At 44.0% G+C, this 144,179-nt stretch overlaps 1 protein-coding gene across 1 annotated transcript; it reads left to right on the top strand.

The window, feature by feature from the left end:
* Nucleotides 1–41,823: 41,823 nt before the first annotated feature.
* Nucleotides 41,824–112,810, top strand: LOC311109091 (RNA-binding Raly-like protein; the record flags this gene model as incomplete). Its single annotated transcript, XM_084151895.1, has 7 exons — nucleotides 41,824–41,860; nucleotides 83,824–83,899; nucleotides 104,045–104,092; nucleotides 105,013–105,200; nucleotides 109,289–109,405; nucleotides 109,998–110,167; nucleotides 112,778–112,810. The coding sequence occupies 7 exons, from the start codon at nucleotides 41,824–41,826 to the stop codon at nucleotides 112,808–112,810; spliced, it is 669 nt and encodes a 222-aa protein (XP_084008021.1).
* Between the last annotated feature and the right edge of the window lie 31,369 nt (nucleotides 112,811–144,179).

The raw sequence follows: 144,179 nt of genomic DNA, 5'->3' as shown, positions 1-144,179 counted from the left end.
ATATACATTTACACCACATAATTCTTAGTGTGTGTTAGCCATTTTCTCTCTGACTGATGTTGTGCTGAAGCTGTGGCTATTGCTGCGTGTGCTGTATGTGCCCACTTGTATAGAATATATTTATAACCTCTACTAATGCAGTTAATAACTCCTCTTTAACAGAGGGGCCTAGCTCATCACATGGTGATATAAGCCAGCTCATATGTGTAGCAGGAGTGGTCTGTCATCTGTGTCCAGTTTTCTGAAGGTTAGGAGAATAGTACTGCAGCATTTAATGTCAGCAGAACGAACACCGACGACTCGGTGTCGCGTACAAGGCAAGCAGAAAGTGAATGTGACGAGAGTGAGGGTCAATTAATTGTGGTAGCAGGTGCAGTGATGACCGCTTAGAAGGAGCTGAGTGTAGAGGAAAGTGGTAAGGAAAGTGCTCTTAGGGCTGACCCCATTTAGTCGACTGGTTGCTTGTTTGGTCGATAGGCTGTTGGTCTAACAAGATTTCGTTCGTCGAGCAGTAGCTGATGGACTGATCCATTGTGGAGGCCGTGGGGATGTCACAGTCCATCAGTGTAAGACGTGCTACTACAATTGTATATGCTTATATTACATAAGAACAATGGTGCAACACTAATAAAAATAATAACAAGTGTGCTTTCTCCCGAAAAGGATAGCGGTCGCTGTCCGCGGTTCACATCAGTGCACTGTTGAATTGGCGCCTTTTCCTAGACCATGTTGCTATGTGCATAATAGCAAAGTTAACCAGCATATTGGTGTTGAGAACAATGCGGCAGAGGAGGTAGCAGAAGAATGAGGAGATGAGAAAACAGCCCATGCCTTATTGTCTAAGAAAAGTGAGGAGAGTGGAAACCCCAACTTAATTAGGTCTATAATCAATAGCCTAACTGTTAAATGTGCCTGGCTTTATAAATCATCAATATATCTATAGAAATAAGAGAGATCCTGCTTCTGTTGCCTGTTTGAGTGTTTGTTTAATAGCCTACTGATTCCGTGAGCACCAAGCCTCATGCAACGGCATGTCAAGTAAACAATTTCACAAATTCCGCTGTTTTTAATCTTTGCTTTGCTGTAATAAAGGCTTTTTTTTCTTCGTTAGAACCACTGGTATAATTTATTATTTATTTAGTGTTGTTCACACTTCCAAATTGTCCGAAAAATAAGATGTATAATAAGATTAATAACGCTCCTTTTTCTTGATTATCTTCTTATTCTTATTATTACTATCATTATTATGATCATAAGTAAAGTCATTATCATTAGTAGGCTTAGTTTAGCAGCCTTGTATAACCACCATTGAGCTGTAGGCCTAAGAGCGCATCCTGTTTCTTCTTAATACCGTAACGTACACTACCGGTCAAAGGTTTTAGAACACCTACTCATTAAGGGTTTTTATTTTTTACTATTTTCTACATTGTAGAATAATAGTGAAGACATAAACTATGAAATAACACATATGGAATCATGTAGCAACCACAAAAGTGTTCAACAAATCAAAATATAGTTTATATGATGAGATTCTTCCAATAGCCACCCTTTGCCTTGATGACAGCTTTGCACACTCTTGGCATTCTCTCAATCAGCTTCACCTAGAATGCTTTTCCAACAGTCTTGAAGTAGTTCCCACATATGCTGAGCACTTGTTGGCTGCTTTTACTTCACACTGCGGTCCGACTCATCCCAAACCATCTGAATTTGGTTGAGGTCGGGGGATTGTGGAGGCCAGGTCATCTGATGCAGCACTCCATCACTCTCCTACTTGGTAAATTAAATTAGCCCTTACACAGCCTGGAGGTGTGTTAGGTCATTGTCCTGTTGAAAAAAAAAATATGATAGTTCCACTAAGCCCAAACCAGATGGGATGGCGTATTGCTGCAGAATGCTGTGGTAGCCATGCTGGTTAAGTGTGCCTTGAATTATAAATAAACCACAGACAGTGTCACCAGCAAAGCACCCCCACACCATAACACATGCGGAGATAATCCTTTCACCCACACCGCGTCTCACAAAGACACGGCGGTTGGAACCAAAAATCTCAAATTTGGACTTCAGACCAAAGGGCACATTTCTAGCGTTCTAATGTCCATTGCTCTTGTTTCTTGGCCCAAGCAAGTCTCTTCTTCTTATTGGTGTCCTTTTAAAATGGTTTCTTTGGAGCAATTCGACCATGAAGGCCTGATTCACACAGTTTCCTCTGAACAGTTGATGTTGAGATGTGTCTGTTACTTGAACTCGGTGAAGCCTTTATTTGGGCTGCAGTTTCTGAGGCTGGTAACTCTAATGAACTTATCCTCTGCAGCAGAGGTAACTCTGGTCTTCCATTCCTGTGGCGGTCTTCATGAGAGCCAGTTTCATCATAGCGCTTGATGGTTTTTGTGACTGCAAATGTTCTGTATTGACTGACCTTCATGTCTTAAAGTAATGATGGACTGTCATTTCTCTTTGCTTATTTGAGCTGTTCTTGCCATAATATGGACTTGGTCTTTTACCAAATAGTGCTATTGCTATTTTGCTGTCACGTGTGTTACGGTGTTCAGAGTTTGTTATAAACAATTTATTGATGTGATTATGATATGCTATAGGTCAGGCCCTATTTTGCCCTTTTCGGACAGGATTAGTTTTACTGAGGGAGGTCGGGTAATGTAATTACGTGCACGAACACAAAACACCATATCTTTAAATTTAGTCCCGCCCGAATCTGCCATGTCAGTAATTCTTACATGGCAGGAGAGTAACAATTACAGCCAGAATAACCTACAGTTTTTTGGCGAACTCCAAGGTCCTCTGATAATACTAGTCCCGTGCGTATTGACATCCCTGTGTTTTGAGAGAAATGTCTTAGTTTGACAGGTGTTGCTCACGGTTTGAGCAAGAAAACAATAACTGATTTGAGAAATTGAACTAAGTACTGCGCATAAACTAGATATGAATGGCCTACATGTAGCCTATCAACTATCACAGTTAATGCTTTTGTTTATATGTTTTGTGGGTATGAATTGAATATTGCCAAATGCATCAGTAAAAAATATTGAGCCTATTTAATGCAACCCTTGCTGTTAATAGATCGCAAAGCAGTATACAACTGACCTAAACGTTTGGAAATTATAAGTTAACTTTCTCATCCATAGCCTTAAAATACATCTCAAGTGCAATTGCACGGTTTAGCTCACATCTGAAGGCTGGAGGGCATTTAGGACGTATTGTGCTATTGCTAAAATATCCTAATGATTATGATCACACTTCCTCAATTAAAAAATTATGCCGACATTATACCAAAGATGGTTTGGTATTTTTTAGACATGGACATGTTGAAATACTGTATCTTTACACCTAGAATAAAAACCTCCAGCCTTCCGTCATACCTGTCAATTTATTGAAAAAAACTAATCAGAATAATGGGGCAGTTAGATTATATTTTTTGTCTGAATCGTCCTCTGGAATAATGGACATTCTGGGGTAATAATTACATAACCAACATTCTCTAGTAATACTAGTCCAATGCGAATAGGTCTTTGGTCACGTGCATGCGATGCATACAATGTCACGGTTCTCTACGACAGAACCCAGAAGCAGACCAGGACAAGGTGAGTTGAACGAAGGTGAGTATTTATTAACAGATTCAAAAAAAGATGCAGAATAATCCAGGAGACGGAGCGGGCGGCGGAGATGAGTTGGTGGAGGTGAAGTGGCAGATCCAATGATGGCATGGCAGCCGCCGACAACCAGGCAGGGGTTGGGTGAAGGTCCCGGGAGAATGACTGTAGACAGAAAAAAACGGAGGTAAGTACACGGCAGGCCAACAAGGTGCAAAACAACAAAACTAACGCTAGTAACTCAGAGGCTGATATGCTGACAAAACATACTGTTCATGGCTAACGATCCGGCAGGGAATGGATGTCAGGTCAGAGCTTATGAAGGGGTGATGATCAGGACCGGGTGTGCCGAAGCTGATGAGAAGCAGGTGCGGGTAATCGAGAGATCACCCGCCTAGCAACGTCGCCCGGCAACCGGACAGGGTGCGTTCAGGAACCTTCAGGAAACAGGAGATTCAGAGCAGAAAAACGGCTGTTACTTGATGACAGTACCCCCCCTCCGATGAACGCCACCGGGCGGACTACCCGGAGCGCCAGGATGGAGGCGGTAGAAGTCACGAAGGAGGTCAGCATCAAGGACCTGACGCCGAGGAATCCAACTCCTCTCCTCAGGACCATACCCCTCCCAGTCCACGAGATACTGGAAACCCCGGCCCTGCCGTCTGGAATCCATGATGCGGCGCACCGTGTAGACAGGACCTCCTCCGATCATCCGAGGAGGAGGAGGCAGAGGGGGCAACAGAGGGCTGAGGAGAACAGGCTTGAGGCAGGAGACATGGAAGGTGGGATGGACTCTGAGCGTACTAGGCAACTTGAGTCGAACCACAACAGGATTAATCACTCTCTCCACCACAAACGGACCAATGAACCTCGGCGACAGTTTCCTTGACTCAGTCCGCAGAGGAAGGTCCCGTGTAGCCAACCAGACCCTATCTCCGATGGCATAAGTTGGGGCTGGAATACGGCGACGATTCGCCTGGAGCTGAAACCGGTCAGAAACTCTAAGGAGGGCCTTTCTGGCCCGATGCCAGGTCCGGTGGCAACGACGAATGTTGGCCTGGACAGAGGGAACCCGAGAGATCCTTCTCCTGAGAAGGAAACAAGGGGGGTTGGTAGCCGTATAGGCACTGGAAGGGAGACATCCCAGTGGCAGAAGTAGGGAGAGTATTGTGGGCATACTCAACCCAAGGCAACTGAGAGACCCAAGAGGTGGGGTTGGAGGAAACAAGGCAGCGCAGCGTGGATTCCATCTTCTGGTTGGCTCTCTCCACCTGTCCATTAGATTGTGGGTGAAATCCAGATGTGAGACTGACTGTAGCTCCAATGGCCAAACAGAAGGATTTCCAGACAGCAGAGGTGAACTGAGGGCCACGGTCGGAAACTATGTCACTGGGCAATCCGTGGACCCTGAAATGGGCACAAAGTGGGCGAACTTGCTGAATCTGTCCACAATAGTCAGAATGACCATGTTCCCCTCAGAAGAGGGCAACCCAGTGACAAAGTCCAGGGCCAGATGCGACCATGGTCGCCGGGACAGGCAGCAACAAACCTCCGAGTATCTTCTCCCATGGCAGGCCACCAAAATCGTCTGCATAGAAGCGCCATCGTCCGAGCCACGCCAGGGTGACAAGCCATCATGCTGGCGTGGGACCATTGGAGGACAGCCGAACGGACCGACTCAGGCACAAACAACCAACCGGGTGGACCGCTACCGGGGACGGGCTGCGTCCGAAGGGCCGCCATAACCTCCTCCTCAATCCTCCACATAACGGCTCCCACGACAAGGTTCCGGGGAAGAATCGTCTCAGTCTTGGCCCCACTCTCCTCCGTCTTGGAGAACATCCGGGACAAGGCGTCCGCCTTGCCGTTCTTAGACCCCGGTCAGAACGTCAAGGAAAAATTAAAGCGTCCAAAAAACAACAACCACCTGGCCTGACGGGAGTTGAGACGTTTAGCCGATTGCACGTAAGCAAGATTCTTGTGGTCAGTCCAGACAACAAAAGGTTGCTCCGCCCCCTCCAACTAGTGGCGCCACTCCTCCAAGGCAAGTTTCACCGCGAGAAGCTCCCGGTTAACCACATCGTATTTCCTCTCCGCAGACGAAAGACGACGAGAGTAGTAGGCGCAGGGATGGAGTTTACCGTCAGTGGAGCATCGCTGGGAACAGGATGGCGCCAACCCCCACATCAGATGCATCCACTTCAATGACAAACTGACGGGCAGTGTCAGGTTGAGAGAGAATCGGAGCGTTGGTGAATCGCCTCTTCAAATCCAGAAATGCTCGGTCCACCTCAGGATTCCAACTGAAGGTTCTGGTACTAGAAGTCAGGGCAGTTAAAGGAGCGGCCACACGGCTGTAATCACGGATAAATCTACGATATAAATTCGCAAACCCCAGAAACCTCTGGAGCTGCAATCTCGTACCGGGCTTGGCCCAATCCAGAACCGCCGTAACCTTCTCTTGGTCCATCCTAATCTCTCCCCTGGAGATGATGTACCCGAGGAAGGATGTAGTGTGGGCGTGAAATTCACACTTCTCGGCCTTCACAAACAGGCGATTCTCCAACAATCGCTGCAGAACCTGCTTGACATGCTGGACGTGGCTGGAAAGCTCCTTAGAGAAGATAAGAATGTCATCCAGGTAAACGAACACAAAAAGACCGATCATATCTCTCAGGACGTCATTCACCATACTCTGGAACACTGCTGGAGCATTGGTCAGTCCAAACGGCATCACCTGATACTCGAAATGACCCATCGGTGTATTGAAACCAGTCAACCACTCGTCCCCCTCTCTGATCCGGACCAGATGATACGCATTGCGTAGGTCCAGCTTGGTGAACACAGTAGCACCCTGTAAGGAGTCGAAAGCAGAGCTCATCAAGGGCAGGGGATACTTGTTCTTGACCGTGATATCATTCAACCCCCGATAATCAATACAAGGTCGAAGAGAGCCATCCTTCTTACTCACAAAGAAGAATCCTGCCCCCAGGGGTGATGACGAGGGACGAATGAGACCAGCAGCTAGGGACTCCTTTATGTAGGTCTCCAAAGCTTCACGTTCAGGTCGGGAGATGCTGTATAACCGTCCCTTGGGATAGGCAGCTACAGGGAACAGGTTTATGGCACAATCATATGGTCGGTGGAGAGGGAGTGACAGAGCCCTCTGCTTACTGAACACTTCCCCCAAATCGTGATATGTTTCGGGAACCAGGGACAAATCTGGGGGGTTAGCCTCAATGACCTGACTGGGAACAGAATGGGAACAGGCAGTCTTGAGGCAGTTAGCATGACAATCAATGCTCCAACTAGTTACCTTGCCAGTCACGCAATCGAACGTGGGATTTTGTTCTTTCAGCCAGGGGTATCCAAGGACCAGAGGAACATGGGGAGAAGGCAGAATGAAGAATGAGATAACCTCAGAATGATTCCCTGACAACAGCATCTTAACCGGTTCAGTCCTCATCGTGATACATGCCAGACTACTGCCGTTCAGAGTGGTAGCTTCAATGGCTTCCGGTAATCGCTCCTTGGGAAGCCCCAGCTGTTCCACCACGTTGGCATCAATAAAACTGCCATCGGCACCTGAATCGACGAAAGCGTTAATCGCTAAACTCAGATTCCTGTTCATGAGGGTAGCCGGAAAACGGGGTCTGACAGGGGAATTGAGAGGTTGAAACTGGCTCGCTAAAAGTCCTCCCAAACTTCACGAGTCGGGCAGTTTGACGGCCGCTGGGAACAAGTGGAGATGTAATGTCCCGAACTGCCACAGTAGAGGCAGCGGTTGGTCTCACGTCTATGTTGGAGCTCCTCATTGGTTAACCCGTGCCGCCCCACTTGCATGGGTTCAGAATCTGGAGGCAGGACCTCTCCACTAATCCCGTGTGGTGGACAATGATCGACGCGTTCTGGTCCACCTCCTGACCCGACTGGGAACCGAGAAGCTGATTGATTGGACGGGCCCCATTGCTTCTCCCTCCTTCTCTCTCGAACTCTGTTATCCACTCGAATAGACAAAGCTACCAAACTGTCCAGGTCACTAGGCTCCGGACAGGAGATCAACTCATCCTTGAGTTGCTCCGACAACCCCTGATAAAAGGCCGCTTGCAATGACTCTTCATTCCGCCCACTCTCCACAGCCAATGTCCTGAATTCGATTACGAAGTCGGCAACTCTGCGAGCTCCTTGGCGAAGAGAAAACAGGCACTTAGCTGCGTCCTTATCTCGGACTGGATGGTCAAACAGCTTCCTCATCTCTGCCGTGAACTCCTGGTATGACGCCATGCAGGAGTCCTGTCGTTCCCATACGGCTGAAGCCCACTCCAGTGCTCTACCACGCAGCAATTCAATAACAAAGGCTATCCTAGCCTTGTCTGGCGTAAGAGTGGGGCTGTAGATCGAACACTAATCCACACTGCATAAGAAAGGAACGGCATCTTCCCAAATCCCCTTCATACTTATCAGGCGTCGGAACCTTGGGCTCACGGAAGGGCACAGCTCCAGAAGCGGCAGGCGAGAGGGGTGAAACCGGTGGTGGATTCTCCACCGGCAAACTGAGCTGAGCCTGGATCTTCGTCAGACTGGTAGAAAAGTTCCGAACCGACAACGCTATCTCCTGTAGCGCCGTGCTTTGTTGTCCCAACATCTTTTCCTGATGGGTAATGGAATGGCGAACAGAGTCCAGGTCCGCTGGGTTCATTTCTGGCCGGATCGTTCTGTCACGGTTCTCTACGACAGAACCCAGAAGCAGACCAGGACAAGGTGAGTTGAACGAAGGTGAGTATTTAAACTAGGTTAGTCTATTCCTAGAAAACATTGAACCACTGTAGTTTACAACAATTATAGTTTCTGAGGTGGAAGTTGGGAGAGTTATATTTGGGAGTTGTGGTGAGGGAGGCCCCGCTCTCTCCTTTCCCAGATGTTTAGTTCATTTTATTCCGATCTCCTCTGCATTATTGTAGCCATCTGCTGCAGCCTGTCAACTATGCCTCTGCCTATCCCTGTTCTCTCCTCTCCGCACAGGCTACACAAACGCCTCACACCGCGTGGCTGCTGCCTCTCTAACCTGGTGGTCCCTGCACGCACGACCCACGTGGAGTTCCAGGTCTCAGGCAGCCTCTGGAACTGCCGTTCTGCTGCCAACAAGGCAGACTTCATCCCAGCCTATGCTACCCTCCAGTCCCTCGACTTCTTGGCGCTGGCGGAAACATGGATTACCACTGAAAACACTGCTACTCCTGCTGCTCTCTCCTCGTCTGACCATGTGTTCTCGCATACCCCGAGAGCATCTGGTCAGCGGGGTGGTGGCACAGGAATCCTCATCTCTCCCAAGTGGACATTCTCAATTTTTACCCTGACCCATCTGTCTATCTCCTCATTTGAATTCCATGCTGTCACAGTCACTAGCCCATTTAAGCTTAATATCCTTGTCATCTATCGCCCTCCAGGTTCCCTTGGAGAGTTCATCAATGAGCTTGACGCCTTGATAAGTTCCTTTCCTGAGGATGGCTCACCCCTCACAGTTCTGGGGGATTTCAACCTCCCTACGTCTACATTTGACTCATTTCTCTCTGCCTCCTTCTTTCCACTCCTCTCCTCTTTTGACCTCACCCTCTCACCGTCCCCCCTACTCACAAGGCAGGCAATACGCTTGACCTCATCTTTACTAGATGCTGTTCTTCTACTAATCTCACTGCAACTCCCCTCCAAGTCTCCGACCACTACTTTGTATCCTTTTCTCTCTCCCTCTCCTCCAACACTACTCACTCTGCTCCTACACAGATGGTAATGCGCCGTCGCAACCTTCGCTCTCTCTCTCCCGCTACTCTCTCCTCTTCCATCCTATCATCTCTTCCCTCTGCTCAATCCTTCTCCCTCCAATCTCCTGATTCTGCCTCCTCAACCCTCCTCTCCTCCCTTTCTGCATCCTTTGACTCTCTATGTCCCCTATCCTCCCGGCCGGCTCGGTCCTCCCCTCCAGCTCCGTGGCTTGATGACTCATTGCGAGCTCACAGAACAGAGCTCCGGGCAGCTGAGCGGAAATGGAAGAAAACTAGACTCCCTGCAGACCTGGCATCTTTTCACTCCCTCCTCTCTACATTTTCTTCATCTGTTTCTGCTGCTAAGGCCACTTTCTACCACTCTAAATTCCAAGCATCGCCTCTAACCCAAGGAAGCTCTTTGCCACATTCTCCTCCCCGCTGAATCCCCCCCTCATCCCTCTCTATGGATGACTTCTTCAACCATTTTGAAAAGAAGGTTGACGACATCCGATCCTCGTTTGTTAAGTCAAATGACACTGCTGGTCCTGCTCACACTGCCCTACCCTATGCTTTGACTTCTTTCTCCCCTCTCTCTCCAGATAAAATCTTGCGACTTGTGACGGCAGGCCGCCCAACAACCTGCCCGCTTGACCCTATCCCCTCCTCTCTTCTCCAGACCATCTCCGGTGACCTTCTCCCTTACCTCACCTCGCTGATCAACTCATCCTTGACCGCTGGCTATGTCCCTTCCGTCTTCAAGAGAGCGAGAGTCGCACCCCTTCTCAAAAAACCAACACTCGATCCCTCTGATGTCAACAACTACAGACCAGTATCCCTTCTTTCTTTTCTCTCCAAAACTATTGAGCGTGCCGTCTTTAGCCAACTCTCTTGCTATCTCTCTCAGAATGACCTTCTTGATCCAAACCAGTCAGGTTTCAAGACTGGTCATTCAACTGAGACTGCTCTTCTCTGTGTCACAGAGGCTCTCCGCACTGCTAAAGCTAACTCTCTCTCCTCTGCTCTTGTCCTTCTAGACCTGTCTGCTGCCTTTGATACTGTGAACCATCAGATCCTCCTCTCCAACCTCTCCGAGCTGGGCATCTCCGGCGCGGCTCACTCTTGGATTGCGTCCTACCTGACCGGTCGCTCCTACCAAGTGGCGTGGCGAGAAGCTGTCTCCGCACCACGTGCTCTCACCACTGGTGTCCCCCAGGGCTCAGTTCTAGGCCCTCTCCTATTCTCGCTATACACCAAGTCACTTGGCTCTGTCATATCCTCACATGGCCTCTCCTATCATTGCTACGCTGACGACATACAACTAATCTTCTCCTTTCCCCCTTCTGATAACCAGGTGGCGAATCGCATCTCTGCATGTCTGGCAGACATATCAGTATGGATGACGGATCACCACCTCAAGCTGAACCTCAGCAAGACGGAGCTGCTCTTCCTCCCGGGGAAGGACTGCCCGTTCCATGATCTCGCCATCATGGTTGACAACTCCGTTGTGTCTTCCTCCCAGAGTGCGAAGAGCCTTGGCGTGACCCTGGACAACACCCTGTCGTTCTCCGCTAACATCAAGGCGGTGACCCGATCCTGTAGGTTCATGCTCTACAACATTCGGAGAGTACGACCCTGCCTTACACAGGAAGCGGCACAGGTCCTAATCCAGGCACTTGTCATCTCCCGTCTGGATTACTGCAACTCGCTGTTGGCTTGGCTCCCTGCCTGTGCCATTAAACCCCTACAACTCATCCAGAATGCCGCAGCCCGTCTGGTGTTCAACCTTCCCAAGTTCTCTCACGTCACCCCGCTCCTCCGCACACTCCACTGGCTTCCAGTTGAAGCTCACATCTGCTACAAGACCATGGTGCTTGCCTACGGAGCTGTGAGGGGAACGGCACCTCCGTACCTTCAGGCTCTGATCAGTCCCTACACCCAAACGAGGGCACTGCGTTCATCCACCTCTGGCCTGCTGGCTCCCCTACCTCTGCGGAAGCATAGTTCCCACTCAGCCCAGTCAAAACTGTTCGCAGCTCTGGCACCCCAATGGTGGAACAAGCTCCCTCACGACGCCAGGACAGCGGAGTCACTCACCACCTTCCGGAGACATTTGAAACCCCACCTCTTTAAGGAATACCTGGGATAGGATAAAGTAATCCTTCTACCCCCCCCCCCCCCCCCCCCCCCCCCCCTACTCCAACCCACCCCCCCAAAAAAAAAAAAAAAAAAAAAAAAACTTTGTAAAGTGGCTATCCCACTGGCTATAAGGTGAATGCACCTATTTGTAAGTCGCTCTGGATAAGAGCGTCTGCTAAATGACGTAAATGTAATGTAAATGTATTTATTAACAGATTCAAAAAAAGATGCAGAATAATCCAGGAGACGGAGCGGGCGGCGGAGATGAGTTGGTGGAGGTGAAGTGGCAGATCCAATGATGGCACGGCAGCCGCCGACAACCAGGCGAAGGGTGAAGGTCCCGGGAGAATGACTGTAGACAGAAAAAAACAGAGGTAAGTACACGGCAGGCCAACAAGGTGCAAAACAACAAATCTAACGCTAGTAACTCAGAGGCTGATACGCTGACAAAACATACTGTTCATGGCTAACGATCCGGCAGGGAATGGATGTCAGGTCAGAGCTTATGAAGCGGTGATGATCAGGACCAGGTGTGCCGAAGCTGATGAGAAGCAGGTGCGGGTAATCGAGAGATCACCCGCCTAGCAACGTCACCCGGCAACCGGACAAGGTGCGTTCAGGAACCTTCAGGAAACAGGAGATTCAGAGCAGAAAAATGGCAACACAGTCAGGAACAGACTCAGGACGCAGGGTTCATGACATACAATTGAAGTCAGAAGTTTACATACACTTTGGTTGGAGTCATTAAAACTCGTTTTTCAACCACTCCACAAATGTCTTGTTAACAAACTATAGTTTTGGCAAGTCAGTTAGGACATCTACTTTGTGCATGACACAAGTAATTTTTTCAACAATTGTTTACAGACAGATTATTTCACTTATAATTCACTGTATCACATTTCCAGTGGGTCAGAAGTTTACATACACCAAGTTGACTGTGCCTTTAAACAGCTTGTAAAATTCCAGAAAATGATGTCATGGCTTTAGAAGCTTCTGATAGGCTAATTTACATTATTTGAGTCAATTAGAGGTGTACCTGTGGATGTATTTCAAGGCCTACCTTCAAACTCAGTGCCTCTTTGCTTGACATCATCGGAAATCAAAAGAAATCAGTCAAGACCTCAGAAAAATAATTGTAGACCACCACAAGTCTGGTTCATCCTTGGGAGCAATTTCCAAATGCCTGAAGGTACCACGTTCATCTCTACAAACAATAGTACGCAAGTATAAACACCATGGGACCTCGCAGCCGTCATACCGATCCTAACTGACCTAAAACAGGGAATTTTTACTACGATCAAATGTCAGGAACAGTGAAGAACTGAGTTTAAATCTATTTGGCTAAGGTGTATGTAAACTTCCAACTTATAATAATAATAATATAATATGCCATTTAGCAGACGCTTTTATCCAAAGCGACTTACAGTCATGCGTGCATACATTTTTTTTTGTGTATGGGTGGTCCCGGGGATCGAACCCACTACCTTGGCGTTACAAGCGCCGTGCTCTACCAGTTGAGCTACAGAGGACCACTTCAACTTCAACTGTACATGTGTCATGTAAAGAGAGCAAAGGTTGAGGGAATAGGGAATGTTTTTCCTAAACAAATGAGGGATTTCGGTAACAGAACATTTCAGTCAGAAAAGGCTGTAATAATGTTGCAGCTTCATCAACACGGACAGTGTGATAAACACTTTGATGTTCTGTGGTGGTCGCTGCAGCAGGGAGGAGAGAGAGACAGCTGTTTTTTTTTTTTACACAGCGCAGCAAGTCTGATCCCGGCCCGGCACAATCAAATCAATTGCTGGTCGGACACCCTCTAGTCATTTGTGGGTCTCAATTATTTAATCAAAGAGTGTGCTTAAAGCATCAGACAAGCTCAATGAATATACTTGATTTGATTAAAACGCATAGGATGGAAAAATACACTTTTTAAAATCCCGACCAATTGATTGGTCGAAAGAGCAGACAACTCTTGGTCGACCAAGATGTTTTTTAGTCGGGGACAGCCATACGTGCTCTAGTAGCTCAGAGATGGAACCTGACGAGAGTATGGATGTAGTACCTGCGGTGATGAACGCAGAGTTCAGGCCTCGTCCGGAGGATGAAAAGGATGATTCTGGCCCAGTGGGAGTGAGATTTGTGGAGAGAATGGATCCTTGGATTTTGGCAGATTCATATGTGGTGTCAGGTTGGGTGGAGAAGAGGTTGGGGAATGTTGAGTTGGTGAGTAACTCGGAGTCGATTAGTGATGATGTATTTTGTTTCTTCAGTCCAGAGGGAGCGGGGGCTCCTGATCACGCGATTAGGGACAAGAAATATGACTTGTTTTGCTCTCCGGAGCAGGGTGCCGTTAAAAGGAGTGATAACAGGGGTGGCATTAAGTATTGATCTTGAGGAGATTCCCGGTGTTGTGACGCCTGCCGTTTGGTGCGACACAGATCCGGTGGAGTGGGGAAATGGAGAAGACATTGTCTGTCCTGCTGAATTTTGATGTAGAGTCTTCGCCCGACAAGGTCAAGTTAGGAAGTGTAAGTTATCCCGTGAGAGCTTTTGTTCTAAAAATACTACAGTGTTATAGGTGTCAAGTTTATGGACATGTTGCAGCAGTGTGTAGGAGGGAGATTCCTAGATGTGATAAGTGTGCAGGAGGGATGAGACGAAGGAATGTGTACTATCGGTGGAGAAAGTTGTGTGTGTTAAAGGCTCTGAGTTTGTGTTTATACAGGACCTCCCAACCCCACCTACCGTAAACCAATCATGTCGATGCTATACGGAGCCCTCCGCATTGTTACAAAATTTGCGCACGGCAATGGGGTACGGAGCTCAATTTGGCCTCTGCATGCCTCCGGAGGCGCCGCAATTGAGTCACACCCTCCATACGCAGCCTCCGACCACATTTTCAGATCAAGCACAAATTAGCTTTTAGCTCTGGGGGTGCCGATGGGGCTGGAGATTGGAGGTGTCCGGTGAGAGAAAGGCAGGTAAAAACCTTGTCCTGTAAATCTACAGTAATTTACTGGCTACTGTGCTGCCTGTAATTTAGTGTAATTCAGTACCACCCCACACACAACAGTACCATACTGTATTTTTGGAATCTAAAAAACATTTCCTGTAAATCAACAGTAATTTAATAGCTACTGCGCTGCCAGTAATTTACTGTAATTCAGTACCAACCAACAGAATACAGTACCATACCGGAGTGCTGAATGAGATTGTTGTTTCTGGCTCATTAACATATTTTGAGGCATACAGTGGGGAAAAAAAGTATTTAGTCAGCCACCAATTGTGCAAGTTCTCCCACTTAAAAAGATGAGAGAGACCTGTAATTTTCATCATAGGTACACGTCAACTATGACAGACAAATTGAGAAGAAAAAAAATCCAGAAAATCACCTTGTAGGATTTTTAATGAATTTATTTGCAAATTATGGTGGAAAATAAGTATTTGGTCACCTACAAACAAGCAAGATTTCTGGCTCTCACAGACCTGTAACTTCTTCTTTAAGAGGCTCCTCTGTCCTCCACTCGTTACCTGTATTAATGGCACCTGTTTGAGCTTGTTATCAGTATAAAAGACACCTGTCCACAACCTCAAACAGTCACACTCCAAACTCCACTATGGCCAAGACCAAAGAGCTGTCAAAGGACACCAGAAACAAAATTGTAGACCTGCACCAGGCTGGGAAGACTGAATCTGCAATAGGTAAGCAGCTTGGTTTGAATAAATCAACTGTGGGAGTTAATTATTAGGAAATGGAAGACATACAAGACCACTGATAATCTCCCTTGATCTGGGGCTCCATGCAAGATCTCACCCCGTGGGGTCAAAATGATCACAAGAACGGTGAGCAAAAATCCCAGAACCACACGAGGGGACCTAGTGAATGACCTGCAGAGAGCTGGGACCAAAGTAACAAAGCCTACCATCAGAAACACACTACGCCGCCAGGGACTCAAATCCTGCAGTGCCAGACGTGTCCCCCTGCTTAAGCCAGTACATGTCCAGGCCCGTCTGAAGTTTGCATTTGGATGATCCAGAAGAGGATTGGGAGAATGTCAGATGAAACCAAAATATAACTTTTTGGTAAAAACTCAACTCGTCGTGTTTGGAGGACAAAGAATGCTGAGTTGCATCCAAAGAACACCATACCTACTGTGAAGCATGGGGGTGGAAACATCATTCTTTGGGGCTGTTTTTCTGCAAAGGGACCAGGATGACTGATCCGTGTAAAGGAAAGAATGAATGGGGCCATGTATCGTGAGATTTTGAGTGAAAACCTCCTTCATCAGCAAGGGCATTGAAGATGAAACGTGGCTGGGTCTTTCAGCATGACAATGATCCCAAACACACCGCCCGGGCAACGAAAGAGTGGCTTCGTAAGAAGCATTTCAATGTCCTGGAGTGGCCTAGCCAGTCTCCAGATCTCAACCCCATAGAAAATATTTGGAAGGAGTTGAAAGTCCGTGTTGCCCAGCGACAGCCCCAAAACATCACTGCTCTAGAGGAGATCTGCATGGAGGAATGGGCCAAAATACCAGCAACAGTGTGTGAAAACCTTGTGAAGACTTACAGAAAACATTTGACCTGTGTCATTACCAACAAAGGGTATATAACAAAGTATTGAGAAACTTTTGTTATTGACCAAATACTTATTTTCCACCATAATTTGCAAATAAATTCATAAAAAATCCTACAATGTGGTTTTCTGGAAAAAATAATCTCAATTTGTCTGTCATAGTTGACGTGTACCTATGATGACAATTACAGGCCTCTCTCATCTTTTTAAGTGGGAGAACTTGCACAATTGGTGGCTGACTAAATACTTTTTTTCCCCACTGTATGTGGTAAGTAGCTATATTTGTTGCACCCGTTAGTGAGAGTGCTGTACCAATTGAACTGATACGTGGTAGTAGTGTCCTAACAATTTAATGTGTATAGGGAACAGATCAGAGTGGCAGCAAATCTTAAACCTTTACTAGTTAAGTGTTTTGCCCTGTAATCATGGCCAGTTTGGAAGCCTTTGTTTTGCCATTAGAAGGGTAAGTGATATAAAATACCAAATATTCATAAATATGCTGTAATATACAAATACAGTGATTGACTTATTCCAAATGTTGTCATGTTTTTCACACCCATCGACACACAATACCCCATAATGACAACGTCAATACATGCTAGAATCATCTTTGGTAGCGATGACAGCTGTGAGTCTTTAAGAGCTTTGCACACCTGGATTGTACAAGTGTATAAAGTTGGTTGTTGATCATTGCTATACCGCCATTTTCAAGTCTTGCCATAGATTTTCAAGCTGATTTAAGTCCAAAATTGTACCTAGGCCACTCAGGAACATTAAAATATCGTCTTGGTAAGCAACTCCAGTGTATATTTGTATCAGAACTCAGGATAAGACCCAGATGCAGACAGCTAGAATCACAGATGTTTATTGACCAAACAGGGGGCAGGCAAAAGACAGGTCAAGGGCAGGCAGAGGTCCGTAATCCAGGGCAGAGTGAGTAAGGTACAGAATGGCAGGCAGGCTCGGGGTCAGGGCAGGCAGAGGTTCATAATCGGGTCAGAGTCAGGCAGGTACAGAACGGCAGGCAGGCTCAGGGTCAGGGCAGGCAGAATGGTCAGAACAGGATTTTGCCTGTGCTTAGCTCTATTCACTTTCTAATTCATCCTGAAAAACACGCTAGTCTTTGCCGATGGCAAACATACCCATAACATGATGCGACCACCACCATGCTAAAAAATATGAAGAGTGGTAATCAGTGATGTGTTGTGTTAGATTTTCCCCAAATGTAACACTTTGTATTCAGGACACATTTCTAGCAGTTTTATTTTAGTGCCTTGTTGCAAAACAGGATGCATGTTTTGGAATATTTGTATTCTGTACAGGCTTCCTTCTTTTCATTCTGTCATTTAGGTTAGTATTGTGGAATAACTACAGCTAACTTAGAAGCACTGTGCCGATGTATCACTTTCTCAGAAGTACGTCATCAATGACGTCCGGAGCTTTGTTTGATCAGGTGCTTTTTCAAACGTTGAGTTACAAAATGCGAGATCCCACTGATTTCGCAGTGGTTCCAGTACTTCGTTGATTCCAAGCTGCTTTCAAACACCGACCTCTACCAGACACCGTACTTACAAATATAGTTAGAATTTTGTACATGTGCTTTCAACTGTCTGGTAGCTTAGCAGGTAGAGTAGGAAACTATGGGACATTCAGGGATGTTGAAGGCACACTGTTTTGAAAATTGTTTTATGTGAAACCACACTTTCTGCACTGTTGTTCAAATAATAATTTTTATTTAGTATAGTATAAGCTTCTGTCTTAAGCATCCTAAATAATGCCATGGATTCCGTTTTTTTGACAAATAGTCAACTTGAAGGCAAAAAAGGGAAGCATGATGTAAGATGCAAACCTGGAATGTTATGTTCGAGACCAACTAAAGTGAGACCGATTCAAGACCAAGACTGGAGCTAATTTAATCAGAGTCAAGACCAGGACCGGAGGCGGGGCGAGATTGAGACCGGGAGGGGGACAAGGTGTCCGAGACCAAGTCAAGACCAAGACTAGAAAAATGCAAGTCCAATTCAAGACCATGATTGTACTTTTTTCAAATCACCACTGTTAGGTTCTAAATAAACAGAGTAAAAACTAAATGGACAACAAGTCATGTTTCCACCAGCACAAGTTTTTATACCCTCCTTTAGGCGGAGTCACTTGCTTTTCTCTAAACACTACATCTTTGTTGCTAGGCAGGAAGTTAAGTGATGGGTGTAATAAAACTGTTCCTTCTCCTTTCATGTGACCTGACCTGACCTTGGCCCACATTCGCCACTAATCCACAGCTATCCACCCTTATCAGTGACCGCAACCATGTGATTGCCTTTTCCCTTACTTTAACTTTCCAGGTCCTTGGCTATTATCCAACCTTCATTGACCACACCATATACATTCCTCATACATGTAACCATTAACTTCTAGTATAGCAAGTATTTCAAACTAGAACCCAACACCACCATAATAACAGTTCAAAATGTCCAGTATTTCTGTATTCATATTTCAGAACAACATATGGATTCTTTAGACATTCAAAACAGTGAGAAAATGCATGCTGAGGGGGAAATAGAGCCACTTACAGTCCTATTGATCAAACAACCATGAAAAGGTAGTATCTCTCTCGCCCTCAGTTATGCACATCAACAGTTATCAACAACAACAAGATTAACAACTAATGCTAGCCAGAGCAAGATGAGCAAAAATCTAACGAAGGAACATTAGATAAACCCTCTCAAACTTTTTCAGCTAGTTGGCCATCAAAATTGCACTGATAAATGATGGGGAAATGTAGCTTCCTCGTCCTTCTGCAGCTTGACTTGTCCCAACCAAGCACACAAGTTAACTGGCTAAAGTTGGCTAGCTTGCTAGCTAGCTACTTCCAGACAGAAATGAGAGAACGCTTCACTCTTATAATTTTACTTGCCGTAGCAGAGCTGGTAGGCTGTTTCCATTTCTAGAGCGTTCTTGACTAACTATGACTTTTTTTTGTCTACGTTAACTGACCCTGGTCTTATTCAGCAGGTGTTGCACGTTCGTAAATTCATCAGTTGTTCTGCGCTCTGGCATACTCAGAGCAGGGTAGATAGCCTGAGTGAATTTGCGAACACAAGAGATATGCTAACTGGATAACAGTCATCCAAGTTCTTGCTAGCAAACCAAATGACACATGCATCTCTAGTTGTGTATAGCCACCGAAAAATGATATGAGGGTAAAACATCAGCCACTCACCAACTCCTCCAATGGAATGACATGTCATCCTTCTAGCGGCTATCTAGCTATCTGGCTAACATTAGGCTCCGTGTTTTTAGCTTGCGACATAAATAGATACGGTAGCCTACTAGCCACATTTATAACTGACTTGTGATCATTGCCCTTACTAGTTTGATTTTATTGATATTCCCAGCCTTAGTTATATTAGTCAGTTTTTGTCCAGAATATTGAGTCATTAAAACTGAAACAGTGCATCCCGAATGGAGGCAGCAAACAATGTACCAGGCCAGCTGTGATTTTCAACTTGATAGCAATATTTTTTGGACTACCAAGAAATGTATTGGTGAATTATATTACTCATGCATTGAACTGCATCCATCTATTCTGCCAACAATGCCTTAATGTACTTCATGGAACGTTGAGTCAAATATAAACTATTTTTAAAACCTCTTATGATGTTGGTTTTGTGGCATAAACTGGGAATTTGATATTTTTCACTAATATTATGATTGTCTGTTTGTTTCATATCTGCAAAGTAGTTAAAACGCTGTCAGTTTCACATTAAACTTTAGGTCACCGGTTACTTTTTGTGCTAACGTGAAATGTTTTTTGTAATGGGAATTAATACTTGTAAATTTCAATTGGGAAATGCTTAATGGTTGTGTTTTTGTATTCTGATGATTGGAACCTATTGGCTTATTATATAAAGGCCTTATTGGTGGAGTGCTGCAGAGATGGTTGTCCTTCTGGAATATTCTCCCATCTCTACAGAAGAACTCTGGAGCTCTGTCAGTGACCATCGGGTTCTTGGTCACCTCCCTGACCAAGGCCCTTCTCCCCCAATTGCTTAGTTTGGCCGTGCGGCCAGCTCTAGGAAGAGTCGTGGTGGTTCCTAACTTCTTCCATTTAAGAATGATGGAGGCCACTGTGTTCTTGGGGACCTTCAATGCTTCAGAAATATTTTGCTACCCTTCCCCAGATCTTTGCCTCGACGCAATCCTATCTTGGATCTCTGCGGACAATTCCTTCGGCCTCATGGCTTGTTTTTTTTTTTCTCTGACATGCACTATCAACTGTGGGACCTTATATAGACAGGTGTGTGTTTTTCCAAATCATGTCCAATCAATTTAATTTACCACAGGTGGACTCCAATCAAGTTGCAGAAACATCTCAAGGATGATCAATGGAAACAGGATGCACCTGAGCTCAATTTCGAGTCTCATAGGAAATTATCTGAATACTTACGTTCTGATAAAAAAAAAAATATATATATATATATATATATATATATATATATATATATATATATACATTTGCATTTTTAAAAAACTGCTTTGTCATTATGGGGTATTGTGTGTAGATTGATGAGGGAGGTGCCTTGCAAAAGTATTCATCCCCATTGGCGTTTTTCCTATTTTGTTGCATTACAACCTGTAATTTAAATGGATTTTTATTTGAATTTCATGTAATGGACAAAAAATTACTTGTTTCAAAAAATTCTAAAAAATAAATAACGGAAAAGTGGTGTGTGCATATGTATTCACCCCCTTTGCTATGAAGACCCTAAATAAGATCTGGTGTAACCAATTACCTTCAGAAGTCACATAATTAGTTAAATAATGTCCACCTGTGTGCAATCTAAGTGTCACATGATCTGTCACATGATCTCAGTATACATACACCTGTTCTGAAAGGCCCCAGAGTCTGCAATACCACTAAGCAAGGGGCACCATGAAGACCAAGGAGCTCTCCAAACAGGTCAGGGACGAAGTTGTGGAGAAGTGCAGATCATGGTTGGATTATAAAAAAATATCCGAAACTTTGAACATCCCACGGAGCACCATTAAATCCATTATTAAAAAATGGAAAGAATATGGCACCACAACAAACCTGCTAAGAGAGGGCTGCACACCAAAACTCATGCACCAGGCAATGAGTGCATTGATCAGATAGGCAACAAAGAGACCAAATATAACCCTGAAGGAGCTGCAAAGCTCCACAGCGGAGATTGGAGTATCTGTCCATAGGACCACTTTAAGCCATACACTTTTTTGAAGAGTGGTGAGAAAAAAGCAATTGCTTAAAGAAAAAAAAGCAAACACGTTTGGTGTTCGCCAAAAGGCATGTGAGACTACCCAAACATATGGAAGAAGGTACTCTGGTCAGATGAAACTAAAATTGAGCTTTTTGGCCTTCAAAGAAAACGCTATGTCTGGCACAAACCCAACACATTTACATTTACATTTTAGTCATTTAGCAGACGCTCTTATCCAGAGCGACTTACAGCTAGTAGTGCATACATTTTTTCATACACCTCTCATCACCCTGAGAATACCATCCCCACAGATATAGCCTCTGGTTCTCCTCAGACTTAACTGCCCTTGACTAGCACAAAAACATCCTGTGACGTACTGCATTAGCATCAAATAGCCCACGCGATATGCAACTTTTCAGGGAAGTCAGGAACCAATATACACAAGCAGTTAGGAAAGCAAAGGCGAACTTTTTCAAACAGAAATCTGCATCCTGTAGCACTAACTCCAAAAAGTGTTGGGACACTGTAAAATCCATGGAGAATAAGAGTACCTCCTCCCAGCTGCCCACTGCACTGAGGCTAGAAACACTATTACCACTGATAAATCTACAATAATCAAGAATTTCAACAAGCATTTTGCTACGGCTGGCCATGCTTTCCACCTGGATACCACTACCCCGGCCACCAGCTCTGCACCCTCCGCTGCAACTTGCCCATGCCCTCCCCCCCCACTTCTCCTTCACACAAATTCAGACAGCTGATGTTCTGAAAGAGCTGCAAAATCTGGACCCCTACAAATCATCTGGGCTAGACAATCTGGACCCTTTCTTTCTAAAAATTGCCGCCGAAATTGTCGCAACCCCTATTACTAGCCTGTTCAACCTCTCTTTCGTAATGTCTGAGATCCCCAGAGATTGGAAAGCTGCCGCGGTCATCCCCCTCTTCAAAGGGGGTGACACTCTAGATCCAAACTGTTACAGACCTATATCCATCCTGCCCTGCCTTTTGAAAGCCAAGTTAACAAACAGATCACCGACTATTTCGAATCCCACCGTACCTTCTCCGCTATGCAATCTGGTTTCCAAGCTGGTCATGGGTGCACCTCAGCCACGTTCAAGGTCCTAAACAATATTATAACCGCGATCGATAATAGACAGTACTGTGCAGCCGTCTTCATCGACCTGGCCAAGGCTTTCGACTCTGTCAACCACTGCATTCTTATTGGCAGACTAAATAGCCTTGGTTTCTCAAATGACTGCCTCGCCTGGTTCACCAACTACTTCTCAGATAGAGCTCAATGTGTGAAATCGGAGGGCCTGTTGTCTGGACCTATGGCGGTCTCTATGGGGGTGCCACAGTGTTCAAATCTTGGGCCGACTCTTTTCTCTGTGTATATTATTGATGTCGTTCTTGCTGCTGATGACTCTCAGATCCACCTCTACGCAGACGACACCATTTTGTATACATCTGGCCCTTCATTGGACACTGTGTTAACAAACCTCCAAACGAGCATCAATGCCGTACAACACTCCTTCAGTAGCCTCCAACTGCTCTTAAGCGCTAGTAAAACTAAATGCATGCTCTTCAACCAAACGCTGCTGGCACCCGCCCACCCGACTAGAATCACTACTCTCGATGGGTCTGACCTAGAGTATGTGGACAACTACAAATACCTAGGTGTCTGGTTAGACTGTAAACTCTCCTTCCAGACTCACATTAAGAATCTCCAATCCAAAGTTAAATCTAGAATCGGCTACCTATTTCGCAACAAATCCTCCTTCACTCATGCTGCCAAACATGCCCTCGTAAAACTGACTATCCTACCGATCCTTGACTTCGGCGATGTCATTTACAAAATAGCCTCCAACACTATACTCAGCAATCTGGATGTAGTCTATCACAGTGCCATCCGTTTTGTCACCAAAGCGTCATATACTACCCACCACTGTGACCTGTACGCTCTTGTTGGCTGGTCCTCACTACATCCAAGTGGCTAGATGTGCCAAGCTTATAGAGACATACCCTGAGAGACTTGCAGCTGTAATTGCTGCAAAGGTGGCTCTACAAAGTATTGGCTTTGGCGGGGTGAATAGTTATGCACGCTCAAGTTTTCTGTTTTTCTGTCTTATTTGTTGTTTGTTTCACCCCAAAAAATATTTTGCATCTTCAAAGTGGTAGGCATGTTGAAGATACATACGTAAAAATGTATGCACACATAACTGTAAGTCGCTTTGGATAAAAGTGTCTGCTAAATGGCATATTATTATTATTATTATTATTAAATGATACAAACCCCCAAAAAGGCAACAAAATAGGAAAAATGTCAAGGGGGCTGAATACTTTTGCAAGCCACTGTAATTTAATCAATTTTAGATATTTTTTAGTCATTTAGCAGACACTCTTATCCAGAGTGACTTACAGGAGCAATTAGGGTTAAGTGCCTTGCTCAAGGGCACATCAACAGATTTTTCACCTAGTCGGCTCGGGGATTAGAACCAGCGACCTCTCAGTTACTGGTACAACGCTCTTAACCACTAAGCTACCTGCCGCCCCGAATAGGCTGCATCGTAACAAAATGTGGAAAAAGTCAAGGGGTCTGAATACTTTACAAATGCACTTTACAAATGCTGTTCATTGACTACAGCTCAGCCTTCAACACTATAGTACCTTCCAAGTTCATCATTACGCTCGGGGAACTGGTTCTGATCACCGCCCCGTGCAACTGGGTCCTAGACTTTGACGGGCCGCCCCCAGGTGGTGAAGGTAGGAAACAACACCTGCACTATGCTGTTCTTCAACACAGGGGTCCCACAAGGGTGCGTGCTCAGCCTCTTCCTCTACTCCCTGTTCACCCTTGACAGCGTGGCAACGCATGCCTCCAACTCAATCATCAAGTTTGCAGACGACACAACAGTAGTAGGCCTGATTTATATATGCTGCTTTGCGATCTATTAACCTCTTCATCACGATGTTCCCCATATCCGGGGTACTCCTCCCGCAATCACAAACAATGGCGTAGTACGGTTTTTAAACATTTGTGAATACCTGAATGTTATACACTACTGGAACGAGAAGCGTCTCAACTGTGAATCTAGCTAAACTGTTGTTGCCCAAATTAAATAATATTCCGACTCCAAGCAAATATATAAGCATATAACAAAACCAGTACTGTATTTTGAAACTGTGCATGCCTGTATATTCGTAGACAGGTAACGTATTTTTGTCAACCTATCTACACAAACGATACACCATTCAAAAGCTGCTAGCTCACAGATTCCAACAGTGATAGCTGTGTTCCTCTATGACCATGACTCACTAAACTATTAATCAAAGAACGTCAATAACAAACTTCCATTTTTTTTATCACAACAACAAACTGCGTCTGTTAGTGTCTGATCGAATAAAACCACTTGAAAAGATACTCTAGGGTCTCTCTCTCATTCCGAGTTGATTTCAATGAGTTTCCATCGTTTTACATGGCCAACAATGTGTTTGAAGATTAAGTCAGTAGTTTGGTTCAATCACAACAGGCCCTGTTTTGTCGCCATCTTCTGGATATATGATGCAATCCCGGTGGTTTGTCATTGTTCTCATTTAATTCTACAGATCCAGAGCTTTCGATAGAGGGGTCACATGTCTATCGGTCCTCTGTAGCTCAATTGGTAGAGCATGGCGCTTGTAACGCCAGGGTAGTGGGTTTGATCCCCAGCACCACCCATATGTAAAAATGTATGCACACATGACTGTAAGTCGCTTTAGATAAAAGCGTCTGCTAAATGGCATATTATTATGTCAAAATCGACCAACCGGTTGTTGAAATATCCAAGTGCGCACCTCATTGTCTCATATTAGTTGACTTGCTGCGTTACGCACGGTTACGTAGAGCGCACCACAACACTAGAATTTCGGAGGTAAAACGCAAAGTTTATTCAAATATGGCAGGCTCTAGTAACAAATATACAGTTACAGAGGTGTTATTCATTGTAACAGATGAAAGTTGGACTCCATGTATCCCCATTGACTCTGAATCAGACGATGAGGACCTGCTTAGACCGGACGAACCAGACCCCAACGACGAGAACGAAGGTTATCGTGTCCAGGGCCCTACTCAAGCATCAGAAGAGTATGTAATCCCATTGTTATTTATTACTTCTAATACTACTATTACTAATTTATTGTATGAGTACAAAACATACATTCTAAAATATCTATTTGAGTAACTGAAGCTCAACGTAGCTTAGCTAGCTTAGCTTAGAGGCCCACGCGCAAGTTGACTTACAATAGAACGCTATGTGTAATATTTATTGTCATTGAATTATCACTTTAGTCAACATTCTCATAGTTATAACTATTTATTTTATATATCTGACTGATTTGAGTCAGATTTGTCAATGAATTAATAAAAGTGTGTTTTAGTCATGATTTTCTTTTCTCTTTTGTCTTGTTTGTACAGTGAAGATGATTATAGGGGTGGAAGGGGAAGCCACAGCTTCCCCTTCCTCAGGCAGAGCCTCCTCTTCCTCAGCCTGGCCTCTTGTCTAGACAACGCACTTCTGCTCCCCTCCCTCGGCCACGGTCTTCATCGGACACTGAGTCCCCTGTAAAGAGCCCTCAACCCAAAAGAAAAGGAAAAGCTTTCTCAAAGTCAGCGCATCCAAGTCAGCGTGGTGGAGGTAGGCCTGCCACTCCAAGAGTCGGGAAGGAAGAAGAGGAAGAAGAAGATAGGTGGCATAATAGAGAAGAGAAAAAAGTGTGTGACAACCCACCCAAGGACACCATATCATTGTTTATAGTTTTGGGATGTGTGTAATTTTTGTTTTTAAATTTGTTGTTTATAGTTTCTAATAAATCTGCTCAGTTTGGAGTCAAACTTTCCCATTGTATGGTTTATTTCAATGGGAACACGTATAGAGGTCTGGGAGAACATGGGAAACAACATCAAAACAGTTGTATTTTGATGGAATGTACACATAGTGATATGTTAGTGAAATTAAATGCCTTTTGCTGTCTGGTACCTAATAAAAGTCAAATGGCACTGATGGTGCCTAAATCTACCCAAATGTCTCCATTTGGTAATCCGCCTAAACATACTTCAACTAAAACCCCTACAACTTTGGTTTACTTTACTTTATTGGCGTCAAACATCACATAAGTACTCATCAGATATTGGGCTATGGTCCCATAGTGTTTAGGGGCTGCAGCTGCATAAGTCCAATAAATTATTCCCTATAAAACCTGAAGTTACTTTCAGGCGGAATCAAAACCTCCCAATTTATGCTGTGTTCTAGCTTCATGTACTCTGACACAGTAATACCCACATTAATTATTTCACTTCAAGATACATATTCCATGTGTTACCTCTCTTTTGCTACCAAGATGTTGATAGCCCTTGTCGTTTTGGAGATATACTCTATTCAATTTGGGCATGCATTTTCGAGGCAGGCACTTTAGCCAGGTGCCTAGTGATGAAGAGGTTAACCGCAATGGTTACATTTATCTGATCAGTTATTGTTTTCTTGCTCAAACCGTGATCAACAACTGTCAAACCCAGACATTTCTCTCAAAACACAGGGATGTCGATTCGCATGTTATCAGAGGACCTTGAGCTCACCAAAAATCAGTAGTTTATTCTGACTGGATGTCACGATCGTCGAAGGAGGAGGACCAAGGTGCAGCGTGAAATGCAAACATACTTTATTATCAATAGTGATAACACGATAAACAAAACAACAAACGATAACGTGACGTCCTAGGTATAACACAACCAACACGGAACAAGATCCCACAACTACTGTGGGAAAACAGCCTGTCTAAATGTGGTTCCCAATCAGAGACAACCAGCAACAGCTGACACTCGTTGCCTCTGATTGAGAACCACTCTGGCCAACATAGAAATAGAACAACTAGATAATTAACATAGAACACAAAACACATAGAATCTACACACCCTGGCTCAACATATAGAGTCCCCAGAACCAGGGTGTGACAGTACCCCCCCCCAAAGGCGCGGACTGCGACCGCGCCTAAACATAAACCAAACAGGGGAGGGCTGGGTGGGCATTCCTCCTCGGAGGCGATTCCGGCTCCGGGCTTGACCACCACCCTCCAACAATCCCCCCGTAGCGCCCCTGGTCCGGTCTGGCCCCGCTGGCTGGAGCTGGACTGGACATCGTAGGAGCGGAATGCTTAGGCTCCGGTGTGGAGCAGCTGACCGGTACCTGACCAGGCACCGGTGACCCAGGCATGGGTTGTGCCGGACTGACGACGCGCATCCCTGGCTTGGTGCGTGGAACAGGAACGGGCCGGACCGGGCTGACGATGCGCACCCCTGGCTTGGTGCGTGGAGCAGCAACGGGCCGGACCGGGCTGACGACGCGCACCCCTGGCTTGGTGCGTGGAGCAGGAACGGGCCGGACCGGGCTGACGATGCGCACCCCTGGCTTGGTGCATGGAGCAGGAACGGGCCGTACCGGGCTGACGATGCGCACCCCTGGCTTGGTGCGTGGAGCAGGAACGGGCCGTACCGGGCTGACGACTCGCACCCCTGGCTTAGTGTGAGTGGCAGGAACAGGCCGTACCGGGCTGACGACTCGCACCCCTGGCTTAATGCGAGTGGCAGGAACAGGCCGGGCCGGGCTGGCGACGCGCACCGTAGGCTTAGTGCGAGGAGCAGGAACAGGCCGGGCCGGGCTGGCGACGCGCACCGTAGGCTTGGTGCGAGGGGCAGGAACGGGCCGTACCGGGCTGGCGACGCGCACCATTAGCTTGGTAAGGGGAGCAGGAACTGGCCGGGCCGGGCTGGCGACGCGCACCGTAGGCTTGGTGCGAGGGGCAGGAACAGGCCGGGCCGGGCTGGCGACGCGCACCATTAGCTTGGTGCGGGGAGCAGGAACAGGCCGGGCCGGGCTGGCGACGCGCACCGTAGGCTTGGTGCGAGGGGCAGGAACAGGCCGGGCCGGGCTGGCGACACGCACCGTAGGCTTGGTGCGAGGAGCAGGAACAGGCCGGGCTGGCGACGCGCACCGTAGGCTTGGTGCGAGGGGCAGGAACAGGCCGGGCCGGGCTGGTGACGCGCACCATCAACTTAGTGCGGGGAGCAGGAACGGGCCGGACCGGACTGGTGACACACACCACTTGCTTGGTGTGAGGAGCGGGACTGGGTTTCTTCATAACCCTCCGCTCCCTCAGCTGCCTACACAGTTCCTCTCGCCGTGCCTCTACTTTCTCCTTCTCCCTTATCGCCTCCAGTAGCTCCTCCCTCTGAACCACTAACTCCTGCTCCCTCTGGACCAATAGCCCCCTTAACCTGGTGGCCTCCCTACCTAACCTCCCAATACGCCCTGTAGCTGCCTCCTGCTGCCCCGTCGCCCATGCCGTGTGCCCCCCCTAAAAATATTTTGGGGTTGCCTCTCGTCCGTCCGCCGACAACACTGTTGACGCCGTTGCTCCTCTCCTGCCTGGGTCTCCCCCTTCATAGCCTTCCGGTACCGGACGGCCTCCTCCTCCATAATCTGCCCCCAACCGAGGAGGACATCACCAGGGTGTGACACTGGAATTGTTCCTCTCCTGCCACATACAAATTACTGACATGGCAAATTTGGACAGGACAAAAATGACAGATATAGTGTTTTTGTGTTTGTGCATGTAATTATATTATCCAACCACCCCCAGTAAAACTAATCCTGTCCGAATAGGGATTAAGGCAAGGGCTGTTTCAATCCCAATAAGCTGCTTAAGTTTTGTCAGGGAGACGTGTATGCGGTAGGCGAAGTCAAGAGCAGGACACCGAGCTACTGGCAGAACTTTTACTAGATTCAGTGCAACAAAACAAAGTACACTGGCAACCTCGAACAGCGAGGGAAAAATAACAAAACCTGCACACAAAGGCAACTGCCGCAAAGACCAAAACAATAACGCACAATACACAATGAGACACAGAGGGTATAAAAGGGAACACAATCAAGTAACACAATCAAGACATGCGCAGCGTTCCAGGTTTCCTCCGAGCGCTGAAACCACTCGTCCACCGCAGGGGCCTCGATCTGGCTCTGATGCCAAGGTGCCAGGACCGGCTGATATCCTAGCACACACTGAAAAGGCATAAGGTTAATTGAGGAGTGGCAAAGTGAGTTTTGGGCGATTTCTGCCCAGGGGACATATTTCGACCACTCCCCCTGGCAATAGGACCTCAGAAACCTACCCACATCCTGGTTCACTCTCTCCACCTGCCCGTTACTCTCGGGGTGAAACCTTGAGGTAAGGCTAATCGAGACCCCCAGGCGTTCCATAAACGCCTTCCAGACTCTAGAGGTGAACTGGGGACCCTGATCAGACACTATATCCTCAGGTACCCCGTAGTGCCGGAAGACGTGCGTAAACAGGGTGTCAGCAGTTTGTAGGGCTGTAGGGAGACCTGGCATAGGAATGAGATGGCAGGCCTTTGAAAACCAATCCACAACGACCAAGATCGTCGTATTCCCCTGGGAGGGGGGAAGGTCCATGACGAAATCCACCGAGAGGTGAGACCACGGTCGTTGTGGAACGGGTAGGGGTTGTAATTTCCCTCTGGGTAGGTGTCTAGGGGCCTTACACTGAGCGCACACCGAGCAGGTGGAAGCGTAAACCCTCACGTCCTTAGCCAAAGTGGGCCACCAGTACTTTCCACTAAGGCAGTGCACTGTCCGTCCAATACCAGGATGGCCAGAGGAAGGTGAGCCCAATATATTAATTGATTACGAACCTCGAGCGGCACGTACTTCCGACCCTCTGGACACTGTGGGGGAGTAGGATTGGTACGTCAAGCCCGCTCGATGTCCGCATCAACCTCCCATACCACCGGTGCCACCAGACAAGACTCCGGAAGTATGGGAGTAGGCTCAATGGACCTCTCCTCTGTGTCATATAGTCGGGACAGGGCGTCTGCCTTAGCGTTCTGTGACCCTGGTCTATAGGTGAGCGTAAACACAAATCGGGTGAAAAACATAGCGCGCCTGGCGAGGGTTCAGCCTCCTCGCCGCCCGGATGTACTCCAGGTTACGATGGTCAGTCAAAATGAGAAAAGGGTGTTTAGCCCCCTCAAGCCAATGCCTCCACACTTTCAGGGCTTGCACCACAGCCAACAGCTCCCTGTCCCCCACATCATAATTGCGCTCCACCGGACTGAGCTTCTTAGAAAATAAAGCACAGGGGCGGAGTTTAGGCGGCGTACCCGAGCGCTGAGACAGTACAGCACCGATCCCAGCCTCGGACGCATCCACCTCAACTTGGAACGCCAAAGAGGGATCCGGATGCGCCAGCACCGGAGCCGAGGTAAACAGGTCCTTCAGATGCCCAAAAGCTCTGTCCGCCTCAGCCGACCACTGCAGACGCACCGGACCCCCCTTTAGCAGAGAGGTAATGGGAGCTGCTACCTGCCCAAAGCCCCGGATAAACCTCCAGTATTAATTTGCAAAACCCAAAAACCGCTGCACCTTCTTCACCGTAGAGGGAGTCGGCCAATTGCGCACGGCTGAAATACGGTCAATCTCCATCTCCACCCCTGACGCGAACAACCGGTGTCCCAGGAAGGAGATGGATTCCTGGAAGAACAGACATTTCTCTGCCTTTGCATACAGGTCATGCTCCAACAGTCTACCAAGCACCCGACGAACCAGGGACACATGCTCTGCGCGGGTAGCGGAGTATATTAGAATGTCATCAATATACACCACTACACCCTGTCCATGTAAGTCCCGGGAAATCTCATCCACAAACGATTGGAAGACTGAAGGAGCATTCATTAACCTGTATGGCATGACGAGGTACTCATAGTGACCCGAGGTGGTACGGAATGCTGTCTTCCACTCATCTCCCTTCCTAATGCGCACCAGGTTGTACGCGCTCCTGAGATCCAATTTTGTGAAGAATCGCGCCCCGTGTAATGACTCCGTCATACTAGCAATCAGAGGGAGTGGATAGCTATATTTGATGGTGATCTGATTGAGACCACGGTAGTCAATACACGGGCGTAAACCCCCATCTTTCTTCTTCACAAAAAAGAAACTTGAGGACGCAGGGGAAGTGGACGGCCGTATGTATCCCTGTCTCAGCGATTCGGCGACATATGTTTCCATAGCCGCGGTCTCCTCCTGAGACAGAGGATACACATGGCTACGTGGAAGCGCAGCGCCTACTTGGAGGTTCATCGCACAATTCCCCTGTCGATGGGGTGGTAATTGAGTCGCCTTCTTTTTACAGAAGGCGAGAGCCAAATCGGCATGTTCAGATGGAATGTGCATGGTGGGAACTTGGTTCGGACTTTCCACCGTCGTGGCCCCTATGGAAACACCCACACACCTCCCGACACACTGATCAGACCATCCCTTGAGAGCCCTCTGTTGCCATGAAATGTTGGGGTCATGAGACGTCAGCCCCAACACCACGGGAAACGCAGGAGAGTCAATGAAATACAACCTAATTATCTCCTCATGGCCCTCCTGCGTTTTCATCCTGAGCGGCGCCGTGACCTCCCTAATCAACCCAGACCCCAAAGGGCGACTATCTAGGGCATGGATAGGGAAGGGCACCTCCAATGGAACTATAGGAATCCCTAACTTATGGGTGAAATGGCGGTCGATAAAATTCCCAGCTGCGCCTGAATCGACTAGCGCCTTATGCTGGGAATGAGGAGAAACCTCTGGAAACACAACTTTAATACACATATGCGCAACAGGGAGCTCTGGGTGAGTTGGGCGCCTACTCACCTGGAATGACTCATCAGTGCGCGGCCTACTGCCTCGATTCCGAGGAGACCATCCCCAGCACTGACCAGCAGTGTGTCCTCTGCGGCCACAGTTGGTGCAGGGGATGGCCTCTCTCCTGGTCTCTCTCCTAGTACCAGCACCTCCGAGCTCCATCGGGGTCGGCTCGGAAGTGCTGAAGGATGGAATGGCCGGCCCCGAGTCTGGACGTCCGCGGGTAGCCAACAGGGTGTCCAGGCGAATCGACATGTCCACCAGTTGATCGAAGGTTAGGTTGGTGTCCCTGCAGGCCAATTCCCGACGCACGTCCTCCCTCAGGCTACATCTGTAGTGGTCGATGAGGGCCCTCTCATTCCATCCCGCGTTGGCAGCCAGTGTCCGGAAGTCCAGTGCGAACTCCTGCGCGCTCCTCCTCCCCTGTCGAAGGTGGAATAGACGTTCACCCGCCGCCTTACCCTCTGGTGGATGATCGAATATTGCCCTGAAGCGGCGGGTGAACCCCGCGTAGTTGACTGTGTCGGCGTCTATTCCCCCCCACTCGGCGTTGGCCCACTCCAGCGCCTTGCCGGACAGACAGGAGATGAGGGCGGACACGCTCTCGTATCCCGAGGGCGCCGGGTGGATGGTTGCCAGGTAGAGTTCCACCTGGAGCAGGAAACCCTGACACCCGGCAGCTGTGCCATCATAAGCCCTCGGGAGCGAGAGCCGAATCCCACTGGACCCCGGAGATGAAGCGATGGGCATAGCTGATGGTGGTGGTATCGTCGGAGGAGGTGTAGACCAACTTCTTCTTTCCCATCGCTCCACGGTTTTCACCACCTGTTCCATGGCGGTGCCGAGAGCCTGGATCATAGCCGCTTGTTGTTCTACGCGCTCTTCTATTGATCCAGCTGGCACCGCCGCTCCTGCTGACTCCATGTCTAATAGGTGCGTTATTCTGTCAGGGCGACGTATATGTGGTAGGCGAAGTCAAGAGCAGGACACGAGCTACTGGCAGAACTTTTACTAGATTCAGTGCAACAAAACAAAGTACACTGGCAACCTCGAACAGCGAGGGAAAAATAACAAAACCCGCACACAAAGGCAACTGCCGCAAAGTCCAAAACAATAACGCACAATACACAATGAGACACAGAGGGTATTAAAGGGAACACAATCAAACATAATGGGAAACAGGTGTACACAATAAAGACTAAACAAGACAAACACCGAAACATCGATCGGCAGCAGCTAGTACTCCGGGGACGACGGACGTCGAAGCCTGCCCGAGCAAGGAGGAGGAGCAGCCTCGGCTGAATCCGTGACAATTTTGCTATTATGCATATAGCAACATAGGGAATGGTGCCAATTCAACAGTGGACTGAAGAATATGTTTCAGAACCACAGACAGCGACCATATCCAACGCGGGAGAAAGTGCATGTCTTATAAAATGATATTAGATTTATCAGTGTTGCTTTATTCTTTTTACATAATATAACCGTAAACAATTGCAGTATCACATGTCGTAGAGGGATGGACTGTGTCATCCCTGTGGCCTCCTCCATGGATTAGTCCACTGAGACAGGTGAGAATCAGACAGGTGTCTTGTGCGCCATGAAAATAATAAACATTCGCGACTGCTCAACTAAAGTAATCTCGGTCGACCAACAGCCTATTGGCCAAACAATCGACCAGTCGATGAAATGGGGTTATCCCTAATTCTCAGTAATGGTTACAGAAACGTTTTACTTGCTATAACTGTGACATGTTTAAAAAAAAAATATTAACCAGAGTTTAATGCATGTAAGTCGCTCTGGATAAGAGTGTCTACTTAATGACCAAAATGTAAATGTAAAAATGAACACTTGCAAAGCACACTGCTGGGTATTATTATAATGAGCTCCGCCCTCAAACAATTTGTAGTTTGATCAATTTGGCCTTGTTTGGGGGTGGAGCTCATTAGAATAATACCCAGCAGTGTACTTTGCAAGTGTTCATTGTTACATTTACATTTTAGTCATTTAGCAGACACTCTTATCCAGAGCAATTTACAGTCAGTGCATTAAACAAAGGTAGGTAAACTAGAATATATCACAGTCATAGCAAGTAGAAAGATTATGTTACGTTACTGAGAATGTTTACTAACTACTGTGATATATTACTTCCAGTAATGCAAAATCTGCTGTTCTGCCCTTGATCAAGGCAGTTAACAACAACACCCTGGGTGCCGACGATATCGATTAAGGCAGCCCCCCGCACCTCTCTGATTCAGAGGGGTTGGGTTAAATGTGGAAGACACATTTTGGTTGAATGCATTCAGTTGTGCAAATGTGTGTTTCAGTAAAGGTCCTGTAAATCTACAGTTATTTACTGGCTTCTGTGCTGTCAGTCATTTACTGTAAAAATTACAGGATTTTATGTACAATGGGTATAGAAAGTCACCACCCCCTTTCAAAATGTTCACCTTTTGTTGCTTATAGCCTGAAATGAAAACATATAAAATCAGATTTTTTTCGGCTTTATTTACACACAGTAACCCACAATATCCAAGTGATTTTTTTTTATTGATTTTTTTATTTGAAAATTAATTTAAATTAAAAGAGTAAAATACCCTATTTGGATAAGTGAACACCCCCCTTAGAATTGCAATTGCAAACTTGCTGAGGTATAACCAACCACCTTCCAGATCATAGTCCTCCTGAGTGGCGCAGTGGTCTAAGGCACTGCATCGCAGTGCTAACTGTGCCACTAGAGATCCTGGTTCGAATCCAGGCTCTGTCGCAGCCGGCCGCGACCGGGAGACTCATGGGCGGCGCACAATTGGCCCAGCGTCGTCCAGGGTAGGGGAGGGAATGGCCGGCAGGGATGTAGCTCAGTTGATAGAGCATGGCGTTTGCAACGCCAGGGTTGTGGGTTCAATTCCCACGGGGGGCCAGTATAAAAAAATATGTATTCACTAACTGTAAGTCGCTCTGGATAAGAGCGTCTGCTAAATGACTAAAATGTAAATGTAAATGTAGATCACAAATCAAGCTAATTGGCTTCCATCGGTGATCAATTGTAGTGACTTTGATTAGTTCAGAATAAAACAATTGTTCATAGAGGACTCCACTGCTTAGTAGTGCAATTCAAAGCAAAGAATCCACTATGGGCGGAAAGGTACTTTCAAAAGATCTATGAGATAAAGTTGTGGAAAGGCATAACTGAGGGGATGGATATAAAAAAAATCCAAAGGGTTTTTCTATCCCTCGGAGCACAGTTAAGTGGAAGGCGTATGGCACCACCCAGACCCTGCATAGGTCAGGCCTTCCCTCCAAACTGGATGACCGGGCAAGGAGGAGACTGATCAGAGAGGCTACCAGGAAGCCAATGGTGACTTTGAAGGAGCTTCAGGCCTTTATGGCAAAGACTGGTCAATGTATGTATGTGACCACAATATCACAAGCGCTCCACAAATCTGGCCTCTATGGGAGAGTGGCAAGAAAAAAAACTATCCTCAAAAAAAGCAGCTCAAGTCTCGTTTGAGCTTTGCCAAAAAGCACATTATAGATTCCGAGGCCAAGTGGCAAAAGGTGCTGTGGTCAGGTGAGACCAAAATTGAACGTTTTGGCCTGAACGCAAAACGACATGTCTGGCGAAAACCCAAATCATCTTTCCACCCAAAGAACATAATGCCTATAGTAAAGCACGGCAGTGGCAGCATCCAGTTGTGGGGGTGTTTATCTTCAGCAGGGACTGGAGCACTTGTCAGGATAAAAGGGAAAATGGACAGTGCAAAATACCGACAGATTCTTAAGGAGAACCTGCAGTCCTCTGCCAGGAAGTTGAAAAAGGGAAGATGGTTCACGTTTCAACATGACAATGACCCAAAGCACACCGCCAAAGCAACCGTACAGTGGCTGAAGGACAAGAAGGTGAATGTCCTCGAGTGGCCTAGTCAGAGAGCCTCGACCTAAATCCCATCAAAAATCTGTGGAATGACTTGAAGAGTGCAGTCCATGAGCGGTCACCATGCAATTTGACTGAGCTTGAACAATTCTGCAAGAATGAATGGGCAAATATTGCACAGTCTAGGTGTGCAAAGTTAGTAGAGACATATTCAAAGAGACTCATGGCTGTAATTCAAGCAAAAGGTGGTTCCACCAAGTATTGACTCAGGGGGGAGGGGGAGGGGGGGGGGGGGGGGGGGGGGGTGGTATTCACTTATCCAAATAGGGTATTTTACTGTTTTCATTGTAACTAATTTTCAGAGTTTTTTAAATTATTTTTTTCACTTGGATATTGTGGGTTAATGTTATTTACTATTGCTAATACTCCACAATTTAAACACTTCCCCCCAATCTCCCCTTTCTCTGATACAGTACATGTGTAAATATTGTACTATATAGTGTGCCTTCCCGTATTATACTTGCGCTAAAATGTATATTCTACTGAGCCATTTACTTTATGTATTCTTATCTTTTATTACTTCTTATTGTTGTTCCATTGTCGAGAAGGAACCTGCAAGTAAGTATTTAGTTGGACAGTGTATACCATGTGTATCCAATACATATGACTAATAATACTTGAAACTTGAGAGAGAGAAGAGGAGGAAATGTTTGCTTACAGATCCTCGTGACATGAATAAGACATTATTCAAGTCTCTCTTTCAATACACTGTTTCTATAAGGTACCATGAATATATGATTCATTCTTCTACATCGAAGTATTAAAACAACTATAAAAATACAATACAAATATGACTATATTTTTGTTTTTAATACAGAATTTAAGGATGCCTGGTTGATTTAAGAACTTGAGTTGAAAGTTGTGTCTTGTGGTAATGTGACATGGTACTGTCAAAGTTTGCAAAGAACCAGATTTCAGCAATATTTACTGGGGGAGGCAAGACAATGGTGGATGTGATGGAATCCAGCCCTGTACTGTAAGTGTGCTGCTACTGCTGCTGCTACTGCTGCTGCTCAGCTCTCCACCAGGGGATGCTCACTCCCATCTCATGTTCTGAAAGCACTATGAATCTTCATGTAAAATTCAAATAGACCAAGGATAGAAGGTGTTGCATTGATAGGAATAGCCCCATAGGGAAAAAAGTAATGGTTCATTGTGCTGTTCTCAATTTTGAGTACAGCTGTTTGCAGGATTCTGTCCCCAAATTGCCCATGTTTTTATGCAGACATGGACGAGTTGGAACAGATGCCTAGCCTAGACGAGAGCACCTGTTCTATTTCAAACTGTAACCCTTGTGGTGCTACTCATGCAAATTTGATTGACAATCAACTTTCCTCAATCAGTTTGCAATGCAGTAAAAAAAGAAAGAAAGTGCGCTTTGGTGCAATTTTCACAACTATTAGTACAAAACTCAAAACAGATCATCAAAAAGGCAGTTGTTTCAAAACTCTAAGCATATTTTCAATTGACTAAGTACAACACAAAATCATATAGTCACTTTTTGACCAAACTTAATCAATTTCTTATCTAGAAATACAGTGCATTCGGAAAGTATTCAGACCCCTTGACTTTTTCCACAATTTGTTAAGTTAAAGCCTTATTCTAAAATGTATTAAATAAATAAAAATCCTCATCAATCTACACACAATACCCCATAATGACAAAGTGAAAACACGTTTTTAGAAACGTTTGCAAATGTATTAAAAATAAAACCTAGAAATACGTTATTTACATAAGTATTCAGACCCTTTGCTATGAGACTCGAAATTGAGCTCAGGTGCATCCTGTTTCAATTTATCATCCTTGAGATGTTTCTACAACTTGATTGCATGTCAGTGCAAAAACCAAGCCATGAGGTCGAAGGAATTGTCCATAGAGCTCCGAGACAAGATTGTGTCGAGGCATAGATCTGGGGAAGGATACCAAAACATTTCTGAAGCATTGAAGGTCCCCAAGAACACAGTGGCCTCCATCATTCTTAAATGGAAGAAGTTTGGAACCACCAATACGCTTCCTAGAGCTGGCCGCCCAGCCAAACTGAGCAATCGGGGGAGAAGGGCCTTGGTCAGGGAGGTGACCAAGAACCCGATGGTCACTCTTACAGAGTTTCAGAGTTCCTCTGTTGAGAGACGAGAACCTTCCAGAAGGACAACCATCTCTGCAGCACTCCACCAATCAGGCCTTTATGGTAGAGTGGCCAGACTGAAGCCATTCCTCAGTAAAAGGCACATGACAACCCGCTTGGATTTTGCCAAAAGGCACCTAAAGGACTCTCAGACCATGAGAAACAAGATTTTCTGTTAATGATGAAACCAAGATTGAACTTTTTGGCCTGAATGCCAAGCATCATGTCTGGAGGAAACCTGGCACCATCCCTACGGTGAAGCATGGTGGTGGCAGCATGCTGTGGTGATGTTTTTCAGCGGCAGGAACTGAGAGACTACTCAGGATCGATGGAAAGATGAACGGAGCAAAGTACTGAGATCCTTGATGAAAACCTGCTCTAGAGCGCTTATGACCTCAGACTGGGGCGAAGGTTCACCTTCCAACAGGACAACGACCCTAGACAAACAGCCAAGACAATGCAGGAGTGGCATCGGGACAAGTCTCTGAATATCCTTGAGTGGCCCAGCCAGAGCCCGGACTTGAACCCACTTGAACATCTCTGGAGAGACCTGAAAATAGCTGTGCAGCGACGCTTACCATCCAACCTGACAGAGCTTGAGAGGATCTGCAGAGAAGAATGGGAGAAACTCCCCAAATACAGGTGTACCAAGCTTGTAGCATCATACTCGAGGCTGTAATCGCTGCCAAAAGTGCTTCAACACAGTACTGAGTAAAGGGTTTGAATACTTATTTAAATGTAATATTTCAGTTATTCTTTAAAAAAAAAAATTGTTCTAAAAAATTCTAAAAACCTGTTTTTGCTTTGTCATTTTGGCATATTATGTGTAATAATGATGTAACGTAACAAAATGTGAAAAAGGTCAAGGGGTCTGAATACTTTCCGTACATGTTTCACATTGCAATACATTTTCATATAAAGTAATAGCTTTTCACAATGCAATGCTCACATTACTTTGATAATGATTATCTTCTCTTTTGTTAAAATACATTTTACTATTACTTAATCCGACTGCTCTTAATTGATACAAGGTGTCAAACGAGTTCAACAGGGATGCTGGCCCATGTTGACTCCCATGCTTCCCACAGTTGTCAAGTTGGCTGGATGTCCTTCGGGTGGTGGACCATTCTTGATACTGTACACATGGGATATTGTTGAGCTTGAAAAACTCAGCAGCTTTGCAGTTATTGACACACTCAAACTGGTGTGCCTGTTACCTACTGCCATATCTCGTTCAAAGGCACTTAAATCGTTTGTCCTGCCCATTCACCGTCAGAATGGCACACATACACAATCCATGTCTCAATTGTCTCAAGGCTTAAAAATCTTTCTTTAACCTGTCTTCTCCCCATCACCCACACTGATTGAAGTGGATTTAACAGGTGACATCAATAAGGGATTATACCAATCACCTGGTCAGTCTATGTCATGGAAAGAGATAATGTTTTGTACACCCAGTGTATATACTCAAATCCAATATTATGAGGATGACTAATATGATTTTACTTCACAGTAAGTAAGGGGAGGGTTCACACTTCTTTACTAAAATTGCATAATTAATATACGACATGTACACTTTTATCCAAAGTGACAACAGCCCACTCTTTTGGTATGGTGACACCAGTGGGAATAAAACTCATAATTCTGGTGTTGCTAGTGCCATGCTCTTATAAACTGAGCCATGTACAGAACCACTACAATATGTATGAGCATACCACCTTCCTTTAGGCCATGGATGAGGCATGCAATGATTTCAATCCAGGCCTATGTCAGGCTTGGATTTGCCATGCCAAAAGGTTTTTCCCCAGGTGCATGAACAATGAGGATATTTACTGCGATTTCGATGAGAACCTATGGCCAAAAGCTGAAGACAGACTTGATGCAAACTAGAGCTGCTAAACATGATGTTTCTTTCATTTCTTTAATTTGATTACATTGTGGAAGATGTCTTCAATGATCATCACACCTTTGATCACACATGGGATAGAAGTTATGGAAACCTGATGTTCAGTTAATTTTAATGCGTAGTGAAAGTGAATTGCCTAATGTGAATACAGTGTAACGTACTATAATTTATAGATCTGTAGTATACTACATTCAAAGGCCAATTTTGAAACGTGTCTTACATTTTTTGCTATTGGATTAACTGGTTATTGAAATAACTAAATTGAGAAGATATCATTATGTTGTGTTTTGGTGATTAATACTTGTTTTGCTAAAATATTTTGGTTGAAGCTGGGAATATAAGATATGAACGATATGTACGATATGTTGCAGGAATTATAATTATTCTCTCAATAATATGATACCCTGCAACAATCGCGCATGAACAGTAGAGGGACCCACAGGAAAGAAATGAATGCCTCAAGGAAGGAACACTGATTAAGCTTTTATCAGTTTTGTTGATTGTTTTTTTGTGCAGAGGGACCACTGATTGACTATGTAGATGTGTATACCATATGTAGACTAAATTCACAGTGCTATGTGCAAAATATTTGTAATAATAATAACAATAATAATATGCCATTTAGCAGACGCTAAATGAAAGTTCTGATTATCCATTATTGTGCAGAATTTCATTGAATCCATTTGGTGGGAATTCATTCTCCCATTTGAGAATAAATAATAAACAGGTATGATTTATCATTTTAGAGGAGAGCTGTAGAATATTGATGGTTTCTAGCTATTTTCATACAATGCAATTGGATTTGATATTGTTAATCTCCACGGCATAATTCTCCTCTTGACAAAACATGTTGTAATTCAAACCGCATAGAGTACATTAGCTGAATAAATAGCACAAGATCAACATACTGCTCCTCTTCTCCTTGTCTCCTTAGCAACAGAATCCCCATTAAAGACAGATAAGAATGTCCTCAAGAATACCCAGAGGTGGTACATTATTGAATATTGTAGTGACCCTGTCATTGTTAAACAAAATACCGTTTTTGTTGAATGAGTTGTATTGGCACAATAACACATTGTACACACACCTCACACGCGCATGGCACTGAGTTGATGTCCCTTCCCTTTCGGAATTTGCTACACTAGTGTCAGAAGTGGGATTGGACTTCAGTTGGGCAATTGGTGGTGTTTCTGTGTGGTAGTCTGAAAGAGTGTTAAAGAAACCCAAGTACTGCAGTCAGTCACCCTTATTAGCACAAGAGCTAGCCTCGTAGAAAGATACTTTTGGTCTCCACAAATTCACTATACATCCCTTGTCAGTCAGACATTCATGTCTTAATATGTTGGTTAGTCAATGGGAGAATAAGGCAATAGACTGGCTACATGACTATCATTAGTAGCAGCAGTTAGTTATGGCACATGATATGTCAGAATGTAATTACAATTATGCAGTATAATATGAGGACTTATTTCAGTGTTGAAACAAGTTAATACTGATGCAAAAGAATGATTGACCAGAAAGGCTTATCTCGTGCACATTCGACTTTTGAATCGGATTTGACTCCATAGATTTGACTCTATATGTCCTCTAATAATTCATTCTAGAGAGCATCCCAACATGTACAAAGAAACTCCCCCTCTCTGAATGCTGCGATTGGTATGGTCCTTTCTCAAGAAGTGGTTTCAATTCTCCTCTGAAAAGGCAGATTTATTTCAAGACAAATACCAGGTTGGATAAGGCTGACATTCTTGAGCATCGACGTGGTTTCAGAGGGGCTTTCATCTCACAAAACTGGACCCGTGTAGAATGACCATGTATAAGGGAAAGCGTCGTAATCAACGATGTAAGTTGCCCTGCATCCATACCAGTCTACTTGTTTAGAATAGATGATAACATATTTTTGTGTAGCGCGTGCCTTTATAGATTTTCTGAAGTTATCGATATGAACTCAGAATGTTTTCAGGGAAAGTGTTAACAACTTGATTGTGTAATTAACATGTAATTCATTATATTCAGTGCTGTTAAAAATTGGATGTAATAGCCTGTAGCTTTAATATAAAACACATGTAAATACAGGTAGGTAGGCTACATGGTTTAAGTGTCACTGAGGCTTTTAAATAATTCATTTGGTTTGTAAGAAGAGTTGGAAAGAGTAACACAAATGCTTGTCTTTGTAACTCAATTTATCTAAGCCAACTATTAAAGTCGAAGATAATAATCCTGTATTCTAAAGTAATGGTATTGTAGTCAAATGTCAGGAAAAGGTGTCATTATAGTGCACATCTTTGGGGTTTGGAACACATACTGTAGACAGGATAGCATTGCTCTGTGAATCTGTGAGTGCACGTGTGTGTGTGTGTGTGGTCATACCCATACCCATAGCCTTGCAACTCAGTACACTCTAAAAAGAAAAGGTTCCTGGAGAATCCTTTAGGGGTTCTTCAAATTGAAACTGTGGGGGCACCCCTATAAGTTCTTCAAAGAACCGCTTTTAATGGATCCTCAAATAACCTTTTGGGGTTGATTTTAGAACTACACCCCCCCCCTATTATTATTATTATTATTATTAATAATAATAATAATAATAATAATAATAATAATAATACGCATAACAATATCACAATATTTTAGTTATCAGTGTTTATTATGATTTTAGTGGCAAAGCAGAATAAAAAAATCAAAATATGAGGTAAACTCCCAGCAGAGCCCCAAGTCCAATCGGTATATTCTCTGGCATGTTGATGTTCTCCATAGCCAGAATGATTTTGCAGTGCATGGTGATCGGACAGGTTTCCTGTTATATTCATCAGAGGTGGAGGGAGGGTGAAGTCTGTGAATCCCAAAAAATTTAATTATACAGAACATGCACACGACAGTATTCATACCTTGGTTTTTGTGCTGAATGTGAATGAAAAAAACTGTTTTGATAATGGTTTTCACACACCTACCTTGTCCATAATGTAGAGGCCTATGGGATTTTCAATGAAGAGGTAAGGGAGGAGGATGGTAAATGTGATCTGCATAACATACCAATACCAATTGACATACCTTTGTATGCCTCCTTATACTATAGACACAAAAGTGAGCAGTTCAGTCATCTGCACCAATACAGCTAGCCTTCAACATATTCTTGTAGCCTACATATTCTTACCTCTGTCCATTGAATTTCGTCAATTTTCTGTTTTAGAAAGATTTGCACAAATATGAAAAGATAGATGGTATCATCATAAAACAATATCAATTTAGATCATACCATCACAAACCTTACCTTAAATGGAGGAGATCTTTACATTTTTCAGTTAAGTGCCTGTACCTGCTGTCCTTTCAAATCCAAATGTTTCAGTTCCTGCAAGAACCCCCACCAACTAAGGAGGTTCCTCGATGAACCCCACCTCTTATGGGGTTCAGTGCCAAGAACCGTAAGGTTCATGTTTTCTTTTAGATCCACAACTAGAATCCCTCCACAGCCTCATAGAGGATCTAGATACATTTTCTAACCTCTCTGGATTAAAACCAAATTATGACAAATGTACTATATTATGTATTGGATCACTAAAAAATACAATTTGTACATTACCATGTAGTTTACCAATAAAATGGTCTGATGGTGATGTGGATATACTCGGAATACATATCCCAAAGGAAATAAATGATCTCACTTCAATAAATTTTAATAGAAAGTTAGCAAAAATAGATAAGATCTTACTACCATGGAAAGGAAAATACCTGTCAATTTGTGGAAAAATCACCCTGATTAACTCTTTAGTATTATCCCAGTTTACCTATTTGCTTATGGTCTTGCCTACGCCTAGCAAACAGTTTTTTAAATTATATGAGAAAAAAATATTCAATTTTATTTGGAACGGCAAGCCAGACAAAATTAAAAGAGCATATTTATATAATGAATATGAATTCGGAGGACAGAAATTATTAAATATTAAACCATTAGACCTATCACTAAAACCTTCAGTCATCCAAAAGTTATACTTAAATCCGAACTGGTTCTCAAGCAAATTAGTAAGATTGTCTCACCCACTGTTCAAGAAAGGCCTTTTTCCCTTTATTCAGATTACAACCTCTCACTTTCAGTTATTTGAAAAGGAAATAATGTCCCAAATGTCACTATTTCTAAAACAAGCCATAGAAAGTTGGTTGCAATTTCAATTTAATCCTCCAGAAACGACAGAACAAATAATGCAACAAATATTGTGGTTAAATTCAAATATACTAATTGACTAAAAACCTTTATTTTTTGACAGAATGTTTAAAAAAGGTATAATCTTCGTAAATGATATCATCGGTAGGACTGGTGGAGTTATGTCGCACATGCAGCTAACAAAAACATATGGAAATGTCTGCTCTACCCAAAATTACAACCAAATAATTGCAGCCTTACCGCAAAAGTGGAAGAGGAAAGTTGAAGGGGGAGAAAGTAAGGAACTTGTCTGTCGGCCTTGCATTAAAGAACATAATTGGTTAAGGAAAACTGTGATAAATAAAAAAGTATATCAGTTTCACTTAAGGACCAAAGGATTGACAGCCGTCCCATATAGATTGCAAAATAGTTGGGAAGAGATCTTTGACGTACCGATCCCATGGCATAGTGTTTATGAACTGACATGCAAAACGACACCGGATTCAAAAATTAGAATCTTTCAATTTAAATTATTATATAAAATTCTTGCTACCAATATAATGTTATTTATATGGGGGATACAATCTTCCCAGCTCTGCAGATTTTGCTGTGAAGAGACAGAATCATTAGATCATTTGTTTTGGTTCTGTCCATTTGTAGCTTGTTTTTGGACACAGGTCCAGGAATGGCTAAAGGATTGCAATATTTACCTGGAACTAACCTTGCAGATAGCATTACTGGGTGATCTGAAAAGTCATAGTCAATCAATCAATAATATAATAATACTTTTAGCAAATTTTTTTATTTTTAATTCACAATCTGTAGAAGCAATGAGAATAGAAAGGTTCAGAACTTTTGTAAAACATCACAGTACGGTTGAAATATATATGGCAAATATAAATCCTATATGGATGGTGTTAAGAGATAGATGGGAGGTATTGAATAGAGTTGAAGGATGGGACTAATAACAAACAACAACAAATAATAACAAAGATAGCTAATAATGTAAGCATACTGTGTCCATAATAAGTATATAGGATGTATGTTGGGAGCTTTTGGGAAAGAGCACAGTTAGAAAGATATGGCATTTAGAAGCAAACCGGATGGACATCATGAAAATGATCGGAGAGGTTGAGAGTAGAAGAAGTTCAGGAGCAAAAAAAAAAATATATATATATATATACAGTCATGGCCAAAATTGTTGGCACCCCTGAAATTTTTCCAGAAAATGAAGTATTTCTCACAGAAAAGTATTGAAATTACACATGTTTTGCTATGCACATGTTTATTTCCTTTGTGTGTATTGGAATAACACAAAAAAAAACAGGAAAAAAGCAAATTTGACATAATTTCACACAAAACTAAAAAAATGGGCCGGACAAAGTTATTGGCACCCTTTCAAAATTGTGGATAAATAAGTTTGTTCCAAGCATGTGATGCTCCTTTAAACTCACCTGGGGCAAGTAACAGGTGTGGGCAATCTAAAAATCACACCTGAAAGCAGATAAAAAGGAGAGAAGTTGACTCAGTCTTTGCATTGTGTTTCTGTGTGTGCCACACTAAGCATGGAGAACAGAAAGAGGAAAAGAGAACTGTCTGAGGACTTGAGAACCAAAATTGTGGAAAAATATCAACAATCTCAAGGTTACAAGTCCATCTCCAGAGATCTAGATGTTCCTTTGTCCACAGTGCGCAACATGATCAAGAAGTTTGCAACCCATGGCACTGTAGCTAATCTCCCTGGACGTGGACGGAAGAGAAAAATTGATGAAAGGTTGCAACGCAGGATAGTCCGGATGGTGGATAAGCAGCCCCAAACAAGTTCCAAAGAAATTCAAGCTGTCCTGCAGGCTCAGGGTGCATCAGTGTCAGCGCGAACTATACGTCGAAATTTGAATGAAATGAAACGCTATGGCAGGAGACCCAGGAGGACCCCACTGCTGACACAGAGACATAAAAAAGCAAGACTACAGTTTGCCAAAATGTACATGAGTAAGCCAAATTCCTTCTGGGAGAACGTCTTATGGACAGATGAGACCAAGATAGAGCTTTTTGGTAAAGCACATCGTTCTACTGTTTACCGAAAATGTAATGAAGCCTTCAAAGAAAAGAACACAGTACCTACAGTCAAATATGGTGGAGGTTCAAAGATGTTTTGGGGTTGTTTTGCTGCCTCTGGCACTGGGTGCCTTGACTGTGTGCAAGGCATCATGAAATCTGAGGATTACCAAAGGATTTTGGGTCGCAATGTAGGGCCCAGTGTCAGAAAGCTGGGTTTGCGTCCGAGATCATGGGTCTTCCAGCAGGACAATGACCCCAAACATACTTCAAAAAGCACCCAGAAATGGATGGCAACAAAGCGCTGGAGAGTTCTGAAGTGGCCAGCAATGAGTCCAGATCTTAATCCCATTGAACACCTGTGGAGAGATCTTAAAATTGCTGTTGGGAAAAGGCACCCATCCAATATGAGAGACCTGGAGCAGTTTGCAAAAGAAGAGTGGTCCAAAATTCCGGGTGAGAGGTGTAAGAAGCTTATTGATGGTTATAGGAAGCGACTGATTTCAGTTATTTTTTCCAAAGGGTGTGCAACTAAATATTAAGTTAAGGGTGCCAATCATTTTGTCCGGCCCATTTTTTGAGTTTTGTGTGAAATTATGTCAAATTTGCTTTTTTCCTGTTTTTTTTGTGTTATTCCAATACACACAAAGGAAATAAACATGTGCATAGCAAAACATGTGTAATTTCAATACTTTTCTGTGAGAAATACTTCATTTTCTGGAAAAATTTCAGGGGTGCCAACAATTTTGGCCATGACTGTATATATATATATATATATATATAGAATTATTGTAAAATTAACTCTGTCCATAAGGTGTAGATAGTAAGTATAGACCGGAAGTAGAGGCCTGGGCGTTGTTGTTCACTAATTTACTCCAAGTAGGGAAAGGATGGTGGGGTTGAAAAGTAATAAAGGGGAATATATATATAAAAAATAAAAATAAACATGGGGGATTGGAAGTGATGCAGACAATTACATTGATAGAAGATACAATCTATCTGCAATATTAAGCTGATCCATTACCCCCGAAAAAAAAAAAAAAAAAAAAAAAGAACCGTAAGGTTCTTCAAAGAACTTTGAGGATCTTAGAAGAATCCTTGTTGAACCCCTAATTTTTAGAGTGTAGAAACAATTTACAATGCTCCCAAATTTGCTTTAACATTATAACATTGGTGGGGGGATAATCTTCTTGAATGTCTGCTGCAATAGATGCTGTTCAAAGTGTGATAGCTACCCTTTTTAGAGATCCTCTGTGTGTCACGAGTCACAACCCTCCATATGTCTGCAGCTGTCTTTTGTGTCAAGTGGGCATTTTAACCCCAAGATTGCCTTCCTAGCTGCAGTCTGCAGTGCATGGGCAAATGAATGGCAGCCCGCCGTCTCCTGCTAAACCTCTGCAGATGGTATCTGTGTCCTGTTCGGCAAGCTAGTTCTGTGTAATATCGCTTAAACAAACCTTAGGATAGTTTGCATCTGCCACCATAGCAGATCCCTCCTTGCAATCGATGGTTAAGGCAGGCCTTTAACTTCCTAGTGCTCCCAGTCTTAGTGCTTAGACCTTCCATCTCACATAGGATATGACATGTTGTTGACATCTCCCTAGAGACACTCAAGGCTGTAAGCCTGAAGAGTGTCACTAGTGACACAGAGATAGATCTTGTCCTGGAAATATTAGATGTCTATCAGCATGGGTCTGATGTCCCCACGACCTCTCCAGTCTCCACATACTAGTATGTAAATGTGGGTTATTTTTCGTCTTTTAAACAACTAATTGATCGACGTCGGTTCAATTATTTGAATTCCATTTTGTTCGTTTTATTTTTGTGAGCTCGGTGCCGTTTCTGTAGAGATAAATCAGATCAAGCCTGAACTGTGCGATGTAGTAGGGAGTTGTAGTTTCCAACAGGCCAATATTCTACATACAGTAGTTTAGCGCAGAAAACGTGGTAATTAACTACAATGACCATAATCCATTACGCACATGCTTAAACTTGTCCGGTCTGTGCAGAGCAGACACAGATACTGAGAAAAGAGAGAAAGGTGATCTAGAGGGATAGTAAGCAGTTGCTGCGCGAGCATGAATACACATGATCTAAGTCAGGGATAGGCAACTGCCGGCCCGCATAGCCAGTAATATATATATTTGTTATAATTTTTTATGGGGGGGGGGGGGGAACTCAGTCGGGGTCTCAACTTACTGTTGAGAGTTAGAATAATAGAATACACAAGGGGCAATTTCGAAATTTGGTTGTGCATCAGCAGTCACTCAATTAACCCATGTCAGCGAAACAATTTTAGATTGGTAAGTTATCTAAATTTGTAGTAAGCATGGTTGAATTACCGACCAGGGTAGGGCCCATTGATAATCAGTTATCATATTGCAAACTGTGACGACCCTCCCACTCTGTCTGCCGTATTCTCTCTTTGCTCTTGTTTCCTTATTAGGATGCCGGTGGGCGGAGTTGGGAGGGTCGTCAGCTACATGGGAAACACCTGGGCCGGGTGTGTCCCAGCATAAATGGACCTCTTCCACATTCATGAAGGGGACTCTCTCCAGGCAGATACTTTGACTTTGGTTGTGGTATTTTTGTGGTCTTTTTGGTTGTTTGCTTTGGCACCTCTCAACACTTTTCCATATTACATTTATGCAAGCAAACACTCACTTACACTACTGATTACTGATTACACACCCCATTGTTATTTGAGTTAGTTTACTTTAGTTAATAAATATATACTTTAAGTATTCCTTGTCTCCACGTGTCTCCCTTTTGTTACGAACTTGAGCCGGTTCGTGACAAGTGGGGGTTCGTCCGGGATCTTGAACTGGTTGTGTTTGGGAGAACGTGGAGTTAATGTCCAATTCTGTACGTTTTTTTTTTGTAAATTTGGTTAGTTTGAGTTTGATAGGCCCAGTATTGGTTTTCTTTGGGTTGTGTACTGCGTTGGAGAGAGTACATTGGTTAGTTTCCAGTCCCTGCCCAGCCTGGAAACTCTTGCTCTACTCGCTGTTGGGGCATCGGTCTGAGGAGGTGAGTACAATCGGCTGTGTACCTCAGTGGGAGATTGGGTAGGGTAGTGACATTTTCTACCCGGAGCTATAGCTTTTTCCCCTGATAGGCTTAGTGACGTGTTTTGGGATACGTTGGGCATGGTTAAATGTTTGTTATTTTTGTGTGGTGTCTGTGGACTGAGCAGTTGTCTCGGGGGCACATCCGTGGCTTGGTGGAATCTACCAGCGTGCTGGGGGGTTTAATTCCTTGCCAGCGGGCTACAGTGCGTAATTACCCACCGCGAATCCACACGAAGACTAGGGTTGAGTTATTGTAGGTTATGGGGAAGCTCCATATCCCAGCTCTCTTCTGTGGTGCTCGGTGTGATTGTCATTTCTCTTGTGTCTGGTGTGCTCAGCAGAGGGGTTGAGCAAGAATATTATGATATATATATATATATTTTTTTTCTTCCCTGATTATGGCGTCTAATGTAGACGAGTTCATTCGCTTTCCATCAGAAGAACTGTTAGAATTATGTACTAAAGAACAGCTGTTGAAGGTTGCTGAACACTACAAGGTTGAAATTAGTGATAAACGCCTAAAAAATTATATTAGGTTAATATTGAAGGCCAATTTGATGGAGAGTGGTATTCTGGATGTTACCACTGGGGCAGCCTCTGCTGAGGACACGTTGTCTCCCCGATATGTTACAATGACCGCTCCATCGGTTAGTCATAGTAGTCTTCTCTTTGAACAGCAGAAAGAACTGCTTCTGTTACAGCTGGAGCATGAACAAGCTAAAATGGAGCATGAACGAAATGGACAAAGAGCTAAAATGGAGCATGATCGGGTAAAATATGAAAGGGAATTGGAATTTAAACAGGATATGGAGCGTGCTAAAATCAAGCTGCAACAAGAGCGACTAGAGTTGGTTAGGGAAGGAAAGCTCTCAGGGGAGAGTTTGCTCTGGGAAGGGGATCCAGAGTTACCTAGGGGTCGTTCCTCTTTTGGTCGTAATCCAGACACATTTGATATTGTTGGGAATTTACGGTTGTTGCCCCAGTTTAATGAAAAGGACCCGGAGACATTCTTTTCGTTGTTTGAGCGTGTTGCTGACGCTAGGAGTTGGCCTGATTCTGATCGCACTTTGATGTTGCAGTGTGTGCTGACTGGTAAAGCGCAAGAAGCATATTCAGCTCTTAGTGTAGCAGACAGTGATAGTTATGAGAAGGTTAAAACGGCTGTGTTACAGAGTTATGAATTGGTCCCTGAGGCTTACCGCCAACGATTTAGAACTTTAAAAAGGGATGATCAGCAGACTCATGTTGAGTTTGCGCGAATATTATCTTCACAGTTCAATCGCTGGTGTTCTGCCTCTGCAGTTATGACTTTCCAAGGGCTGTTTGATCTGATTATGTTAGAACAATTTAAGGACACAATCCCTGATCGTATAGCGACGTACATTAACGAACGAAAAATAAAGACTGTCGCTGAAGCTGCGGTTTTGGCTGATGAATGTGTTGACTCACAAAAATGTTTTTGCAGAACCCCGTATTCGGAGTGAGTGGGGGCGTTCGCAGAGATTTGGGCCTCGCTCGCCGAGAGACTTCGGTTCCCGGGCAGAGTTTCATTCAACTAGGGTTGAGCCTGATACCCGTGGTAAAACTGACGTTGGTCAAGAGTGTCACTACTGTCAAGAATTAGGTCATTGGAAAAATGAATGTCCGATTCTTAGGTCTAGGGGTAAATTCAGTACAGGTGCTTATGGTAAATCGAGGCCTGCAGCGTTAGCAGCGCCTGTTCCACATCAGTTCACTCCTGACGCATTGTCTCATGGCCAGAGCCAGGTGAAAGGTTATATTGATCCCGACTATTTACCTTTCGTTACGGAGGGTTTTGTGTCTATGGTAGGAAGTAAGAACCTAGTGCCAGTAAAGATCCTAAGAGACACAGGTGCCTCTGAATCATTTGTGTTGGAATCTGTGTTACCCTTCTCTGCGGAGACTGATTCGGGGAATAGTGTTCTAATTAGGGGAATAGGTTTGAACACTCTGTCAGTTCCATTGCATAAACTGATGTTGGATTGTGGACTGGTGAAAGGTGAGGTTGTTGTGGGGGTGCGTCCTTCATTGCCTATTGAGGGTATTGACGTGATCCTTGGAAATAACTTGGCTGGGGAGCGTGTGTGGCCTATCGCGTTTCCATCTTTAGTGGTTTCCACTAAGCCGTCAATTGTAGGGATTCCTGATGAGAGTGCGCAGAATTTCCCAGAGGTGTTTTCTGCGTGTGCAGTGACGCGTTCTATGATCTATGACGACCTGGTCATGGAACTGGCTAACGAGAATACAACAAAGAAGTCGGTTACTGTTTTCCCTGTTATCCCGTTATCTATATCCCGCTCCGATTTAATCGAGGCGCAACGGACTGACCCTACATTAGAAGAGTTGCGGGACCAAATTGTGCCTGTGGAACAGTTGGGAGATGTCGCACAGGGCTATTTTCTCCAAGAGGAGGTCCTGATGAGAAAGTGGATGTCTCATGGTAGTTGTTTTCTGGGGGAGGCGATTAGTCAGGTGGTGGTACCAGTTAAGCTTCGTGAGTTGGTGCTAACAACTTCTCACAATGACGTTGCTGGGCATATGGGTGTGAGAAAAACCTACAATCGTATATTACGACATTTCTTTTGGCCAAGATTAAAGAGGGATGTTTCTGATTCCATCAAAACTTGTCACACCTGTCAATTAACTGGTAAACCTAATCAAGCTATTAAGCCGGTACCACTGTTCCCTATTCCTGTACTCAGTAAACCTTTTGAGTATTTGATTATTGACTGTGTTGGTCCTCTGCCTCGTTCTAGAAAGGGTAGTAATTATTTGTTGACTGTGATGTGTCAGACCACTAGGTTTCCTGCTGCCTATCCTCTCCGGTCTATCACGACTAAGGCTGTGTTAAAAGCTTTGACTCAGTTTCTCTCACTGTTTGGAATCCCTAAGGTCATTCAAAGTGATCAAGGATCTAATTTCACCTCTAATCTCTTTGGTCAGGTTCTCCAACAACTCCATATTAAATCAATCAATCAATCAATTTTATTTTATATAGCCCTTCTTACATCAGCTAATATCTCGAAGTGCTGTACAGAAACCCAGCCTAAAACCCCAAACAGCTAGTAATGCAGGTGTAGAAGCACGGTGGCTAGGAAAAACTCCCTAGAAAGGCGAAAGCCTAGGAAGAAACCTAGAGAGGAACCAGGCTATGAGGGGTGGCCAGTCCTCTTCTGGCTGTGCCGGGTGGAGATTATAACAGAACCATGCCAAGATGTTCAAAAATGTTCATAAGTGACAAGCATGGTCAAATAATAATCAGGAATAAATCTCAGTTGGCTTTTCATAGCCGATCATTAAGAGTTGAAAACAGCAGGTCTGGGACAGGTAGGGGTTCCATAACCGCAGGCAGAACAGTTGAAACTGGAATAGCAGCAAGGCCAGGCGGACTGGGGACAGCAAGGAGTCACCACGGCCGGTAGTCCCGACGTATGGTCCTAGGGCTCAGGTCTCTCAGTTGGCTTTTCATAGCCGATCATTAAAGAGTTGAAAACAGCAGGTCTGGGACAGGTAGGGGTTTCGTAGCCGCAGGCAGAACAGTTGAAACTGGAATAGCAGCAAGGCCAGGCGGACTGGGGACAGCAAGGTGTCATCATGCCCGGTAGTCCTGACGTATGGTCCTAGGGCTCAGGTTCTCAGAGAGAAAGAGAGAACGAGAGAATTAGAGAGAGCATACTTAAATTCACACAGGACACTGGATAAGACAGGAGAAGTACTCCAGGTATAACCAACTAACCCCAGCCCCCCGACACATAAACTACTGCAGCATAAATACTGGAGGCTGAGACAGGAGCGGTCCGGAGACACTGTGGCCCCATCCGAAGAAACCCCCGGACAGGGCCAAACAGGAAGGATATAACCCCACCCACTCCGCCAAAGCACAGCCCCCGCACCACTAGAGGGATATCCCCAACCACCAACTTACAATCCTGAGACAAGGCCGAGTACAGCCCACAGAGGTCTCCACCACAGCACAAACCAAGGGGGGGGCGCCAACCCAGACAGGAAGATCACGTCAGTAACTCAACCCACTCAAGTGACGCACCCCTCCCAGGGACGGCATGAAAGAGCACCAGCAAGCCAGTGACTCAGCCCCTGCAACAGGGTTAGAGGCAGAGAACCCCAGTGGAGAGGGGAACCGGCCCGGCAGAGACAGCAAGGGCTGTTCGTTGCTCCAGCCTTTCCGTTCACCTTCACACTCCTGGGCCAGACTACACTCAATCATATGACCTACTGAAGAGATAAGTCTTCAGTAAAGACTTAAAGGTTGAGACCGAGTCTGCGTCTCTCACATGGGTAGGCAGACTGTTCCATAAAAATGGAGATCTATAGGAGAAAGCCCTGCCTCCCGCTGTTTGCTTAGAAATTCTAGGGACAATTAGGAGGCCTGCGTCTTGTGACCGTAGCGTACGTATTGGTATGTACGGCAGGACCAACTCGGAAAGATAGGTAGGAGCAAGCCCATGTAACGCTTTATAGGTTAACAGTAAAACCTTGAAATCAGCCCTTGCCTTAACAGGAAGCCAGTGTAGGGAAGCTAGCACTGGAGTAATATGATCAAATTTCTTGGTTCTAGTCAGGATTCTAGCAGCCGTATTTAGCACTAACTGAAGTTTATTTAGTGCTTTATCCGGGTAGCCGGAAAATAGAGCATTGCAGTAGTCTAACCTAGAAGTAACAAATGCATGGATTAATTTTTCTGCATCATTTTTGGACAGAAAATTTCTGATTTTTGCAATGTTACGTAGATGGAAAAAAGCTGTCCTTGAAACAGTCTTGATATGTTCGTCAAAAGAGAGATCAGGGTCAAGAGTAACACCGAGGTCCTTCACAGTTTTATTTGAGACGACTTTACAACCATCTAGATGAATTGTCAGATTTAACAGAAGATCTCTTTGTTTCTTGGGACCTAGAACAAGCATCTCTGTTTTGTCCGAGTTTAAAAGTAAAAAGTTTTCAGCCATCCACTTCCTTATGTCTGAAACACAGGCTTCTAGCGAGGGCAATTTTGGGGCTTCACCATGTTTCATTGAAATGTACAGCTGTGTGTCATCCGCATAGCAGTGAAAGTTAACATTATGTTTTCGAATAACATCCCCAAGAGGTAAAATATATAGTGAAAACAATAGTGGTCCTAAAACGGAACCTTGAGGAACACCGAAATGTACAGTTGATTTGTCGGAGGACAGACCATTCACAGAGACAAACTGATATCTTTCCGACAGGTAGGATCTAAACCAGGCCAGAACTTGTCCGTGTAGACCAATTTGGGTTTCCAGTCTCTCAAAAAGAATGTGGTGATCGATGGTGTCAAAGGCAGCACTAAGGTCTAGTAGCACGAGGACAGATGCAGAGCCTCGGTCTGACGCCATTAAAAGGTCATTTACCACCTTCACAAGTGCAGTCTCAGTGCTATGATGGGGTCTAAAACCAGACTGAAGCATTTCGTATACATTGTTTGTCTTCAGAAAGGCAGTGAGTTGCTGCGCAACAGCTTTTTCTAAAATTTTTGAGAGGAATGGAAGATTCGATATAGGCCGATAGTTTTTTATATTTTCCGGGTCAAGGTTTGGCTTTTTCAAGAGAGGCTTTATCACTGCCACTTTTAGTGAGTTTGGTACACATCCGGTGGATAGAGAGCTGTTTATTATGTTCAACATAGGAGGGCCAAGCACAGGAAGCAGCTCCTTCAGCAGTTTAGTAGGAATAGGATCCAGTATGCAGCTTGAAGGTTTAGAGGCCATGATTATTTTCATCATTGTGTCAAGAGATATAGTACTAAAACACTTAAGTGTCTCTCCCGATCCCAGGCCCTCGCAGAGCTGTGCAGATCCAGGACAGCTAAGCCCTGGAGGAATACGCAGATTCAAAGAGGAGTCCGTAATTTGCTTTCTAATGGTCATGATCTTTTCCTCAAAGAAGTTCATGAATTTATCACTGCTGAAGTGAAAGCCATCCTCTCTTGGGGAATGCTGCTTTTTAGTTAGCTTTGCAACAGTATCAAAAAGAAATTTTGGATTGTTCTTATTTTCCTCAATTAAGTTGGAAAAGTAGGATGATCGAGCAGCAGTGAGGGCTCTTCGGTACTGCACGGTACTGTCTTTCCAAGCTAGTCGGAAGACTTCCAGTTTGGTGTGGCGCCATTTCCGTTCCAATTTCCTGGAAGCTTGCTTCAAAGCTCGGGTATTTTCTGTATACCAGGGAGCTAGTTTCTTATGACAAATGTTTTTCGTTTTTAGGGGTGCAACTGCATCTAGGGTATTGCGCAAGGTTAAATTGAGTTCCTCAGTTAAGTGGTTAACTGATTTTTGTCCTCTGACGTCCTTGGGTAGGCAGAAGGAGTCTGGAAGGGCATCAATGAATTTTTGTGTTGTTTGAGAATTTATAGCACGACTTTTGATGCTCCTTGGTTGGGGTCTGAGCAGATTATTTGTTGCGATTGCAAATGTAATAAAATGGTGGTCCGATAGTCCAGGATTTTGTGGAAAAACATTAAGATCTACAACATTTATTCCATGGGACAAAACTAGGTCCAGAGTATGACTGTGGCAGTGAGTAGGTCCAGAGACATGTTGGACAAAACCCACTGAGTCGATAATGGCTCCGAAAGACTTTTGGAGTGGGTCTGTGGACTTCTCCATGTGAATATTAAAATCACCAAAAATTAGAATATGATCTGCTATGACTACAAGGTCTGATAGGAATTCAGGAAACTCAGAGAGGAACGCTGTATATGGCCCAGGAGGCCTGTAAACAGTAGCTATAAAAAGTGATTGAGTAGGCTGCATAGATTTCATGACTAGAAGCTCAAAAGATGAAAACGCCATTTTTTTTTTTGTAAATTGAAATTTGCTATCGTAAATGTTAGCAACACCTCCGCCTTTGCGGGATGCACGGGGAATATGGTCACTAGTGTAACCAGGAGGTGAGGCCTCATTTAACACAGCAAATTCATCAGGCTTAAGCCATGTTTCAGTCAGGCCAATCACATCGAGATTATGATCAGTGATTAGTTCATTGACTATGACTGCCTTTGAAGTGAGGGATCTAACATTAAGTAACCCTATTTTGAGATGTGAGGTATCACGATCTCTTTCAATAATGGCAGGAATGGAGGAGGTCTTTATCCTAATAAGATTGCTAGGGTGAACACCGCCATGTTTAGTTTTGCCCAACCTAGGTCGAGGCACAGACACAGTCTCAATGGGTATGGCTGAGCTGACTACACTGACTGTGCTATTGGCAGACTCCACTAAGCTGGCAGGTTGGCTAACAGCCTGCTGCCTGGCCTGCACCCTATTTCACTGTGGGGCTAGAGGAGTTAGAGCCCTATCTATGTTGGTAGATAAGAGGAGAGCACCCCTCCAGCTAGGATGGAGTCCGTCACTCCTCAGCAGGTCAGGCTTGGTCCTGTTTGTGGGTGAGTCCCAGAAAGAGGGCCAATTATCCACAAATGTTATCTTTTGGGAGGGGCAGAAAACAGTTTTCAACCAGCGATTAAGTGCTGAGACTCTGCTGTAGAGCTCGTCACTTCCCCTAACTGGGAGGGGGCCAGAGACAATTACTCGATGCCGACACATCTTTCTAGCTGATTTACAAGCTGAAGCTATGTTGCACTTGGTGACCTCTGACTGTTTCATCCTAACATCGTTGGTGCCGACGTGGATAACAATATCTCTATACTCTCTACACTCGCCAGTTTTAGCTTTAGCCAGCACCATCTTTAGATTAGCCTTAACGTCGGTAGCCCTGCCCCCTGGTAAACAGTGTATGATCGCTGGGTGATTCGTTTTAAGTCTAATACTGCGGGTAATGGAGTCGCCAATGACTAGGGTTTTCAATTTGTCAGAGCTAATGGTGGGAGCCTTCGGCGTCTCAGACCCCGTAACGGGAGGAGTAGAGACTAGAGAAGACTCAGACTCAGACTCCGACTCGCTACATAATGGGGAAAACCGGTTGAAGGTTTCTGTCGGCTGAATGAGCGACACCGGTTGAGCATTCCAACAGTATTTCCCTCCAGAAGCCATGAGAAAGTTGTCCGGCTGCAGGGACTGTGCGGGGGGATTTATACTAACGTTACTGTCTGTACTTACTGGTGGCACAGACGCTGTTTCTTCCTTTCCTACACTGAGATTACCCTTGCCTAACGATTGCGTCTGAAGCTGGGCTTGTAGCACAGCTATTTTCGCCGTAAGGCGATCGTTCTCCTGTATATTATGAGTACAGCGACTGCAATTAGAAGACATCATGTTAATGTTACTACTTAGCTTCGGCTGTTGAAGATGTTGATGAACCATGTCCAGATAAAGCGTCCGGAGTGAAAAAGTTGAATAAGGGAAAAAAGTTGCGATGGAAAAAAGGAAAATAACGTAAAGTTGGCAGCTAAAACGCACAGGAAAATGACTCTTCTGTCTCGGGATAAACGTCCGGGGTGAAAAAGTTTAACGAAAAAAGATGAGTGAGGACAAAACTAAAAAGTTGGTAAATTTGTTGAACACAAAGATTGATTAAACGTTTATTAAAAGTAAAACGTGAATAGTTTGGCAGGTAGCCAAGTAGCAACAAACAGCACAGCAGTACGGAGACAATGCGGAAGCGAGACGGAAGTCACGTCAAATCTCGTCAAATCTCGTAGGGTCTGAGTTACACAACTTGTCTAGCGCCTATCATGCCCAAAGTCAAGGAGCACTGGAACGTTTCCATCAAACACTTAAGTCGTTGTTGAGAGCTTATTGTACTGAGATGGAAAAGGATTGGGAGGAGGGGTTGCCTTGGTTATTGTTAGCAGCTAGGGAGGTTTCACAGGAGAGCACGGGTTTTAGCCCAAATGACCTAGTGTTTGGACATCGGGTGCGTGGGCTTTTATCTGTTCTCCAGGATGACTGGAAGTCTCCCGAGCCTCCTCAGTCCCTGTTATCATATGTGGGTGATTTTCGGCGACGCTTGTATGCCGCTGGTGAAATGGCTAAAGAGAAGCTATCATCTTCACAGGACAGGGTGAAGAGCATATATGATCGCCGAGCTGAGCCTCGTCACTTTAGTCCAGGTGATCAGGTTCTGGCTCTGCTGCCAATTGTTGGTTCTCCTTTTCAAGCCAAGCTTCAAGGTCCATATACAGTGGTGCGCCAGTACACTGAGCAAAATTATCTAGTTGCCACTCCAGAACGGAGGAAAGCAAACCAACTGTGCCATGTAAATTTGTTAAAACCCTATTATGCACGTTCCTCTGAGACTGAACAGGGGGAGTCTACAGAGGACGGTAAGGCTGTTCTTTTGGCTGATACTGTTTATTCCAAGAGTGCTGGTCATGCTAGGTCTGTGCAGGAGCAGGAAGATGTTTCTGGTCCTGACGATTGCATATTGCAGGGTAGATTGAAAAATTCAGAGACACTGGAGATTTTAGATAGCCTTCTTACTCATCTACCTGTTGATGAGCGGAAAGAGATGGTTGGTTTGATTCGGAGATTTCCAGGGTTGTTTTCTGATACACCTACACGTACAAACTTAATAGAACATGATGTTGACATTGGAGATGCTGACCCCATTCGTCAACGGTTCTGTGGAGTTTCTTCCGAGAGACTGCGTTGTCTGGATGCTGAGGTCGGGTGCATGCTGGAGAGTAGGGTAGCGGAGCCTTTCTCCAGTTGGGCTTCTCCCTGTATCTTGGTCAGTAAATCGGATGGAACAAATAGATTTTGTACGGACTACCGTAAGGTAAACGATGTCACTAAGCCGGATTCATTTCGTCTTCCTCGGATGGAGGACTGCGTTGATCAAGTCGGCGCAGCTAAGCTGGGATAGGATATAGTAATCCTTCTACCCCCCCCCAAAAAAATTGTAAAGTGGTTATCCCACTGGCTATAGGGTGAATGCACCAATTTGTGAGTCGCTCTGGATAAGAGCGTCTGCTAAATGACTAAAATGTAAATGTAAAAATGTGAGCAAATTTGACATGTTAAAGGGGTATTGGCAGGTGCCACTGACGAGTAGGGCACGTGAAATCTCTGCCTTTATTACACCTTTTGGTCTGTACTCGTATTCGGTTATGAGTTTCGGACTGCGTAATGCGCCTGCCACTTTTCAGCGACTTATGAACAGGGTTGTCTCTGGTCTGGCCGGGTGCGCTGTTTATCTGGACGATGTAGTGATATATGCAGATACTTGGGAGGAACATCTGTCCCGTATTCAAGCCTTGTTCGGACGTCTGGCTGCGGGTCGCCTCACGATAAATTTGGCTAAATGTGAGTTTGCTCAGGCGACTGTTACATACCTTGGAAAGGTGGTTGGGCAGGGTGAAGTGCGTCCTGTTCGGGCTAAAGTGGTAGCTATTGATGCTTTTCCACTACCAACTACTAAAAAGGAACTGATGCGTTTCTTGGGAATGATTGGGTATTATTGTGGTTTTTGTATGAACTTCTCTACTGTGGTCGCTCCCTTGACAGATTTGCTGAAAGCTAAGGCTGTGTACGTATGGTCTTCTCATTGTCAACAGGCTTTCGAACGTGATTGCTGATGCGCTCTCTCGTGCGCCCTGTTCATGAATATTGATGTGACCGACCATTGTTTGATTTTGTCATGTTCTATCTTTCCTGTTTGTCCCCTCCTAGTCTTGGGTTCTTCTTTCCTCTTAAAGGTTGCTTCCTGTGTAAAGGTTGCTGAGGTCTGGAGAGGAGGATGATGGGTGGGGCAAGTGGAGGTGTGAACATGTACAATTTGTCGGTTTGGGACGCGGGGGCTGGTACGTTGGTCCGGGGTCCTTGTTGGTCCCCGGTCTTATGGGGGGGGGGGGGGGGGTGTGACGACCCTCCCACTCTGTCTGCCGTATTCTCTCTTTGCTCTTGTTTCCTTATTAGGATGCCGGTGGGCGGAGTTGGGAGGGTCGTCAGCTACATGGGAAACACCTGGGCCGGGTGTGTCCCAGCATAAATGGACCTCTTCCACATTCATTGAGGAGACTCTCTCCAGGCAGATACTTTGACTTTGGTTGTGGTATTTTTGTGGCCTTTTTGGTTGTTTGCTTTGGCACCTCTCAACACTTTTCCATATTACATTTATGCAAGCAAACACTCACTTACACTACTGATTACTGATTACACACACCATTGTTATTTGATTTAGTTTACTTTAGTTAATAAATATATACTTTGAGTATTCCTTGTCTCCACGTGTCTCCCTTTTGTTACGAACTTGAGCCGGTTCGTGACAGTTAACAACAGTGGGGTAGGTATATAACATATAAGTACTGACAAGCTAGGTAGAACCTCAAATCAAAATAGTTGCTGGTTTGTTAATTTGTTGTCAATGTCAAGCTATTGCTTGTTGTCCTAAAATATCAGAACATTCTAATAGACAGTATGAGCCATTTTTACTGTTCAACAAAATGCTGTGCCAATGTCTACATATCCATTAACGTCTCACATTAGGCCTAATACAAGAAAACGTCAGTCACACAAGCCTGTCGCTCTATATAGCTAGTTGATTTCCTATGGGGTTTGGACTGTGGCATTTCACATGACTCAGACCTCATTAAAAAGTTGGGAATATGTGAACTAGAAGCTGCCAGTCATTCTTGCACAAAATCAGTGTGTGTGTGTTTTCCCTGGGGACTGTCCACCCACACACTGCTGGTGATGAGGGAGGAGGAGAGGAGAGGCAGCAGTCAGTGTGTATGTGGTAGTGCTGAGCAATTAGTGGTTTTAGAGGTCGGTTCAGTTGATACTTTTTTGGGGGGGGACATTAAATGTACTATGCATTATGTGGGTTGAATGCAGTAACAACACTGAATAAAACAATTAAAACTGCAATTTGTAACTTTTGGGCGACCCGACCAAATTCATGAGTTATAGATCTGTCATTGTCATTGAAAGCAAGTCTAAGAAGCGGTAGATATGTTCTATGTGCGCTATTTCTATGCTTCCCGTTCTTAAGTTTCGTTTTTGAGTCTTCTACTTTCGGTTTTGTACATCAGCTTCAAACAGCTGAAAATACTATATTTTCGGTTATGGAAAATATATTTCACAGCAGTTTAGATGGTACAATGATTCTCTACACCACAGGTGTCAAATGGAGGGCCGAGTTTCTGCAGGTTTTTGCTCATCCCTTGTACTTGATTGATGAATTAAGGTCACTAATTAGTAAGGAACTCCCCTCACCTGGTTGACTAGGGCCTAATTGAAATGAAAAAACTAAAAGCTGCAGACACTAGGCCCTCCATGGAATGAGTTTGACACCCCTGCTCTACACTATACTTGCTTATTTTGTCACATAAACTGAAATTAGGTGAACTATTAGAATTTTAGCATCCAGGAAATGCCGGAGCGATTTCTGCATATTGCATATTTAATAAAAGTCCCATTATTTTAGTGACTGCTTATCACTTATTAACATTACTTTATTTTAATAAAGTATTTGTTTTATTTGATGACTTTATTATTTAATTCCAAGTCGTCATCTCATCTCTATAGAGCTGCTCCTTATGCTGTCTGACAAAATCTCTATTTAGTAGTTCTTCAAAGTAAATAAGGCATACTTTTTTGACTGCTGAATACCAACTATCAATCACTTAGATCAGGAATGGGCAACTTTGATTGGGGTGTGGGCCACAAAAAAACAGAACTCATCATGAGGGGCCGCAGTGGCTCGTGGGTCTGCGTACCCACATCCATAACCTCCCACCTTGCGAGCAAACATTTGTAGCGGAGCCCCCTTGTGACAGCGAATAAAAAATTTAAAACGTTTTTTAAGTTTGCCATGGGAAGAATTTGCAGTTTTACAGCTAATTTCCTGAAATTCTACACATTTTGCCATAGGGTGGAGACAAATGTTGGCAGTTTTGTCACGAACCGGCTCAAGTTCGTAACAAAAGGGAGACACGTGGAGACAAGGAATACTTAAAGTATATATTTATTAACTAAAGTAAACTAACTCAAATAACAATGGGGTGTGTAATCAGTAGTGTAAGTGAGTGTTTGCTTGCATAAATGTAATATGGAAAAGTGTTGAGAGGTGCCAAAGCAAACAACCAAAAAGGCCACAAAAATACCACAACCAAAGTCAAAGTATCTGCCTGGAGAGAGTCTCCTCAATGAATGTGGAAGAGGTCCATTTATGCTGGGACACACCCGGCCCAGGTGTTTCCCATGTAGCTGACGACCCTCCCAACTCCGCCCACCGGCATCCTAATAAGGAAACAAGAGCAAAGAGAGAATACGGCAGACAGAGTGGGAGGGTCGTCACACCCCCCCCCCCATAAGACCGGGGACCAACAAGGACCCCGGACCAACGTACCAGCCCCCGCGTCCCAAACCGACAAATTGTACATGTTCACACCTCCACTTGCCCCACCCATCATCCTCCTCTCCAGACCTCAGCAACCTTTACACAGGAAGCAACCTTTAAGAGGAAAGAAGAACCCAAGACTAGGAGGGGACAAACAGGAAAGATAGAACATGACAAAATCAAACAATGGTCGGTCACATCAATATTCATGAACAGGGCGCACGAGAGAGCGCATCAGCAATCACGTTCGAAAGCCTGTTGACAATGAGAAGACCATACGTACACAGCCTTAGCTTTCAGCAAATCTGTCAAGGGAGCGACCACAGTAGAGAAGTTCATACAAAAACCACAATAATACCCAATCATTCCCAAGAAACGCATCAGTTCCTTTTTAGTAGTTGGTAGTGGAAAAGCATCAATAGCTACCACTTTAGCCCGAACAGGACGCACTTCACCCTGCCCAACCACCTTTCCAAGGTATGTAACAGTCGCCTGAGCAAACTCACATTTAGCCAAATTTATCGTGAGGCGACCCGCAGCCAGACGTCCGAACAAGGCTTGAATACGGGACAGATGTTCCTCCCAAGTATCTGCATATATCACTACATCGTCCAGATAAACAGCGCACCCGGCCAGACCAGAGACAACCCTGTTCATAAGTCGCTGAAAAGTGGCAGGCGCATTACGCAGTCCGAAACTCATAACCGAATACGAGTACAGACCAAAAGGTGTAATAAAGGCAGAGATTTCACGTGCCCTACTCGTCAGTGGCACCTGCCAATACCCCTTTAACATGTCAAATTTGCTCACATTTTTACATTTACATTTTAGTCATTTAGCAGACGCTCTTATCCAGAGCGACTTACAGGAGCAATTAGGGTTAAGTGCCTTGCTCAAGGGCACATTTACGTCATTTAGCAGACGCTCTTATCCAGAGCGACTCACAAATTGGTGCATTCACCCTATAGCCAGTGGGATAACCACTTTACAATTTTTTGGGGGGGGTCTATTTGTTCCATCCGATTTACTGACCAAGATACAGGGAGAAGCCCAACTGGAGAAAGAAGGCTGCGTTACCCTACTCTCAGCATCCAGACAACGCAGTCTCTCTGAAGAAACTCCACAGAACCGTTGACGAATGGGGTCAGCATCTCCAATGTCAACATCATGTTCTATTAAGTTTGTACGTGTAGGTGTATCAGAAAACAACCCTGGAAATCTCCGAATCAAACCAACCATCTCTTTCCGCTCATCAACAGGTAGATGAGTAAGAAGGCTATCTAAAATCTCCAGTGTCTCTGAATTTTTCAATCTACCCTGCAGTATGCAATCGTCAGGACCAGAAACATCTTCCTGCTCCTGCACAGACCTAGCATGACCAGCACTCAGGGAATAAACAGTATCAGCCAAAAGAACAGCCTTACCGTCCTCTGTAGACTCCCCCTGTTCAGTCTCAGAGGAACGTGCATAATAGGGTTTTAACAAATTTACATGGCACAGTTGGTTTGCTTTCCTCCGTTCTGGAGTGGCAACTAGATAATTTTGCTCAGTGTACTGGCGCACCACTGTATATGGACCTTGAAGCTTGGCTTGAAAAGGAGAACCAACAATTGGCAGCAGAGCCAGAACCTGATCACCTGGACTAAAGTGACGAGGCTCAGCTCGGCGATCATATATGCTCTTCATCCTGTCCTGTGAAGATGATAGCTTCTCTTTAGCCATTTCACCAGCGGCATACAAGCGTCGCCGAAAATCACCCACATATGATAACAGGGACTGAGGAGGCTCGGGAGACTTCCAGTCATCCTGGAGAACAGATAAAAGCCCACGCACCCGATGTCCAAACACTAGGTCATTTGGGCTAAAACCCGTGCTCTCCTGTGAAACCTCCCTAGCTGCTAACAATAACCAAGGCAACCCCTCCTCCCAATCCTTTTCCATCTCAGTACAATAAGCTCTCAACAACGACTTAAGTGTTTGATGGAAACGTTCCAGTGCTCCTTGACTTTGGGCATGATAGGCGCTAGACAAGTTGTGTTTAATATGGAGTTGTTGGAGAACCTGGCCAAAGAGATTAGAGGTGAAATTAGATCCTTGATCACTTTGAATGACCTTAGGGATTCCAAACAGTGAGAGAAACTGAGTCAAAGCTTTTAACACAGCCTTAGTCGTGATAGACCGGAGAGGATAGGCAGCAGGAAACCTAGTGGTCTGACACATCACAGTCAACAAATAATTACTACCCTTTCTAGAACGAGGCAGAGGACCAACACAGTCAATAATCAAATACTCAAAAGGTTTACTGAGTACAGGAATAGGGAACAGTGGTACCGGCTTAATAGCTTGATTAGGTTTACCAGTTAATTGACAGGTGTGACAAGTTTTGATGGAATCAGAAACATCCCTCTTTAATCTTGGCCAAAAGAAATGTCGTAATATACGATTGTAGGTTTTTCTCACACCCATATGCCCAGCAAACGTCATTGTGAGAAGTTGTTAGCACCAACTCACGAAGCTTAACTGGTACCACCACCTGACTAATCGCCTCCCCCAGAAAACAACTACCATGAGACATCCACTTTCTCATCAGGACCTCCTCTTGGAGAAAATAGCCCTGTGCGACATCTCCCAACTGTTCCACAGGCACAATTTGGTCCCGCAACTCTTCTAATGTAGGGTCAGTCCGTTGCGCCTCGATTAAATCGGAGCGGGATATAGATAACGGGATAACAGGGAAAACAGTAACCGACTTCTTTGTGGTATTCTCGTTAGCCAGTTCCGTGACCAGGTCGTCATGGATCATAGAACGCGTCACTGCACACGCAGAAAACACCTCTGGGAAATTCTGCGCACTCTCATCAGGAATCCCTACAATTGACGGCTTAGTGGAAACCACTAAAGATGGAAACGCGATAGGCCACACACGCTCCCCAGCCAAGTTATTTCCAAGGATCACGTCAATACCCTCAATAGGCAATGAAGGACGCACCCCCACAACAACCTCACCTTTCACCAGTCCACAATCCAACATCAGTTTATGCAATGGAACTGACAGAGTGTTCAAACCTATTCCCCTAATTAGAACACTATTCCCCGAATCAGTCTCCGCAGAGAAGGGTAACACAGATTCCAACACAAATGATTCAGAGGCACCTGTGTCTCTTAGGATCTTTACTGGCACTAGGTTCTTACTTCCTACCATAGACACAAAACCCTCCGTAACGAAAGGTAAATAGTCGGGATCAATGTAGCCCTTCACCTGGCTCTGGGCATGAGACAATGCGTCAGGAGTGAACTGATGTGGAACAGGCGCTGCTAACGCTGCAGGCCTCGATTTACCATAAGCACCTGTACTGAATTTACCCCTAGACCTAAGAATCGGACATTCATTTTTCCAATGACCTAATTCTTGACAGTAGTGACACTCTTGACCAAAGTCAATTTTACCACGGGTATCAGGCTCAACCCTAGTTGAATGAAACTCTGCCCGGGAACCGAAGTATCTCGGCGAGCGAGGCCCAAATCTCTGCGAACGCCCCCACTCACTCCGATTACGGGGTTCTGCAAAAACATTTTTGTGAGTCAACACATTCATCTGCCAAAACCGCAGCTTCAGCGACAGTCTTTATTTTTCGTTCGTTAATGTATGTCGCTATACGATCAGGGATTGTGTCCTTAAATTGTTCTAACATAATCAGATCACACAGCCCTTGGAAAGTCATAACTGCAGAGGCGGAACACCAGCGATTGAACTGTGAAGATAATATTCGTGCAAACTCAACATGAGTCTGCTGATCATCCCTTTTTAAAGTTCTAAATCGTTGGCGGTAAGCCTCAGGGACCAATTCTTAACTCTGTAACACAGCCGTTTTAACCTTCTCATAACTAACACTGTCTGCTACACTAAGAGCTGAATATGCTTCTTGCGCTTTACCAGTCAGCACACACTGCAACATCAAAGTGCGATCAGAATCAGGCCAACTCCTAGCGTCAGCAACACGCTCAAACAACGAAAAGAATGTCTCCGGGTCCTTTTCATTAAACTGGGGCAACAACCGTAAATTCCCAACAATATCAAATGTGTCTGGATTACGACCAAAAGAGGAACGACCCCTAGGTAACTCTGGATCCCCTTCCCAGAGCAAACTCTCCCCTGAGAGCTTTCCTTCCCTAACCAACTCTAGTCGCTCTTGTTGCAGCTTGATTTTAGCACGCTCCATATCCTGTTTAAATTCCAATTCCCTTTCATATTTTACCCGATCATGCCCTAGCTGTAACAGACGCAGTTCTTTCTGCTGTTCAAAAAGAAGACTACTATGACTAACCGATGGAGCGGTCATTGTAACATATCGGGGAGACAACGTGTCCTCAGCAGAGACTGCCCCAGTGGTAACATCCAGAATACCACTCTCCATCAAATTGGCCTTCAATATTAACCTAATAGAATTTTTTAGACGTTTATCACTAATTTCAACCTTGTAGTGTTCAGCAACCTTCAACAGCTGTTCTTTTGTACATAATTCTAACAGTTCTTCTGATGGAAAGCGAATGAACTCGGCTACATTAGACGCCATAATCAGGAAAATAAATAAATATATATATATCATAATAATCTTGCTCAACCCCTCTGCTGAGCACACCAGACACAAGAGAAATGACAATCACACCGAGTACCACAGAAGAGAGCTGGGATATGGAGCTTCCCCAAAACCTACAATAACTCAACCCTAGTCTTCGTGCAGATTCGCGGTGGGTAATTACGCACTGTAGCCCGCTGGCAAGGAATTAAACCCCCCAGCACGCTGGTAGATTCCCCCAAGCCACGGATGTGCCCCCGAGACAACTGCTCAGTCCACAGACACCACACAAAAATAACAAACATTTAACCATGCCCAACGTATCCCAAAACAAAACACGTCGCTAAGCCTATCAGGCGAAAAAGCTATAGCTCCGGGTAGAAAATGTCACTACCCTACCCAATCTCCCACTGAGGTACACAGCCGATTGTACTCACCTCCTCAGACCGATGTCCCAACAGCGAGTCGAGCAAGAGTTTCCAGGCTGGGCAGGGACTGGAAACTAACCAATGTACTCTCTCCAACGCAGTACACAACCCAAAGGCAACCAATACTTGGCCTATCAAACGCAAACAAACTAACAAAATTTACAAAGAAAGACCCTACAGAATTGGACATTAATGTCACGCCCTGGCTCGGGGGACTCTCGTATGTTGAGCCAGGGTGTTAGTTTCTATGTTTTGTTGTGGGTTCTAGGTTATTGTATTTCTTTGTTTGAGTGACTCCCAATCAGAGGTAACGAGTGTCAGCTGTTGGCTCGTTGTCTCTGATTGGGAGCCATATTTAACTATCTGTCTTTCACGTTGTGTTGGTGGTTTCTTGTTCATTTCGGTTCGTGTTAAACCGTAGACGTCACGTTTTCGTTTGTTTTTTGATCGTGTGATCATTTATAGTAATAAAATATGTTCACCTTCAACGCTGCGCATTGGTCCTCTATGTTAGACGATCGTGACAGAAGAAACCACTAAGATGGGACCAAGCAGCGTGTTCAGGAGCCATCGCCAGGGAGATCCCTCACAGATCTCCTTCGCCTCCTGGACTGGGTCAAGCCGAGGGAGGAAGACAAGGGCTTGACATTATGGCAGAAGGGCGAGAAGCTGGCGAGGGATATGGAGACGTGGTCCACGGGTAGGAGAGACGCCCCGAAAATTTTTAGGGGGGGGCTCACGACGGCGGACCAGCAGGAGGCCGCGATAGAGCGGTCCAGTGGGTTGCCGGAGAAGGCCGCCGGGTTACGGGGGCCACTGGTAGAAGAGGGGATGGAAGGTGTGGAGGCACGGCGAGAGGTACTGGCGTGTGTTGCCAGTCCGGTCCGGCCCGTTCCAGATCCCGGTGTAGAGCCAGTGGTGTGTGTCCCCAGTACGGTCCGGTCTATTCCTGCTCCCCGCACCGAACCTGCGGTGCGCGTCGCCAGCCCAGTCCGGCCCATTCCTGCTCCCCGCGTCAAGTCTGTGGTGCGTCTCGTCAGCCCGGCTCTGCCCGTTCCTGCTCCCCGCACCAGGTCGGGGGTGCGCGTCGCCAGCCCGGTCCGGCCCATTCCTGCTCCCCGCGTCAAGTCTGTGGTGCGTCTCGTCAGCCCGGCTCTGCCCGTTCCTGCTCTCCGCACCAGGTCTGTGGTGCGCGTCGCCAGCCCGGTCCGGCCCATTCCTGCTCCCAGCACCAAGTCTGTGGGGCGGTTCGTCAGCCCTGTCCGGCCCGCTCCTGCTCCCCACACCAAGCCAGTGGTGTGCGTCGTCAGTGCAGCACGGCCCGTGCCTGTTCCCCACACCAAGCCAGTGGTGTGCGTCGTCGGTCCGGCACGGCACGTGCCGGTTCCACTGGAGCCGGATCCGCCGCCTAGGCGGAGTGCCCACCCGGTCCCTCCCCTGTTGTGTTTCGTTGGCGCGGTCGGAGTCCGCGCCTTTAGGGGGGGGTACTGTCACGCCCTGGCTCGGGGGACTCTCGTATGTTGAGCCAGGGTGTTAGTTTCTATGTTTTATTGTGGGTTCTAGGTTATTGTATTTCTTTGTTTGAGTGACTCCCAATCAGAGGTAACGAGTGTCAGCTGTTGGCTCGTTGTCTCTGATTGGGAGCCATATTTAACTACCTGTCTTTCACGTTGTGTTGGTGGTTTCTTGTTCATTTCGGTTCGTGTTAAACCGTAGACGTCACGTTTTCGTTTGTTTTTTGATCGTGTGATCATTTATAGTAATAAAATATGTTCACCTTCAACGCTGCGCATTGGTCCTCTATGTTAGACGATCGTGACAATTAACTCCACGTTCTCCCAAACACAACCAGTTCAAGATCCCAGACGAGCCCCCACTTGTCACGAACCGGCTCAAGTTCGTAACAAAAGGGAGACACGTGGAGACAAGGAATACTCAAAGTATATATTTATTAACTAAAGTAAACTAAATCAAATAACAATGGTGTGTGTAATCAGTAGTGTAAGTGAGTGTTTGCATGCATAAATGTAATATGGAAAAGTGTTGAGAGGTGCCAAAGCAAACAACCAAAAAGGCCACAAAAATACCACAACCAAAGTCAAAGTATCTGCCTGGAGAGAGTCTCCTCAATGAATGTGGAAGAGGTCCATTTATGCTGGGACACACCCGGCCCAGGTGTTTCCCATGTAGCTGACGACCCTCCCAACTCCGCCCACCGGCATCCTAATAAGGAAACAAGAGCAAAGAGAGAATACGGCAGACAGAGTGGGAGGGTCGTCACATTAACTGACACTGTATATCAGTATTATAATTAGATATGCGCTTTAGTTCTGTGTCAAAATGAAATATACATGTTGTACAGAGAAGGTGTTGTGATGCCAGCCCTGTTCAAATGTATTTATAAAGCCCTTTTTACATCAGCAGATGTCACAAAGTGTTAATACAGAAACCCAGCCTAAAACCCCTAACATCAAGCAATGCAGATGTAGAAGCACGAGAAGCAAAGATCTCTGTCATACGTTTCACACCAGAGAGTTAGCTAGTGACAGCCTATTTTTAGAGTTCATACTCAGCAGTTAGAGATAGATAGATCAACATTATGTGTGGTAACCTGATTATCATGGCCTGTCATGATTATTTCAAACCACAGATTATTAAAGGGAAAGCGTGTTCTAAAATGTAAATATTTGTTTTTAATCGTACACGCCTCATTACTCACAATCAAATTATCACAAGCTTTTAAGCTAATTAGGTTCCTATCCCTCTAGTGCCTTCCACACTGCAATATTGATCAGTCTCTAAAGGGGAATATAGTTCAAACCTGATTTCCCGGCTTTTTGACAAAGTGCGTCATTGTTTACAGAAGGGAAAGGAGCCAGCTCGCTTGATTTCACAGTTCATATCAAAGTGCTATCTCACCTGGATGCATTTCCCTTATCTGTTATTATGGTGCCTTAGGGTCAATGGATTTGGAGATTATCCATTTAGACTATGTCGTAGGCAGGGGTATTCATCTCTTACCCTACGAGGTTTTGAGCCTGCTGGTTTTCTGTTCTACCTGATAATGAATTGCATCCACCTGGTGTCCCAGGTCTAAATCAGTCCCTGATTAGAGGGGAACAACAATTTTTTTTTAAAACAGTGGAACTGGCTTCAAGGTCCAGAGTTGAATTTGAGGAGCATAGAGCTTCAGAGACTAACTGGGGCAGGGGAACTGAGACTCAGTCCTCTGTGTTCTGTTCACTGTAATAGAAAAAGGTGTCATATACAGTCTATGCATTTTCCACTGAATGGACAGGTCGCTTATGCAGAACAGATTGGAAACTCTGCCAAACATGTTGTAACTGTGCCATGTCAGAGGGATTTCTGTTTTATATTTCCAGAAAACTAGGTTACTAGTTTTGATTGAATAGGGCAGGTACTGATAATGATATGGCAAACAAACATGTTTTCTCATCGTGCAATAAGGACAACTTATGCAAACAACAGCTTTGTAGAAGTTACACAATAGACCAGACAATTTACTATGGATGAGCAACCCACCTACCATAATGCACACAGGACCATACAAACATACTGTGCGCACTATGATCTACAGATCCAAAGACATACTGTTTGCATAACCCTGCTTAGTTAAAAGAGCAACAGACTCACCATTATAATTGAATGTGGTTTTTAATGAATTGCCTTGTTCTGTTTGATGTGCGGAGGTCTAAAGGACATTTGATATGCAGAGTATTCAAACCCTCCACGCCAGCCCAATGTTTTACTGTGTAATGAAATCACAGTGTAACCTTCGGCTGCATGTAGACTTTCCTCGCTGTTACTCTCTTTAGCAGCCAGCCTGATTAGCAAACAGGTAGATTCTCTGTTTAAAGGTCTGGCATTGATCCAGCATGGAGGAGAAAAAAGAGATAGAAGTGTTCAAGGGACAAAAGACAAAGGACAAGGTAAATGGTTTTGGCAAGATGTGCGACACTTTTATATGTGACCTTGGTTGAAGGCCGTGCTGCTCTAGGAAAGGGAAGGGATGATTATGTCTGCGACTGGAGGGAAGAAAAAAGTCTGTATTGCAAACCAACCAGGGTAAATTAAGTCTATTTGTCTGAAGAACAGGCAATTTCGTTGAAGGCAGGGATGCAGGATGATGTTAGCCTGCTAGACAGCTGTTTCAGGCAATCTCTTTGGGGAGTTTGTTAGCAGTTAGCGGTAGCTATTCTGTCTGATCTGGTTCATGATGAGTGTTCTCGGGTCCTAGCTCTAAGGGCCAGGTAGACCAGCCATCTTGGTTATCTACATCAACAATTCACATTCTTTGTACCTCATCCAAGTATGACATAATCAAACCTGGTACAAGGTAATTGGGTTATTCACATTTTTTCAAGACATTGTTTATGTAAGAGGTATTTCTTTTTTACAGACAGAAGGAGAGATAACAAATAAAAATAAAAAATAGGGCAGCACAATATCGGCCAAAAATCGAAATGTGATTTATATATATTTTGTTAACAAATATTGTGATTGCAATTTGATGTGCTTTATAGATCAAAACTTGGGGGAACTGTTGGAATCATAGAAATACAATGACTTATATTAAGAGGCAAAGTGGAAAGCAGCATCGTTCTTGTTTGGAACAATCGGTTGACTGCATTTGACCTAACAAGAAAAGCATGCAAACTTATAGTGAATCTAACAGCGAGGAGGACCTGAGCTGTTTGAGTGACAGGGGGCGGCGCTTGGTGTGTGTGGGAAGTAGCCCCAAGAGGAGAAAATAAACAAAGTCAACTATAAAAACGGACATTACACGAGGCTGATATGCATTTCAAAATAGTGCCTACAATGTGGAGCTCTTGCGATATTGATATTGCACATGTCAATATTGCGATTTCGATGTGAATGCCATTAAATGTGGAGCCCTAAAAAAGGCAGCAAAAATTTCATTGTGAACACGGGCAAGAATCAAAGGCACCTTGAGTCAGAGAATGCTCTTCCCACAGATATTTATTCTGAAGACGATGTGCTGTCTTTCCACCCGGCATTTGACAAAGACAAACCTCTGATGAGCTGTGTGGGTTGGCCACTGGGTAGTCTAAACAACAATATTTTCTACCAAAAGCTGCCAGCTCTCCCGTCTTGCCACACATCCATCACGAGCAAGTTTTCTTCCTCTGATGCTCTGTTCTTTTTTCCTTCCCTCCCGCCGCTTCCCACTTTCATAATGAGTTATTTAGTTCAGTTAATTAAGACTTCAGTTAGATTGGCGGCGGCACACTTTCTGCTGCTTTTCTGCCCACAAAAGGCATACAACTGTCTTTCTCTCACTCTCCCCTTAAGGTTTATCTAGTCAAAGAGACAGCAGGGATATGAGGGGGAGGAGGGAGGGTGCATGGTAAATTTGACAAAGATGTAGAAAGGAAATGCCAGTATTCGGGTATACTGCGTCTGTTTAATGGAGATGGAATGAATGTGCTTCTCAATCTTAGAGAGAGAGAGAGAGAGACGAATGTTAGTCCATTATAAATAGCCTACAGAAACAAAATAACAAAATGTAGGTCTATCCCATATTTGCTAAATATGTTACAAATGTTTGCAGTCCACATTGTTCTAAGTAGGCTAACTGCATGGCAGTTTTTTTTTGTTACATAGCATTAGCACTGATATACTGTAAATGGCGTTATGTCTGAGCTATGCCAAACATTGTCATTAAGCAAGATTAAATTCACTATTTACTGTGTAACTTCTAAGGATAATGAAAAGAGGGAGAGAGTGAGGCATGACATGCAAGTCTCTCGTTTGCAGCACAGGTCAGATATGAAGGACACACAGGTGATGCTCAGCATTGACATTTCTTATAAGTGAAGCTCTCACTCCTCTGCCTCTGTGAAAGAGAGAGGGAGGAGAGAGAAAAGGGGGCGAGACAGAGTGAGAGATGTGAGGGGAACAAATTTGTCCAATAAAAAAGCAGGCGTCCGTACCCCAGGGAGTCACGGATGCATGTTTAGGTCGCGCTCCTTCCCTGACTCCGACTCCCTGCCTCGCAACTAGATTTCAGCCTGTACCCACTTTTTTTTTTTTTTTCATCTTTTCCGAGAAGATCAAATCAAATGAAATTGTATTGGCCACATGCGCCGAATACAACAGGTGCAGACATTACAGTGAAATGCTTACTTACAGCCCTTAACCAACAGTGCATTTATTTTTAATAAAAAAGTAAAATAAAACAACAACAAAAAAGTGTTGAGAAAAAAAGAGCAGAAGTAAAATAAAATAACAGTAGGGAGGCTATATATACAGGGGGGTACCGGTGCAGGGGCACCGGCTAGTTGAGGTAGTTGAAGTAATATGTACATATAGGTAGAGTTAAAGTGACAATGCATAAATAATTAACAGAGTAGCAGCAGCGTAAAAAGATGGGGTGGGGGGGGCAGTGCAAATAGTCCGGGTAGCCATGATTAGCTGTTCAGGAGTCTTATGGCTTGGGGTAGAAGCTGTTGAGAAGTCTTTTGGACCTAGACTTGGCACTCCGGTACTGCTTGCCGTGCGGTAGCAGAGAGAACAGTCTATGACTAGGGTGGCTGGAGTCTTTGACAATTTTGAGGGCCTTCCTCTGACACCGCCGGGTATAGAGGTCCTGGATGGCAGGAAGCTTGGCCCCAGTGATGTACTGGGCCGTACGCACTACCCTCTGTAGTGCCTTGCGGTCGGAGGCCAAGCAGTTGCCATACCAGGCGGTGATGCAACCAGTCAGGATGCTCTCGATGGTGCAGCTGTATAATTTTTTGAGGATCTGAGGACCCATGCCAAATCTTTTCAGTCTCCTGAGGAGGAATAGGCTTTGTCGTGCCCTCTTCACGACTGTCTTCGTGTGTGTGGACACCAAGGAACTTGAAGCTCTCAACCTGTTCCACTACAGCCCCTTCGGTGCGAATGGGGGCGTGCTCAGTCCTCTTTTTTTTCCTGTAGTCCACAATCATCTCCTTTGTCTTGGTCACGTTGAGGGAGAGGTTGTTATCCTGGCACCACACGGCCAGGTCTCTGACCTCCTCCCTATAGGCTGTCAGTATGGCTTTCACTTATTTATCAACCTGGAACATATGTGCTGTAGAGCCTGCATATGATTACGGAAGTACTGCAAGGGCAATGACAAATAGAGGTTGTTTGTTTTTAATATGTGTATATCGATATAAGGTGTGTAATATTACTGTAGTCAGCAAGTTGAGTGAGATAAATAAGTAGCTGAAAAAGTAGTTGCGGTAGTTCTGATTGTGGATGCTACGAGTGATTCGGTGGAAAGCCGGTCTGAATAGGAATCTTTAATTTCTCCTGTATCCAAAAGGCACCGAGTTCTCTTCCCCTCCTCCCCTCCACGGAGCTCTGATTTAGCACTATGTATAGCGCCCTTCCACTCTATGTGCCAAGGCTTCACTCGACGTATGCAAGTGGAAATTTAACATTTGTTTAGTCATGCCTTGAAATCAATGGGAGTTTTGCGCAAAAATTATATTTGCATGCGTGTATGTCAAGTTAGTGTGTGTCACCTTAGAGATCACCTGTATTCTCTGTTTGGTTAGGTCAGGGTGTGATTTGGATAGAATCTAGTGTATTCTGTTTCTATGTTGGCCGGGTGTGGTTCCCAATCAGAGGCAGATGTCGAACGTTGTCTCTGATTGGGGATCATACTTAGGCAGCCATTTTGCCTACCTATGTGGGGGGTCTTGTTTCTGATTCTGTTTAGGCTTGTTGCTGATAGCGTTTAGAACTTCACTTTCAGTTGCTTTTGTTATTTTGTCAAGTGTTTATTTATAAATTAAACATGTACGCATACCACGCTGCACCTTGGTCCAGTCCTTTATACAACGAACGTGACAGAGTGGAGTGGATATCTGCCTTAGCACCATGGACAGCACACATCTACTTCATGCTGTAGGACTTTATATCAGCACCACGGACAGTACCCCGTCTTCTCCGTAGTAGTAGTAGTAGTACTTGATATCAGTACTATGGACAGCCCCACTCATCATAATACTTGACATCAGCACCACGGACAGCAACGATATTCTCTGTGTTGTACCATATATCAGCACCATGGACAACATCCCTCTTCTCAGTACGCTGTGGTAATTAATTTCAGCACCACAGACAGCATCACTCTTCTCTGTACACAGGTAGCATATGGTGCAAGCAAATAGAGGAATAGTAAACAGATCAATAATATATGATCCATAATTAAACCCACACTATTTAAATGCACCACATGAACCTTGGAATTTGATTCCTTGCATTGTAGCACATTCTCTCTCACATACTGGGCTGATGGTCCAGCGAGAGAGCTCTAAGGGCTAGTCTAGGATCAGCTTTACCTTCCCTTGTTGCTTCTCAAATGGTGTCGCTGTAGCTTTGATGGCCCTGCTCCAGTGGAGTTAACACCTGAGTCAGGCTTATTCTGACAGCCCAGTCAAGCTGTTCTAAACCTCCCTCTGGCAGAGGGACTATTGCCAAGCAGAGCCAATGCCAATAGACAGTCTGTCAGGTTGCTGGTTGAAGTGCTGTATTGCACAGTGTCAAGTACTGTGTGCAGTATTTAACCCATGCAGAACATCTTTGTCTGATTTTAGAGATTGTTTTGTGTTATACTAAAGAACTACCTGATCTTTATACCTGTTATCACCTGGGGCTTACATGTATATTACTTCAAATGGATCTTTATGGCTATGTATACATTTGCCTGGGTCTCTCATCAACATTTGTTATATTTTTCATCTTCAAATATATTTTGTCATTACTGTGGAATTATATCTCATGTGAAAACATCAAACAGATAATAGGATTATTTTAGAGTTATCTTCACTGTTAATCATGCACAGACAGACACACAGACACACACACACCTAGGTAATAGCATTATATTAAAGTCCTCCTCACTAATAAACGCCACGCACACACACACTTTCTCTCCCACACTCTAAATCAACAAGGCAGTGTTTTAGGATGTCTAACAGGGGGGTGTACAAACAGTTGTGGGCCTAATCCCATTTCTGTGGAGAGCGGAGGGGCGGGGAGCTAGGTGGCAGAAATCCTCCAGCAGTTTATTCTGCCTCTCCCTGCTGAGTTCTCACCAGGGGGGTTTGGCTGCTCGCAAGTGAGCCCAGCCGGGTCCACATGCATAATTTAGACTAACTCATCTGATTAGATAGGACTGACTGGGAGTGCTTACTAAACAGTGAGAAATGCAAACACAAGCCATAGCGATATATCTGAGAATTTTGACACACTTTTCCTGTCAGACATATTCATTTTGTTTGTGTTTTGACAGAATGTTGTGACTCTTTAATAGGCAGAGGGTAAAGGAATTGCAGATAATGCAAGTAGTGATTCACTATACTCAATGAGCATCATAGACTATATAGACTACACAAATTAGACTCCTGTACAGTAGGTCTCATCGAGGGTCTTGTTTTGTGAGGAACAATGTAATTTCCTGTTCCTGTCTCTCTTCTGTACCGAGTACTTGCCATTTCAGAACAACCTTGCAGCTCAAACAGGTGTTGAGCATCTTTGACATGCAAAAAAAACTGATGAATTGTACGGAAGGTAGAAGTTGTAAAGGAGACCTTGTAAAAGGTCTCATATGCACATGAACACAGATAAATATAGGGACAATAGGATACACAAGGGAGGGACATAGTTAATGTCATACTTGTGGAAAGAGCTTTCCGCTCTACAGCATCCGTACCTTTGTTGGGTTCTCTTCTCTCCCAAGGATGCCCGTTCCATTTATGAGTGTGCTGTAGGAAACTCTGATTGCTCTCCCTTTCCCGTTGTATTGGTGTGCACTACCAAGGTTAGTATGGCTATCTTCAGAGCAATGTACTTTAGAGAAGAGCTTCATAAATAAACAGGAAGGTTTCAAGGAGGATGCATACCATAGCAGCTCACAAAGTATTGCTTCGTTGTTGACGCATACACTATACAGATGTCAAATATTGGCACAGTTGCACTTTACAATGGAGTGCAATGGAGCAGAATGTTCAGTTTTCTCTTTTCAAAACTGGTTGAATGGCTATTTTTACCCAGTAGGCACCTGCAATTTACCACAGGTGAGATTAATTACATAGTAAACATGATAACTTTTCAGTGTAATTGTATTTTAAAATAAATAGTGAATTGTGCAAGGGTGCCAATATATTTGACTGCATCTGTAGGTACATAGCATTGATGTATTGAGTTATGTGCTCCATTGAAGTGTATCTTAATGTTGAACCTGGGGATTTCACTCTAGCTGAGCATCATCATTAAGTTTGCAGACGACACAACAGTGGTAGGCCTGATCACCGACAATGATGAGACAGCCTATAGGGAGGAGGTCAGAGACCTGGCCGTGTGGTGCCAGGACAACAACCTCTCCCTCAACGTGACCAAGACAAAGGAGATGATTGTGGACTACAGGAAAAAAAAGAGGACTGAGCACGCCCCCATTCTCATCGACGGGGATGTAGTGGAACAGGTTGAGAGCTTCAAGTTCCTTGGTGTCCACATCACCAACGAACTATCATGGTCCAAACACACGAAGACAGTCGTGAAGAGGGCACGACAAAGCCTATTCCCCCTCAGGAGACTGAAAAGATTTGGCATGGGTCCTCAGATCCTCAAAAAATTATACAGCTGCACCATCGAGAGCATCCTGACTGGTTGCATCACCGCCTGGTATGGCAACTGCTTGGCCTCCGACCGCAAGGCACTACAGAGGGTAGTGCGTACGGCCCAGTACATGACTGGGGCCAAGCTTCCTGCCATCCAGGACCTCTATACCAGGCGGTGTCAGAGGAAGGCCCTCAAAATTGTCAAAGACTCCAGCCACCCTAGTCATAGACTGTTCTCCCTGCTACCGCACGGCAAGCGGTACCGGAGTGCCAAGTCTAGGTCCAAAAGACTTCTCAACAGCTTCTACCCCCAAGCCATAAGACTCCTGAACAGCTAATCATGGCTACCCAGACTATTTGCACTGCCCCCCCACCCCATCCTTTTTATGCTGCTGCTACTCTGTTAATTATTTATGCATAGTCACTTTAACTCTACCCACATGTACATATTACTTCAACTATCTCAACTAGCCAGTGCCCCCGCACATTGACTCTGCACCGGTACCCCCCTGTGTATATATAGCCTCCCTACTGTTATTTAATTTTACTTCTGCTCTTTTTTTCTCAACACTTTTTTTGTTGTTGTTTTATTGCACTGTTGGTTAAGGGCTGTAAGTAAGCATTTCACTGTAATGTCTGCACCTGTTGTATTCGGCGCATGTGACCAATACAATTTGATTTGATTTGATCAGATGCTGTAGACTCAAATGAATATTGTCACGACTTCCTCCGAAGCTGCCTCCCCTCCTTGTTCGGGCAGGCTTCGGCGTTCGTCGTCACCGGCCTTCTAGCAACTGCCGCTCCATATCTCATCATTCCATTTGTCTTGTCTTGTCAATTACACACACCTGGTTCATATTCCCCTCATTAGTACGTGTTTAAGTGTTCCCTCTGCCTCCTTCTCCTTGTGGGTGATTGTTTATTGTGAGGATTAGTAGCTCGGTTGAGCTCAGTATTTTGTATTGCCGGGGTAATTTTCTCCGTGTGCATGTTACATTACATAACCAAAAGTCTGTGGACACCTGCTCGTCGAATATCTCATTCCAAAATCATGGGCATTAATATGGAGTTCGTCCCCCCTTTGTAGCTATAACAGCCTCCACTCTTCTGGGAAGGCTTTCCACTAGATGTTGGAACATTGCTGTGGGGACTTGCTTCCATTCAGCCACAAGACCCTTAGTGAGGTCGGGCACTGATTTTTGGGCGATTAGGCCTGGCTCACAGTCTGCGTCCAATTCATCCCAAAGGTGTTCGATAGGGTTGAGGTCAGGGCTCTGTGCAGAAGTGAAGTTCTTCCACACTGATCTCGACAAACCATTTCTGTATGGACCTCTCTTTGTGCATGGGGGAATTGTCATGCTGAAACAGGAAAGGCCCTTCCCCAAACTGTTGCAACAAAGTTGGAAGCACAGAATTGCCTAGAATGTCATTGTATGCTGTAGCGTTAAGATTTACCTTCACAGACCATTATTCCTCCTCCACCAAACATTATAGTTGGCACTATGCATTTGGGCAGGTAGCGTTCTCCTGGCATCTGCCAAGCCCAGATTAGTCTGTCGGACTGCCAGATGGTGAAGCGTGATTCATCACTCCAGAGAACGCGTTTCCACTGCTCCAGAGTCCAATGGTGGCAAGCTTTACACCACTCCAGCGAACTCTTGTCATTGAGCATGGTGATCTTAGGCTTGTGTGTGGCTGCTCGGCCATTGGTAGTGAGTGTTGCAACCGAGGACAGACAATTTTTACGCGCTACTGGCTTCAACACTCGGCGGTCCCGTTCTGTGAGCTTTTGTGGCCAACCACTTCGTGGCTGAGCCGTTGTTGCTCTTAGACGTTTTCACTTCACAATAAAAGCACTTACAGTTGACCGGGGAAGCTCTAGCAGGGCAGAAATTTGACGTGTTGGACAGGTGCCATCCTATGACGGTGCCACGTTGAAAGTCACTGAGCTCTTCAGTAAGGCCATTCTAGTGCCAATGTTTGTCTATGGAGTGTGCTCGATTTTATACACCTGTCAGCAACGGCTGTGGCTGAAAAAGCCGAATCCACTAATTTGTATATATAGTGTATCTACAGTACATGGGTAGAGGCAGCCCAATATCTGAAATATATCACCTTCAGAAAGTATAAACAGAAATACCTTATTTACATGATTATTCAGACCCTTTGCTATGAGACTCGAAATTGAGCTCAGGCGCATCCTGTTTCCATTGATCATCCTTGAGATTTTTCTACAACTTGATTGGTGTCCACCTGTGGTAAATTCAATTGATTTGACTTGATTTGGAAAGGCACACACCTGTCTATATAAGGTCCCACAGTTGACAGTGCATGTCAGAGCAAAAACCATGCCGTGAGGTCGAAGGAATTGTCAGTAGAGCTCCGAGACAGGATTGTGTCGAGGAACAGATGTGGGGAAAGGTACAATTATATATATATATTTTTTCACCTTTATTTAACCAGGTAAGCCAGTTGAGAACAAGTTCTCATTTACAACTGCGACCTGGCCAAGATAAAGCAAAGCAGTGCGATAAAAACAACAACAACACAGAGTTACTTATGGAATAAACAAAACGTACAGTCAATAACACAATATAAAATCTATATACAGTGTGTGCAAATGTAGTAAGTTATGGAGGTATGGCAATAAATAGGCCATAGTGCAAAATAATTACAATTTAGTATTAACACTGGAATGATAGATGTGCAAAAGATGATGTGCAAATAGAGATACTGGGGTGCAAATGAGAAAAATAAATAACAATATGGGGATGAGGTAGTTGGGTGGGCTAATTACTGATGGGCTGTGTACAGGTGCAGTGATTGGTAAGCTGCTCTGACAACTGATGCTTAAAGTTAGTGAGGGAGATAAGAGTCTCCAGCTTCAGAGATTTTTGCAGTTCGTTCCAGTCATTAGCAGCAGAGAACTGGAAGGAATGGCAGCCAAAGGAGGTGTTGGCTTTGGGGATGACCAGTGAGATATACCTGCTGGAGCGCATACTACGGGTGGGTGTTGCTATGGTGACCAATGAGCTAAGATAAGACGGGGATTTGCCTAGCAGTGATTTATAGATGACGTGGAGCCAGTGGGTTTGGCGATGAATATGTAGTGAGGGCCAGCCAACGAGAGCGTACAGGTCACAATGGTGGGTAGTATATAGTGCTTTGGTGACAAAACGGATGGCACTGTGATAGACTACATCCAATTTGCTGAGTAGAGTGTTGGAGGCTATTTTGTAAATGACATCGCCGAAGTCAAGGATCGGTAGGATAGTCAGTTTTACGAGGGCATGTTGGGCAGCATGAGTGAAGGAGGCTTTGTTGCGAAATAGGAAGCCGATTCTAGATTTAACTTTGGATTGGAGATGCTTAATGTGAGTCTGGAAGGAGAGTTTACGGTCTAACCAGACACCTAGGTATTTGTAGTTGTCCACATATTCAGTTGCAGTTGGAAGCTACAGAAGGAGTGCTGTATGGCATTGAAGCTCGTTTGGAGGTTTGTTAACACAGTGTCCAATGAAGGGCCAGATGTATACAAAATGGTGTCATCTGCGTAGAGGTGGAACTGAGAGTCACCAGCTGCAAGCGCGACATCATTGATATACACAGAGAATAGAGTCGGCCCGAGAATTGAACCCTGTGGCACCCCCATAGGGACTGCCAGAGGTCCAGACAACAGGCCCTCCGATTTGACACATTGAACTCTATCTGAGAAGTAGTTGGTGAACCAGGCAAGGCAGTCATTTGAGAAACCAAGGCTATTTAGTCTGCCAATAAGAATGCGGTGATTGACAGAGTCGAAAGCCTTGGCCAGGTCGATGAAGACGGCTGCAGAGTACTGTCTTTTATCAATCGCGGTTACAGTATTGTCCCGAAGCCACTCCTGCGTTGTTTTGGCTGTGTGCTATGGGTCGTTGTCCTGTTGGAAGGTGAACCTTCGCCCCAGTCTGAGGTCCTGAGCAGTCTGGAGCAGGTTTTCATCAAGGTGATACAGGATTGTGTCGAGGCACAGATCTAGGGAAAGGTACCAAAACATTTCTGCAGCATTGAAGATCCCCTAGAACACAGTGGCCTCCATCATTCTTAAATGGTAGAAGTTTGGAACCACCAAGAGTCTTCCTAGAGCTGGCCGCCCGGCCAAACTGAGCAATCGGGGGAGAAGGGCCTTGGTCAGGGAGGTGAACAAGAACCCGATGGTCAGTCTGACAGAGCACTAGAGTTCCTCTGTGGAGATGGGAGAACCTTCTAGAAGGACAACCATCTCTGCAGCACTCAACCAATCAGGCCTTTTATGGTAGAGTGGCCAGACGGAAGCCACTCCTCAGTAAAAGGCACATGACAGCCCGCTTGGAGTTTGCCAAAAGGCACCTAAAGACTCTCAGACCATGAGAAACAAGATTCTCTGTTCTGATGAAACCAAGATTGAACTCTTTGGCCTGAATGCCAAGCGTCACTTCTAGAAGAAACCTGGCACCATCCCTACGGTGAAGCATGGTGGTGGCAGCATCATGATATGGGGATGTTTTTCAGCGGCAGGGACGGGTAGACTAGTCAGGATCGAGGGAAAAATGAACGGAGCAAAGTACAGAGAGATCGTTGACGAAAACCTGCTCCAGACCGCTCAGGACCTCAGATTGGGGCGAAGGTTCACCTTCCAACAGGACAACGACCCATAGCACACAGCCAAAACAACGCAAGAGTGGCTTTGAGACAAGTCTCTGAATGTCCTTGAGTGGCCCAGCCAGTGCCCGGACTTGGACCCGATCAAACAGCTGAAACCCGATCGAGACCTGAAAATAGCTGTGCAGCAATGCTCCCCATCCAACCTGACAGAGGTTGAGAGGATCTGCAGAGAAGAATGGGAGAAACTCCCCAAATACAGTTGCCAAGAGTAAAATGTCTGAATACTTATGTAAATGTGATATTTCATTTGTTTTATTGTAATAAATTAGCAAAAATATCTAAAATCCTGTTTTTGCTTTGTCATTATGGGGTATTGTAAGTAGATTGATGAGGGGGAAAAAAACATTTTAATCAATTTTAGAATAAGGCTGTAACCTAACAAAATGTGGAAAAAGTCAAGGGGTCAGAATACTTTCCGAAGGCACTGTACAGTACAGTACACTACTATACTAATTGAAAAAGTAAGGTACATGCAATTGTTAAAATAGAGGAATTTGAATCTCCACAGGACTTAAGATGACAAACCTTGATATTACATCACATCAGTCCCCATTGTAGACCACATGTTAAATAAATATTTTATACACTGAATAATGCTGTCTGACGCTTTTTCAGTGCCCTTGGGTACTATTTTAGCTTTAATCACCATGAGTTTGGATAAGTCTCTGGTTGGTTGAAGGATTTTGCATCCCTTTACCAAAAAGGGTTCTTCAAAATCCAGACTTTAAAAAATAAGTTACACTGCACTGAAGTGTTAATTTGGATTAGATGCTGGAACGGCTTTTCTGAGACAGGATTGGTACTGACATGAGTTGCTGTTACTTTAGGTGCTTGAATGTCTTGGGGAGGGGGGAAAAAGTGCTGAAAAAGAAAAAAAGATTACTAAGGACTTTTATTTGTATGTTTTTTTTCCAGACATTAACATGGCAGGGGATCACAAACCGTACCGGCCAAAGCCAGGCTCCAAACGGCCGCTGTCAGCTATATACAGGTAAGCCCGTACCAGTCAAAAGTTTGGACACACCTACTCATTCCAGGGTTTTATTTTTACTATTTTCTACATATGGAATCATGTAGTAACCAAAAAAGTGTTAAACAAATCAAAATATATTTGAGATTTTTCAAAGTAGCCCCCCTTTGCCTTGATGACAGCATTGCACACTCTTGGCATTCTCTCAACAAGCTTCATGAGGTAGTCACCTGAAATGCATTTCAATTAACGGGAATGCCTTGTTCAAAGTTAATTTGTGGAATTTCATTCCTTCTTAATGTGTTTGAGCCAATCAGCTGTGTTGTGACAAGGTAGGGGTGGTATACAGAAGATAGCCCTATTTGGTGAAAGACCAAGTCCATATTATGGCAAGAACAGCTCAAATAAGCAAAGAGAAATTACAGTCCATCATTACTTTAAATTTCTTCAAGTGCAGTCGCAAAAACCATCAAGCGCTATGATGAAACTGGCTCTCATGAGGACCGCCACAGGAAAGGAAGACCCAGAGTTACCTCTGCTGTAGAGGATAAGTTCATTAGAGTTACCAGCCTCAGAAATTGCAGCCCAAATGAAAGCTTCACAGAGTTCAACTAAAAGACACATCTCAACATCAACTGTTCAGAGGAGACTGCGTGAGTCAGGCCTTCATGGTCGAATTGCTGCAAAGAAACCACTACTAAAAAACACCAATAATAAGAAGAGACCTGCTTTGGCCAAGAAACATGAGCAATGGACATTAGACCGGTGGAAATGTGTAGTTTGGTCTGGAGTCCAAATTTGAGATTTTTGGTTCCAACCGCCGTGTCTTTGTGAGACGCAGAGTAGGTGAACGGATGATCTCTGCATGTGTGGTTCCCACCGTGAAGCATGGAGGAGGAGGTGTTATCGTGTGGGGGTGCTTTGCTGGTGACACTGTCTGTGATTTATTTAGAATTCAAGGCACACTTAACCAGCATGGCTACCACAGCATTCTGCAGCGATACGCCATCCCATCTGGTTTGCGCTTAGTGGGACTAGCATTTGTTTTTCAACAGGACAATAACCCAACCAACCTCCAGGCTGTGTAAGGGCTATTTGACCAACAAGGAGAGTGATGGAGTGCTGCATCAGATGACCTGGCCTCCACAATCACCCGACCTCAACCCAATTGAGATGGTTTGGGATGAGTTGGACAGCAGAGTGAAGGAAAAGCAGCCAACAAGGGCTCAGCATATGTGGGAACTCCTTCAACTCCTACTGTTGGAAAAGTATTACAGGTGAAGCTGGTTGAGAGAATGCCAAGAGTGTGCAAAGCTGTCATCAAGGCAAAGGGGGGCTACTTTGAAGAATCTCAAATATAAAATATATTTTGATTTGTTTAACACTTATGGTTGCTAAATGATTCCATGTGTGTTATTTCATGGTTTTGATGTCTTAACTATTATTATACAATGTAGAAAATAGTAAAAATAAAGAAAAACACTGGAATGAGTAGGTGTGTCAACTTTTGACTGGTACTGTAAGTTTTCAGACCACTCAGTACTTTGTTGAAGAGCCTTTGGCAGCGATTACAGCATCAAGTCTTCTTGGGTATGACTACAAGCTTGGCACACCTGTATTTGGGGAGTTTCTCCAATTATTTTCTGCAGATCCTCTCAAGCTCTGTCAGGTTGGATGGGGAGCGTTGCTGCACAGCTATTTTCAGGTCTTTCCAGAGATGTTCGATCGGGTTCAAGTCCGGGCTCTGGCTTGGCCACTCAAGGACATTCAGAGACTTGTCCCGAAGCCACTCCTGCGTTGTCTTGGCTGTGGGCTTAGGGTCGTTGTCCTGTTGGAATGTGAACCGTCGCCCCAGTCTGAGGTCCTGAGCGCTCTGGAGCAGGTTTTCATCAAGGATCTCTGTACTGCTCCGTTCATCTTTGCTTCGATCCTGACTAGTCTCCCAGTCCCTGCCGCCGAAAAACTTATCCAAAGAATTATGCTGCCACCACCATGCTTCACCATAGGTATGGTGCCAGGTTTCCTCCAGACTTGACGCTTGGCATTCAGGCCAAAGAGTTCAATCTTGGTTTCTCATGGTCTAAGAGTCTTTAGGTGCCTTTTGGCAAACTCCAAGCGGGCTGTCAGGTGCCTTTTACTGAGGAGTGGCTTCTGTCTTGCCACTCTACCATAAAGGCCTAATTGGTGGAGTGTTGCAGAGATGGTTGTCCATCCGGAAGGTTCTCCCATCTCCACAGAGAAACTCTAGAGTTCTGTCAGACTGACCAAGGTCCTTCTCCCCCAATTGCTCAGTTTGGCCGGGCGGCCAGCTCTAGGAAGGTGGTTCCAAACTTCTTCCATTTAAGAATGATGGAGTCCACTGTGTTCTTGGGGACCTTCAATGCTGCAGAATTGTTTGGTACCCTTCCCCAGATCTGTGCCTCTACACAATCCTGTCTCAGAGCTCTACCGACAATTCCTTCGATCTCATGTTTTGGTTTTTGCTCTGACACGCAATGTCAACGGTTGGACCTTATATAGACAGGTGTGTGCCTATACAAATCTTGTCCATTCAATTGAATTCGAGTCTCATAGCAAAGGGTCTGAATACCTATGTAAATAAGGTATTATTATTTATTTTTATTTTTATTAATAATATGCAAACATTTCAAAAAACCTGTTTTCACTTTGTCATTATGGGGTATTGTGTGTAGTCTGCTGAGAAAAATTATATATTTAATCTATTTTAGAATAAGGCTGTAACGTAACAAAATGTGGAAAGATTCAAGGCGTCTGAATACTTTCCGAAGACACTGTATGTGACACTGTATGCTGTTCATTGACTACAGCTCAGCGTTCAACACCATTGTCCTCTCCAAGCTCATCACCAAGCTTAGTGTCACGATCGTTGACTGATGAAGCGGACCAAGGCGCAGCGTGATAAACATACATACTTTATTCAGTACTTAACACGAACAAAACAACAAACGAAACGTGAAGTCCTAGGTTAACACAAAACCTTAACGGAACAAGATCCCACAACCTAACATGCCAAAAGGCTGCCTAAGTATGGTCCCCAATCAGAGACAACGAGCTACAGCCGTCTCTGATTGGGAACCACCCTGGCCAAACATAGATATAAACGATCTAGAACAAAAACCAATGAAAACTAAACATAGAAAATCCACACCCTGGCTCAACAATTAAGAGTCCCCAGAGCCAGGGTGTGACAGTACCCCCCCCCCCCCAAAGGCATGGACTGTGACCGCGCCACACCAACACAACAGGGTAGGGGCCGGGTGGGCATTCTGCCTCGGAGGCGGATCCGGCTCCGGGCGTGACCACCACTCTATCTCTACCCCCCCGTTGCGCCCCTGGTCTGGTCCCGCTGACCGGAGCTTGACTGGACACCGGTGGAGCGGATTGCTCTGGCTCCGGAGTGGAGCAGCTGACCGGTGCCGGACCAGGCACCGGTGGAACAGGCACGGACCGTGCCGGACTGACGACGCGCACCACTGGCTTGGTGCAGGGAGCAGGAACGGGCCGGACCGGGCTGACGACGCGCACCACTGGCTTGGTGCGGGGAGCAGGAACGGGCCGGACCGGGCTGACGACGCGCACCACTGGCTTTGTGCGAGGGACAGGAACAGGCCGGACCGGGCTGGCGACGCACACCACTGGCTTGGTGCGAGGGACAGGAGCAGGCCGGACCGGGCTGGCGACGCGCACCACTGGCTTGGTGCGAGGGACAGGAGCAGGCCGGACCGGGCTGGCGACACGCACCACTGGCTTGGTGCGGGGAGCAGGAACAGGCCGGGCTGGACTGGGAACACGCACCATTGGCTTGGTGCGGGGAGCCGGAACGGGCCGGACTGCGGAGGCGGACTGGAGGTCTGGAGCGGAGAGCTGACACAACCCGTCCTGGCTGAATGCCTATTTCCACACAATCTGTGTGAGGCATCAGCACAGGACGTACAGGGCTGTGCACTCGTACTGGCGCTACAGCACGTGGCACTGGCACAGGATATCCGGGACCGAGGAGGGGTGCTGGAGGCCACTAGCGTTGAGCCGGCACACTCCGTCCTGGCTGCATGCCCACCTTAGCACGACACGTGCGTAGTGCTAGCACAGGACGTACAGGACTGTGCCGGAACAATCGCGGCACAGTACGTGGCTCCGCCAACCACCCTTTTAGCCCCCCCCCCCCCCCCCCCCCCCAACATTTTCTTGGGGCTGTCTCTCGGGCTTCCTCCTCGGCCGGTACCCTCTGTGTTGCCGCTGCTCCTCTCTGTAGCGCGCCTCCACAGTCTCCTCTCCTGCCTGGGCATACACCTTTGCCCATGGCCCTCTGGCCGCGAATATCTCCTCCCATGACCACCATTTGCCCACCTGAGCCATCGCCCTCTTCTCCTCCTGGGCACGCTGCTTGGTCCTCTGGTGGTGGGATCTTCTGTCATGCTGCTTGGTCCTCTGGTGGTGGGATCTTCTGTCACGATCGTTGACTGATGAAGCGGACCAAGGCGCAGCGTGATAAACGTACATACTTTATTCAGTACTTAACACAAACAAAACAGCAAACGAAACGTGAAGTCCTAGGTTAACACAAAACCTTAACGGAACAAGATCCCACAACCTAACATGCCAAAAGGTTGCCTAAGTATGGTCCCCAATCAGAGACAACGAGCTACAGCCGTCTCTGATTGGGAACCATCCTGGCCAAACATAGATATAAACGATCTAGAACAAAAACCAATGAAAAATAAACATAGAAAATCCACACCCTGGCTCAACAATTAAGAGTCCCCAGAGCCAGGGCGTGACACTTAGGACCCTGGGACTCAACACCTCCCTCTGCAACTGGATCCTGGACTTCCTGACGGACCGACCCCAGGTGGTGAGGGTAGGCAAAATCACCTCCGCCATGCTGACCCTCAACACGGGGGTCCAACAGGGGTGTGTGCTTAAACCCATTGTGTAATCCCTTTTCACCCACATCTGCGTGGCCACGCACGACTCCAACACCATTATCAAGTTTGCTGACAACACAACGGTGGTAGACATGATCACCGGCGATGATGAGACAGCCTACATGGAGGAGGTCAGTGACCTGGTAGTGTGGTGCCGGGATAACAACGTCTCCCTCAACGTCAGTAAGACCAAGGAGCTGATCATGGACTACAGGAAATGGGGGGGAGAGCGCGCCCCCATCCACATCGACGGGGCTGTAGTAGAGCGGGTAGAGAGCTTCAAGTTCCTCGGTGTCCAAATTACTAAGGACTTAAAATGGTCCATACAAACGTGCACAGTCTTAAGGTTGAGAAGGTTTTGCATGGGACCTCAAATCCTCAAATAGTTATACAGCTGCATCATTGAGAGCATCTTGACTGGCTGAATCACTGCTTGGTATGGCAACAGCACCGCCCTCGATCGCGTGGTGCGGACAGCCTAGTACATCACTGGGGCCAAACTCCCTGCCATCCAGGACCTCTATATCAGGCAGCGTGAAAGGAAGGCCCGGAAAATTGTTAAAGACTCCAGCCACCCAAGCCATAGACTGTTCTCTCTGCTTCCGCACGGCAAGCGGTACCGGTGCATCTAGTCTGACACCAACAAGCTCATGAACAGCTTCTATCCCCAAGCCAAAAGAATGCTAAATAGATAACAAAATGGCTACACGGACTATCTAAGTTGACCCTTATATTTGATTTGTATTTCTCTATGCACACTTAGAGGACTCTACACGGTCACGCACACTGACACTCCAACACACCACACACACGCACACACTCTCACATCCAATCATCATATACGCTGCTGCTACTCTGTTTATCATATATCCTGATGCCTAGTCACCTTACCCCTATACATACTGTATCTACCTCTATCACTCCAGTATCCCTGCACATGGTAAATATGGTATTGGAACTAACTCTGTATAGTGTATAGCTTACTTTCTTTCTCATGTTCTTCTTATTTCATATTTTTATTTCTCGTGTGTTTTTTGTTCTACATCATCTTCTTTTTAGTACTACATTAATATTGATTACTGCATTGTTGGGTTTAGAGCTTGCAAGAGGCATTTCACTGTACTTTTGCACGTGACATTAAAACTTCTTCCATCTGTTAGGCCACAGTCTGAGATTAGAATCTGTGTTCCACTTGAAGTGCATATCTCAATTGATATCTTGATTATGCGACAATTATCTGATCCTGAATCAAAATGATTAGATATCCCTGAACAAACTAAACCAGATACGGATGTAGGATCTGAATCTGAGCCTATTTGCTAAAGCAGGAAAATAATCCTGAAGCAACAAGAAATGTTAAATATTATGTGGATTATAATTGATGGACATTTTGGGGAGTTTATACATTTTTTCGTAAGGGAAAATCAAGTCTAACATTTCCAAGTAAAAATTACAAATCCTGAAGCCTTTTTAAACCACTACAAGTTATCCTGCAACAGGGTCAAATGAAGATCATACATCTGTAATTTGTTACATTAACAAACAATAAGCTTTTCCTTGAAACCACACTCCTAAAAGGATATTGCTTTAAAAAATTCCAGTCTTGGCCTGCACTGCAGTAACCCAGTTATTCTAAAAAGAAATGTCTTGCCTCTAATAGCTAAAGTAGGTCCAGTAATCAGTGGGACATATTTGTTAAGCTCTCAGACAGTCACATTCATTCACATACCATTCACTATCAACGGTGTTCTCTCTATTTCGGCTTTTATTCTATTATTCCCAATGACGTCCACAACAGATTATTGCCTCTATAGAAATGCTTTTGAATTCCATAAATGACAAACCAACAAGCCAGGGAATGAATGAAGGACAAAATCATGTTTTTTCTCTCTCTCTCTCTCACAGCTATGGAGAGATGAGGAACGTGTCTAAAGTGTGTATGAGGCTTTCTCCTAACAACTTGGATTAGTGTGTGGATGTCAGGTGAAGGCTAAGGAGTGATGGGAATTTAGATTATGTTTAGGATTTGGCATATAAGCAAGAACCGTATAGGCAAGAACATACAGTGCATTCGGAAAGTATTCAGACCCCTTGACTTTTTCCACATTTTGTTACGTTACAGCCTTATTTTTAAATGGATTAAATAAATAACAATCCTCATCAATCTACACACAATACCCAATAATGACAAAGCGAAAACAGGTTTTTAGAGGTTTATTTACATAAGTATTCAGAAGCTTTGCTATGAGACTCGAAATTGAGCTTGGGTGCATCGTGTTTCCATTGATCATCCTTGAGATGTTTCTACAACTTGATTGGAGTCCACCTGTGGTAAATTCAATTGATTGGACATGATTTGGAAAGGCACACACCTGTCTATATACGGTCCCACAGTTGACAATGCATTACAGAGCAAACACCAAGCCATGAGGTTGAAGGAATTGTCCGTAGAGCTCAGAGACAGGATTGTGTCGAGGCACAGATCTGGGGAGAACACAGTGGCCTCCATCATTCTTAAATGGAAGAACACCAAGACTCTTCCTAGAGCTGGCCACCCGGCAAAACTGAGCAATTGGGGGAGAAAGACCTTGGTCAGGGAGGTGACCAAGAACCCGATGGTCACATTGACAGAGCTCCAGAGTTCATCTGTGAAGATGGGAGAGCCTTCCAGAAGGACAACCATCTCTGCAGCACTCCACCAATCAGGCCTTTATGGCAGTGGCCAGACTGAAACCACTCCTCAGTAAAAGGCACATGACAGGCTGCTTGGAGTTTGCCAAAACGCACCTAAAGGACTCTGACCATGAGAGATTTTATGGTCAGATGAAACCAAGATTGAACTCTTTGGCCTGAATGCCAAGCGTCACGTCTGGAGGAAGCCTGGCACCATCCCTACGGTGAAGCATGGTGGTGGCAGCATCATGTTGTGGGGATGTTTTTCAGCGGCAGGGACTGGGAGACTAGTCAGGATCGAGGGAAAGATGAACAAAGCAAAGTACAGAGATCCTTCATGAAAACCTGCTCCAGAGCGCTCAGGACCTCAGACTGGGGCAAAGGTTCACCTTCTAACAGGAAAACGACCCTAAGCACACACTGAAGACAATGCAGGAGTGGCTTTGGGACAAGTCTGAATGTCCTTGAGTGGCCCAGCCAGAGCCCGGACTTGAACCCGATTGAACATAGGAGAAACTCCCCAAATACAGGTGTGCCAAGCTTGTAGCGTCATACCCAAGAAGACTCGAGGCTGTAATCGCTGCCAAAGGTGCTTCAACAAAGTACTGAGTAAATGGTCTGAATACTTATGTAAATGTAAATCTTTTTTTATTTGTAATACATTTGCATAAATGTCTAAAAACCTGTTTTTGCTTTGTCATTATGGGGTATGGTGTGTTAATTGATGAGGAACATTTTTATTTAATCCATTTTAGAATAAGGCTGTAACGTAACAAAATGTGGAAAAATGGAAGGGGTCTGAATACTTTCCGAATGCACTGTATAGGAGACTGGTCTTGACAGCTAAGTAATACTAAAGATACTCTGGCTTTGCATGAGAACTGTCATGACTCTCTCACTCCTTGGTGAGGATCAAAGGTGCCAGATCAGCTTGGAAAATGTCTGACAGATAAATGTTGTATAAAATATATGATTAAGTATGAGAATACTTTTGTGAAGATAGGAATGTGATAATAGTTTTTTAAACAAACTATGCATAGTGACTAGCCACGCCCTGAGTAACATCAGAAATCGTGTCATCATGATGGAACGCCCCTTTTACCCAGAGGGCATAAAAAGCATTGAAAAACAAATCAACCTTTAGATCAGGAAGCCTGGAGCTGTGGCTACATGGCTTAAAAATGGTTAAACCAGGAAGCATGGAGATGTGGCTACATGGCTTAAAATGGTTAGACCAGAAAGACCAGGAAGCGTGGAGCTGTGGCTACATGGCTTAAAATAATTAGACCAGGAAGCATGGAGATGTGGCTACATGGCTTAAAATGGTTAGACCAGAAAGCATGGAGATGTGGCTGCACGGCTTAAAATGGTTAGACCAGAAAACGTGAGAGTGGCGACTGCACGTTTAGAATGATTAGAACTCTGAATGAGAAAGACCAGCCGACGTGAAGCGCGAGCTCTCATTACAAATGGTTGAACATCTACAGACCAGCCAACATGCAGCGGGAGCTGAAAGTTACAAATGGTTGACACTAAGACCAGGAAACATGAGACAGTAGTCCATACGTTAGAAATGGTGAAACTCTGAAACTCTCAATCTCTACACGTGAAGAAGACCACGCACTACAGCTTATCATATCAGTCTGCAGCTGTACATGTAAAGTTGTCTAGAACTTTCACTAAAGACACGAGTTGGGAAGGACAATCCCATCTCAGACAACCGTTGGTACATCTGAAGTATCTATTCTAACGAACACTCCACTCGAAGAAAAGCTGAGTCTCACTGAAGTGGAGGACACTCAAACCCTTTTTGAGAAAGTGGTTCAACAGAGAGACGACGATCAAGGACAGCTACGTGTAGATATGCATTGCATTTCTTATCCGAATGAGCGGTGGTTTCCAAATGTAACAACGATAAGTTGAATCTCTGTCTCTCCCTTTCACTTTGACCCCTCCTCTCTTCCCTTTCTATTGACCCCTCCTTCCCCTAACCAAGTAGTCATGCTATTGTTAGTCAAGACCACTAGGGACCTGTTTTCATTGTATTACGTTAGTAATCAGTAACCTATACTGTGTGTGTGTTTGTATTCTCTCTTATTATTTAGTTAGTTAGTAAATAAATGATTAAGCCAATTTGTGTATTGCTGATTCATCAATAAGGTTAGGGTTCTTGCAGGTTCAAGGATCATGCGAAGTTCAGAATGACACTGATGAGGTAATGATTTAATAAGTGAGTGTTATCGATATATAACATATCTTTTAAGAGTTTAATTCGGGAGATGGTAACTTGTTAAACAACTTCTTCCGTGGTGCCCCAAATTCCTAATGAGTTAATTGTTACAGTGCCTTGCAAAAGTATTCATCCCCCTTGGTGTTTTTCCTATTTTGTTACATTACAACCTGTAATTTAAATTGATTTTTATTTGGATTTCATGTAATGGACATACACAAAATAGTCCAAATTGGTGAAGTGAAATGAAAAAATAAATAACGGAAAAGTGGTGCGTGCATATGTATTCACTCCCTTTGCAAGATCTGGTGCAACCAATTTCCTTCAGAAGTCGCATAATTAGTTAAATATAGTCCACCTGTGTGCAATCTAAGTGTCACATGATCTGTCACATGATGTCAGTATATATATACACCTGTTCTGAAAGGCCCTAGAGGCTGCAACACCACTAAGCAAGGGGAACCAACAAGCAAGTGGCACCATGAAGACCAAGGAGCTTTTCAAACAGGTCAGGGACAAAGTTGTGGAGAAGTACAGATCAGGGTTGGGTTATAAAAAAAATATCAGAAACTTTGAACATCCCATGGATCACCATTAAATCCATTATTTAAAAAATATGGCATCACAAAAAACCTGCCAAGAGAGGGCCGCCCACCAAAACTCACGGACCAGGCAAGGAGGGCATTAATCAGATAGGCAAAAAAGAGACAAAAGATAACCCTGAAGGAGTTGCAAAGCTCCACAGCGGAGATTGGAGTATCTGTCCATAGGACCACTTTAAGCCATACATTCCACAGAGCTGGCTTTACGGAAGAGTGGCCAGAGAAAAAATAAACAAATAAGCAAACAGGTTTGGTGTTTGCCAAAAGCCATGTGGGAGACTCCCCAAACATATGGAAGAAGGTACTCTGGTCAGATGAGACTAAAATTGAGCTTTTTGGCAATCAAGGGAAACTTTATGTCTGGCGCAAACCCAACACCTCTCATCACCCTGAGAACACCAACCCCACAGTGAAGCATGGTGGTGGCAGCATCATGCTGTGAGGATGTTTTTCATCAGCAGGGACTGGGAAACGGGTCAGAATTGAAGGAATGATGGATGGCGCTAAATACAGGGAAATTCTTGAGGGAAACTTGTTTTAGTCTTCCAGAGATTTGAGACTGGGACGGAGGTTCACCTTCCAGCAGGACAATGACCCTAAGCATACTGCTAAAGCAACACTTGAGTGGTTTAAGGGGAAACATTTAAATGTCTTGGAATGGCCTAGTCAAAGCCCAGACCTCAATCCAATTGAGAATCTGTGGTATGACTTAAAGATTGCTGTACACCAGCGGAACCCCCATCCAACTTTAAGGATCTAGAGCAGTTTTGCCTTGAAGAATGGGCAAAAAATCCCAGTGACTAGATGTGCCAAGCTTATAGAGACATACCCCAAGAGACTTGCAGCTGTAATTGCTGCAAAAGGTGGCTCTACAAAGTAGTGACTTTGGGGTGGTGAATAGTTATGCACGCTCAAGTTTTCTGTTTTTTTGTCTTATTTCTTGTTTGTTTCACAATAAAAAATATTTGGCATCTTCAAAGTGGTAGGCATGTTGTGTAAATCAAATGATACAAACCCCCCAAAAATCAATTTTAATTCCAGGTTGTAAGGCAACAAAATAGGAAAAATGCCAAGGGGGGTGAATACTTTCGCAAGCCACAGTACATGATTAATTTAATTGAGTGACAATTAAACATAGTTAGTTGATTCGATAAATAACAGTCATCATATTAATGTACAGTACCAGTCACAAGTTTGGACACACCTACTCATTCAAGGGTTTTTCTTAATTTTTTGCTATTTTCTACATTGTAGAATAATAGTGAAGACATCAAAACTATGAAAAAACACATATGGATTCATGTAGTAACCAAAAAAAGTGTAAAAATAGATATTATATTTGAGATTCTTCAAATTGCCACCCTTTGCCTTGATGACAGCTTTGCACACTTGGCATTCTCTCAACCAGCTTCACCTGGAATGCTTTTCCAACAATCTTGAAGGAGTTCCCACATATGCTGAGCACTTGTTGGCTGCTTTCCTTCACTCTGCTGTCCAACTCATCCCAAACAATCTCAATTGGGTTGAGGTTGGGGGATTGTGGAGGCCAGGTCATCTGATGCAGCACTCCATCACTCTCCTTCTTGGTCAAATAGCCCTTACACAGCCTGGAGGTGTGTTGGGTCATTGTCCTGTTGAAAAACAAATGATAGTCCCAATAAGCCCAAACCAGATGGGATAGCGTATCTCTGCAGAATGCTGTGGTTGCCATGCTGGTTAAGTGTGCCTTGAATTCTAAATAAATCACAGACAGTGTCACCAGCAAAGCACCCCCACACCATAATGCTTTCGGTGTGAAATACACATGCGGAGATCATCCGTTCACCCACACCGCGTCTCACAAAGACATGGCGGTTGGATCCAAAAATCTCCAATTTGGACTCCAGACCAAAGGACCTATTTCCACCGGTCTAATGTCCATGTGCTCGTGTTTCTTGGCGTAAGCAGTTATCTTCTTCTTATTGGTGTCCTTTAATAGTGTTTTCTTTGCAGCAATTCGACCGTGAAGGCCTGATTCACACAGCCCCCTCCGAACAGTTGATGTTGAGATGTGTCTGTGATTTGAACTCTTTGTAGCATTTATTTGGGCTGCAATTTCTGAGGCTGGTAACTCTAATAAATGTATCCTCTGCAGCGGAGGTAACTCTGGGTCTTCTATTCCTGTGGCAGGTTTCATGAGAGCCAGTGTCATCATAGCGCTTGATGGTTTTTGCGACTGCACTTTCTTGAAAGAAACAAAGTTCTTGAAATGTTCCATATTGACTGACCTTCATGTCTTAAAGTAATGATGGACTTTTGTTTCTCTTTGCTTATTTGAGCTGTTCTTTTACCAAATAGGGCTATCTTCTGTATTTATGGTTACTACATGGTTCCATATGTGTTATTTCATAGTTTTGATGTCTTCGCTATTATTCTACAATGTAAAAAATAGTAAAAATAAAGAAAAACCCTTGAATGAGTAGGTGTGTCCAAACTTTTGACTGGTAGTGCAAGTTATGTCACGACATATTGATGCCCCCGTGCGAGGAATCTAAGATGGAATGAGACCTTACTGTTGAATTCAGTCTATATGAATTGTGCAGCACATTATGTTATACACCCAGATTATGTTCTACACCAGTAGAGCCGTAGGCATTATTTGTTGTTGAGGTGTGTGTGTTTCCATTTGAACAAGATACTAGAGTTTGCCTCCGGTGTTGTTTATCTGACAAAGTCAGCGTGTAGGGTGAATTACTGAATGCTACGAGCCAGGACATATGGGCCGGCCGATTTAGGTATTCTGAGAAATAGACTCATTGACCAAAACGTAGTACTATTTCTGTCTCTCGCGTTTCTAGAGCGAGGACATATGGGCCGGCCGATTATAGAAATTTGAGTACATAAATTACCTTGACCGAAGCGAGTAATTATCTCTCCATCTCTCGCGTTTCAGTAGCGTGAGTAGATCAAGGTGTATTTCTTAATGTTTCCGCGCGTTCCGGTAAACATTGCGAAAATTAACGCTGATTTAAGGGTGAACGTGAGACATCATTGGTAAACCCCCGTTCCCTTGTTATAGGGGACTCTGTTGTGCTGGGAAGAGAGATTCCTGTACAAATAGGGTTAGCTTTGCACTAGCTGCTAAGCTAACAAAGGGAGAGCAGAAATGTTTTCCTTTGTTCACAGTGAAGCGGTTTTGGAGCAGTGGCCTCTTCCTTGCTGAGCGGCCTTTCAGGTTCTGTCGATATAGGACTCGTTTTACTGTGGATATAGATACTTTTGTACCTGTTTCCTCTAGCATCTTCACAAGGTCCTTTGCTGTTGTTCTGGGATTGATTTGCACTTTTCGCACCAAAGTACGTTCATCTCTAGGAGACATAACGCGTCTCCTTCCTGAGCGGTATGACGGCTGCGTGGTTCCATGGTGTTTATAATTGCGTACTATTGTTTGTACAGATGAACGTGGTACCTTCAGGCATTTAAAATTGCTCCCAAGGATGAACCAGACTTCTGGAGGTCTACAATTCTTTTTCTGAGGTCTTGGCTGATTTCGTTTGAATTTCCCATGATCTCAAGCAAAGAGGCACTGAGTTTGAAGGTAGGCCTTGAAATACATCCACTGGTACACCTCCAATTGACTCAAATGATGTAAATTAGCCTATCAGAAGCTTCTAAAGCCATGACATAATTTTCTGAAATTTTTCAAGCTATTTAAAGGTACAGTCAACTTAGTGTATGTAAACTTCTGACTCACTGGAAATGTGATACAGTGAATTATAAGTGAAATTATCTGTCTGTAAACAATTGTTGGAAAAATTACTTGTGTCATGCATATATATACATGTAGGCCTATGTATTTTAATATACACCTCCATGCTTCACGGTTGGGAATGTGTTCTTGGGGTTGTACTCATCCGTCTTCTTCCTCCAAACACGGCGAGTGGAGTTTAGACCAAAAAGCTCTATTTTTGTCTCATCAGACCACATGACCTTCTCCCATTCCTCCTCTGGATCATCCAGATGGTCATTGGCAAACTTCAGACGGGCCTGGACATGCGCTGGCTTGAGCAGGGGGACCTTGCGTGCGCTGCAGGATTTTAATCCATGACGGCGTAGTGTGTTACTAATGGTTTTCTTTGAGACTGTGGTCCCAGCTCTCTTCAGGTCATTGACCAGGTCTTGCCGTGTAGTTCTGGGCTGATCCCTCACCTTCCTCATGATCATTGATGCCCCACAAGGTGAGATCTTGCATGGAGCCCCAGACCGAGGGTGATTGACCGTCATCTTGAAATTCTTCCATTTTCTAATAATTGCGCCAACAGTTGTTGCCTTCAAACCAAGCTGCTTGCCTATTGTCCTGTAGCCCATACCAGCCTTGTGCAGGTCTACAATTTGATCCCTGATGTCCTTACACAGCTCTCTGGTCTTGGGCATTGTGGAGAGGTTGGAGTCTGTTTGATTGAGTGTGTGGATAGGTGTCTTTTATACAGGTAACGAGTTCAAACAGGTGCAGTTAATACAGGTAATGAGTGGAGAACAGGAGGGCTTCTTAAAGAAAAACTAACAGGTCTGTGAGAGCCGGAATTCGTACTGGTTGGTAGGTGATCAAATACTTATGTCATGCAATAAAATGCAAATTAATTACTTAAAGATCATACAATGTGATTTTCTGGATTTTTGTTTTAGATTCCGTCTCTCACAGTTGAAGTGTACCTATGATAAAAATTACAGACCTCTACATGCTTTTAAGTAGGAAAACCTGCAAAATCGGCAGTGTATCAAATACTTGTTCTCCCCACTGTGTATATATATATATATATTCTGAGAGTTTAATTCGGGAGATGGTGACTCGTTGTCACGATCGTCGGATACAGAGGACCAAGGCGCAGCGTGGAAGGTGAACATATTTATTAAAATAATGATTACACGAACAAAAACAACAAATCGATACGTGACGTCCAAAGGTGCAAAACACAAACCTACACAGGAACAAGATCCCACAAACACTGTGGGAAAACTGGCTGCTTAAGTATTGTTCCCAATCAGAGACAACAAGCAACAGCTGATACACGTTGCCTCTGATTGAGAACCACACTGGCCAACATAGAAATACTAAACTAGAACGAAAACAAAACGAAAAATCACACCCTGGCTCAACATACTAGAGTCCCCAGAGACAGGGCGTGACAGTACCCCCCCCCCAAAGGCGCGGACTCCGACCCCGCCAACCAAACACCACAGGGGAGGGACCGGGTGGGCACTCCGCCTTGGCGGCGGTTCCGGCTCCAGGCATGATCCCCACTCCCTCTCTAACCCCCCAAAGTACCCCTGGTCCGGTCTGGCCCTGCTGACCGGAGCTGGACTGCACACTGGTGGAGCGGATTGCTCTAGCTCCGGCGTGAAGCAGCTGACCCGTGCCGAACCAGGCACCGGTGGAACAGGCACGGGCTGTGCCAGACTGACGACGCACACCACTGGCTTGGTGCGGGGAGCAGGAACGGGCCGAGCCGGGCTGACGAAACGCACCCCTGACTTGGTGCGGGGAGCAGGAGCGGGCCGGACCGGGCTGACGAAGCGCACCACTGACTTGGTGCGTGGAGCAGGAACAGGCCGGACCGTACTGGGGACACACATCACTGGCCCTACGCAGGGATCAGGAACGGGCCGGACCGGACTGGTAACACACCCCAGTACCTCTCGCCGTGCCTCTACACTTTCCCTCTCCTCTGTGACCAGTGGCCCCCTTAACCTGGCGGCCTCCTCTGCAAACCCGCTGGACCGCTCTATCGCGGCCTCCTGCTGCCCCGTCGTCCACGGCGTGAGCCCCCCCCTAAAAATTTTCTGCCGGTCTCTCCTCCCCGTGGGCCAGGCCCAGTCGAGGTTGATGTCCTTTAGCGATACCTCTGACGCTGGCTCCTGGACACACTGCTTGGTCCAGTGTTGGTGGGATCTTCTGTCACGATCGTCGGATACAGAGGACCAAGGCGCAGCGTGGAAGGTGAACATATTTATTAAAATAATGATTACACGAACAAAAACAACAAATCGATACGTGACGTCCAAAGGTGCAAACCACAAACCTACACAGGAACAAGATCCCACAAACACTGTGGGAAAACTGGCTGCTTAAGTATTGTTCCCAATCAGAGACATTTACATTTACATTTTAGTCATTTAGCAGACGCTCTTATCCAGAGCGACTTACAGGAGCAATTAGGGTTAAGTGCCTTGCTCAAGGGCACATTAACGTCATTTAGCAGACGCTCTTAGCCAGAGCGACTCACAAATTGGTGCGTTCACCCTATACAAGCAACAGCTGATACACGTTGCCTCTGATTGAGAACCACACTGGCCAACATAGAAATACTAAACTAGAACGAAAACAAACGAAAACTCACACCCTGGCTCAACATACTAGAGTCCCCAGAGCCAGGGCGTGACACTCGTTAAACAACTTCTTCCATGGTTCCCCAAATTCCTATTGAGTTAATTGTTTAATTATTATTTTAATCGAGTTACAATTACACATAGTTACTTGATTCGATAAATAACAGTCATCACATTAATGTAAGTCACGTCATGACACACTTCTTGAACATTAGCTGCATACTGTTCAACATTATATAAACTTGGAAATTCCTTTTAAATGATGAAACATTGATAATAAAACATTAACAAGAAATAAAAACACGATTAACATTCACAGTTGATTATTATGTTTACAAATCCAAGACTTATGGCCTCTGTTCTATAATCACACTATGCCCGCTCTTATTTCCATCTCTCATCGGACAACAGAATGACATTTCAGCTGGAGCTTTTGACTTTCTCCATTTCCTCCTTCTGGTTCCTAAGAGAGTGATAGCACAAGACTTGAAAAGCAAAAAGAAACACAAAATGTTATTATTACTAATGTGTTAAGCTATGCATAATTATTTATGCTAAGAAAAATAAAAGTTTAAGAACATGACGATTCCCACTCTCTCTTCGCCTGACTCTATGCCTTCGGGATACTTTTTCTGCTGGGTTCCACAAAAATGAAGGCCCTAAAAAACCTCCTCATGCTTTCACCTAGTCTTCCCCCTGTCAGGCCACAGGTTCCAAGAGGTGTTCCCAAGCCATGTCATTTTCACTTCGCTCCCCATCTCCTTCCTCATCCATGGCCACCCGATATATACGTGCGGTGGCCCTAATCAACTTTACCTCATCTTGAGGTAACTCAGTACTGTATATACGTTTCACATCACTGCCCTCAAAATGTTGTCCAGTGTACAATTACCCCAACATCTATCCTTTTTACATGGTGCATTAACCAATAAAGCAACTGACACAAAAACTATGGCTTTTAAAGTAGCTCCCAGACCCAACCCAACTGCATGTCTACAGTGGAATCTACTCTTCCTCTTCTCTTTAGCTCCACTTCCTTTATCATGGCGTCTTCCAGAAGTGTGAACCCACCGAGGAGAGGCTGTGGTCTTTACTACTGCAGGTGCTGTAAGGAGTACTGTGTGTGGACCAGACCAACGCTGTCCCAACACTCCAGCCTGGTGGATCTTGATGTGGATCTCGGTTATCTCCTGCTCCTCATGTGCTGCTTTCCCCTAGGAATGTACACACTGCAACGCATGGGTCATTTCCTGACGATAGGACAACATAGACTCCCATTATGGCCAGATCACTAATTTGTGTCATGTGACTAACAACACCCGATACTCCCATCGGTCTCCCATTTACCACTTCATGTGGCATGAGTCCTGTGGTGGCGTTGGAAGAGTATCCAACCTAATACAACCCTGAGTCACATGTTTCTTAATCACACTCTTTATGAGATGTGATGCTATTATTACAGCGAACTTCCCTTCCCTTCCCTTCTGAGTGCATTTACTAATTTTGTTAATGTCAGGGAGGAACACATTTTTTTCAATAGCTGTCACAAATATTTACATTTGTTCCAGACAAGTTGCTGGGTCACATGGCTCACGAGAGGACGACCAGGCGGGAGTACGATAGTTTCCTACTAATTTTGCCAACATTGCTTTGGGCAATAGGGAACGGACAACATTATCATAATCACCAGCGTGGAATCCCAAAATTCTGCCCTGTTTCCTCAGGAAACTGATAAACTCTTGACCGTCTTTAACCGGGTCAGGCACTACTTTCATTATGCTACACATTTCACCACGACAAAACTCTGGCATCGTTTTTTTGTTAGAGGTCAGTGTTCTGTATGGGTTTAACTCGCTGGTATTGTGAGGAAATGATCAATTATATGTATATGGGGCCTTTCTTGGCTGAGGAAAAGCTCAGGCAGGTTTTAAATCAGCAATCTTGGGATTTACAATTGTGACGCGTGAGTTGAAGGAGTCAGGCGCAGGAGGGTAAATCACAGAGTAACAGGATTTATTCAGGAAAACAGAGTTACGCAGTAATGCGTCAAAAACAGTCCAGTGTGCAAAACAGGCGCACTGGAACCAACAAGGCACACAGGGAAAATAACCTGGCGATACAAAATACAAGGAGCTCCACCGAGCTTCACTATCCTCACAATAAACAATCACACACAAAGACAAGGGGGCAGAGGGAACACTTATACAGGTACTGATGAGGGAATATGAACCAGGTGTGTGTAATGAACAAGACAAAACCAATGGAATGATGAAATTAGGAGCGGCAGTGGCTAGAAGGTCGGTGACGACGAACGCCGAAGCCTGCCCGAACAAGGAGAGGAGGCAGCCTCGGAGGCAGTCATGACAACAATAGTTTGCCTATGTTTCTCAAGGGCACAAAAAATAGGAACCGTGAAAACTTCTGATAAAATGTTAATTTTTATTTCCCAATTTACACGCGGAGCTCCTTTACTCCCCATGCAATATTAAGTCAAGTAATTATATTGAAAATATGAAGGCCATTGCCCTAATTTTCTCCCATACACATCTCCATTTTCTTGTCAATCTATAATATAACAGATGTGTGGCCATATTGGTCTATTTACTATGACTAATGGTTACCAGACTGTCGTATAGTGGTTATTTGACACCATCTCAATCCATAGTTGTCCCATTCAGTGGCTTGTTCCATTACGCCTCTTTGTTTACTTATTTATTCATTTACACTTTGGTTTTTATGTTATAAATTAATTAACTTAATTTGCATTTTAATATCACAGCACAAAACAGCCGTGATGTAACATGGTAATTAGAGAACCAAAACAGGAGAGCCAAAGCCAACACTGGGCTGCTCTAAATGGAAATGACATTTTCATGATTCTTAATTAAAAATGATCCCTGTGAAAAAGAAATGTGAACTTCTGTCCTGTTCTGAATAGGTGTTTATTTATTTTATCCCTTAAATGTAGATCATGTTTTGTTACATTCTTACAAATAAGAGCTTACTCTGAGCTCACAGTTTACGTGAGATTGACAAATGTGTTGTTGATGGAGGTACCTTAGTTCTTGTGACAATCCTAGGTTTATTCACAGGTTGCGGCCTTGAACGTAGAACCTCTCTGAAACCACTCTTATTCCTGTCAGTCAGTCTTTGGCCTCCGCATGTCAGATTAGCAAAGGCTTTCTCCGTTGGCAGTGACCTTAAGACTTGACCTACATGTCTGTTAAAATCAAACGGTTTCTGTTTTGATATGTTAGCGTTTGACAGAGCTTTTGGTAAACATTAAATGCTAAACAGTCTCTCTTTCTCTACCCTCTCTCTCTCTCTTTTCACTTTCTTTTATCCCCAGTGGTTATGAATTTGACTATGACTACTACAGGGATGACTTCTACAGTCGGTATGTATGAAATAATTCACTTACTTTTATGAAATTTGAAAAACTGTAAATGACATATGCCAAATTTAAAACCGTTCAAATTAAAATAGATTGAGATTGAAACATTCTCAGCAGAGAGTATTCTGCTTTAAATTGTTCCATCTGTTTTGCTAAGCAACCTTCACTACATTTGCCTTGAGATGAAGAAGAATATTATTAAGAGAACTCTATTCCGTTGTTTCATCCATCCATTTGAGCACATCCTTAAACTTTATGGACCAGTGTTTTCTTTCTCTAATTTGTTTGGTGTTCAGTGCTTTTATCTGGTGAGACATTTACTGAATGTTAACTTGCACTGAGAGCTGTGATAAAAATCTACTGGCACTGTGAAATTAGTGAAGGAAGACACCTCACTTTGACATTTACATCTTATTTTATTTATCCCTGCTTATTTTGAAGATGGATTGGAATATTCTTGGTAGTAAATTACTGTGTAATAGTAATTTGATCGATGTGGAAAAGAAAGAAAAGTCTGGCATGTGAGAGAATTGACATTTATTTGCATGCAAAAGGGCACACTTGAATCAGAATGTTTTAAATGGTAGGGCACATATTTGTTTGTCATTGATAAGAAATAATATATAGGTAAGAGCTCATAGAATGAGATATAAGGTATAGAAATAGATTGTGAGAAATAGGCCTACGCTATGAGTAATAGGTTGTGAAAATGGAACCTAGGACATTTGATAAGCAAGCCCAAGCCAGAAAGATTATAAATTATACAGTTACCATCAATGTTATATGTAATATTGTTGGGTGATATACTATACTTCATAAGTCCTTGATGACAGGATACACATACTGTAAGGTGTCATTCCCCCCCCCCGCCCTCCCCTCCCCTCCCCTCCCCTCCCCTCCTCCCCTCCCCTCCCCCTCTTCAGGCTGTTTGACTACCATGGCCGGGTGGCACCTCCCCCCAGGGCGGTGGTCCCCTTGAAGCGCTCCCGGGCCCTTACTCCATCCATACGCAGTGGGAAGACATCCTTCCCCATCAAGACCACCTCCTATTCCTCCTCTTCCTCCAGACCACCCACCTCCTTCTCCTCCTCTACCTCTTCCGTACTCAAGTGTAGGTTCACCGAGACGTTCTCCTGTTATATACTCTATGTGGCTGATTCCAATGTAGCAATACTATCATTGGAAAATGAAGAACACAAATAGCTAACATTCAGCTAAACAAATTAGATTTTGAATCGTGGAATGTGAGAGGGATACATAATCCAATGAAGCAGGAAAATATGTACAGACAGATTAAGTTGCTTAATATACTACAACTATTTCACATACGGTGATGTCTGAAATTATTGATATCCTTGATAAAGATGAGCAAAAATGACTATAAAATAAATAATTGAAATATTGAGCTATATTGTATGCTCCAAAAACTTCTGAAATTATATTATTGTACACTAAAACATACAGTAGGTATGGGGTTCTTTTCTGCTAATGTATTCTCATTAAGGCGCCAAACTGTCCAATTGTGTGTGTGTAGCCAAATAATTTTTTTGTGATCTGACCAAAGCACCGGTTCCAATCCAAGTGCCAATTCCGTTTAGCAAACTCCAGGTGTTTACATTTGTTGGATGACATTTATTAACTTTTATTTAATCAGGAGAGCCCAATTGAGACCAGGGTCTCATTTTCAATGGTGCCCTGAGACCATAAAGTAAAAGATAAAAAAATATATAACAAGATACAATAACAAGTACATTACATTAGAACATCACTAACATCACAGCGATCATAAACAAGTTATTAAATCAATCAAAGCAATTGCACACCTCGGTTAACTCATTTATCATCAGGGGTTTAAAATGCCCTAGTGGCACCAGGGAATCCAAATGTAAAGAATTTTGTAAGTGATTCCAAAAAGTGAGAGTGAAAACTAAAAGCGGATTTACCTAATTCCGTGGAGACCCGAGGAATTTGAAGAGTTCACCAACCCTGTGAACGGGTTTGGTTTCTCACTCTTTTATACATTAGCAACGAAGATAGGTAAGTTGGAAGCTTGTGTAGTAGGGCTTTGTAAACAAAAAGGGAGTACTGAATTGATCTACGGGACTTTAATAAGGACCAGCCAACCTTTTGATACAGGATGGAGTGGTGAGTATTAAAACTGTCACCAGTGATAAAACGAATTGTGTTATTGTAGACGGCATCCAATGGTTTAAGAGTAGTGGCTGCCTCTATCTGGTAAATGGTGTCACTATAATCAAGAACTGGCAGGAAAGGCGACTGTACAATCTGCTTCCTGATATATGAAAAAAATACATTTTTTTAACATTAAGTCTTTGTCATTCCAGATGCCCAGATATTTGTAGGCGGGAACCCGATCAATGGGAGAACCATCCAATTAATAAATATGCAGTCCATCTGAAACATTCTTGCGAGAACTAGAGAACAACATGTATTGCTCTTTGGCCACACACACCAGTGGTAGGTTTGGCGTTGAAATGAGAATGCATGGGAAGAAAATAACTCCATACCTACTGTAAAAAATGGTGGTGGATTTTTGATGTTATCAGGCTATTTTGCTTCCACTGGTCCTGGAGCCCTTGTTAAGGTCAACAGCATCATGAACTTTACCAAGTACCAGGATATTTTAGCCCAAAACCTGATTCGCTCTGCCAGGAGGCTGAAACTTGACCGCAAGTGAAACGTCTAGGATCAACAATGGCTCAGCCACAAAGGGGTACAGTAGGCCACACAAGCTCACAGAACGGGACCGCCGAGTGCTGAAGCGAGTAGCACATAAAAATTGTCTGTCCTCGGTTGAAACACTCACTACCGACTTCCAAACTGCCTCTGGAAGCAACATCAGCACACAAACTGTTAGTCGGGAGCTTCATGAAATGGGTTTCCATGGCTGAGCAGCTGCACACAAGCCTAAGATCACCATGCGCAATGCCAAGCATCGGCTGGAGTGGTGTAAAGCTCGCTGCCATTGGAGTCTGGAGCAGTGGAAACGCGTTCTCTAGTGATGAATCACGCTTCACCATCTGGCAGTCCAACGGACGAATCTGGATGCCAGGAGAATGCTACCTGCCCAAATGCATAGTGCCAACTGTAAAGTTTGGTGGAGGAGGAATAATGGTCTGTTTTTTTTTTGTGGTTCAGGCTAGGCCCCTTAGTTCCAGTGAAGGGAAATCTTAATGCTACAGCATACAATGACATTCTAGATGATTCTGTGCTTACGACTTTGCTGCAGGGCCTTCTCCAAACTGTTGTCACAATGTTCCAACATCTAGTGGAAAGCCTTCCCAGAAGAGTGGAGGCAGTTATAGCAGCAAAGGGGGGACCAACTCAATATTAATCCCCATGATTTTGGAATGAGATGTTCAACAAGCAGGTGTCCACATACTTTTGGTCATGTAGTGTGTATCCCACTGGTGGCTGAGTTGAATATTTTGTTATTTATATAATTTTAATCGTTTAGAAGACACTCGTATCCAGAGCAACTTACACAAGAAATTAGGGTTAAGTGTCTTGCTCAAGAACACATCGACAGATTTTTCACATAGTCTGTTTCAAACCAGCGACCTTTCGGTTACTGGCCCAACACTCTTAACCGCTAGGCTACCTGCCACCTTCAACTTTTAAATGTCTTAACAAAGTCTTCCAAACTGGCAACGACTACAGGTAGTGATGTTACGTTTGATACCGGTGCGCCAAGGCATGCATCGAAATTGCTGGGCAACTAACTTTGAAGCAGTGTGCCGATGCGTGTATAGCTTTATCAGAAGTACGTCATCAATGATGTCCGAAGCTTTTTAAAACCACGTGTTGTAAAATGCAAGATCCTACTGATTTCGCTGTGGTTCTGGTGCTTTCTTTGTTTCCAAGCTGCTTAAAACACCGACCTCTACTGGACACCGTACTTACAAATATAGTTAGGATTTTGCCTGTCTAGTAGCTTAGCACTTAGAGTAGGGAACTATTGAACATTCAAGGATTTGAGGGTTTGAGGTCGAATCCCATTGAAGGTACATTATTTAGAAAAGTGTTTTATGTGGTTAGGGTTAGGGTTGTTCAAATAATTTGTTTCATTTAGTATAATTTACGCTTCTGTCTTAAGCATCCTAAATAATGCCATAGATTCAGTTTTAGAAAAAGAGTCAACTTGAAGGCAAAAAGAGAAGCATGATGTAAGATGCAAACCTGGTATTCCAACTGATTATAGGCTACTAAAGCCAACAACTTACCACTGTGCCACAGAGTTCTGATTAAAACAGTGGAGAAAAACAATGTTTATCTGGTAATCACGCTGCTATTTATTGCTGACCAGCAGATGTCACTAAAGTGCATTGTTAACAAATAATGTGCTCAGAGTAATGAACCACACAGTTTGGTGAAAACCTCGGTTTCCCATTACTAACTACAGGGCAAAACAGACGAAAAGGACATGGTAAAATGTTCAACCATTAATAGTTTAAGACTTGCTACCACTCCAATATGTCCCCTATACATTTTACATTGATGGGGCACTACTACCACATACCAGTTAAATTGGTACAGCACTCTCACTAACGGGAGCAACAAATATAGCTACTTACAAGGCACACCTTAAAAAAATTGAATGAGCCAGAAACAACAATACCATGCACCCACTAGTGGTCAATAGGTTTTTGGCGCTCCAAAAATACGTTACGTTACTGTATTCTGTGGGATGGAATTACAATATCATTCGAAATACAGCAATTCTTTCCCCGCCCATTAATATTTTCCAACCATGCAGCAAATTATTTATTGTTCATCATTTGTTACACAACATAATAATGGCATCCCCTTGTATTTCCTGATTATGTTCCCAAAAAAAAAAAAAATTATAAGTAAAGGTTGGATACAACTGTTAGTGCAGGTAGCGTACAGAAATCAAGCAGCATGGTGGATGTAAGTCATTAACTCATCTCCAAATTGAATGCAGCGGGTTAATATTTGGAATAGGAGAACCATACAAGGTCCGATACATTGATATGTTGATGAAAGGATAGAATGATAGGAGGAGCCTAGGGTACGACCCGATGATAACATCAGTTCCGTGATAATGAAAGGGAATCGTGGAGGGGAGTTTTGTATCAAATAAATCAGGTAAAATAAACACACATTAAGGTAGTAATAAATACATTTATATCCTCTCTGTCTGTTTTTATGTCTCAGCAGTGAAGACGGACCAGCTCCAGACCATCAAACTAGAGCTGACTCAGATCAAGATGAAAATCGACTCTCTGTTGGGTCGCCTGGAGAAGATCGAGAAGCAGCAGAGAGCCGAGTCCGGTAAGCAAGAAAGAGGGGGAGAGAGAGGGGGGGGGGAAGAGAGGGGGAGAGTGAGAGAGAGCGAGAGAGGGAAAGGGTGTCAGAATGAGAGAGAGAGAGAGAGAGAGAGAGAGAGTGAGAGAGAGAGGGAAAAGGTGAGAGCGCAAGAGAGAGATTATGAGGGGGGAACCTGCCAGCAAAAAACACCAAACGCTGGGGGAAGGAAATTAAGAGTGCACACTAGCCATCCGTCTTGCTGACAGAATGGGAAGATAAGAAGCCCTAGCTCTCTGTCATAACAGTAGACATGTGTCAACACTGGGCTAATTCAGTTCATATGAGGGGCCTTTATAGTTTGTCCTTGACTAGAGGAGAGTCTCACAGCAGGGGTGAAGTAGTTGGTGAAGTTCAACTTTTAAAGCTTATTCAGATGCTAGACACAGTGAAGAATTCACCAATACTGATTAGTATGATCCTCTAATAGTATGAATCTCAATTGCAAGTCTCTCCTTTTCCTTGCTACTTTTTGTCACCAGTTGTTACTTTGGTCTCACTTCTTTGTCCTATTCTCATATTTTTTTCACTCTGTCTCTTCTTTTCACTTTTTCTCCAGAGGCTCCGAGAAAGTACGAGGACAACTGTGATTCTCCCCACGAGAAGTCTGTGTCGGAGAAAGCCGAGACCTCCGGAGAGGAGACTGGCGATGGGGCGCTGGATGTCGAGGCCGGGGAGATGACCGATAGGGGCGAGGACGACTACGACGAAGACAACAGCTACAATTTGGTAGGGAAAATGAGTGATTAAGGGCAGCCTGGAAAGGGGGACAAGGGAGACAGTGGTTTGGGATGGGAGATTTCAATTGGGCACACCAGTCTTGCCCTTAAGAAAGTTAATTCTGCCGAATTATTCGTGGGTCCAGATCTGAGTGTGAGGTTGCTCATGGGTGAATGGTGAGGGCACCTCAACTGACAGTTTCTCTCTGGTGGCTTTGGCTCAAGTGGAGGCGGTGGCAGGTCTCTGTTCACATACGCACAAATGCACGTGCACACGCACACATACATACCATACACACACACACACACCTGCTGTCACGGGTTGTAATTTAAACAGGGGGACTTGGAAGCCTGTCTTAACCAGTCCGAATATGAAAATTAAGATGGATTTGCTACTGAGGGCACTGAAAGTGTTCTTCAAAGTCACGGTCTTTATACTCTAAAAAGAGATAGACTTAGGGAAAAGTGGAACTCTTTGACAACTTCTGGAGTGGCTGAGATGACACCTTTTATCAATTAGTGATCACTTCAGATCACAACAACTTTGAACTCCTTTATTGATATATCTGACATTAATTTCCACAAATAGTATGCTATATATCTTCCCTGTTGTGTCACTAGAGTCTGGCTCCTCACAGAGTACACAGTTCAAGCAGGAAGATCAAAGGAATTACAGTGAGGGGAAAAAAGTATTTGATCCCCTGCTGATTTTGTATGTTTGCCCACTGACAAAGAAATGATCAGTCTATAATTTTAATGGTAGGTTTATTTGAACAGTGAGAGACAGAATAACAACAAAAAACTCCATAATAACGCATGTCAAAAATGTTATAAATTGATTTACATTTTAATTAGGGAAATAAGTATTTGACCCCCTCTCAATCAGAAAGAGTTCTGGCTCCCAGGTGTCTTTTATACAGGTAACGAGCTGAGATTAGGAGCACAACCTTAAAGGGAGTGCTCCTAATCTCAGCTTGTTACCTGTATAAAAGACACCTGTCCACAGAAGCAATCAATCATTCAGATTCCAAACTCTCCACCATGGCCAAGACCAAAGAGCTCTCCAAGGATGTCAGGGACAAGATTGTAGACCTACACAAGGCTGGAATGGGCTACAAGACCATCGCCAAGCAGCTTGGTGAGAAGGTGACAACAGTTGGTGTGATTATTCGCAAATGGAAGAAACACAAAATAACTGTCAATCTCCCTCGGCCTGGGGCTCCATGCAAGTTCTCACCTCGTGGAGTTGCAATGATCATGTGAACGGTGAGGAATCAGCCCAGAACTACACGGGAGGATCTTTTCAATGAAGAAAACAATTGGTAACACACTACGCCGTGAAGGACTGAAATCCTGCAGCACCCGCAAGGTCCCCCTGCTCAAGAAAGCACATATACAGGCCCGTCTGAAGTTTGCCAATGAACATCTGAATGATTCAGAGGAGAACTGGGTGAAAGTGTTGTGGTCAGATGAGACCAAAATCAAGCTCTTTGGCATCAACTCAACTCGCATTGTTTGGAGGAGGAGGAATGCTGCCTATAACCCCAAGAACACCATCCCCACCGTCAAACATGGAGGTGGAAACATTATGCTTTGGGGGTGTATTTCTGCTAAGGGGACAGGACAACTTCACCGCATCAAAGGGACGATGGACGGGGCCATGTACCATCAAATCTTGGGTGAGAACCTCCTTCCCTCAGCCAGGGCATTGAAAATGGGTTGTGGATGGGTATTCCAGCATGACAATGACCCAAAAACACACGGCCAAGGCAACAAAGGAGTGGCTCAAGAAGAAGCACATTAAGGTCCTGGAGTGGCCTAGCCAGTCTCCAGACCTTAATCCCATAGAAAATCTGTGGAGGGAGCTGAAGGTTCGAGTTGCCAAACATCAGCCTCGAAACCTTAATGACTTGGAGAAGATCTGCAAAGAGGAGTGGGACAAAATCCCTCCTGAGATGTGTGCAAACCTGGTGGCCAGCTACAAGAAACGTCTGACCTCTGTGATTGCCAACAAGGGTTTTGCCACCAAGTACTACGTCATGTTTTGCAGAGGGGTCAAATACTTATTTCCCTCATTAAAATGCAAATCAATTTATAACATTTTTGACATGTGTTTTTCTGGATTTTTTGGTTGTTATTCTGTCTCTCACTGTTCAAATAAACCTACCATTAAAATTATAGACTGATCATGTCTTTGTCAGTGGGCAAATGTACAAAATCAGCAGGGGATCAAATACTTTTTTCCCTCACTGTATCTGTGGGGTTCATCTATGGTTCAACGCAACCATGCTTTCCCTATTATGGGATGTTTATGCCACATTATAAAAGGGAGCGGGTGCATGCCATCCAAGATCTATGCCTTGTCTTCTCACTAATAGAATATATTATTTTTCCCAGTGAGTGTGTGGGAGATTTATTTGTTTCTGCATTCAAGGTCATATTGATCAGAGATAGTGGTAATGTACACTGACTGGCAGAACTTCTATCCAACAACTTGAAAAGCCCTGAATTGAGCTCTGATTTAAGCGGGATTTGTTTTATAGCTGATTACATTAGAACTGCCCAGATTGGTTTTTAAACACAAATAAATACTAATACATTTTGTGTCCTTTCTTTTCAGATAGAGAACCATGTTTCTGACATTGACAACTGAGAACAGGTAAGAATGTGGAACCAATAACCTTTTGAAAATTATATAATCTAAGCTTGTGTATGTATGGTCAGCCATTTTAGGTTCTCTAATGTTTTCATTTAGTTTCATGACCCTTAGGTCCTCACAAATGACAACTATTGGAGTGTTTCTTTCATCTTTACCATCACCAAGCATCCATTCATCAATCATGAATATGCCATTTAGCAGATGCTTTTATCCAAAGCGACTTACAGTCATGTGCGCATACATTTTTTAAGTATGGGTGGTCCCGGGCATCGAACCCACTACCCTGGCGTTACAAGCGCCATGCTCTACCAATTGAGCTACAGAGGACCACAATCACGTCCTAATGTAAAAGCAGCACCATGACAGGGCAAGCTTGCTCCAGTGAAGGGCAGCTAATGCAGACGTTGAGAGAGGGCACAGTAATGGAGTAGCAATGGGCCAGAACTGGCCACAAACAACATTGATCTGAATAATGTGGAAGTGGCGACTGAATGGCAGGGCCCGAGGAAAAGTGTTTCTCCGGCTCAGGGTAATGACCAAGGAAGCCACATCATCAGTTGGCCTAGCAAGCAGGTTTAATTGTGTCTGTCCTATATCTAGGATACAGTGCATTCGGAAAGTATTCAGACCCCTTCACTTTTTCCACATTTTGTTACGTTACAGCCTTATTCTAAAATGGATTTTAAAAAATAATAATCCTTAGCAATCTACACACAATATCATATACTGACAAAGCGAAAACAGGTTTTTCAAATTTTTTGCAAATGTATTGAAAATAAAAAACAGATATACCTTATTTACTTAAGTATTCAGACCGTTTGCTATGAGACTCGAAATTGAGCTCAGGTGCCTCCTGTTCCCATTGATCATCCTTGAGGTTGTTTCTACAAGTTGATTGGAGTCCACCTGTGGCAAATTCAATTCATTGGACATGATTTGGAAAGACACACACCTGTAAATATAAGGTCCCACAGTTCACAGAGCATGTCAGAGCAAAAACCAAGCCATGAGGTCGAAGGAATTGTCCGTGGAGCTCCGAGACAAGATTGTGTCGAGGCACAGATCTGGGGAAGGGTACCAAAGAATTCTGCAGTATTGAAGGTCCCCAAGAACACAGTGGCCTCCATCATTCTTAAATGGAAGAAGTTAGGAACCTCAAAGACTCTTCCTAGTGCTGGCCGCCCGGCCAAACTGAACAATTGGGGGAGAAGGGCCTTGGTCAGGGAGGTGACCAAGAACCCGATGGTCATTCTGACAGAGCTCTAGAGTTCCTCTGTGGAGATGGGAGAAACTTCCAGAAGGACAACCATCTCTGCCATCTCTGCAGCACTCCACCAATCAAACCTCGCACCATCCCTACGGTGAAGCACGGTGATGGCAGCATCATGCTGTGGGGATGTTTTTCAGCGGCAGGGACTGGGAGACTAGTCAGGATCGAGGCAAAGATGAACGGAGCAAAGTACAGAGATATCCTTCATGAAAACCTGCTCCAGAGTGTTCAGGACCTCAGACTGGGGCGAAGGTTCACCTTCCAACAGGACAACGACCCTAAGCACACAGCCAAGACAACGCAGGAGTGGCATCAGGACAAGTCTCTGAATGTCCTTGAGTGGCCCAGCCAGAGCCTGGACTTGAACTTGATCGAACATCTCTGGAGAGACCTGAAAATCGCTGTGCAGCAACGCTCCCCATGCAACCTGACAGAGCTTGAGAAGATCTGCAGAGAAGAATGGGAGAAACTCCCCAAGCTTGTAGCGTTATACCCAAGAAGACTCAAGGCTGTAATCACTGCTAAAGGTGCTTCAACAAAGTACTGAGGGTCTGAATAATTTTGTAAATGTGATATTTCCAACTTTTTTTTTTTTTTATATAAATTTGCCAAAAAATGTTGAACCTGTTTTTGCTTTGTCATTATGCGATATTGTGTGTAGATTGATGAGGGGGAAAACTATTTCATGAATTTTAGAATAAGGCTGTAATGTAACAAAATATGGAAAAAGTAAAGGGGTCTGAATATTTTCCAAATGCAGGAAATATATATATAATTTTTTTTACACGTATTTAACCCCTTATTTTCCGGGGCACAAAACTACCTCCATACTTCCATTCGTTTTTATGGGTTACCTGCAGAAGAGTCCCTTGACACTTGTTGGGGGTCGTAGAGCAAAACGGAGAACACCATCCTGTTCGTGAGAGTCTCCCTTTTCCAAACGGTTCGGACGCTACAAACAGAAGTTTGCACATCAGCATTACCGACTTCAGACGAGCCCCGTTTGGACGCTACAGACGTTTTCGTGATGGCTCATGGTTTGAAAAACACAGCTGTACCTCGGTCACCTTCCACCGCAGATGCGGAAGGCCGACAGGCGGATGCAGTGGATTCAGACACAGCCCATAACAAAACTGGATATCTCTAGCTTAAACTGACGGATTTTGATGGGGATTTTTTTGGGGGGGGTTACTTAGATTGGTGGATGGGTGCGTCAATATACTCTTAAGGATTAATGTTGATGGATGGAATGTAACATAGGAGATGTAAAAGTCACACCATATGGCTTTAGTAGGCAATGGCATGTTCTCTCTCTCTCACTTTCTCTCGCTCTCTCACTCTCTTTCGCTCTCTCGCTCTCTTTCGCTTTCTCGCTCTCTTTCGCTCTCTGCCTCTCTCTCCCTGCCTTTCCACGGATCTGGAGAGGCAATTCCCTTGCATCCACATAAAACAGCCATATGTCACACTGCCATTCAAACTGGGCAAGCATTAAGCACCGTGTAATTGTTGGATTTTCAGTTTTATAAATAGTTGCATTAATACGAAGAGAAGCCTGCGTCTATTTCCTGTTTTCTCATCTGCATTTTTGTTTATATCTTTAGGACGAGGGAGCGGACATCTCACCGTATACTCTACGGCATCAAGAAACATCATCATCACCTCTGAGAGAAACCAAAGGAAAGAACAATTGTGTGGTGTAAAAACAATATGGCGTCTCCTTCCTTTCCTCTCTTTCTGTGTAGCAGAGACATGAACAACATTAAGATACCCCACTTTGCAGCAGTAACTATATGAATATGGCCTGCTGCTGTCAGAAAAAATCTAATGTTACTGCATCTGCCCTAATTCACTCCATGGATATTCAATTTGCAATTGTTTTTGAGAGACTGATTCGATCATATTGATGCTAGAGAGAGAAGAAAATACTGATGTTGATAATAACTGTCACTCCCTTGAGTTATGTTCACATTTGTTTATGTGTGGCATTTAATTTCCGTACTGAACACAGTCAGAGAGGACAATTTTGCATAAGTGTCTAAGTTTTTGTCCTGTAGATTTTATCTCTTGTTTTTATTTTTTATTTGACCCGACAGTCATAAATATGATAAATGATGCACTATTGAAATCACAAATGTTTTTTTGAAAGGATTTGGAATTGTATGGAACAACATCGATCTTGGCAGTTTTGGGCCCTTACCCATGCATAAGAGATAGCCTTTAGCGTAACTTTTCCAGTTTATCAATTTATTACATGCATGCCCTGGGGGGATGTTCCATAATTTATTCCGACCTCCTGCCGAATTTCAAAGGGGAAAACGGGCTTCCTGTGATAGCCAGCCCACATCTGCCTTGGCGTCCTGCCAGGGAGCAGTGCCCCCTGCCGCCCCTGCACAGTCTGTACTATCCAGCATGGATCGCTCTATAGGAAGCTGTGCCCTCTCTCTCCATACGGATCTGATACAAGGAGAGAAACTTATTTTAGCACACCGCTAAAATAAGTGGCTTAAAAACCTATTTGAGCGAAAATGAAAAGAGGGAGAATTTCAGTGCTGCACTGTCATTTATCTTGTTCCAATCAGCCTAATTGAATAATTAATGCAATTGCTCCCGATGGACTAATTAGACTAGTTTGAATTCATTGGTGGGATTGGACGTTGAAATATCTTTCTGTCAATTAAATTATAATTTTTATGTTCATCTTGGAGTCACCTAATACAAGGTCAAACAGAGTTCCATTGATTAAAAGTTTCTGATGACCTGAAAAGAAAGAGCAGTGGATTATATCAATGCACTTTCTTGTACAATTTCTAGGTTGCAATTCTTCTGCTGAACGAGCTATGTGTATTTGGAGTTGAATTACAAAGGTTCAGAAACTGCCTCTTTACATTAATCTAGAGGCAGAGATTCTGCCGGTAACTCTGTATGATTTCACAATGATATATGTTCTTGTGTCAAATTAAAAACAAAAATATTCCATTCTTCGCTCTCAAAAACATTGTTTAAAAGGCATTCAGGGTTTCACTGTGATGCATCCACACTACTGAAATACAACATTGTCACTATACCATTCAAAGCACATTTTAAGTAGGTATTGTAATAAATTAGATAACTATGTGGGCCAACTAGGTGGATCAAGAGAAATGCTCATTTTAGCATAGATGGATTTACTGAATTGCAGGCTTTGATTGAATCCTTAGCTGACACCATTGAATTAAGAAAAATAGTGTCAATAGATCAATTGTTTTGGTTTGTTTGGTTGATTGTTTGTTTATTTGTCTGTTAACGGGTCAATTGCAATAAGTAGTGTCTCATGTTTTCTATACAAGGTCATCTACGATTAAAATTTGACTCTATTTTGTCTGCCGACAGTTTATGCTACTCTGCAGCAAACCTTGCTATCAAAAGCAACGTGTAATTTGGTGCAAGTGCAGCCATCGTTTACATACAGAGGATGAACCCAAAAACATAGAAACACCACAGAGTTGGAGATGATCTTAAAGCCCAGACAATGAGATGATATCCTGATCTTGTTGCAATTGACCCCCTATGTTTAAAATAAAACTATACTGTATTAGGGATGGAAGTGGAAAAGGGTATTTTAGAAATGTGCAATTAAATAATATTGTTGTACAGTGCCTTCGGAAAGTATTCAGACCCCTTGACTTTTTCCACATTTTGTTACGTTACAACCTTATTCAAAAATGTATTACATTGTTTTTCCCCTCATCAATCTACACACAATACCCCATAATAACAAAGCAAAAACAGGTTTTTAGACATTTTTGCTAATTTATTAAAATAAAAGAACAGAAATATAACATTTACATAAGCATTCAGACCCGTTCCTCAGTACTTTCTTGAAGCACCTTTGGCAGCGATTACAGCATCAAGTCTTCTTGGGTATGACGCTACAAGCTTGGCACACCTGTATTTGGGAAGTTTATCCCATTCTTCTTTGCAGATCTTCTCAAGCTCTGTCAGGTTGCATGGGGAGTGTTGATGCACAGCCATTTTCAGGTCTCTCCAGAGATGTTCGATAAAGTTCAAGTCCGGGCTCTGGTTAGGCCACTCAAGGACATTCAGAGACTTGTCCTGATGCCACTCCTGCGTTGTCTTGGCTGTGTGCTTAGGATCATTGTCCTGTTGGAAGGTGAACCTTCGCCCCAGTCTGAGGTCCTGAACACTCTGGAGCAGGTTTTCATGAAGGATCTCTCCATACTTTGTTCCATTCATCTTTGCCTCGTTCCTGACTATTCTCCCAGTCCCTGCCGCTGAAAAACATCCCCACAGCATGATGCTGCCATCACCGTGCTTCACAGTAGGGATGGTGCGAGGTTTGATTGCTGGAGTGCTGTAGAGATGGCAGAGATGGTTGTTCCTCTGGAAGGTTCTCCCATCTCCACAGAGGAACTCTAGAGCTTCTTGGTCACCTCCCTGACCAAGGACCTTCTCCCCCGATTGCTCAGCTTGGCCGGGCGGCCATCTCTAGGAAGAGTTGGTGGTTCCAAACTTTTTCCATTTAAGAATGATGGAGGCCACTGTGTTCTTGGGGACCTTCAATGCTGCAAAAATGTTTTGGTAACCTTCCCCAGATCTGTGCCTCGACACAATCCTGTTTAGGAGCTCTACGTACAATTCCTTCATCCTCATGGCTTTGTTTTTGCTATGACATGCACTGTCAACTGTGGGACCTTATATAGACAGGTGTGTGCTTTATCAAATCATGTCCAATCAATTGAATTTACCACAAGTGGACTCCAATCAAGTTATAGAAACATCTCAAGGATGATCAATGGAAACAGGATGCACCTGAGCTCAACTTCGAGTCTCATAGCAAAGAGTCTGAATACTTATGTAAATAAGGTATTTCTGTTTTTAATTTTTTATAAATGCGCAAAAATGTCAAAAACCTGCTTTCACTTTAATATTATGGGGTATTGTGTGTAGATTTCTGTGGATTTCTAATCCATTTTAGAATAAGTCTGTAACGTAACCAAATGTGGAAAAAGTAAAGGTATCTGAATACTTTCCGAAGGCACTGTATATATAAGTACATTTTTGTAAATATACAGTTGAAGTTGGTTTACATACACCTTAGCCAAAAACATTTAAACTCAGTTTTACACACTTCCTGACATTTAATCCTAGAAAAAATTCCCTGTTTTAGGTCAGTTAGGATCACCACTTTATTTTAAGAATGTGAAATGTCAGAATAATAGCAGAGAGAATGATGTATTTCATATTTTATTTCTTTCATCACATTCCCAGTGGGTCAGTAGTTTACATACACTCAATTAGTATTAGGTAGCATTGTCGTTAAATTGTATAACTTGGGTCAAACGTTTCGGGGAGCCTTCCACAATAAGTTGGGTGAATTTTGGCCCATTCCTCCTGACAGAGCTGGTGTAACTAGTCAGGTGTGTAGGCCTCCTTGCTCGCACACGCTTTTTCAGTTCTGCCCACACATTTTCTTTAGGGTTTAGGTCAGGGATTTGTGATGACCACTCCAATACGTTGACTTTGTTGTCCTTAAGCCATTTTGCCACAACTTTGGAAGTATGCTTGGGGTCACTGTTCATTTGGAAGACCCATTTGCGACCAAGCTTCCTGACTGATGTCTTGAAATGTTGCTTCAATATATCCACATAATGTTCCTTCCTCATGATTCCATCTATTTTGTGAAGTGCACCAGTCCCTCCTGCAGCAAAGCACCCCCACAGCATGATGCTGCCACCTCCGTGCTTCACGGTTGGGATGGTGTTCTTCTGCTTGCAAGCCTACCCCTTTTTCCTCCAAACATAACGATGGTCATTATGGCCAAACAGTTCTATTTTAGTTTCATCAGACCAGATGACATTTCTCCAAAAAGTACGATCTTTGTCCCCATGTGCAGTTGCAAACCGTAGTCTGTTTTTTTTAATGGCGGTTTTGGAGCAGTGGCATCTTTCTTGCTGAGGGGCTTTTCAGGTTATGTCGATATAGGACTTGTTTTACTGTGGATATAGATACTTGTGTACCGGTTTCCTCCAGCATCTTCACAAGGTCATTTGCTGTTGTTCTGGGATTGATTTGCACTTTTCGCACCAAAATACGTTCATCACTAGGAGACAGAACGCGTCTCCTTCCTGAGCGGTACGACGGCTGCGTGGTCCCATGCTGTTTATACTTGCATACTATTGTTTGTACAGATGAACGTGGTACATTCAGGCATTTGCAAATTGCTCCCAAGGATGAACCAGACATGTGGAGGTCTACAATTTCTTTTTTGAGGTCTTGGCTGATTTCTTTTAATTTTCCAGTGATGTCAAGCAAAGAGGCACTGAGTTTGACGGTAGGCCTTGAAATACATCCACAGGTACACCTCCAATTGACTCAAATTATGTCAATTAGCCTATCAGAAGCTTCTAAAGCCATGTCATCATTTTATGAACATTTCCAAGCTGTTTAAAGGCACAGTCAACTTAGTGTATGTAAACTTCTGATCCACTGGAATTGTGATACAGTGAATTATAAGTGAAATAATCTGTCTGTAAACAATTGTTGGAAAAATTACTTGTATCATGCACAAATGTCTTGTTAACAAACTATAATTTTGGCAAGACGGTTAGGACAAGACATTTGTGGAGTGGTTGAAAAACGAGTTTTAATGACTCCAACCTAAGTGCACGTAAACTTCCGACTTCAACTGTATCTTTATGAAGGGCATGTTTATTCTCTCTGTTTTTCATTTGGTTGCAACTGTTGTATGACTATTGGGTCCAGAGCCTAATACGATGACAGGTCGTAAATATAAATAAATATCAAATGTAAATATGTTTTATTGGTTTTCACTTCAGTCGATAAAATGTTTCGGGTTTATGTCATGTAATCAATTAATTGAATGATAGGCATTCCATTTTATTTTGAAAATAAAGATCAACTGAAAGACAACTGAAATGCTAATCTATTGTCAATAATAATGCAGTTATTGATCGTTATTTACTATACATAATATTTGTTGTAATTTCATTACACATTTTAGAGGTTCTAAAATCTCTTGGTAATGTTAAAGAGCAACTGCCCCTAACAACCAACTTATCCTTTTGAAAACAGCTTATCGGGCACTGATATGAGTCAGAAACATGTATTTTAGTGTCAAAATTGACTACAAAGTGTAAATAGGAAAAGATTTCAGTCTCGTCCAAAACAGAGATTTGTGAGATGATAGGAAAAAAGGAGATGTCACGAATTAAGGATATGTCAGAAATGTTTCTGATGGTTGGATTACGGATTACTTAGATGCCCACTTTTACTAATGATGCCCAATTGCCCAGAGATAACACGGTGGGGTCTGCCCCTTGCCATGTGGACATGTGTCAAGTCTGCATGTGTGCTGCAACACACATTTTGCTCAGCAAATATGAGTGAAAAGTGGGCTTCCATAAACTTGGTGCAAACTTACAATGCATTTCAACAATATTGCCAGATGACCAGGAATGAATTACATCTGACACGTTCACTTCTGTGAATGGTTTTGGTGAGTATGTTACAGTCGTGGTCAAAAGTTTTGAGAATGACACAAATATACATTTTCACAAAGTCTGCTGCCTCAGTTTTTATGATGGCAATTTGCATATACTCCAGAATGTTATGAAGAGTGATCAGATAAATTGCAATTAATTGCAAAGTCCTTCTTTGCCATGAAAATGAACTTAATCCCCCAAAAACATTTCCACTGCATTTCAGTCCTGCCACAAAAGGACCAGCTGACATCATGTCAGTGATTCTCTTGTTAACACATGTGAGAGTGTTGATGAGGACAAGGCTGGAGATCACTCTGTCATGCTGATTGAGTTAGAATAACAGACTGGAAGCTTTAAAAGGAGGGTGGTGCTTGAAATCATTGTTCTTCCTCTGTTAGCCATGGTTACCTGCAAGGAGACACATGCCGTCATCATTGCTTTGCACAAAAAGGGCTTCACAGGCAAGGATATTGCTGCTAGTAAGATTGCACCTAAATCAACCATTTAGTGGATCATCAAGAACTTCAAGGAGAGAGGTTTCAGGGTGCCCAAGAAAGTCCAGCAAGCGCCAGGACCATCTCCTAAAGTTGATTCAGCTGCGGGATCGGGGCACCACCAGTGCAGAGCTTGCTCAGGAATAGCAGCAGGCAGGTGTGAGTGCCTCTGCACGCACAGTGAGGCAAAGACTTTTGGAGGAAGGCCTGGTGTCAAGAAGGGCAGCAAAGAAGCCACTTCTCTCCAGGAAAAACATCAGGGACAGACTGATATTCTGCAAAAGGTACAGGGATTGGACTGCTGATTGTTTGGGGCATCCGGAAAAAAGCTTGTTCAGAGAAGACAAGGGGAGCGCTACCATCAGTCCTGTGTCATGCCAACAGTAAATCATCCTAAGACCATTCATGTGTGGGGTTGCTTCTCAGCCAAGGGAGTTGGCTCACTCACAATTTTGCCTAAGAACACAGCCATGAATAAAGAATGGTACCAACACATCCTCCGAGAGCAACTTCTCCCAACCTTCCAAGAACAGTTTGGTGACGAACAATGCCTTTTCCAGCATGATGGAGCACCTTGCCATAAATCAAAAGTGATAACTAAGTGGCTCGGGGAACAAAACAGGAAACTCCCCAGACCTTAATCCCATTGAGAACTTGTGGTCAATCCTCAAGAGATGGGTGGACAAACAAAACCCCACAAATTCTGACAAACTCCAAGCATTGATTATGCAAGAATGGGCTGCCACATGTCAGGATGTGGCCCAGAAGTTAATTGACAGCATGCCAGGGCGGATTGCAGAGGTCTTGAAAAAGAAGGGTCAACACTGCAAATATTGACTCTTTGCATAAACTTAATGTAATTGTCAATAAAAGCCTTTGACACTTATGGAATGCTTGTAATTATACTTTAGTATACCATAGTAACATCTGACAAAAATATCTAAAAACACTGAAGCAGCAAACTTTGTGAAGACCAATACTTGTGTCATTTTCAAAACTTTTGACCACGACTGTAGATAAGTAGATAGCTGGTACTAACTAGCTACTTTTGGTTATACAACATTAGTTGATAATGCTAGCGAGCCAGGCTAGCTATGATACCACAGATGAAAGAGGAATTATACTGTAGCTAGCTAAATACATCAAGCTAGTGTGTAATGTGATGTAGCATGTACCAATGTGCTCAGTTGGTAGAGTATGGCGCTTGCAACACCAGGGTTTTGGGTCTGATTCCCACAGGGGACTAGTATGCAAAAGTACGAAAATGTTAGCACTTGAAGTCGTTCTGGATAAGGGCGTCTGCTAAATAACTAAAATGTAAATGTAGCATGTCAGAGGAAGATGCGCATAGCTCACGTTAATGAGTTACCTTGCTAACAACAGCTAACTGAAATCCATCAGTATTTAGGATCAATGCAGGGCATGCATTTGGATACTATCTTGCTAGCTAGCTAATCATAGGATGTAGCTAGCTTACTTCCAATAATGTTTAAACTCGAACTGGCTAGCTAACATTACCTAGCTAAATTAGATATTTAGAAAGAGGCGCTATGATACAAGTTGTTTTAAAAAAAATGTTTAAAGCTAAAATTACTTTTTGCCTGAGTAACCTCTGGTGGCAGAGCATTCCACGATGGCATGGCTCTATACATAACTAAGCGACACATTAATTCTGTTTTTGGTTTGGGTACTGTGAAGAAACCTATAATGGTGTGCCTGGTGGGGTATGTATGTCTGTTTAACGTGTATGCAAATACATTATACAAGTGGTTAGGCACTTTCAACACACAAAAGTTTCTTAAAAAGACTAGATGACAAGTAGTCAATTTCTCCTCAATCATAAAAGACTATCATGCATGTTGTTGGTGTTACGTCATGTGTGTGCAGTTAAGGGCAAAGTGTGCTGCTTTGTTTTGAGCCAGCTGCAGCTTCATTTGGATTAACCTCTGCCCCCAGCTTCTTCCAAAAGATCATGAAGTCTGTCTTCACTGGGATCCCAGGGGTGGTCATCTACCTCAATGACATCGTTGTTCACGGGCCCACCACCAAGGTCCATGATGAACGCCTCCACAGCGGTTTCACTGCACTGCCAAAACACCACCTCACTCTAAATAGAAAAAAGTGTTTCTTCTCCACGCCTGCCATTGACTCGCTCGAGGGCATTTCCCCACTCCACTCCAACACTGAAGCAATCTACTGGATCCCAAAGCCAACCTCCGTTTCCTACCACAGTACTCGTCCACAACCGCTCCACTGTGTCACTTGCTGAAGAAATAGGAACCATTTGTCTGAATGCCAGCCTGCTTCGATGTTGTGCGCCTCCTTAAATCACAGCTCACCTCATCACCGGTCTTGGCCCACTTTGACCTCCCAAGTACCACCCTTGTCACGTGCGACGCTGTTGCCGTAGGAGCAGTGCTGTCCCCGCTGCAAAATGGACAGGAGAGACCAATCGCTTTTGCCTCCTGAGTTCTCAGCCTCACAGAGCAAAGATATTGCGTGGGTGAGCGTGAGGCTCTAGCATGCGTCTTGGCATGTGATCGGTGGCACATGTATCTGTACGGACGTGCATTTGCACTTCAGGCAGACCACCAAGCACTCAGCACCCTTCTGGCCACGTCTGGCACAGGCAACAAACCCCTGCACCGCTGGACGGACCGTCTGCAGCAGTTCAATCGAGTACAGGCTTACCTGAATGAACAACAGAGACAAAATGCAATATGGAATTTTCTTAAATAGTTTGGGGTATGGCCTCGTCTCCGAGGAATGATCCTCGGAGCCAGATGCTGATGACAGGTAGCCCTCTGCTGGGGGAAAGGAGTTCCAATGACGGGCCTTAAGGTTATTATAGCTGGTGGTGGTGGGGAGGTGGATGGTTGCTGAAAAATAGCAAGTGAGAAAACATGCGTAAGTTGAAACTTAAATACCTCCCAAGATTTACGCCCATTGGTTGAGAGAGAAGAAGGTGATAATTGCAAGAGTGAGCCCATAGGTTGAATAGCAAGCGTGAGGAATGTGCATTATTGTGCCATGCTTATAAAGTGCCATCAGAAAGTATTCAAGCCCTTTGCTGGGCGGCTGGCATCAAAACCCCCAAAATAAATAAGATACTCACCAAGAAGAAGGGACACAGCAGAGCAACAGTTGGATCTAAAGATTGAAGACAATCAGGAAGTAATCATAACCCATTACCTATTCCATATTTTGTGTTACAGCCTGAATTCAAAATGTATTAAATATATTTTCATCTCTCCCATCTACACACAATACCCCATAATGACAAAGTGAAAACATGTGTTAAGATTTTTCAGTAAATTTATTGAAAATGAAATACAGAAATATCTATTCACACCCCTTGAGTCAATACATGTTAGAATCACTTTGGCAGCAAGTACAGCTAGGAGTCTTTCTGAGTAAGTCTCTAAGAGCTTTGCACACCTGAATTGTACAATATATTTACATTATAATTTTTTTAATTATTCAAGCTCTGTCAAGTTGAATATTGCTAGACGGCCATTTTCAAGTCTTGACATGGATTTTTAAATCGACTTAAGTCAAAACTGTAACTAGCTAGGCCACTCAGTAAGATTCAATGTTGTCTTGGTAAGCAACTCCAAAAAGGATTCCAAAAGGGTTCTTCGGCTGTCCCCATAGGAGAACCCTTTTTGGTTTTAGGTAGAACCCTTTTTGGTTCTAGGTAGAACCCTTTTGGGTTCCATGTAGTACTCTCTGTTGAAAGGGTTCTACATGGAACCCAAAATAGTTATACCTGGAACCAAAAGGGTTCTATCTGGAGCCAAAAAGGGTTCTTCAAAGGGTTATCCTATGGGGACAGCCGGATAAATCTTTTCGGTTCTAGATAGAACCTTTTGTACATTTGGCCTTGTGTTTTAGGTCATTGTCTTGCTGAAAGTTTAATTTGTCTCCCAGTGTCTGTTGGAAAGCAGACTTTCATTTTATCTTTAAAAAAAACTCCTTAGTCCTTGCCGATGACAAGCATATCCATAACATGATGCAGCCACCACCATACTTGAAAATATAAAGAGTGGTATTCAGTGGTGTTGTGTTGGATTTGCCCCAAACATAACGCTTTGTATTCAGGACATAAAGTTCATTTCTTTGCCAATTTTTTTGCAGTTTTGCTTTTGTGCCTTATTGCAAACAGAACACATGTTGAAATCCCTGAGCGTTTTCCTTCCCCTCCGCCAACTGAGTTAGGAAGGACGCCTGTATCTTTGTAGTGACTGGGTGTATTGATACACCATTCAACGTGTAATTAATAACTGCACCATGCTCAAAGGAATATTCAATGTTTGCTTTTTTTATTTTTACCCATCTACCAATAGGTGCCTTTTTTTGCAAGGCATTGGAAAACTTCCCTGGTCTTTGTGGTCGAATCTGTGTTTGAAATTCACTGGACCTTACAGATAATTGTATGTGTGTGGTACAGATATGAGGTAGTCATTCAAAAATCAAGTTAAACACTATTATTGCACACAGAGGGAGTCATTGCAACTTATTATGTGATTTGTTAAGCACATTTTTACTCCTGAACTTATTTAGGCTTGCCATAACAAATTCAGCCTTAAACACAACAAAATGTGGAAAAAGTCAAGGGGTGTGAATACTTTCTGAAGGCACTGTAGGGTATAAGGTAAATAGTTGAATGGCATTCTCCTCGGAGCCAGATTCTGATGACAGGTAGCCCTTTGCTGGGCAGCTGGCATCAACCTCCCCTCCCCGGCAGAAGGGACACAGCAGAGCAACAGTTGGATCTAAAGATTGAAGACAATGATAATTAGATGTACAGTGCCTTCAGAAATTATTCATACCCCTTCATTATTCCACATTTAGTGTTACACCCTGAATTCTAAAAAAAATTTGTTCATAGAAATTGTAGCAAATGTATTTAAAATTAAATTCAGAAATATCTAATTTACATAAGTATTCACACCCCTGAGTCAATAATGTGTAGAAGCACCTTTGGCTGTGATTACAGCTTTGAGTTGTCGTGGGTATGTCTGCTTTGCACATCTGGATTTAGGGATTTTCTCCCATTCTTCCTTGCAGATTTTCTCAAGATCTGCAAAGTTAGAAGGGGAGTGGCAGTGAACAGCAATCTTTGGGTCTTTCCACAGATTTTCAATGGGATTCAAGTCTGGGCTTTGTCTGGGCCACTCAAGCACTTTCTCATTCTTGTTCTGAAGCCATTCCAGCGTTGCTTTGGCTGTATGCTTGGGGTCATTGTGCTGTTGGAACTTAAATCTTTGCCCCAGTCTAAGGTCGTTTTCACTCTGAAGCAGGTTCTCATCAAGGATTTGCCTGTATTTGGCTCCATTCCTTGTTCCCTCTATCCTTACCAGTCTCCCAGTTCCTGCCGGTGAAAAGCATCCCCGAAGCATGATTCTACCACCACCATGCTTTACAGTAGAGATGGTGTTAGACGGGTGATGAATTGTGCCTGCTTTTCTCCAGACATAGTGCTTTGCATTTAGGCCAAATAGTTACATTTTTGTCTCATCAGTCCACAGAATCTTTTGCCTTATTTCACTTTGTCATTATGGGGTATTGTGTGTAGATTGGTGAGATTTTTATTTATTCAAACCATTTAGAATTCATGCTGTAACACAACACAATGTGGAATAAGTCAAGGGTATATGAATACTTTCTGAAGGCACCGTAAAAGAGATGCATGCAATGAATAGAACAAAAGTGCAATTATGCTGTAATGGGAAATATTCAATGTTTACAGGTATTAATGCAAGGCGCGCTGAGTGCAGAATTCAAACATCGTTTAATGTGTTTGGTTGAATTTAGATGTCTGCATGTACAGTTGAATCGGAAGTTTACATACACTTAGGTTGGAGTCATTAAAACTCGTTTTTCAACCACTCCACAAATTTCTTGTTAACAAACTATAGTTTTGCCAAGTCGGTTAGGACATCTACTTTGTGCCTGACACAAGTAATTTTTCCAACAATTGTTTACAGACAGATTATTTCACTTATAATTCACTGTATCACAAATCCAGTGGGTCAGAAGTTTACATCCACTAAGTTGACTGTGCCTTTAAACAGCTTGGAAAATTCCATAAAATTATGTCATGGCTTTAGAAGCTTCTGATAGGCTAATTGACATCATTTGAGTCAATTGGAGGTGTACCAGTGGATGTATTTCAAGGCCTACCTTCAAACTCAGTGCCTCTTTGCTTGAGATCATGGGAAAATCAAACGAAATCAGCCAAGACCTCAGAAAAATAATTGTAGACCTCCAGAAGTCTGGTTCATCCTTGGGAGCAATTTTAAATGCCTGAAGGTACCACGTTCATCTGTACAAACAATAGTACACAATTATAAACACCATGGCACCACGCAGCCATCATACCGCTCAGGAAGGAGGCGCGTTCTGTCTCCTAGAGATGAACGTACTTTGGTGCGAAAAGTGCAAATCAATCCCAGAACAACAGCAAAGGACCTTGTGAAGATGCTAGAGGAAACAGGTACAAAAGTATCTATATCCACAGTAAAACGAGTCCTATATCGACAGAACCTGAAAGGCCGCTCAGCAAGGAAGAGGCCACTGCTCCAAAACCGCTTCACTGTGAACAAAGGAAAAAATGTCTGCTCTCCCTTTGTTAGCTTAGCAGCTAGAGCAAAGCTAACCCTATTTGTACAGGAATCTCTCTTCCCAGCACAACAGAGTCCCCTATAACAAGGGAACGGGGGTTTACCAATGATGTCTCACGTTCACCCTTAAATCAGCGTTAATTTTCGCAATGTTTACCGGAACGCGCGGAAACATTAAGAAATACACCTTGATCTACTCACGCTACTGAAACGCGAGAGATGGAGAGATAATTACTCGCTTCGGTCAAGGTAATTTATGTACTCAAATTTCTATAATCGGCCGGCCCATATGTCCTCGCTCTAGAAACGCGAGAGACAGAAATAGTACTACGTTTTGGTCAACGAGTCTATTTCTCAGAATACCTAAATCGGCCGGCCCATATGTCTTGGCTTTAAAAGCTTCTGAAAAGCTAATTGACATCATTTGACTCAATTGGAGGTGTACCTGTGGATGTATTTCAAGGCCTACCTTCAAACTCAGTGCCTCTTTGCTTGACATCATGGGAAAATACAAATAAATCAGCCAAGACCTCAGAAAAAGGATTGTAGACCTCCACAAGTTTGGTTCATTCTTGGGAGCAATTTCCAAATGCCTGAAGGTACCACGTTCATCTGTACAAACAATAATACACAAGTATAAACACCATGGGACCACAAAGCCGTCATACCGCTCAGGAAGGAGACGGGTTCTGTCTCCTAGAGATGAACGTACTTTGGAGCGAACAGTGCAAATCAATCCCAGAACAACAGCAAAGGTCCTTGTGAAGATGCTTTAGGAAACAGGTACAAAAGTATCTATATCCACAGTAAAACAAGTCCTATATCGACATAACCTGAAAGGCCGCTCAGCAAAGGAAGAAGCCACTGCTCCACAACCACCATAATAAAGCCAGACTACGGTTCGCAACTGCACACGGGGACAAAGATCGTACTTTTTTGAGAAATGTCCTCTGGTCTGATGAAACAAAAATAGAACTGCTTGGCCATAATGACCATCGTTATGTTTGGAGGAAAAAGGGGTAGGCTTGCAAGCCAAAGAACACCATCCCAACCGTGATGCACGGGGGTGCCAGCATCAATGCTGTGGGGGTGCTTTGCTGCAGGAGGGACTGGTGCACTTCACAAAATAGATGGCATCATGAGGAAGGAACATTATGTGGATATATTGAATCAACATCTCAAGACATCAGTCAGGAAGTTAAAGCTTGGTCGCAAATAGCTCGTCCAAATGGACAATGATCCCAAGCATACTTCCAAAGTTGTGGCAAATTTGGCATAAGGACAACAAAGTCAAGGTATTGGAGTGGCCATCACAAAGCCCTGACCTCAATCCTTTAGAAAACTTGTGGGCAGAACTGAAAAAGAGTGTGAGAGCAAGGAGGCCTACAAACCTGACTCAGTTACACCAGCTCTGTCAGGAGGAATGGGCCAAAATTCACCCAGCTTATTGTGGGAAGCTTGTGGAAGGCTACCCGAAACATTTGACCCAACTTAAACAATTTAAAGGCAATGCTACCAAATACTAATTGAGTGTATGTAAACTTCTGACCCACTGGGAATGTGATGAAAGAAATAAAAGCTGAAATAAATCATTCTCTCTACTATTATTCAGACATTTCACATTCTTAAAATAAAGTGATGATCCTTACTGACCTAAGACAGGGAATCTTTACTAGGATTAAATGTCAGGAATTGTGAAAAACAGAGTTTAAATGTATTTGTCCAAGGTGTATGTAAACTTCCGACTTCAACTGTACATCTACCCAACTAAGCATGCTGTAATACAATATGTTTGACTAACATGAAACACTAGCTGAGCATTGAACCCAGTAGTGCATGCTGAAATGTGTGAAGATATGGGCACCTGCCTAAAGTCCCGGCCCAATGCTGACGTTCTGAGTGCCTCACATTAGTATATATGAGATGTTGTAATAATGAATTACCGCCACCGCTATATGCATGAGTGTAATTGGAAACACCACCTAATGTTGCTGTTGATAGCTATTGTAAAATGATCATTTAGCTGAGAGGATAGCCAATAGATTGTGCCTAACATACAGTGGCTTGCGAAAGTATTCACCCCCCTTGGCATTTTTCCTATTTTGTGCCTTACAACCTGGAATTAAAATTGATTTTTGGGGGGGTTGTATCATTTGATTTACACAACATGACTACCACTTTAAAGATGCAAAATAAGAAACAAACAAGAAATAAGACAAAATAAACAGAAAACTTGAGCATGCATAACTATTCACCACCCCCCCCAAAGTCAAAACTTTGTAGAACCACCTTTTGCAGCAATTAAAGCTGCAAGTCTCTTGAGGTATGTCTCTATAAGCTTGGCACATCTAGCCACTGGGATTTTTACCCATTCTTCAAGGCAAAACTGCTTCAGCTCCTTCAAGTTGGATGGGTTCCGCTGGTGTACAGCAATCTTTAAGTCATACCACAGATTCTCAATTGGATTGAGGTCTGGGCTTTGACTAGGCCATTCCAAGACATTTAAATGTTTCCCCTTAAACAACTCAAGTGTTGCTTTAGCAGTATGCTTAGGGTCATTGTCCTGCTGGAAGGTGAACCTCCGTCCCAGTCTGAAATCTCTGGAAGACTGAAACAGGTTTCTCTCAAGAATTTCCCTGTATTTAGCGCCATCCATCATTCCTTCAATTCTGACCAGTTTCCCAGTCCCTGCTGATGAAAAACATCCCCACAGCATGATGCTGCCACCACCATGCTTCACTGTGGGGATGGTGTTCTCGGGGTGATGAGAGGTGTTGGGTTTGCGCCAGACATAGCGTTTTACTTGATGGCCAAAACGCTCAATTTTGGTCTCATCTGACCAGAGTACCTTCTTCCATGTTTGGGGAGTCTCCCACATGACTTTTGGCGAACAGCAAACGTCTTTAAGCAATGGCTTTTTTCTGGCCACTCTGTGGAGTGTACAGATTAAAGTGGTCATATGGACAGATACTCCAATCTCCGCTGTGGAGCTTTGCAGCTCCTTCGGGGTTATGTTTGGTCTCTTTGTTGCATCTCTGATGAATGCCCTCCTTGCCTGGTCCATGAGTTTTGGTGGGTGGCCCTCTCTTGGCAGGTTTGTTGTGGTGCCATATTCTTTAAATTTTTTAATAATTTATTTAATGGTGCTCCGTGGGATGTTCAAAGTTTCTGATATTTTTTTTATAACCCAACCCTGATCTGTACTTCTCCACAACTTTGTCCCTGACCTGTTTGGAGAGCTCCTTTGTCTTCATGGTGCCACTTGCTTGGTGGTGCCCCTTGCTTAGTGGTGTTGCAGACTCTGGTGCCTTTCAGAACAGGTGTACAGTGAGGGAAAAAAGTATTTGATCCCCTGCTGATTTTGTACGTTTGCCCACTGACAACGAAATAATCAGTCTATAATTTGAATGGTAGGTTTATTTGAACAGTGAGAGACAGAATAACAAAACAAAATTCCAGAAAAACGTATGTCAAAAATGTTATAAATTGTTTCCATTTTAATGAGGGAAATAAGTATTTGACCCCCTCTCAATCAGAAAGATTTCTGGCTCCCAGGTGTCTTTTATACAGGTAACGAGCTGAGATTAGAAGCACACTCTTAAAGGGAGTGCTCATAATCTCAGTTTGTTACTTGTATAAAAGAGACCTGTCCACAGAAGCAATCAATCAATCAGATTCCAAATTCTCCACCATTGCCAAGACCAAAGAGCTCTCCAAGGATGTCAGGGACAAGATTGTAGACCTACACAAGGCTGGAATGGGCTACAAGACCATCGCCAAGCAGCTTGGTGAGAAGGTGACAACAGTTGGTGCGATTATTCGCAAATGGAAGAAACACAAAATAACTGTCAATCTCCCTCGGCCTGGGGCTCCATGCAAGATCTCACCTCGTGGAGTTGCAATGATCATGAGAACGGTGAGGAATCAGCCCAGATCTACACGGGAGGATCTTGTCAATGATCTCAAGGCAGCTGGGACCATAGTCACCAAGAAAACAATTGGTAACACACTACGCCGTGAAGGACTGAAATCCTGCAGTGCCCACAAGGTTCCCCTGCTCAAGAAAGCACATATACATGCCCGTCTGAAGTTTGCCAATGAACATCTGAATGACTCAGAGGAGAACTGGGTGAAAGTGTTGTGGTCAGATGAGACCAAAATGGAGCTCTTTGGCATCAACTCACCTTGCCATGTTTGGAGGAGGAGGAATGCTGCCTATGACCCCAAGAACACCATCCCCACCGTCAAACATGGAGGTGGAAACATTATGCTTTGGGGGTGTTTTTCTGCTAAGGGGACAGGACAACTTCACCGCATCAAAGGGACGATGGACGGGGCCATGTACCATCAAATCTTGGGTGAGAACCTCCTTCCCTCAGCCAGGGCATTGAAAATGGGTTGTGGATGGGTATTCCAGCATGACAATGACCCAAAAACACACGGCCAAGGCAACAAAGGAGTGGCTCAAGAAGAAGCACATTAAGGTCCTGGAGTGGCCTAGCCAGTCTCCAGACCTTAATCCCATAGAAAATATGTGGAGGGAGCTGAAGGTTCGAGTTGCCAAACGTCAGCCTCGAAACCTTAATGACATGGAGAAGATCTGCAAAGAGGAGTGGGACATAATCCCTCCTGAGATTTGTGCAAACCTGGTGGCCAACTACAAGAAACGTCTGACCTCTGTGATTGCCAACAAGAGTTTTGCCACCAAGTACTAAGTCATGTTTTGCAGAGGGGTCAAATACTTATTTCCCTCATTAAAATGCAAATCAATTTATAACATTTTTGACATGCGTTTTTCTGGATTTTTTTGTTGTTATTCTTTCTCTCACTGTTCAAACAAACCTATCATTAAAATTATAGACTGATAATTTCTTTGTCAGTTGGCAAACGTACAAAATCAGCAGGGGATCAAATATTTTTTTCCCTCACTGTATATATATACTGAGTTCATGTGACAGATCACGTGACACTTAGATTGCACACAGGTGGACTTTATTTTAACTAATTATGTGACTTCTGTAGGTAATTGGTTGCACCAGATCTTATTTAGGGGCTTCATAGCAAATGGGGTGAATACATATGCACGCACCACTTTTCCGTTTTTTATTTTTGAGAATTTTTGGAAACAAGTTATTTTTTTCATTTCACTTCACCAATTTGGACTATTTTGTGTATGTCCATTACATGAAATCCAAATAAAAATCCATTTAAATTACAGGTTGTAATGCAACAAAACACGAAAAACGGCAAGGGGGATGAATACTTTTGCAAGGCACTGTATGAGGTGTAAGCAGAGCATAACTAGTGACCTCGTTGCTTCTGAGTGAGGGTGGAAATATGCCTAGTTTGGCTGCTGTGGTTGCAGCTCCAGCTCTGATCGAGTCACCAGTGTAGCGTTGAGGTGAAAGATAACATCTTTATATTACTTGAGAAAGGAGAAAAGTAAAACAGATGAGGGTTGAAGAATGATGAGGCGCAGAGCGGGGTCGAGCATAAATATATATTAGCATAAAGTATAAGACGTAAATGAGTGAGTGTAGGTGCAAGGTATTATGATAGTACACTAGGAATCCAATTTAGAATGCTTAAGAGTGAAACGTAAAATTTTTTGGGGGTTGGTATTTTCCCCCCTTTTTCTCCCCAATTTCGTGGTATCCAATTGGTAGTTACAGTCTTGTCCCATCGCTGCAACTCCCGTACGGACACGGGAGAGGCGAAGGTCGAGAGTCGTGCGTCCTCCGAAACACAACCCAACCGAGCCGCACTGCTTCTTGACACAGTGCCCGCTTAACCCGGAAGCCAGCCGCACCAATGTGTCGGAGGAAACACCGTACACCTGGCGACCGAGTCAGCGTGCACTGCGACCGGCACAGGAGTCGCTAGTGCGCGATGGGACAAGAACATCCCTGCCGGCCAAACCCTCCCCTACTCTGGACGACACTGGACCAATTGTGCGCCGCCCCATGGGTCTCCCGGTCGCGGCCGGCTGCAACAGAGCCTGGACTCAAACCAGGATCACTAGTGGCACAGCTAGCGCTGCGATGCAATGCCTTAGACCACTGCGCCACTCGGGAGGCTTAAGAGTGAAGCTATAGTGATTAGGGTGAAAAGACTGGATCAGAAAACCTAAATCACGTGAAGGAATACAAGTGATAGAAGGAGTTGTGAACTCACCATTAGAAAGAAACCATGGAAAACCGTTAAGAAGACAGCCTCGCGAAAACGTTAAAGTGAAGGTTAACTGCCTTGTCTGAGGCCTGCAAGCATATGCTGTAGAATAGGAAGTATCAGGTAGCTTAGTATTAAGATTACATTTGTTGTGTTGCAATGAAGAAGAGTCGTGCTGATTGAATATGAATGGGCAAAGATGGCACGAGACAAAGCACCGAAATGTTATAGCTGCCTGAAATATGCCATGCTGTGCTAGGCATATGAGTTGAGGCCGACTATTGAGTTAACAATTATCCGTAATGTAACAACAATGAACTGCAGACTATTGAGCCTAGAAATCTCCCAAAAGTACACGGTTGGAAAGCATCTGTATTAAAATTTGAGGGCCAACTTTGTAACACATAAGGAGATCTTGAAATCATCAGGCACTGTTGAAACATGACCATAGAATCTGTAGGACCAACCATAAAAAAGCACTTGAGTAAAAGTGATATGAAGAACTGAGTGCTAACCAAGGACGTGCAGGTGCCAGATTAACCTTGTGCGCTAGCAGTAGGGGAACCAACGTGGTGGGACCCATTGCTAGGTAGCCTTAATTTGCAAACAAAAGGTAGTGACTGTGGGTTCAATCGTTGTTAGTTGGGTAGGATGTTTGAAGATTACATAGAGAAGCATTTCCCCGAATCAGTTCAGGCATGATGTAACCCGGTTCTTAAAACTGAAACTCAAAATTATTATTATTAGAATGATGACAAAACCATGAAATTAGCATTAATAGGCTACAGGTAACATAACTGAAGCTGAAAGCCACAGTTCTTAATTGATATTTTACTGTCGATGGCCACACTGCCACTTGGTTTGCTGCTGGGAGGCTGGAGAATATAACCATTATTCGAGATGGAACTGACTGCAAGGACTGACTCAACATATCAAGTTATTGCAGAAGACATTTTGTTTATGATGAGTTTAAATAACAATTAAGTGAAAATGCCTAGCCTGAAGAGAGTCAAAGGGAGTAGCAGGTCAACTGAGCTCATAAAGCATGGATGAAATATAAAAAAAAATTAATCACTGAAGAATAAATTGATAAAATGACTGATATTGCAAAGCTCCACTTATGAAATAAGTTCTGCATGTAAGCCAACTTAATGTCAAATATGAATGACTATGCTTACAGACTTTAGAAAACATGTTGTCTCTGATCATTATACGATACCAATCCATGATTGCTGGCGATGGAGTGTCGGCGAGGCTGCTCGAGTTCACTCCTATTAGTTTGAGTCCACTCCTATGCAACCATATACAGTGGATATAAAAAGTCTACACACCCCTGTTAAAATGCCAGGTTTTTCTGATGTAAATCATTCAGAAGTTTTTCCACCGTTAATGTGACCTCTAAAGTGAACAATTCAATTAAAAAACAAACTGAAATATTCGAGGGGGAAAAATGAAAAATAAACACCTTACAATAACCTGGTTGCATAAGTGTGCACACCCTCTTATAACTGGGGATGTGGCTGTGTTCAGAATTAACCAATCACATTCAAACTCATGTTAAATAGAAGTCATTACACACCTGCCATCATTTAAAGTGACTCTGATTAATCACAAATAAAGGTCAGCTGTTCTAGTAGGATTTTCCTGACATTTTCTTAGTTGCATCTCAGAGCAAAAGCCATGGTCCGCAGAGAGCTTCCAAGGCATCAGAGGGATCTCATTGTTGAAAGATATCAGTCAGGAGAAGGGTACAAAATAATTTCCAAAGCATTACATATACCATGGAACACAGTGAAGAAAGTCATCATCAAGTGGAGAAAATATGGCACAACAGAGACATTACCAAGAACTGGACGTCCCTCCAAAATGTATGAAAAGACGAGAAGAAAACTGGTCAGGGAGGCTTCCAAGAGGCCTACAGCAACATTAAAGGAACTGCAGGAATTTCTGGCAAGTACTGGCTGTGTGCTACATGTGACAACAATCTCCCGTATTCTTCATATGAATGGGCTATGGGGTGGCAAGACTTTTCTTACAAAGAAAAACATCCGAGCCCAGCTGAAGTTTGCAAAAACAAACATCAAGTCCTCCAAAAGCACGTGGGAAAATGTGTTATGGTCTGATGAAACCAAGCTTGAACTTTTTCGCCATAATTCCAAAAGGTATGTTTGGCGCAAAAACAACACTGCACATCACCCAAAGAACACCATACCCACGGTGAAGTATGGTGGTGGCAGCATCATGCTTTGGGGCTGTTTTACTTCAGCTGGAACTGGGGCCTTAGTCAGGGTGGAGGGAATTATGAACAGTTCCAAATACCAGGCAATTTTGGCACAAAACCTTCAGGCGTCCGTTAGAAAGCTGAAGAGGAAGTTCACCTTTCAGCACGACAACGACCCAAAGCACACATCCAAATTCACAAAAGCATGGCTTCACCAGAAGAAGATTAATGTTTTGGAATGGCCCAGCCAGAGACCAGACCTGAATCCAATTGAACATCTCTGGGATGATCTGAAGAGGGCTGTGCACAGGAGATGTCCTCGCAATCTGACAGATTTGGAGCGCTTTTGCAAAGAAGAGTGGGCTAATATTGCCACGTCAAGATGTGCCATGCTAATAGACTCCTACCCAAAAAGACTGAGTGCTGTAATAAAATCAAAAGGTGCTTCAACAAAGTATTAGTTTAGGGTGTGCACACTTATGCAACCAGGTTATTGTGAGTTTTAAATTTTTCCCCCTCAAAGATTTCAGTTTGTTTTTCAATTGAATTGTTCACGTTATAGGTCACATTAAAGGTGGAAAAAGTTCTGACATGATTTATCTTTGTCTCTTTCATTAAAAAACCTGGCATTTTAACTTTTTATATCCACTGTAGCTGTGAATAGCGCAACAGCAATCGGCCAGTCGACAGGATATTTCACGGCCGGCAGGGCACAACCATGAAAGACATGCAGTGTTATATAGCATTCCATACATTCTAATATAATTAATAGAGGAGAGCACAATAGCAAGGGGAGAGGGAACAGCACAACATGTTAAGGGGAAAGAGTGGGCTACACACCTGAAACCAAACATAAAGCCTAGACTGCAGACGTGCGCTAGATCCGTGCTAGATCAATATGACATGATAAATATGGACATAGCCCCATGATGAGTGAATAAGATTGCCACCAGTAAGCATTTCATTGAACTGTGAAGTTGCCACGTTTATCCTGTACATATGATGATATAATGTGATCGTATTGATTTGCGCAGGCACGATAGCTGCTACAATGAAGGCTATATTATAATGACTATACCTATGCATTGCGTGCAGAACTTAGGAATGACGTGACAATCGGTAACGATGAATATCGTTAGATAAATATAGGCTAATCATGAATTATACTTGCGAGCCACTACCAGTAGCATATACTACAGTGGGGAAAAAAAGTATTTAGTCAGCCACCAATTGTGCAAGTTCTCCCACTTAAAAAGATGAGAGAGGCCTGTACTTTTCATCATAGGTACACTTCAACTATAACAGACAAATTGAGAAAAGAAATTCCAGAAAATAACATTGTAGGATTTTTAATGAATTTATTTGCAAATTATGGTGGAAAATAAGTATTTGGTCAATAACAAAAGTTTCTCAATACTTTGTTGGCAATGACACAGGTCAAACGTTTTCTGTAAGTCTTCACAAGGTTTTCACACACTGTTGCTGGTATTTTGGCCCATTCCTCCATGCAGATCTCCTCTAGAGCAGTGATGTTTTGGGGCTGTCGCTGGGCAACACGGACTTTCAGCTCCCTCCAAAGATTTTCTATGGGGTTGAGATCTGGAGACTGGCTAGGCCACTCCAGGACCTTGAAATGCTTCTTACGAAGCCACTCCTTCGTTGCCCGGCGGTGTGTTTGGGATCATTGTCATGCTGAAAGACCCAGCCACGTTTCATCTTCAATGCCCTTGCTGATGGAAGGAGGTTTTCACTCAAAATCTCACGATACATGGCCCCATTCATTCTTTCCTTTACACGGATCAGTCGACCTGGTCCCTTTGCAGAAAAACAGCCCCAAAGCATGATGTTTCCACCCCCATGCTTCACAGTAGGTATGGTGTTCTTTGGATGCAACTCAGCATTCTTTGTCCTCCAAACACGACGAGTTGAGTTTTTACCAAAAAGTTATATTTTGGTTTCATCTGACCATATGACATTCTCCCAATCCTCTTCTGGATCATCCAAATGCACTCTAGCAAACTTCAGACGGGCCTGGCTTAAGCAGGGGGACACGTCTGGCACTGTAGGATTTGAGTCCCTGGCGGCGTAGTGTGTTACTGATGGTAGGCTTTGTTACTTTGGTCCCAGCTCTCTGCAGGTCATTCACTAGGTCCCCCCGTGTGGTTCTGGGATTTTTGCTCACCGTTCTTGTGATCATTTTGACCCCACGGGGTGAGATCTTGCGTGGAGCCCCAGATCGAGGGAGATTATCAGTGGTCTTGTATGTCTTCCATTTCCTAATAATTGCTCCCACAGTTGATTTCTTCAAACCAAGCTGCTTACCTATTGCAGATTCAGTCTTCCCAGCCTGGTGCAGGTCTACAATTTTGTTTCTGGTGTCCTTTGACAGCTCTTTGGTCTTGGCCGTAGTGGAGTTTGGAGTATGACTGTTTGAGGTTGTGGACAGGTGTCTTTTATGCTGATAACAAGTTCAAACAGGTGCCATTAATACAGGTAACGAGTGGAGGACAGAGGAGCCTCTTAAAGAAGAAGTTACAGGTCTGTGAGAGCCAGAAATCTTGCTTGTTTGTAGGTGACCAAATACTTATTTTCCACCATAATTTGCAAATAAATTCATTCAAAATCCTACAAAGTGATTTTCTGGAGAAAAAAAATCTCATTTTGTCTGTCATAGTTGACGTGTACCTATGATGAAAATTACAGGCCTCTCTCATCTTTTTAAGTGGGAGAACTTGCACAGTTGGTGGCTGACTAAATACTTTTTTCCCCCACTGTATATGCGCCCTTGTCCCTGCAGAGGAGAGCTATATTTGGAAGTAACTCTGTGCGCTCCCTGCAAAATAAAGTGTATAACACAAGACAACATATTGTTTAGCAAACAGCCATACACTCTTAGAAAAAAGGGTTCTACCAATAACTATTTAGATCAGAAGAACCCTTTTTAGGAGGCAAGGGTTCTTCATAAAGCAAAGGGCCCTTTCTATCTAGAACTGTTATCTAGAATAATCAAAGGGTTCTTTGATGATTATTTGGAAGGCAAGAAGGATTCTTTGGAAGGCAAAAAGGGTTCTACATAGAACCATATATCATGTTTCCCAACATGCTCTATTGCAGGGAGATTTTCAGAATTGTTTGTTTTACTGTAATATCTGTGTTTTTGCATTTACACAAAAATAAATAACATACAGTTTTCAAAACTAATCCAATCTGTTGGATTTATTGCACCCGTTACTGAAATTGGTTGTTCCAGTTTAAATGATTGAGAAAGTCTCAGTAGTCAGTCTTTCCTACCCTGGCAGTCATTCTGAATGCAGGTTGCGGGTGATTAACAATTCCACTTGTTGGATATCCTAACTCTGTCTGGATTCCAATAGGAATTACCGATTACTTTGCAAGCCAGCATAATGTGATTTGCAGGCCTGATGTGGCCTGTAAACTACTGATGGGGAAACAAAGCTACATGAAGCATTGAGGTTTTCAAGCCAATTGTGTCGAAAATAGGTTCATTACGTGAGGCTTTGATCAACGAAGTGTAGACTAGTGGCACCTGCTGGTCAAAATCATCTAGAGCAGCCAAATTATTATAAACTATGTCCCGCACCCCGTAGCGCGTGTGCAGCATTGCCTTTTTGTCTTCTACCAAACCAATACCAAACCAATCAAGTGGTTGTTCTACGAAACACAGCTTTGGATATAATTGATCACGTGCTTCTGTTAAAGTGATACAGGCATCGGCACACTGCTTCGAAGTACACTGCTTTGCGAGGGTTCTAGGTAGAACCAAATACACTGAGTGTACAAAACATTGTGAATATGGCAGAGATAACTTAACAAGAAAAGTAGTGTACAAAACATTAGGAATACCTTCCTAATATTGAGTTGCACCTCCCATTTTGTCCTCAGAACAGCCTCAATTCATCGGGCCATGGAATCTACAAGGTGTCGAAAAGCGTGCCACAGGGATGCTGGCCCATGTTGACTCCAATGCTTTCCACAGTTGTGTCAAGTTGGCTGAATGTCCTTTGGGTGGTGGACCATTGTTGATACATACGGGAAACTTTTGAGCCTGAAAAACCCAGCAGCGTTGCAGTTCTTGACACAAACCGGTGCGCCTGGCACCTAATACCATACCCCGTTCAAAGGCACTTAAATATTTTGTCTTGCCCTGAATGGCACACATACACAATCCATGTCTCAATTGTCTCAAGGCTTAAAAATCCTTCTTTAACCTGTCTCCTCCCCTTCATCTACACTGATTGAAGTGGATTTAACAAGTGACATCAATAAGGGATCACAGCGTTCACCTGGATTCACCTGGTCAGTCTATGTAACGTTTTGTACACTCAGTGTACATGGGGTTCTTTGAAGAACCCTACATAGAGGGCTCTAGATAGAACCCTCTGCAAAGGGTCCTACCCAGCACCAAAAAGGGTTCACCTAGGGGGACAACCGAAGAACCCTGTATGGTTCTACTTAGCACCTTTTTTTCTAAGAGTGTAGTAAATATTAATGATAGTGAATGTGAATCCTGTATGTAAAGAAAGCCTGTTGAGTGTTCCGCATCAATAGCCTCAAGAGACAATGCGTAAAATGCGCATTTACAATAAATCCAACCAGATCTGATAGCTATATATCAATGTGGGATGACAGCTAACCACAGCCACAAATCTTAGACAATTTATCAAGCTTTCTTCTCCTGGGGGTAAACATGAAGCAAAAACGTTGTGGCATTGTTCAATGCTACCACAAACTCTGCAATGAAAGGGATACGCTGTAGCCAGCGAGAGGGGCCCGGGTGGAGGCGGTGGAGGTGGCCGCAGCGGCGGCGTAGGGCGCAGAGGAAGAAGGATCAGCCTTGTCAGAGACGCCAATAGCCTTGCGTCTTGGAATTTTCCCCTCTGTTGGCGAAGCTGATTTCTGGAGCCTTTTCTTCCCACTGAGAGAAACAACCTCTTCTCCCGGGAAAGGGATGCCCTCGTCTGGGAGTTGTAGAGATGAGCCAAGCACATTCGTAGCGAGTTGGAGGAACTCATGGTTGGAAATGCCTGGAATCACTGTGATTCCCTTTTAGGCCAGGATTCCCAGAAGTTGAGCGTTGGAAAATGGGCCAATTGCCTAATGGCGATTCTCTCACTGCTTCTCGGGGAAAACCTAGTCGTGAAGGAATCCTCTGGTTCACCTGTGAGTGGGGATGTATCGATCGCTGGAACAAGGGACATATCCTCTCCCTCAGGGGAGATTTCAGCATCTGACGTGACTAAAACACGGAAAGCAGAGACCATTGTCTGAAAACTGTTGCTGAAAAACAGCAAGTGAGAGAACATGGGTAAGTTTACATATAAATACATCCCAAGATTTACGCTCATTGGTTGAGAGAGAGGAAGGTGATAATTACAAGAGTGAGCCCATAGGTTGAACAGCAAGTGTGAGGAATGTGCATTATTGTGCACATTCCGCACATAGCTAACAGGAAAGAGGAGAAGAAACAAGACGCAATGCTGATGATGATACGTTTGTATTCATTCTCACTATGCTGTATAATAGGAAACGAAGTGAAGAATGTTATGCTTCCTGGATGAAGTTAAACAAGCCTTCAGACCAGCCTTCCTGATTGAACTTTCATAAACTACATTAAAACTTCCGCCTCCAGTTCACACCAGGGCGTAACAACGCCGTGGCGGACCTCCTCTCCCACTCCATTCCCAAACACAGCCTCAGCGCTGGCTCATGGACATGACCAGGTTGAGCACGACCAGACAAGGGCAGTATTTCTGTTACATGTATTTGAAATATGTATTTCAATTACTTCTGAGTATTTTGTAATTTGTATTACACTGGGCTGAACTACACTCCATTGTATTTTGTTACAAGATAATTTATAGAGCTGTAATTTTTATTTTCAAAATACAAAATACTTTTATATACCATTTTCTATAGCGGTTCACAATTTTGTGACCTGTTTCACCCTGCATTGGTATCATAATTCTGATGGCACTATGGTTTGAGCGTCTGGTAAATTAACTAAATATAAATGTATATGCAAAAATGTACAATTGCAAAACAAGGCCAATAATAATAATACCCAGTGCTTTGCAGTTCATTTTGGTATGTTCATTTTCACATATACGGTATCTCACAAAAGTAAGTACACCCCTCACATTTTTGTAAATATTTGAGTATATCTTTTCATGTGACAACACTGAAGAAATTACACTTTGCTACAATGTAAAGTAGTGAGTGTACAGCTTGTATAACAGTGTACATTTGCTGTCCCCTTAAAATAACTCAACACACAGCCATTAATGTCTAAATCGCTGGCAACAAAAGTGAGTACACCCCTAAGTGAAAATGTCCAAATTGGGCCCAATTAGCCATTTTCCCTCCCAGGTGTCATGTGACACATTCGTTTTACAAGGTCTCAGGTGTGAATGGGGAACAGGTGTGTTAAATTTGGTGTCATCACTCTCACACTCCCTCATACTGGTCACTGGAAGTTCAACATGGCACCTCATGGCAAAGAACTCTCTGAGGATCTGAAAAAAAGAATTGTTGCTCTACATAAAGATGGCCTGGGCTATAAGAAGATTGCCAAGACCTGAAACTGAGCTGCGGCACGGTGGCCAAGACCATACAGCGGTTTAACAGGACAGGTTCCACTCAGAACAGGCCTCGCCATGATTGACCAAAGAAGCTGAGTGCACGTGCTCAGCATCATATCCAGAGGTTGTCTTTGGGAAATAGACGTATGAGTGCTGCCAGCATTGCAGCAGAGGTTGAAGGGGTGGGGGGTCAGCCTGTCAGTGCTCAGACCATATGCCGCATACTGCATCAAATTGGTCTGCATGGCTGTCGTCCCAGAAGGAAGACTCTCCTAAAGATGATGCACAAGAAAGCCTGCTAACAGTTTGCTGAAGACAAGCAGACTAAGGACATGGATTACTGGAACAATGTCCTGTGGTCTGATGAGACCAAGATAAACTTATTTGGTTCAGATGGTGTCAAGCGTGTGTGGCGGCAACCAGGTGAGGAGTACAAAAACAAGTGTGTCTTGCCTACAGTCAAGCATGGTGGTGGGAGTGTCA

This window comes from Coregonus lavaretus, assembly GCF_964263955.1.
Source record: "Coregonus lavaretus genome assembly, chromosome: 34".
Lineage (NCBI taxonomy): Eukaryota > Metazoa > Chordata > Actinopteri > Salmoniformes > Salmonidae > Coregonus > Coregonus lavaretus.
Note: the sequence above shows the minus strand (reverse complement) of the source record. Positions and strands in the feature narration are given on the sequence as shown.